The 127,476-nt window shown below is 53.5% G+C and overlaps 4 protein-coding genes and 1 non-coding gene across 20 annotated transcripts; all 5 read left to right on the forward strand.

Moving 5' to 3' along the window:
* Window positions 1–42,308: 42,308 nt before the first annotated feature.
* TCF3 (transcription factor 3) lies at window positions 42,309–77,799 on the forward strand. 11 transcript variants are annotated; one of them, XM_059697310.1, is made up of 19 exons: window positions 42,309–42,618; window positions 44,666–44,797; window positions 48,135–48,207; window positions 59,656–59,729; window positions 59,975–60,053; window positions 62,785–62,852; window positions 63,989–64,121; window positions 65,638–65,687; window positions 66,959–67,061; window positions 67,145–67,314; window positions 67,404–67,533; window positions 68,047–68,105; window positions 68,232–68,310; window positions 69,146–69,219; window positions 69,617–69,778; window positions 69,860–69,983; window positions 73,914–74,049; window positions 74,213–74,441; window positions 76,450–76,666. In XM_059697310.1, exons 2-19 carry the CDS (start codon window positions 44,726–44,728, stop codon window positions 76,513–76,515), a joined length of 1,881 nt encoding a protein of 626 aa, XP_059553293.1. In that variant the 5' UTR covers window positions 42,309–42,618; window positions 44,666–44,725; the 3' UTR covers window positions 76,516–76,666. The 11 variants fall into 11 exon arrangements, with proteins under 11 accessions (XP_059553293.1, XP_059553294.1, XP_059553296.1 ...); XM_059697311.1 differs by having other exon boundaries at window positions 74,213–74,448; window positions 76,447–76,624; XM_059697313.1 differs by having other exon boundaries at window positions 74,213–74,448; window positions 76,450–76,624.
* A 7,431-nt stretch (window positions 77,800–85,230) lies between these two features.
* On the forward strand, window positions 85,231–87,897 carry LOC132235259 (cytochrome b-c1 complex subunit 10). The gene is made up of 3 exons (XM_059697325.1): window positions 85,231–85,399; window positions 86,969–87,116; window positions 87,734–87,897. The coding sequence occupies exons 1-2, from the start codon at window positions 85,350–85,352 to the stop codon at window positions 87,087–87,089; spliced, it is 171 nt and encodes a 56-aa protein (XP_059553308.1). The 5' UTR covers window positions 85,231–85,349; the 3' UTR covers window positions 87,090–87,116; window positions 87,734–87,897.
* Window positions 87,898–92,303: 4,406 nt separating this feature from the next.
* LOC132236310 (small nucleolar RNA SNORA8) lies at window positions 92,304–92,441 on the forward strand. Its single transcript, XR_009453252.1, has one exon. It is a non-coding gene; the product is annotated as a small nucleolar RNA SNORA8 (small nucleolar RNA).
* Window positions 92,442–95,190: 2,749 nt separating this feature from the next.
* On the forward strand, window positions 95,191–107,335 carry MBD3 (methyl-CpG binding domain protein 3). Of its 6 annotated transcripts, none has more exons than XM_059697322.1 (6): window positions 95,191–95,341; window positions 100,434–100,593; window positions 101,189–101,326; window positions 103,788–103,878; window positions 104,262–104,439; window positions 106,462–107,335. In XM_059697322.1, exons 1-6 carry the CDS (start codon window positions 95,328–95,330, stop codon window positions 106,673–106,675), a joined length of 795 nt encoding a protein of 264 aa, XP_059553305.1. In that variant the 5' UTR covers window positions 95,191–95,327; the 3' UTR covers window positions 106,676–107,335. The 6 variants fall into 6 exon arrangements, with proteins under 6 accessions (XP_059553305.1, XP_059553306.1, XP_059553302.1 ...); XM_059697323.1 differs by having other exon boundaries at window positions 106,480–107,335; XM_059697319.1 differs by having other exon boundaries at window positions 95,195–95,437.
* Window positions 107,336–111,252: 3,917 nt separating this feature from the next.
* On the forward strand, window positions 111,253–120,610 carry MEX3D (mex-3 RNA binding family member D). The gene is made up of 2 exons (XM_059697318.1): window positions 111,253–112,131; window positions 118,335–120,610. Exons 1-2 carry the CDS (start codon window positions 111,540–111,542, stop codon window positions 119,711–119,713), a joined length of 1,971 nt encoding a protein of 656 aa, XP_059553301.1. The 5' UTR covers window positions 111,253–111,539; the 3' UTR covers window positions 119,714–120,610.
* The last annotated feature ends 6,866 nt before the right edge of the window (window positions 120,611–127,476 follow it).

The following is a 127,476-nucleotide window of genomic DNA, read 5'->3' on the forward strand; positions in this document are numbered from 1 at the left end:
CAGAGGAAGGGAGAGGGAGAGATAGAAACATCAATGATGAGAGAGAATCATTGATCGGCTGCCTCCTGCATGCCTCCTACTGGGGATTGAGCCCACAACCTGGGCATGTGCCCTTGACTGGAATTGAACCTGGGACCCCTCAGTCCTCAGGCCAGTGCTCTATCCACTAAGCCAAACCAGCTAGGGCATGCATCCATTCTTTTTACCGTGAGTTTGTTTTTGTTTCAGAATCATTGCCCTTCCTGCCTTTTAGGTCTTCATTTGCCTGGTGTAGCTTTATCCATTCTTTTTCTTTTTCTTTAATTGATTTTGGGAGAGAGAGAGAAACATCGATGTGAGAGCAAAACATTCATTGGCTGCCTGGAGCCAGCAACCCAGGCATGTACCCTGAAGGGGAATTGAACCGTGACTTCCTGGTTCATGGGTCAATGGTCAACCACTGAGTCACATCAGCAGGACCAGAGCAGAAGTTTTTAATTAATTAATTTTTTATTTTATTATTATTATTATTTTTTTGCCATCCTCACTGGATGATATTTTTTCCCTCATTGATTTTTTAGAGAGCATGGAAGGGAAGGGGAGAGGCAGAGAGAGAGACATCTATGTCAGAGAGACACATTGATTGGTTGCCTCCCAGCTGGGGCCATGGATAGAGCCTGAAACCAAAACTGAGGTACGTGCCCTTGACATGCCCTTGACTGGAATCGAAACCGAGATTCTTCAGTCCGCAGGCCAACGATCTAACCACTGAGAAAAACAGGCGAGGGCAGAAGTTTTTAATTTTAATGAAGGCCACCTTGTCAATGCTGCCTTTCATGGATTCTCCCTTTATATCTAAAAAGGCATCACTGTACCCACGCTCATCTAAAGTTTCCCCTATGCTTTAAAATAACTTTTAAATTTCGGAATAATTCTTTATTGACAGAAGAGTTGTAGAGATAATACAACTCTAGCATGTTTGGCTCAGTGGTTGGAATGTCAACCTGCAGGCTGAAGGGTCCCGGGTTCGATTCCCGTCAAGGGCACATACCTCATTTGCAGTCTTGATCCCTGGCCTGGGTCTGGGTGCAGGGGGGAGGCAGCCAATCGATGTGTCTCTCTCATATCAATGTCTCTCTCTCTCTGCCTCTCCCCCTCCCTTCCACTCTCTAAAAATCAATGGAAAAATATCTCCGAGTGAGGATTAACAAACAAACAAAAAGAGATAATACGAACTAAATGCCACACTTTGTTCAGTTTCCCAGGTTTTCCTCCCACGTCCCATTCTGTTCCAGAACCCCACAGGGCGTCAAAACATCTTTTCCTTTGAATTTTCCAAGTCACCTGGTTCTCTTGTGTGCACATAAAGTTAGATTTTTGACCCCCTTTAAAATTAGGAATATTTTTTAAAAATAAGTGAGTTTATCTCATTTACATTTATTTGTATGCCAGAGATTTCTAGCTTTACTCTGATAATGTGGTTTTAATTTTTCTTCCATCAATGCCTCTTGCTGATTGCTTTGTTTCTTTGATTGTGGTCAATGTTTTCTTGGATCCCCCCCCCTCCAGTAGTTGGGGAAGAATACAGCATTTTATAATTCTACCAGTAGTCACTTCTATTTTTATTTAAAAGTTTTATTTATTGATTTTAGAGAGACAGAGAGAGAGAGAGAGAGAGAGAGAGAGAGAGAGAGAGAAACATTGATTTGTTGTTCCATTTACTTATGCCTTCATTGGTTGACTCTTGTATGTGCCTGACCAGGGATTGAACCTGCAACCTTGGCATATCAGGACGATGCTCTAACCAACTGAGCAACTGAGCTACCTGACCAGGGAAGTAGTCACTTTTAGGTTAAAACAACAGTGACCTTAATTTCTCAAATAAGCAGTTTTATTAAAATAATAGTATCGCCCAACTAGCATGGCTCAGTGGTTGAGCATTGACCTATGAACCAGGAGGTGACAGTTCAATTTCCCATCAGATCAGGGCACATGCCAGGTTGCAGTCTCCATTCCCAGTAGGGGGTGTGCAGGAGGCAGCCCATCAATGATTCTCTCTCATCATTGATGTTTCCATCTTTCTCTCCCTCTCCCTTCCTCTCTGAAATAATAAAAAAGAACAGTATCTATCTTGTAAACTTGAAACTAATATAATATTGTATGTCAACAATAATTATTGGAAATTTAAAACATTTTTTAAAAAGAATAGTATTTATGGTCTCCACGCCCATTAAAGATTTTTAGCTGAATCTTCAAACTCTCAATTTTTGTTGATACAATTGAGAATTTTTGTTCCAGTTTTTTTTTTGCTATTAAATCATTATGTTTGTAAATTATGCATCATCTCTCAAAATATATATTTACTATCTGTCTTATAATCACATTTGTAATCATCCTACATGCCCAGAGCAATATTTAATTGCTACTTCTTGGGGATTTATTTATTTTGCTTTCTTCTCCCCCAGCTTTATTGAGGTATAATTGACAAATAAAACTGCAAGGTAGTTAATGTGTACATCGTGGTAACTTCATATGCATGTACATTGTGGAAAAGGATTCCCACCGTCTGGTTAGTTAACCATCCATCACCCCACGCATTTATATACACATAGATGTTTTTTCTTTTTAAAAAATAAACCTTTATTTCTGATTATAAACATACATTCTCTTCTGAAAATGAGGAAAACCTAATAAGACACAAATAGGAAAATTCGAATCATCACAGTCGTACTACCAAGAAACAGCTGTCATATAGACTTTCATGTCTAACCTATCAGATTTCATGCATACTTTATGTGGGCTCAAATCATGCACCTGTCTTAAAAATCTGCTTTTAAAAAACTCAAAACTAATAAGATTTGGTGAACATTGAACAATTTTTATATTTTTCTTAAATTTTATTTTTTTCATCAGCATTTATCTCCTCTATGCCGTCTTGCACCTCCACCCATCCCTCCCCACCCCCGCAATCAACACACTGTAGTCCATGTCCATGAATTCTCTCTTCCCTCTTTCTCTCTCTCTCAATCCCTCCACCCTCCCACCCTGCCCAGAGCTGTCTACCTGCTCTCTGTCTATGAATCTGTCTCTATTTTGCTTGGTAGTTATATATTTTTGGTGAAAATTCTTTTATTGCCTTTAAAATGTGAGGTTATAGAAGAAAGATCTGATCCCAGCCTGCCTGACTTTTTAAATTAAATTGGGGTGACATTTTTCAACATGAACATATAGGTTTCAGGTGTGGGTTTCTATGTTACAAGATCTACATATTGCACCGTGTGCCCACCACCCAAAGTCAAATCTTCTCCTATCACCATGTATTAGGACCTCTGATTTTTTTTTCTTTTGCAGGTTGTTTTTATAAGCTTGATTTTTAAAGAACAATTTCCAATTTACAGGAAAACATTTAGGACAATACAAAGAGTTTCTATAAACCACACTCAGTCTCCCTGATTATCAGCTTCTTACATTAGTATCATACATTTGTCACACTTAATGAACCAATATTGCTATGTAATTGATAACTGAAGTTCATACTACATGCCTATTTCCTTAGTTTCCCCAAAATGCCATTTTTCTGCCCCAGAATCCCGCAGGACCTTCAGCCCCCCTGTCTGTTTAGGTTCCTCTTGGCTGAGACTGTGCTTACATTTTGTTTGTTTTCATCTGCATTCTTCTTGTATGTTTCCCCTTAGTCTTGAAATGCACAAATTTCCCCGGTAGAAATGTAGGTGTTGCTTGTTTTACGATCATTTTGCCTCAAAAAATGAAAGCCCTTTTTGGACTATAGATTCAGGCCCCTTTTTATCTGAGGAAAGTTTTCTTTGCTAGATTACAACTCTGTTTGGGAGCACCGTGCTCTGTTTAGTCCATTTTTTTCTGCCTTCCGGAACAATCTACCAAACGAGTGATCCACATGAATTTGATTTTTGGTAATGTGGATTCTGATACAACATCTAACGATTTTAAAATGTTTGCTCTGTTGTTATTTATTCCTTTCTATCATTCTATAGCCCTGCCTTCTAGCTTAAGATGCCAGCCTGTGCTCATCTTAGCCTTTTCTTAGCATTTAATCCTTCATCTTTTTCTCTGTATAATCCATGTCCTCTTTCATTTCCTTCAGAGAGCATGAAGCATTTGTCATCTCTTTCCTGGAGCAGCTCTCTTAGCAACATGTGCTCCTCTCTGCAGCTCTGATCTCCTTGAAGGCTTGGGCTCTTTTCTTAGTTTTCATGAAATTTATTCTTATGTTTAGTTACCCTTAAGTAAAGGCAGAGCTGAGATGACTACGGCTTGCTAGAGAATTGTGTGACTGTTCTTTTCTCCTGACTGCTGGCCAGTCCTCCTGCAGTGGAGCATTGAGAATGCTTATCCACGGCCAGTGGGGGTGTAAGTTGGTTCAGCCACATTGGAAGACTGACCATTCCCACTTATTTTGAGTCCCAGCAATTCACTCCTGAGAAAATGACCCAGAGCAATGAGGGCTTATGAGTACACACACACACACACACACACACACACACACACACACACACTTATGCAAGATGGTTGATGATAGATTTACTCATGGATGCCCCCAACTAATGTCCATCCAACCCAAATACTGAAGAATGAATACATACATGGCGGTGTATTCATACAATGGAATGTTACAGGACAAGAAGAAAACATAAGCTACCAATATACCTTACCTACATGGTGCATCTCCCAGACATGATGTTAAGCAAAAGAAGCCAGATACGTGAATTTCAAGAACTCTTGGAAAATAATTCTTGGTGATGGAGGTCAGAGTAGTGATGACCTCCAGGGGGTAGAGACTGCTGAGGCGGGTAGGAGGGAGCCTTCTGGGATGAAGGAAACGTTGCAGATCTTCAGTGGGGTGGAGTTAGTAGGTGTATCTATATGTAAATATTCATCCAGCTATAAACAAAACCCTGTGATCATAAACTGCACACTGGAGGTCATTCCATTCAGCCTTATGATGGCGAAACAGGAGTCTGGGGCAGGTGCTGGTCCCGTGTTGTTTTCTGGATGTGCTGTTTAGCTCAGGTCTTTGGTTTTCTGTTCACCTGAGAGACGGATGCTGTATCCAGCTTCTGACCACAGCTGGGAGATTGCTTTCTGTCAGTGTGGGAATGCCCTTCTGTGGTCAGCAGAGTAACAGCCCCTCAAATGTCCCCATCCTCGTCCTGGGACCTGTGGACTTGTCACCTCGTGTAGTAAAGGGGCATTGCAGATCGAATTGAGTCAAGGACCCTAAGGTTGGGATGGGATGGCCCTAGATTACCCGAGAGGGGCCAGTGCCGTCCCAGGGCCCTCCTAAGAGGGAGGCAGGAGGGTGAGAGTCAGAGACGGAAGAGGCTGTGCTGCTGGCTGTGAGGATGGAGGAAGGGGCCTGAGCCAGGGATGTGGCGCCTCTAGAAGCTGGAAAAGGCCAGAAACGATTCTCCCCGGAGCCTTCGGAGGGACCAGCTCTGCCCACACCAGGAGGTTAGGACTTCTGACCTCCAGAACCATCAGAGAGCAAATCTGTGTTGTCTTACACCACCGAGTTTGTAAAGATTTGTTACAGCAGAAATAGGAAAGAATGCCCCCTTCGACTTAGGTAAGTCACCCATGCATGGTGGAAGGTGAGCCACCGCAGGGAAAGCCTCATTAGCTGCAAGCATTTGACTCATGGTGTCCCCCACCCACACTCCCTCTCACGGGCAGTCTCCAGCGACCACGAGGGGATCTCTGCCCTGGGAGATGCTCTGCTCTCCCCACCACTGTTACAGGAACTGAGGCTGGAGAGGGAGCAGAGTCACAGCCGTGCCCTCAGCGGGGGAGGTGTTTGACCTTGTGGACTGGGCAGTGGTGGAGGGGCTGACTGTCAGGACGGGGGGAGGCCGGGCCATGGGGGCTGTGAGCAGGCTGGCAGCATCCGTCTCTCAGGCTGATCAGTGCTCTCCCAGCAGATCCATGTGGGTCGATACAAAATTAATTAGAGTAATCAACTTGGCCACACCACGGGGAGCACCCACACAGGTGTAGGCCACTAATTGGTAGGAGCTGACAGTGTGTCCCCAGTGTCTTCAAGGTATTAACACTGCTTCCCTCTCCACAGATTAATTACCTTTTTGCTTCTTCCACCTCATTCCTTGCTCCTGGACCTGCCCTTCCTGGGGAGGAGGAGTGCAGGGTGGTGTGGGAAGGGTGGCATAGAGGATGCTGGGTGCCTGCGTGTCCCCTCCCTCAGGGTGAGGTGGGGAGAGTCAGACCCAGAGGGAGGCAGATGGCTGCATCCAGTGCTGGAAGTTCAGTACCTGTGATTCAACATGGCCTTGGAAGTGCCGGCATGCAGTCCCATTGGATGTGGGACACACGGGGACAATTGTCCATCCACTTATCTGTCTATGCATCTGTTCATCTGTCTATGTGTATGGTCAGTTATCTGTCCAGGCATCATCCATACATGTATTCATCCTTCACTCATTCATTCCATCTACCCATCCATCCACCCATCCATTCATCATTCATCTGTCCATCATCCACCCATTATCATCTATCCATCCTTCCATCCATCTATCCATTCATTCATCCATTCATCTGGCCATCTGTACATCTATTATTCATAATACACCCTTCTATCCATACATTCATTCATTTATCCATCACCTATCTGTCCATTCATGTTTCCATACACCCATCATGCATTGTCTGTCTATCCATCCATTCATATATCACCCATCATCCATCCATAGACCCATGCTTTTATTCATCGTTCATCCATTCATCCACCCACTTACCCATCTACCATGTGTCTATTCACCCATCCACCCAAACATTTGTTTACATATTGATGTAGGCACCTACTTATATATCTAGTCTGCCTATGTATTCACTTGCCCATCATGGCTTCATTGATTCATTCATCCATCTTTGTACCACCTAGTCCTTCATTCATTCCACTCTCTACCCTCCACTTCTCTCCCCCTTCCCACCACAATTTAACTCTTAATTGATTGCTTTCTCATGTGCAGGTCCTGCTCTAACCCTTTCATGTATTTCCTCTTGTCCGCCCTCTACCCACCCATCCATTCTTTGGTCTGTTCATCCAATTGTATCCCTGAGTGTATGTCTGTCTCCCCAACTTCCAGTCAACACTTATCCGGTCCCCTCTATGCAGGGGTGAGTCATGGCTGGGAAGGGACACTCAGTCCTCTTGCCAGGGGGAGGATGAGCCTCAAAGGCCTAGAGATGGGACTTGAGGGGAGATAAGAAATTTCAACCAGAAAGGATTTTTCAACCCTGGGCTGGAGAGGGGGGCTCTGCTTTCTGGGGATAGTGGCACCAGTAGTAAATTTTAAATTACAAACATATTTATTATATGAAGTGGTAAAAAAAAAAATACTTTCAGCTGTACCAAATAAAACAGCAAAAAGACCCCCATCTCTTGCCCAGCTGGTGTGGCTCAGTGGTTGAGCGTTGACCTATGAACCAGGAGGTCATGGTTCAATTCCTGGTCAGGGCACACGCCTGGGTTTTGGGCTTGATCCCTAGTAGGGGGTGGGCAGGAGGCAGCCCATAGATGTTTCTCTCTCATCATTGATGTTTCTAATTCTCCCTTCTTCTCTGAATTCAATGAACTTTTAAAGACCCCTGTCTCAGTCCTTCTCCCCACTGACACGTCACCGGGGTCTTGGGTCTCCTTCCAGACACGGGCTTGCTTTGTTCAGGTGTGTGCATCTGCTCATGTGTCTCTCTTCCAACGCTCTTTGACCTCAGGATTGTCATTAGGTGACACACCTCCGAACTCAGCCCACATGAGCACTTTCAGTTCCCCACAGTGTTCCACCAGGAGCCAGACCTCCTGGACCAGCCTCCTTTTGAGGGACATTGAGGTGGCCTCATGACCGCAGACTTTGTCGCAAAAAAAACACAATGAGGAAATTCCCCCAAGAGGAAGCACAGCAATGACATGACCAATGACATGAAAAACTAAACTTCATGAGTTAGAACCACTGCATGCCACTGGGGCAGAATTCCTTTTACATGCGTCATATTTGCTATAACTCACCAAACACTAGACCAGCTGTGGGCAAACTACGGCCCGCGGGCCGGATCCGGCCCGTTTGAAATGAATAAAACTAAAAAAAAAAAGACTGTACCCTTTTATGTAATGATGTTTACTTTGAATTTACATTAGTTCACACAAACACTCCATCCATGCTTTTGTTCCGGCCCTCCGGTCCAGTTTAAGAACCCATTGTGGCCCTCGAGTCAAAACGTTTGCCCACCCCTGCGCTAGACTAAGATCCGTGCCTTTCACTCTGTATAAATTTTATCTCATCATTTTTGCACTTGTAGAAATGTTTTTGTATCGTGTTAAAATCGACATACCGTAAAACTGACCATCCTAACCATTCTTGATATCCAGTATTGTGTTAGTTCCAGGTGTGCAGCGTAGTGGTTAGACCATCATAGACTTTACAAATGTGCCCCTTGGTATTTCCAGTGCCCACCTGGCACCATACATAGTCTCACAATATTATTGACTGTATTCCCTGTGCTGTACTTTCCATCCCCAGGACCATTTTGTAATTACCAATTTGTACTTCTTAATCCCTTCGCTTTTTTCTCACACTCACCCCACCCCTCCCTTTTCGCAGCCATCAGTCTGTTCTGTGCACTATGAGTCTGTTTCTGTTTTGTTTATTCATTTATATTGTTCTTTCGATTCCACATATAAGTTAAGTAATATGGTATTTGTCTTTCTCTATTTCACTTAGCATAATACCCTCTAGGTCCATCCATGCTGTTGCAAATAGTAAGATTTCATGCTTTTTATGGCCAAGTAATATTCCATTGTATATATATACAGTATGCCACAGCTTTTTTATCCACTCACATATAGATGGGCACCTAAATCGCTTCAATATCTTGGCTATTGTAACTAATGCTATCAACAGAGGGGTGCATATATCCTTTCAAATTGGAGTTTTGGGTTTCTCTGGGTATATACCTAGAAGTGGAATCACTGACTCATAAGGCAGTTCCATTTTTTAATTTTTTCAGGACCCTCCATACTGTTTTCATTTTTGTTGTTGTTAAACCTCACCCAAGGATATTTTTTTCCATTGATTTTTATAGACAGTGCAAGGGAGGGATGGAGGAAGGGAGGGAGAGAGAAAGAAAGATGTGAGAAAGACACATTGATTGGTTGCTTCTCGCATGCACCCCAACCGGGACTGGGGATTGAACCTGCAATCCAGCTATGTGCCCTTGACCAGGAATCAAACCCAGGACCCTTCAGTGCACAAGAGGACGCTTTAACCGCTTAGCACACTGGCTGGGGCCCCTCCTGGGGAGATATTTCCAAATGGAAATCCTGGATTGTATACAGTCTTCGATTATTAATATATATATATATTTCCGAGAGAAAAAGGGAGAGGGAGAGAGATAGGAACATCAGTGATGAGAGGAATCATCTATAGGCTGCCTCCTACACACACCCTACCTGGTGACCCACGCTGTATGGAGGGAAGTGCTCAACCCAGGAAAGAGGACAGCTGTGGGCTGTATGGGAAAGGGACTCAGCATAGGGACCCAGCTCTCTCCCTGGAGCCATACAACCCAGTCTCTCCTCACACAACTAAGTCCTCTCCCAGTCGCCCCCCTCCACTGAGGCCCAGGGTGACGGGCTGCCAACAAGGTTGTGCGTTAGCCCTGTGAGAGGGCGCCGGGCAGAATCCCCTCTCCCTGGAGGACAAACCCCAGCTGATTTTCACAGCCAGATGTTATGTGCTCCTCTTCCCAGCTCTAGTGCTCTGGGCTGGAGCCCGACGTGGGGTTGAGACCTTGTGCTCCTCGGGGGCCCTTTGCAGCTGAAACATCCCTCCAGATTCTCAACAGCTGCACGTGGTGCGGGGCCAACCCCTTCCACGTTTCTGCCTCCCTAACCGTCTCGAGTGACTTCTGTGAATCTGGTTATAAGACGTATGTGCTGCCAGCCTTCAGGTGGTTGTTCAGGTTGATGTTTCCATATTTTAGTTGTCATTCCAGTGTGGTTCTGGGAGGAGGTGAGTGTCAATTCCACGTACTCTGCCACCCTCTTGGATCCCCATCCTAACCATTTTTAAGTGCACAGTTCAGTGGCATTAAGCCCATCATTGTCATGTAACGATCACCACCATCCATCTCCAGCACTATCTCATCTTTCCAAACTGAAACTCTGTCCACATTAAACACTACCTCCTCATCCCCAGCCCCTGGCACCCACCCTCTGTGCTGCACCAGCACGGCCAAGGGTGGACCTGAGGAGGGGCGGTGAAGGATTGAAGAAAAGACAGACAAGAGAATACAGCTGGGGCTCGGTGGATCTCCCCTGCCTGGATGAGGACACAAAAGACCCAGCCTGCAAGCCGATGCTTTATTTTATAGTCTGATTAAAAGAAGGGTAGATTAACATGTATACAAATGTTCTTGACTGGGCACCTCCCACAGCCCATTAGCTACTTAGGAAAGAATTAGGGAGGGCTACAAGGTCAGGCTTAATTATCCTAGGAGAGCTCTGCCTCCAGGCTGGGACTTGTTTGTGGCCCTGCCACAGGTCACCCTGAGGCTTGACCCTAGAGCTGCTCTCTACCACCATCTGCTCTCTGTCTCTATGGGTCTGACTCCTCTAGGGCCCTCTTATGAGTAGAATTATACAGTATTTGTCCTTCTGGGTCTGACTTATTTCAATGAACATTCTGTTTTCAAGGTCCATCCATGCTGTAGGGAGTGTCAGTTCACTACTATTCATGGCAGAGTAATATTTCAGTGTGAGGACGGGTCACCTTGTGTATATCCATTCCTCCATCCATGGATACTGGATTATGCCCACCTGTTGGCCATGGTGAATCGTGCTGTGTTTCTACGAAGGTGTGTTTCCATGTGTCTGTTTCAGTGCCTCTTTTCAGTTCTTCTGGGGAGATATTTAGAAATGGAAATCCTGGATTGTATACCGTCTTCATTTATTCTTGTATATATGTATATATTTTATTTTGTATTTTTAAAATCGATTTCAGAGACAGAAAGTGAGAGGGAGAGAGAGAGAAACATCGATGATGAGAGGGAATCATCGATTGGCTGCCCCCTGCATGTCCCCTACTGGAGATGGAGCCTGCAACTCAGGCATGTGCCCTGACTGGGAACCGAACTGTGACCTCCTGGTTCATGGGTCAACATTCTACCCCTGAGTCACACCTTCCGAGCTATGCCTGTGTTTTATGTACAGACCTGTTATCTAGCTGGCCTGGTGGAGTCAAAGCTGACAGAGACAGCCCTGGCTGGTTAGCTCAGTTGGTTATAGCTTCATCCAGATACTCCAAGGTTGTGGGTTCGATCCCTGGTCAGGGCACATACAAGAATCAACCAATGAATGCATAAATACGTGGAACAACAAATCGATCTCTCCCTCCCCAACCTTCTTCTCTCTAAAAATCTATAAATAATAATAATAATAATAATAATAATAATAATAATAAAGGACATAGACAGAAAGACAGAAACAGAGACAGAGAGAAATAGACACAGTGAGAGTTGCTGCTGTGTCGTCTCTGGGCGCCTTTCTGTCCTCTAACCCTGCTCTGTGTGTGTGTGTGTATCCTCCACCGCCCCCACTCTGCGCATTTATTAAATGGCTTTGGAAGGATGGTAGCCACGTGCCACCCAGAGGTCTGGGTGCTTCTGCCCTGTCCTGTCCAGTGGAAAGTGGGGTGGACACTCTGGGACCACCAGCCTGGTGTCCACATGTGGGCAGTAGAGAGCCTTGGGAGACCTGGCTGCCCTGCACCCTGGACCCTTGATTCTGGTTTCCTGAGGTCCCTGCTGTCCCAGAGCCCAGTGCCAGTGGCCCAGGTGGCCTCTCCTTCACGGACTGGAGCCGGGGCCATGGTCAGGCCTCTCATTACAAAAGAAAAAGTCACCAGGCCCAGAGAGTGAACCACAGGGACATCCACCCAGGCACTTTGGATGCTGAAAGGGAGAAAAGAGAAACAGACAGAGAGGGACAGGGGCAGGGAAAGACGCACAGAGAGGGACAGGGACATAGAGAAGCAGAGACACAGAGAAGCCAACTAGGCCAGAGAGCTGGCAACAGACCCAGAGAGACAGAGACGAATAAGAAGGGAGAGACAAAGAGACACAGAAGCACAGAAAGGCACAGAGAGAAGCACAGAGACATGGGGGACACAGACAGAGTGACCCACCAATGGGAGAGTGGCAGAGCGAGGCTGGGGCCCTGGCCCCTGCTCGGCAGATGCGCCTGGCCAGCTACACGTGCACATCTGGCCCGGGCCTGGCTCCCAGGCCCCCAGCCAGGCCTCACCCCTAACAGCGTTCAGCATTCGCCTCCCAATTAGAGGAGAGAAATCCCCCGTTCGGCGGCCACTTCGCCAGCTATTGATCTGCCTCTGTGGCTGCAGCGGGGAGCAGGCGGGGCTCCGCGCAGTGGCCTCAGTGCTGGCCACGTCCATGTATTTATTTTGTATGATTCATAGGAAGCAATCACCACCCTGGGGGGCCAGCCCAGAGACCCCAGCACCAGGGAGGGCAAGCAGGCCACTGGAGAGACACCTCTGTCCCTTAGGTAGGGGCAGTTGGAGGTCAAGATCCAAGATCCCCCTGCCCTGACCAGCTGGGCTGCCTCCGGCCTTCTCAGCTTCACTGATCACCAGAAAGGGGTCCTTTGAGTCCCTCCTGCCAAGACTCCCGGGCCTGTGCCACCACCATCACCGCCCACCGGGCTCCCTGCAGGCGGCCTCTTTGTTTTGGAAACGGAGGGTCTTCTCCGCTGGGCCTCCACCCTGGACCCCCCGGCCGTCTCCGGTAGCTCAGTGGTTCCAGCTCAGGCCTTGGAGCCAGACACCGCCCCGTTAGACACCCGGGCCGCCACGGAGACTGGGCAAGGAACCCACCCCTGGCCAGGGCGGGAGGCAGTGGCAGTAACAGAATTCGTGCAGCTCCCTAGAGCGCAAGAACCACCGTCCAGGCCAGCTCCCGTCCCCCGTCTCCACAGGAGTAGCGCTGGGTGGACCAGAGGGCCCCCAGGGGCGGAGGTGAAGGCGACCATCGACCCCTCTCCATCCGAGAGGCTCCGAGGCTGGAAGTGGGACCCCAGCCACCAGCCACCTGCTTTCAAAACGCAGTATTTTTGTTTTCAGAGAGATGCCGTGGGGGCTGGGGAGGGATAAGGAGTGGACAGACGGCTTCACAGATGAGGTGGCTGAAGCTGGGCCAGAGCCCTGACTCCACACCCTGCCTGGCTTGTGCCCAGACCCCAGGACTCTGGGCCCCAGGATCCAGGCTGCACAGACACAGTGCCATCCACTACTTGGCTCTCCATAACTTTTCTCCTGCTTCTCAAGCTCATGACACTTGGACTAGCCAACCTCTGGGGCTCAGTGAGTAGTCGGGTCCAATCTGGGGCCTCCTTGACGTCCTGGTGGTGGGGGACAGTCCCACCGGCCCCTCCCCAGAGGCCAGGTCCAGCCGATCTCACCTCAGGCCGTGGTTTGTACCGAGACTTCCAAGTACCCCTGTGGACACTGCCTCGTCCCTAGTGGAAGGCAGGCCCTGTCTAAATTGAGTGGGAAGTTTAAGCCCTTGACACTGAGGGAGGGAGGGCCTCGCCACACACAGGGAACAGGCATGATCGGCCAGGAGGTTCCCAGTGACCACCAAGCCTCCGTCCAGCGATGCCCTGTGTGTGTGGCCTATACCAAGAGGGTGCCCAGCCAAGCAGCCCAAAGAGAAGGGGTAGCACTGGGGGCCTCCTTGGCTGGGGCTGGAGTTCTCACCACCCAGCCGGCCCCGGGTCACATGACTCAGCTCCACGCCACCCATAAAGGGTTCTTAAACAGTCTGCCTTGGCCAACTCTCATCTCCATTAATGCGTAAAAGTCATTAGGCGCTGGTCCCAGGACCCCGGTCGTAAAACAGCAGGTCCCGGGGGCCCCTGCCCTGGCAGGCGAATAGCCTCCATCAGGAGGCCCTCCCGGCCCCCCGCCCCGCCCAGCCCCTCCGCTCCGAGCCTCTTCCGATCGATTTTATGAAAGCAGCTCTAGGGGTTCGCCAATGTTTCCGCTCGAGCTTTATGCCCCTGTTTTAAAATTCTTAATTAAGCAGGTTTTTTCTGTTTACACTTGAACTAATTACACTTTTAAAACCAACAATAAAACATTAGGCCCCGGCTATTAAAGGCTTCGGTGGAGGCCTGCGGCGCGGCCCATCCGAGCAATTCAGGAACTGGGTCCTTCCACGGCAGATAGGGGTGCCCGGCGGCAGGCGGGTGCCGGGCTTCGCTCAAGAGGGTCCCCTAGTCTCATCCGCCTTCCCAGAGGGTGGGATGGGGGACGGCAAGCGGCTGCCGAGGCCTGGCTTCCGTCGGCCCCGGTGACTGGCGGAGCTATTGATCGCGGGGCCCTCCCCACAGCCCATCCTTCCGGGCATCCTTGGACACCAGGTCTGTGCCAGGTGGGGCCAGGGTGGTGGAGGGAGGCTGAAGGGGCCCCGGCAGGGTGTTGGGGTGCCAGGTCAGCAGAGGCCGTGGAGACAAATCCGGCAGCCCTGCCCTGGGGCATTTACAGGGCACAGGCAGGGCTGGGTGGGGCGCTTCGTGCAGGCTCAAGGGACCCCATGGTGAGTGGATGAAGTCCCCGTGCCTCAGGTGGTCACCTGAAGCTCTGCCCCAACTGACCCCAGGCCCCATGCTAGCCTCGCCCCACAGCACCGGCCCCTCAGCCCGGGCACTTACAGTGACCCCACATGCTCCAAAGGCCCTGCAGACAATGGCTTGTGGGGTTCCTGGCACAGAACGTCCTCCATCAACGCAGGCCGTTCCTCATTCTGCAGCTCCCCTGGTCAGCCATGCAGCCCTTCGGGAGAGCGTCAGTGCCCGGTGGCTGCCTCCGGGCAATGCAGGCCTTCAGAATTCCTGGCCTGTGGGGCTTCCAGGCTGTACCGGGAAGCCGCCGGGTGAGCTCCGGCGATGCAGGGCCGTTCTGCAGACAGCCAGCGGCGGGTTGGCCCCCAGCCCGCCGGGGCCCACAGAAGAGTCCAGGTCTGTGCATCTACCTCTCATCCAAGAGCCCCTCCCCATTGTCCCATGTCCCACACTCAGCCAGCTGAACTGGCCTCGGGGTCCTCCTGTGGCCCCATCAGTGATGGCCATGCTGTCCACCCATCTCCCAGCTAGGAGCACTGTCCTCTCCCCTTCCCCCAAGCCCACATTCAGGCCTTCCAGCATCCTCAGCCTTGCCTCCTCAGTGCCCCTGGGACAGGCCGCCTCTGGAACTGGCCCTCTCTGCAGCGTGCCCATGGCCCTACCTCCTCCAGGGTCTCCTGCCTTCCTCTGTTCTCGCTCCTCTAGACCAGGTTGCAAAGGGCCAGAGCATAAATAGTTTCAGGTTCGGGAGCCAGATGGTCTCAGGACTTCCCAGCTCTGCCCTTGTAGTGAAAGCATTGTAGATGATACAGAAATGATTGTGTGCCGATAAAACTTTATTTATAAACACAGGCCAAGGGCCACATTTGGCTTTTAGGTCATAGTTTGCTGAGTGTTTATCTAAACCACCCTCAACATTGACCTCAGCAATCTCTTTCTCACTCACAAACCTGGTACAGCCTGGCTGGTGTGGCTAGGCAGTTGAGCATCGACCTATGAACCAGGAGGTGAGGGTTCGATTCCTGGTCAGGGCATATGCCCGAGTTGCAAGCTCAATTCCCACTAGGGGCGTGCAGGAGGCAGCCAATCAATGATTCTCTCTCATCATTGATGTTTCTATCTCTCTACCCTTCTCTCTGAAATCAATAAAAATATATTAAAACAACAACAACCACAAAGCTGGTTCATACTCCCCTTGCTCTAAACCTTTCTATGCCTCTTCATTGCCTGGGAACAAAGGTCCCACTCTCCTTGCGTTGGTGTGGAAGGCTCTTTAGGATTTGACCTCCATCACTACCCCCTTGACAGCCATGCCCTCTCACTGATGTTATGTCCTCTGCCCTTCAGGTTCATCACCAGGCAAACTACTACTCATCTCTCAAAGCCCCGACTCCAATGCCCCCTCCTCTGTGAATCCTCATCTGAACCAGAAGCATAACCTTTGGTTATAACTTCTCCCCACCCTTCACCCCAGCCCTGAACACCTGAGCCTGGAAATATGTGTCCAGCTCTGTCTCCTCCCAATCTGGGGAGGAACCATGTGTTGTCCATGAGAATGGGTATCTTACCCAAGCCAGCCACTCATGTAGTATCCCCTCCCCATGGCTGTGGTGATTGGTCTAGGAATGGGGGCATGACCCACACTGGCCAATCAAGGTCCTTCCCTGAGATTTTTCAGTCTCCTCTTTTACTCAAATAACTTGAAATCAGGTTACCATCACCTCCAGCACATAGTTAACATTTGCTAGTATGTGACAAATAAATAACCACAACTCCCTCAGCCTTCCCAATCTCCCTACCACTAATTTTTCTCCACAGCTCACATCACCTTACGTGTGTAGTATTCACTTATTTCTTGTCTGTCTGCCCACTAGAATGTCTGATCCGTGAAAGTAGACATTTTTGTCCGTCTGTTCACACTGTCTCCAGCACTCAGAGTACCTACAGGACCGGCTATGTACTTTGCAGGGCTCACTGCAAAATAATAATGGAGGGCCGCTTGTTCCAAATGCAAGAAACAAGGCGCCATTCAAGCTGCTAAGATGTAAAGCTTTTTTCTTCTTTCCCTGTGTCTCTCTCTCCACTTGTCATGGTTTCTCCCGTTTGCGATCCCCTGTCATTTTACATAAAGAAAGATTAGAAATTTGAACAAGCAGCAGAATGTGACAGATTCTATTTGCAACATCAGCCTTAAATGCAAATAAGTGCATGTAAGAGCACAGAACACACGTGGGCAGATTCACCGAAATTGAACCATTTGTGTTTCGTAGGTTGTATGTGTGTATCTTGTTCTCATCAGGCCCGCTGAAGCACGGTTCCAAACCAAGCTGGTTTTGTTTCACTTCTGGTCATTCGAATGTTCTCCTAACACCGTGGAAGCTGGGGGTGGAGCCGCCAGGAACCGAGGGGGGCACGTGTATTGTGCCCGTGTCCTGTTCTCATTTGTCCCATCAGACTCCACTTACAAAACACAAATTCAGAGATTAAATTAGCAAGAATTTCAAGATGGCGACAGCAGAGCACTGAGCCACACGTGGGTTTGTGGACAATGCTCACGAAGCCAGCCCCGCTACAGAGGTCTGGTACACAGCAAGCGCTCAATAAATGCTCATTCAGTGAGTGAGTGACTGGAGATCGTCTAATCTCAGAGGCTCAGACTGTTCCCTATGAATGGTGTCCTAGCTCCAAGGTGGAGCGGGAGTGAGGGAGGTTGACAATAAATGAACTGTCAGAGAATAAATGTTTGTAGTTTAAACCCTGATTTGTGGTGAGTTTTTACAGCCTCAACAGAAAACTCATATGCCCCCCAACCTGCACCCCCACTTGGAGGAGAGGACCCCTGTTTCATCCACCTGGACCACTGGCCTTCTCCAAACTGATCCATTGAAAAAAGGGTTCTGCCACTACATGCAAAGATTTGGAACCCTGGTGCCCCTTTTAGCTCATTTGTCAGATGGGGAAACTGAGGCAAAGGCTGAGCAGGACTTGGTGGAGGTCTGAGTGATGGCCTGACTGAGCTGAGAGGCCCCTTCATCAAGCCTCTTGGTTTCACACCCTATTTTCTCAGATGACTACTTTTCCCCAGAGGAGAAGGTGAATTCAGGCTGTAATGAGGCAGCTGCTGTAGGAAACAGTCTGGAGTTTCCTCAAAAAGCTAAACATCGCCCAGCTGGTGTGTCTCAGTGGATAGAGCGTCGGCCTGCGGACTGAAGGGTCCCGGGTTCGATTCCGGTCAAGGGGACATGCCCGGATTGCGGGCTCGATCCCCAGTAGGGGGCGTGCAGGAGGCAGCTGATCAATGATTCTCTCTCATCATTGATGTTTTTCTCTCTCTCCCTCTCCCATCCTCTCTGAAATCAATAAAAATATATTTTTAAAAAGCGCTAAACATTGAATCATCCTATTACCCAGCAATTCCACTCTCAGGTGTATATCCCAAAGAATTGAAAACAGGGGCTGCAACAGGCATTTGCACACCAGTTTCCACAGCAGCAGGACCCACAAGGGCCCAAAGGTGGAAACAGCCCATCTGTAAGTCAGATGCACAGATAACACACTATGTGTCCACCCACCAGTGGAATATGACTCAGCCGTGAAAAGGAGTGAAGCGCTGACACTCCCTACAGCATGGATGGACCTTGAGCACATGATGCTCAGTGAGAGAGGCCAGACCCAACACGTGATTCCATTTATGTGAAATGCCCAGGAGGCACATTTACAGAGACAGGAAGTGGGTTCACGATGGTCAGAGGCTCTGGGAGGGGCCTCTGCTGATGGGGATGGGATTTATTTGGGGGTGATGGAATGTTCTAGAACTAGAAAGAGGTGCTGGTTGCACAGCATTGTGAGTGTACTAAAAAAAACACTGAATTGTTCACTTTAAAATGATTAGCTTTATGTCAATTTTATCTTAATTTTTAAGAAACCCAGTGTTGCAGCGGAGGCTATGGCCACCCACTCTTCTGGGTTGTGTGGTGACTGTCTAGCTTTTCAAGAAAACGCCATGCTGACCTCCGTGGTGGCTGCTCCATCTTGCATCCCACGGGCGATGAGTGAGGGTCCCAGTTTCTCCGCCTCCTCGCCAACACTTGGCATTTCCTGTTTTTCAAACTGACCGTTTTTGAAAGCCATTCTAGTGGGTGTGAACCCTGACATTTATTGCAGAAATTGGAGGCTGGGAAGTTTCAAGTTATGACGGGCAACCCATTAGTGATTCTGAGGGAGGGCTGACACGCCTGGGAATTGGGACATACTGCTTCTTGGGGGGAGGGGGGCGGGTAGAAGAAGGGGAGGGGGTGGCAGGGTAATCATGAAGCCGAGTCCCTCATGGAAGACCTCACCGGTGAGCCTCAGCGATAACCTAAACTCGGAGCACCCGGTCGCCAGGCTGTGGACCTGAGTCTAATTGAATTCCCCCTCTCACTCCACTGTACCCACCAGCTCCGGCTCCTTCCGGGGGGACCACCTGGATTTCCAGGCGATGGGGTGGGGGTCTGCTCTGGGGGCAGCAGGGCAAGGTGATGTTCCTTCTTTTCTTTCCAGCACTTCCACCCCAATACTGAGGCAGGGGCTCCCCTGTGTCTCAACCCCCCCATCATTGCCCACCAGGTGTCCACAGACCTCCCTTCCTTCGGTGGGCGCCTGGGATAACCGGGGATGCAGGACTGCCAGCGAAGACACCTGGGGGCCCCCCAGGCTGAGTTGTTTCCTGGCGGGGGGACCCAGAGACATCCCCCTTGGAAGGGACTGCTTATATCCAGCGGGACCCGTGGGCCCAAACAGCTGGAGAGCGGTCCCCAATTTTGTGCAGAGTGAGTGTGATTCATAGATTGTCAGCCCAAAGGGAGGGGGTTACAGGATGACGAGGGGCAGGGGAGGAGTAAGCCCTTACTTAGCTCAGAACCAGGAGGGACACTGGGGAGGTGGGAGTGCATCCAGGCGTAGGGGGGAGGATGGGGCCCCTGGGGTCTGGCAGGAGGTGAGAGACATGGGCCTGGCATAGAGGGGTGCCTGCGGGGGAGGGGAAACTCAGGGCAGCCTGGGGGTGGCCCCTGCTGCCGGTCCAAGCCTCCTGCCTGCAGGGCCCACATTTCTGGTGTCTTCCCGAGTCAGCGGGAAGCATTTCTGAGAAGGGAACGGCATCCCTCAGGGTCTCGGGGTTTCTGAGAACTGCCTTCACCTCTTCTCAGAACTGCCTCCCCCAGACCCATCTGGGCCCAGCCTGACACACATCAAGTCTCCACCCGCAGGCGTATGGAGGGGGTGAGCGCCTCACCCCTCGGGGGATGTAACCAGCGTGAGCGGGGGCTGAGCTGGGAAGAAAGGCTCTCAGAGCGGGTAAGGGTCTGTTCCTGGCTCAGCAGAGGCCTCTGGTCAGCTGTGGCCATTTCAGGTGGAGGAACTGAAGTACAAGACATGGAGACCTACCGCAGGCCATGCCTGTGAATTTAGAGGCCCTGGCCCCCTACAGGGACGAGGCAGCCCTAGCTCCTCATCCCCCCCCTCCCTCCTCTCTTCCACACTCAAGCCCTGAACACCGGGGTGGGGGGGGGGGGGGCGGACGACAGCCTTCCCTGTAGGAGGTGGGGTTCTAAGGGAGGGCCACAGGCAATAACTCATTTTACCCACAAAAACCTCATTCCTGGCACCCAGTTCGGGACTTGATGCCTCGTGTCCCCAATCACCCCCTTTCACAGGTAACGAAAGCCCAGGGGCTTGGCAGTGCCCACTGGTCTGTGGAGATGGACGTGGATGCGGGTGGGCGCGTTTGCAGAGGACCCTGCTCAGCTGCGCCCTGGCCATCACTATCCAAACAAAGACAAAATTTTTCTCAAACCTCCAGCCTCCTGCCGGCCAGGCCCAAGGGAAAGGTCCGTTGGCCCAAGTAAGGGGGGTCCCTGGGAGGCCCCCCTCAGCCACCCAGGAAAGGTATTATTATCAATATTTTTGTTGTTATTGTTTGCCTGGCAGTCAAGCACACCACCCACATGGGGAAACTGAGACCCCAAGAGGGAGACCCCTATGCTCCCCCTCAGCAGTGCCTCCCCTGCCTCCTGCCTTGGTCTCTGGGGCTGAGAGTCTCTGTGTAGTTACCCCCCACCCCCACCCCCCGGCCTTCTAGGCGTCCCCAAAGGCAGACCCACACCCAGCTGCCTGCAGATCTCTCACTAGCAACCCTTCTTCTGTTGTGTTCTGCATGAAGCCCACTTCACAGATGGGTAAACTGAGGCCTGCTAGATGAGCTGCTCAGCCTGGGCTGACTCTTTGGTGCTGGGCCAGGACCAGTTTCTTCCACGCCTGGCTGAGCTCCCTGAAGCCATCAGACATGGCGGGCAGAGTGCAGGGCTTGGATCCCAGCTCAGTGGCCGGGCTTGAAATATGTTTATGGATGAGAATTCCAGGACACCCGAGCCACCATGATTGAAGAGACCTGGAAGGCTCAGAACACACAGGGTGAGGGTGGGTGGAGGCGGGGACAGACCACCATCTGTGCCTCCCCCACACCCAGCAGGGGGTCTCCTGGTTCTTCCAACCTCCCCTTCAAAATCATCTCTAGCCCTGGTCCATGTTTCCCAGTGGTTAGGACATCAGCCTGCACACCGAAGGGTCTCAGGTTTGATTCCTGTTCAAGGTCATGTACCTGGGTTGCAGGTTCCATCTCAGGCCCCAAAGGTTCCATCTCAGGCCCCAATCAGAGCCCATGTGGGAAGCAACCAATATCTCTCTCTCTCTCTCTCTCTTTCCTCCCTCCCTCCCTCCCTCCCTTCCACTGTTTCTAAAAATCAATGGAGAAAGTATCCTCAGGTGAGGATTAACAAAGAAACAACAAAAAATCATGTCTAATCTGTCCACTTCTCCCCACCTCTGCATTCCCACAGTCCAGGGCACCCCTGTTTTCTGCCTGGATCTTTGTCCCCCCGCCCCTTCCTACCCTCCTGCCTCGGACTGCCTGCCCATCATGTGGTACCAGAAGGGACTTTTCCAAAGGAAAATTGCTTTGTTGCCTCCACTCATGTGCTAGAAGCCCCCATGGCTCCCTTCCTTCTCAGTAAAACCCAGACTTTTCCACCTGATCATTGAGGCTCTCCCGCCACCACTCAGCCTGAAGCAAATAAATCTCCTACGGTTCCTGCCTCAGGGCCTTTGCACATGCAGTTTCCTCTATCTTCTCTCACCCAGCAGTTCCTCCTTCCTCAAAGCCCCTCCTTGGGGAACCCCTCCCTGTCCTTCAAACAGACCCTCCATTGCCCCCACAGGCTCCTCCCCCAGTCCTGGGTTCTTCTCTCTGATTCCACCCTGAGATAGAGGTCTCATGGGTCTCAATTTTATTCAAAGACTCCTGGAGGGGCATTTGCGACCTGTGCCCTGGTCATCAAACAGGGGACCCCAACCTTGGCCCAACTCATCCCCTGGGGGAAAGCCAGGCCTCTTATAGACCAAGCCCCCATGGAATTTTAGTGTTGGCCACGCCCCCACAGAAGCCACACCGCTTCGTGCCCACACTGCTGCCTGGTTCTGCCCTTTACCAGAGGTTTCATCACTAACTTCCCCCAAAACTCCAGAATGGTTTCAGTTTGGGGGTCTTTCTAGAACCCCTTCATCCCTTTCCCACTCTCCACCCCCTCATGGTGACATCAATTTACCCTCATCCACCCCTTCCCTCAGCCCTTTCCCCTCCAGTTATCAGCCCAACACCCCCACCTCCAGGAAGCCCTCCCTGAACACTCCACGGTTTTCTAATTAGACATCATTTGTCTCTACCACAGAAAGAGGCCACTTCCAGGTGGTCATCACCCAGTCCCCAGGATCCAACCCCGGAGTTGGTACTCAGGAGGTAGTCACGGGACCGTTGTGTAGATATGTGGAATGTGGGGTAGCTGGAGGCTCCTGCCTGGCCCCCTGGCCTTGAAAGAACACGTGTGGGCTTCTGCAGAGGGGTGGCCTGGAGCTGCCTGCACCCTTTGCCTCCTGGGATCCCCGACCCTGTTCAAGCCCTCTGACTCCTAAAGACTTGTGGTGCCCTCTTCCCTTTGCAGAGTTTAGGGTACAGGGCCTTCTGGGGATTCTAAGCTCCTCCTAGCCCCTTCCTCAGTACAGCAAGGATACAACCCAGTGACAGGTGACCATCCACAAAACCCCAGTGTTTAGAGCCAGAGACACCGAGGAACATGGTTAAACTAAGTCCTGGGGCTTGATGCCCACGCTCCCTCGACCTCTTCCATCCTCAGCTGACACAGTTGGAGAAAAACTAAGGACTACGTGGATGGCTTGCAGGGCCCTGGCCAGGATTAAATGAGGTGGTACTTAGCACCAGGCTGGTCCTTCTTCCTCTCCAGGCTCATGGCCGCCTCACCTCCCCTGAGCATCCCATTTCACAGATGTGGAAACTGGGGCCGAGAGTGGGACCCTGCCTGCCCAGACCCCCTCCGGCCACCAGGGCCTGGTTGGAGAGATAAAGCCATGAGCCTTTATCAGCCAGAGTGACATGATGGATGAGCCGGAGAATTCCTCGCAGCCGTCCAGCTGCCCATCGATCGGGCATCCCAGCCTCCGTGGCCGGCCACGATTAATTTATGTGGGACTGGAGAACACTAATTAAGTCTGTTTAAGAGGAAGTTAACTTTAATGCCCTGGCCATCTGCCTCCCACACTGTCAGAGTGGCTGGAAGGTTCCACGGGTGGCGGGGAGAACCCAGGCGTGTGGCAGCTTCCCCTGTGGGCCAGCCCGTGTCGGGTCAGGCCAGCCACGCACCACCTGACCGCCAAGTCCAGCTCCTGTGAGCTTCCACAGCTTCCAGCTGTGCAGAAAGGCCCAGGAGGAGCCGAGGCTGGCCTGGGAGGCCACCCTCCTGTGTGCAGACCTGAGGCAAGTGGGAAGACAGCTACCTGCACTGAGTGCAGGTTCTGGCCTCTGCCTGATGTCACCTGTGAGAGCGAGAACAACGGCTGGGACGCAGTAGGTGCTCAGTTAGTGCTTGCCATGTCACACATGCCCCGTGCAGCTCTTCTAACCCAAGTGGAGTTGTAAGTCTGGAGGGCAAATCGGGCACGTCCCTCCCTTGCTTGAGACACTCTGGCTCCCCAGTGCTCTCCCACAGGAGTGCAGAGACCTGAACAGGCCCTGAGCCTCTGTCCACAGGTAGATGGAACTTCTCAGGTTGCCCTTCCACACCTCTGAGCCTTTGCATGTGCTGGTCCCGCTGCCAGAATTCCCAGGGATTCCAAGGGACTCGCTCCAGAGTGGTACCTGCCACAGGTAAAGGGCAGGCATTTGTCCATCAGGTCATGGAGGGACATTGGCCCTTCACCTGGGGGGAGGGGGCCTCCAGGAGCAGAGACTTGGAGGGAGAACCTGAGCTCCCCAAAATGGGCAGCTGAAGCTGTGCTGAAATGAGGTGCCAATGGGCTGACACCCAGGCCGCCAAGTGTCTACTGGGGGGAGGGGGGGCAATTGCTCAGTGCCACCCACTCTCTGGGACAGGCAGCGTCCCTTTCCCTATCCAGGGAAGGAACTAGTGTTCTCCAGCCCCCTTACCTTGGATTGGGGAGGATCAGGGAGGTCGGTGGAAACAGATGGATTTGGATGTTTTCTGCAGGGCACTGGTGAGCCATGAATGGCTCTTGAGCAGAGGAAGACTGTGATCTGATTTTTGTTCCTAAATGTCTCCCTGAGAGATGCACCAGTCGAGGGCACAGCACTGGAAGGAGAAAGCCAACCTTTGAGCATGTCAGCAGGAGCCCCTGGCTGGTGTTTGGTGTCCAGGAGCAGGGCAGCAGGAAGGGGTCCTGTGAGCAGTGGGGGAGTGTCCAGAGTGGTCAGTCCGAGTTCGCCCCACCCTCCTTGATTGGTATGAGGCCTTCAGGCAGGTCACCTCCTGCTCTGGCCTCCATCTCCCCATTGGCCCAGCAAGGTGTTGGCTTAACCCTAACCTGTGGGGACATTGAACCCAAACCCTGCAGACCCCCAGGCCCTGGTCTGAGCCCCCTCCCTGATTCCCGGCCCCGCCACCTGCCGGCCTCCCCTCTCAGGCAACATCTTCATTACGGAGCCGAGTTGTTTAAATAAATGAATTAATATTGACGAACCATCAGTGCCCTAATAAATGATTAGTTAAGGCGCACATACATCACGCCGCGGGGACGCCACAGCCCTTAATTACTGCTGCAGAGGGGCCAGCGGGGCCACGGCTGCTGCCCCAAACCCCTTCCTGAGCCTGGACCCCTTCCTGGCCACCCAGCTCCCCCCTGGGTCTCAGGAGGTGGGCAGGAAGGCAAATCTGGCTTGTCTCTCCCGTGTCTCCATCTCAGACCTAGTTCAGTCCCGCCTGGTGTGTGTGTGCTCTCGGCTCAGCCTCATCCCAGATTCCTCACCTCCCTGCCTGGACTCTCCCCCCCACTCCCCCCCAAATACCTACCCTCCCAGGAACCTGAGGGCCAGGTTTAAAATGGCTCCTTCCTCATCCTTTCCTGACTCTAAAGCAGCGGTTCTCAACCTGTGGGTCGCGACACCTTTGGGGGTCGAACAACCCTTTCACAGGGGTCGCCTAAGACCATCGGAAAACACATGTAATTACATATTGTTTTTGTGATTAATCACTATGCTTTAATTATGTTCAATTTGTCACAATGAAATTGGGGGTCACCACAACATGAGGAACTGTATTAAAGGGTCGTGGCATTGGGAAGGTTGAGAACCACTGCTAAAGCCTCCTGTGGATCCCGGTGAACTCCAGAAAAAGACCTGAGTCCTCACATGGATCATGAACCCACCCACCCCACCCCCATGAAGCCTGGCCAGCTTCAGAGCCTCCCGCCTTCCCCCCACATCCTGATTCCTGCCTCAGGGCCTTTGCAGGTTCTGTTCCCTCTGCCAGAAATGCCTGTTCCCCTCTGGGCCCAGGTGTTCCTGCTCACCTCTCAGCCTGCAGCTGAGAAACCAGTGGAGGGGACTTGTAGGGAGAATCTGGGTGAAACCTGGGGAGAACCTAGGGGGGATGCCTGGGGAGCTTGGAGAGGAGAGGAACTATGTGGGGAGGGGGGCGAGGAGGGACCTGAGGAGGAAACCTGGGGAGGACTTGGAAGGAACGACCAGGTGGGGATGGTCCCGGCCCAAGCCCCTGACCTGAGGAGTCTCCACCACCCCTGGAAGCAGCAAGGGGACACCCAGGCCTTGAAGCTTTTGCCCTCCTCTGACACGCCTACCCTGTGTCTCAACTTCCCTAGGACGTGAGGGGAGGCCCCTGAGGGCTCAAGCCCCAACTGGGGATTTGGCAGAAGGCAGGTGAGACCTAAGAGATGAGCAGCTGGTTCATTTATGCCCTTCCTTTCCCCCACCCTGGTGTCCACCCACCATGACTCACGCATCCTGCATGCAAGTCAGGGCTGGGCCAGAGGGAAGGATAGGGCCCTGCATATCCCCGCTCAGGTGCCCACTGACTCAGCCCTTTGGGGGCCCCCTGCCCCTACCCCAGCCTGACTGTTTACAGTGCGGTGACATTGTCCAGAGAGGGCAGGGGCCCAGCCGAGCGCACACAACTTGGCGGCTGCAGACCCTGCTCTGGGAGGGGCAGGGGTGTCCATGGAGCTTCTCGTCTTTGTGGCCCTGCGCGTGACCAGCGTCTGCGTTAAGGGAGGTGGTGGTGAGCCCCCCACACCCCCTGCCAGGAGGCTCTTCACAGCTGTCCAGCAGGGACACCTGGAGACACCACAGCTAATGGCTGCTGAGAGGGAGTGGGGAGGGTTCGAGCAGAGCTGAGAAGTAGGGAGAGATGTGGTAAGGACACAGGGAGAGACAGAGGAGGGGGGAGTGGGAGACAGAGATGGAGAAAAACAGAGATATAGGGATGGAGAGAGAGAGACAGAAATGGAGAGAGAGACAAAGAGAGCTAAAGATATTCAGAGGGGGCAGAGAGAGACAGAGGGACAGGGAGCGAGAGGAGAGGTTTGAGAGGGGCAGGCAGGTGGGGATGTGCAGGGGAGGCTCTGACAAGACATGGGGGGGGCCCTCCTACCCTGTCTGCCTCTGACCCTGCCCAAGGCCCAGGAGCTCTGGGCTTGGCCCCCACCAGTGGGCCAGCTCCCAAGCAGTCCCTCCCCTTGTCATTGTTGAGCCCGCACTCTGCCTCTATTAAGCTCCTGCTATGACGGGTCCTTCTGTCCGGCTGGTCTAGGATCTCTGTGGGAGGCCAGGGACATGCTCCCTCCCTAGGCCTCCCTCTACTGAGATCTGCCCCTAACCCTCCCTTCCTCCGCCCCCTCTGCCCCCCAACCATGGGCAGGCCCCTTCACCATGGGTGGGCCCTGGTCAAGGTCATACTATGTGGCTGTGGCCCAAACCTGGTTAATCTCCAGTTTTTTGCCTGGAACCTCCCCCTGGAAGCTCAGGGAGACCCCCAGGCCCCTCTTTGGCCCTGTGCGTCCGTTTTCTTACATTCAGGGCCTCAGAAATACATGCTCAAGGCCCTTTCCTCAAAGGCAAAGCCAGGGTCAGACACAGATGAATCTGGGTTTAGAATCTCGTCTTCTGGACTCTGAACAAGACCCCCCATCCTCCCTGAACCTCGGTTTCCCCCCTTTGCAGACCAGGCCAGTGGTGTTTCCCGCCTCACAGGGCTGTTGGGATGAAGGGGGTCCCTGGGACATACAGTTCGCACTCTATAAATGTTGGGGATGATTGAACAATAAAGATTTGTGGCACCAATGGACTGGGAAGGTTATCAAGAGTAGAAGTCCAGTCTGAGTGGTTACAATTTAATTTACTACCACCGCCATTATTGCTAAGTACTATTGTTTAGTCAATTGACAAACGCTAGCTGTGGGAGCATGTGGAATAGGGGCCTCTGAGGGCATATCTGGGGTGAGTGTGGGTGGCCGCCCGAACCAGCTCACCACCTCCTCAGCCCACGCTGGAGGCTAAATCTGCCTTCAGCCCCAGCCGCCAAGGCCAAGCACCTCCCAGAGGCCTTTGCAGTACAGAAGGGGGTAGGATGGGTGAAAGAGCTGGGCCCTCCAAAACCAGTCCCTTCCTCGCCCCTCCCCCCCCCCCCGCTCCACAAGTCCTCCCCAGGTTCCCCTTCAGGTTCCCCCCTAGTTTGTTTGTTTTTTTAATATATTTTATTGATTTTTTACAGAGAGGAAGGGAGAGGGATAGAGAGTTAGAAACATCGATGAGAAAGAAACATCGATCAGCCGCCTCCTGCACACCTCCTACTGGGGATGTGCCCGCAACCAAGGTACATGCCCTTGACCAGAATCAAACCTGGGACCCTTCAGTCCGCAGGCCGACGCTCTATCCACTGAGCCAAACCGGTCAGGGCCCCCCCTTGTTTTTCCACCAATTCCCCCAGGTCCTCTCCAGGTTCCCCAGGCATCCCCGCTAGGTTGTCTCCTAAGTTCTCCCCCAGGTGTCACCCAGGTTCTCCCCACAAGTTCTCTGCACTGGTTTCTCAGCTGCAGGCTAAGGGATGAGCAGGAACTCCTGGGTCCAAAGGGGAACGGGCATTTCTGACAGAGGGAGCAGAAGCTACAAAGGCCTGAGGCAGGAATCAGGATGTGGGGGCTGGGGGGGGTGGGGGGGGTCTGAAGCTGGTCAGGCTTCTTGGGGAGGGTGGGTGGGGGCTTCATGAGCCATATGAGGGCTCAGGTCTTTTTCTGGAGTTCACTGGGAGCCACAGGCTTTAGAGTAAGGAAGGGATGAGGAAGGAGCCATTTTAAACCAGGCCCGCAGGCTCCTGGGAGGGTAGGGATGTTTGGGGCAGGCAGGGAGTCTGGGATGAGGCTGAGCACACACACCAGGCGGGACTGAACTGTCTGAGAAGGAGACACAGGAGAGACAGGCCAGCTTTGCCTTCCTGCCCACCTCCTGAGACCCAGGGGGGAGCAGGGTGGCCAGAAAGGGGTCCAGGCTCAGGAAGGGGTTTAGGGCAGAGTGTTCTGGCTCAGCCCTCTGGCTGTGGGAGCTCAGGGCCTCAGTTCCCCCACCTGTATAATGGGATCACAGACTCCCCCACCCCACGTGTTGCAGTGACCAGAAACAGACCCCTAAAGGACAACAGGGCCAATCATGAGCCACAGTTATTATTTATAATAACAACAGCCCTAGCTGATTTGGCTCAGTGGATAGAGCGTTGGCCTGCAGATTAAAGGGTCCCAGGTTTGATTCCGGTCAAGGACACATGCCCAGGCTGTGGGCTCCATCCCCAGTGTGGGGTGTGCAGGGGGCAGCCGATCAATGATTCTCTCTCATTATCGATGTTTCTATCTCTCTCTTCCTCTCTGAAATCAGTAAAAATATAAAAAAATTTAAATAATAACAATAATAATAGTGACTATTGGATTAATGTGCCCCCGCATACACCCCACATACGCCTGCCACAGGAGGCACTCCACAAACGCAGCTGGATAAATGGGTCTTCCTGGCTATGGCACCCCCTCGGAGCCTCCGTCTCTAAACCCACAGAATGGGGGCCCCAACGAGGCACCCTCCTCGTCCCGGGAGCACCAGAACAGGGGCACTCAGGGAGCCCCCAAACAAGAGGCCACCCCCTGCCCCATCCCCTCCCTCGGCCCTGTGCCCTAGGGAGCCGTTTACAAGAAGCCTTGTGCTTCTCCCACCGCCCCTGCCTGGCGGCCCTACCCAGCCGGGGTAATCTAATCGTGTTTCCAAGACTGCGATCAATAACCCCCAGGCGGCGCCAAAAACGAGGCTCTTAAAGGGCCAGCAGCCCAGCCCTGGCCAGCAGGGAGGGGGAGCCCCATCGTCAGGCCTGGACCCCAGCTCAATGCTGTGGGAAGGCAGGCTCCCTGCATCAGCACAGCCCATGGTAGCCCCCACCCCCAGGCTGTGTGGTTCTGAACCAGCCGCCTGGCCTCTCTGAGCTGCCTCCCCCTTGAAAGGGTCCCCAGGAGGCCCACATCTCCATCTGCCCCCATTGCCTGGATGGGGAGACGGAGACTCAGAAGGGGTTTATCCTGTGCATTCTGCTCTCCCTCAAACCACCCCCACCCCCACTATCATGCCCACTCAGCACCCCTGCCCCAAGGCCCCTCTGCCTCCCCTCCCCGGGGGCCCAGGCCCAGGATCCATACAAACATGCTTAGTGATCAGTGTCTGTGCCGGACCTCGCTCATCGACCTGCAGGTAGGCCCCCTGTGGCCCCACCCTTCCATGCTGCCTTCTGAGCCAACAAGGGAGAAAGCCTGTGTCTTCCTGGGTGTTTGGGAACCTTCCCCGCCCGCCCCGCCTATAAAGGAAAACCCTGACGGCCCCTGACTGCTTCCCTGGGGCCTGGAAGGGTGAGATGCTCAGGTTCGGATGGTGGGCTCTTCCAGAAGCAGTGGCAGCAGCCAGCTCGGGAGTTAGAGTGTGACTGCGGTGCCTGTTGTGTTGTGGCCGCCGCCCTGGTTTCTAGTGCCTGCCCTGACCAGTGCCTGGCTGGGTGGCCTTGTCATGGGCTGTAAACTGTGACAGGACCCGGCCTTCCTCCTGGCGGGCTGAGGGGCTGTGCCTCACACATAGTGAGCGCTCCAAAAACGGGCCTGGGTTGGATTTGGAGTCTGGACGTGCTCTGGGAGAAACTGAGGCCCAAGGAGTGCTTACCATCCCTGTGCGTCCAGGGCTCACTTGACCTCTGACCCTGCTGACTCTGCCCCCAGGGACCCACTCACCCTCTCTGAGTCTCACCACCTTTGCTCTGGCTGAGGGACCCACATCGAACACCCAGGCCTGACCCCACTTCCTTGTCACCTTCTGGGACCAGAGTCTGGGCTGCAGGGGTGAGAAAAGATTGATGGAGTGGCTGACCCTGTGGCCACCGTTGCCAAGGAGATGGCCCATGAGGGCTGGGCGGAGGAAGTGGCCAGGGCCAGGGGTGACAGGGGGACTGAAGAGGGAAGACAGAGAGGGAGGGGAGAGAGGGATAAAGGAAGAGCAGAGAGGGAGGGGAGATGGACAGAGGGAAGGACAGAGAAACAGCAGAAATGAGCTACAGCAAAGGGCCACAGTCTTCACATCAGAGCCTCCTCAGGAGCTTGTCAGCTATAGTAACAGCCATGGGTGGGGCCCGGGAACCAGCATCCACCCATCCCTGGAGTCTACCTTTGAGGAGCCACTGATGACAGGCTCTTGTCTGCAGACTTGGCCTGGACCACCTGAGGTCACCTGGCAGAGCTGGGAGCCAGGGGAGCTGGCACCTGCCTGCTCTCTATGGTGGTGCTGCATCTATTCATGCCCAAGAGACTAGGAAAGGTGTCCTAGAAGGGCCAATGGTGCAGGGCCCTGCAGGATGAATAAGAGTTTGTGAGTAGAGAGGGACCAGTAAGAAGGAGGGAGGCAGCTCTGCATCCAGCCCTGGGAGTTGGGGGGTGGGGGGGAGCGGATGGGTTGGTGGATGGGATTACAGGGAGGGTCCCTGCTTTGCTAATGATCTGTAATGCTGGAACCTCTGTTTGAGGCTGGCTGGCTGTGGCTGTGTTGTTGGAGCTGGGCCTGGATCCCTATTTTCACGGAGAGTGTTGGGCTTGTCCTTCAGCCAGGTGCGCCGCCACGCACATGTCTGAGCCAGACGCACGCATTCTCAGGGGCCCAAGTGCAGCACTGGCCGGCACGTGCGCCGGGCTCAGCGGGCGTCCCCGCATTTCTGGGCGCTGAGCGCCCTCTAATGGACAGTGTCCGCGGCGTGGGCCCCACTGCATGTTCATCCCTGAGAGCGCAATTGAGGGTCCTGGTTGGGGCGGTCCCTCCTCCAACCAGGTCAGGCCGGGAATCGATGTGGGAGCCAAATGGTTACATGAAGGTGAAAAGTCAGGCGGGAGGGTGCCCAGGAATTAAAACGGGCAGCCGAGTAGGGCCCCCATTTCCTTCCTCACCATTCAGCCCCTCCGTCGCGCCCGTTGGAGCCCATGTGCCCTGGTCTGGGGGAATCTCTCTGACTTGGTATTCCCCCCCACCTGGGGGCTTCCTGGGGGTCCCGGAGCGCGGGCTGGGCTCCATGGGGCGGGGGCTCCGAGAAAGACCCGCGGCCTTTCCTCAGGGCGCCACCAGGGGACAGCAGGTGCCCAGGTGCATGCCTCCGCTAAACATGGAGCACCCCACCTGCTGCGCTCGGCCTGTTTCCCAGCTTGCAATGGGGACGTGCATGGTCCAAGGTGGCAGGAAGGCCTCTGGGAAGAGGTGACCTTGTAGGGAAAAGACCTTCACACAGGCAGGGGAACAGCATGTGCGCAGGCCTAAAGGTAGGCCCTCTGAACAGGTAGGAGCTGAAGGGCATCCTGAGGCTGAGCCAGCCAGCGGACAAATGTGGAGGCAGGAGGTTTGGAGAGAGACCACAGCTGGGGCTGTGAAGGGGCCCCGGGTTCTGGTCTGAACTCAGGGGGTTGGGGTGACACCATCATTCAGGTTCAATGACAGAATCCAAAGGTTTGAAGATGGATTTTGATCCTAAATTCTCAACTTTCCCAATATGGGATGCTTAGAATGGAGCCACCTGTAGAAACTTCCGGAATCCTGGTCCCCCTGGTTGATGCCAAGATTGGTGCCTGGGGGGCAGGGGGCGGGTGAGTGGGGTCCCTGTGATCCAAGGGACAGGGGTAACACTAAAGGGCAAGGATCTTGTACCCACAGGCAGGGTGAGGAATGCCTCATCCTCACCCCCGGGGTAGTTCCAGAGTTTCTGTGCCTTTTGTTTGTTTTCAGAGAGGAAGGGAGAAAAAGAGAGAGATAGAAACATCAATGATGAGAGAGAGTCATCTATCGGCTGCCTCCTGCACGCCCCCCACCAAGGACTGAGCCGGCACCCCAGGCATGTGCCCTGACCTGGAATGGAACCATGACCTCCTAGTTCTTAGGTTGATGATCAAACACTCAGCCACTCCGGCTGAGCAGAGTTTCTGTGCCTTTAAGATAATGCAGCAAAATTAGCAACTCTGCCATCATTAATATGCAGAAATGCAAATCAGGGGGTGATTAAGCCACAGCCCCCAGAGGATATTTCTGCAGTGATGGATTCTACTGTCAGTGAGGTTTGGCATATTGATGTGCTAGAGAGGGAAAGGGGGCTGTAGATCTGGGGGCTGAGGGTCCTGGGGGGGGTACCCACCCAGTGCCCTACTTGATGCTTGCAAACCCCTCTCACCCTCCTTCCCCAGGGCCTGACCTTGGGACCTGAAAGGGGGAACAGTGGGCAGGTTCTGCCAGGCCAGCTTGCCAGGTGACCTGGGGTTAGGGACTGGAACTTGGCTGAGGGTGGCCCCTGGGCCTCAGGGCCTTTGCACTGTCAGTGTTCCAACCAGGATCACTTCTGGCCTTCATAATCCCCCCCAGGGACCCCCAAGCCACCCAGCTCTGACCCCGCACCAGCTTCAGATGCCTACAGCAGCGCAGTCAGGATTGTTTCCCCTTATATGCCTCCCTTGCTCCCCCACCCAGGGCACATATCACCAGCCTGTGGTCCCACCAGGTGCCTGTGCCCAGCACTTGTGGGCCCAGAGAGGGTTCCCACAAGCACTCTACAGAGAGACAGAGGAAGAGAGAGACAGACAGAGACATAGACTATGATAGAGAGAGACAAAGGCAGACAGAAAGACAATAAAGGGAGAGAGAAAGAGAGAGAGAGACAGACAGAGAAAGACAGAGAGACAGACAGAGAAAAACAGAAAAAGGCAGAGAGACAGAAAGAGATACAGAGACACAGCCCTTCAACAACCCCTCCCAGCAGAGGCTCAGAGTTGGCCCAGGGCCAGCTGCCAGCTGCTGCCTCCCTTCCTCCCCCCTCTGCCCTCCCTCCTGCACTCCTGGTGGGGGCTGGGGCCCCAGAGGAGCCCCAGCTGCTGCTGCCACACACACAGGCTTGTTTGGTGGCCCTTCCAGCTGCCCTGGGACCCCACAGTCCCTGGGCTGGAGAAAATGCCCCTAAGCAGGGCTTCTAGGCACCACTAGCTGTAGGACAGGCCTCTGAGCCTCACCTGTGCCACGAGACCACCCTTCAATTCATCCTCTCTATCCATTGGTGCCCACCGTGTGCCAGGCCTAGGTGGGGTGCTGGGGATGCAGGGGTGGCCTGGGTAGGCCCAGGGGCTGTCCTTGTGAAACTGGAGGTTTGGGGGCGGGCACTGAACAAGCCAATCAGATGGTTTGGGATATTGTTAGGTACAAGGGGGAAAGGTAACAGTGAGGCCTGATAGGCTGGAGAGTGAGGAGAGAGGGTGTTCTTGGGAGAGGGCCCAGCCGTGCAAAGGTCCTGAGGTCAGAATGAGACATCAAGTCAAGGAGCAGCGAGGAGCAGCCAGTGTGGCTGAAGGAAGGCCAGGCCTGAGAGCACAGGGTATGTGCTTTATGGCCCCCAGTTTCCTTCTCACCCCAGTGTCTTCCTTTTCCTCTGGTCCTGCCCAGACCCCATCCCCGGCTGGGGGCGTCTGCCCAGTTCTGGGGCCCTGCTGGACCCCTGTGTTGCTGACATAACCAAGCCACAGGTGGGGAAGGAATTAGAAACTGGGGGGTGAATGTTCTTGTTCTTCTTTGTGCCCGCTCTGCAACCCTATAAGCAAGGCACAGAGAGGTTAGAGCTGGTCTGGGATCCAGCATTCCACTGTGCTCTGCCCTGGGGCTAGCTTGGGGTGGAGGGAGACAGAGAAGCAGAGAGTGAGCCAGGTTCCCCCCGCCCCCATCAGACAGTATGGTGATAGGGAGGCCAGGCCCAGGAAACCAGAGCTGAGGGACTCACAAGGATTGGAGGCAGGCCCTCAAGATAAATGGGGAGTTCAGCCAGTGTGGCTCAGTGGTTGAGCGTGGACCTAGGAACCAGGAGGTCACGGTTTGAGTCCTGGTCAGGGCACATGCCCAGGTTGTGGGCTCGATCCCCAGTGTGGGGCATGCAGGAGGCAGCTGATCTATGATTCCCTCTCATCATGGACGTTTCTATCTCTCTCTCCCTCTCCCTCTCTGAAATCAATTAAAAAACAAAAAAGATAGCCCTGACCAGTTTGGCTCAGTGGATAGAGCGTCAGCCTGCGGACTGAAGGGTCCCAGGTTCGATTCTGGTCAAGGGCATGTACCTTGGTTGCGGGCACATCCCCAGTAGGGATTGTGCAGGAAGCAGCTGAATCAATGTTTCTCTCTCATTGATGTTTCTAACTCTCTATCCCTCTCCTTCTCCCTTCCTCTCTGTAAAAAAATCAATAAAATATATATTTTTTAAAAAAGATAAATGGGGAAACTGAGAGCAGCAACCTTCAGAGAGGGGGATCTATAACCCAGCTCCTCCCAGGCAGTGCTTGGGGCTGTCCCTGCCCTCCAGGAAGGAGCCCCCTCCTTGTTCTCGCAGCACCAGGAGACCCAGCCTTGACCCTCATGGGTGTTGTCACTAATCGCCTTCAATTTATGAGAACTCCCGCCCTGCGTAGGGGTTAATCATGCTGGGCTCTCTTTGCAGTGCTCCTTGTACCCTGCTCATTCCCAGGATCGCCCTGAGGGGTGGGGGGTGCTTCTCAGGCACCAGCGGTTTCCCCCAGAAGACCCCAGGGCAGCTAGAAGCCTGTCCCTTCCAGGGAATACCCAGTGAGCATTGTCACTGAAGTGGTTGGGGGGTCCTCCCTGTGGAAACCCAACCCCCCATTCTGTATCTCTGCGGGGTGACACAGCTTCACGTGGAGTTGAAAAACTAAACTTTCTTTTAATTAAAAAACAACAACAACTCCCCACACACAGAGAAAATACAGCCCACCCTCCGTTAATCCCACCTCTTAAATATAAATATAAAGTAAGAACTGAAAGTCCCCCCCAACCAGAGCAACCACTGAAACCTTGGGCATTTCCTCCTGCACGTTTTTAATACATGCTTTCTTCCTTTACAAAAAAAAAAAAAAAAAAAAAAAAAAAAAAAAAAACGCCACCCCAAATGGTGCCGTGGTCGCAAACTTGTATCTGTAGCGTCTGCCTCAGACATCTTCCTTGCTCAGAGCACGTGTGCACACCCCTCTGCTGGGAGGGGAGACAGTGCTCTGCCCTCAGCCATGTCTTCTTATACAACCCCTTTGCTGAGCATCGGGGTTTTTTTCCAAATATTTGCTGCCATAAACCACATTCTAATGAACATTCCTGCTGGTGCTACCACTTTTATTAGATTTGTGAGTGTTAGCCCTGGAATTGGGAGGGGAATTCAAAGGGATGTAGGGTTTCTTAATCCCAATGAGCACCCCACAATGGTCCCTGCGTCCGCCTTCACCATCGCAGGAAGCCCCCAATCTTGTACTGTTTTACCAACTCTAAGGACAAAAGGTGGTTTCTTGTTTCGGTATCTGCGTTTATTTCGTCATGAGTGACTTTCTGCTTTGTTTTCTCTGCCTCTCCATTGGCCATTTGTATTTCTTGTTGTATGAACTAATTGTTCATTTCTTTGCCCAGTTTTTTGTTTGGTTGTGTTTTCGTATGTTGGTTTGTTTAGTGTTTTTATTGATTTGTAGGAAGGATACAAATCTTTCTTCTATTATGATGTTGCAAATATTTTCTTCCCAGCTGTCACACCTCATCTAACCTCATCTGTGGGTTTATTACAATTCAGCAGGGTTTTGTTTTTATGTAGTCAAATTTGAAGATTTTCTCCCTTTTATAGCTCAGGGCTTTGTGTCTCTTTCACCACTAAGAAGGCAGGGGGGCGAAGGGGAGGGGGACAAGGCCAGTCTTTGCGTATTCCCCTCCAATACTAGGAGTATAGGGAGCTCAGTTGAGTCCAGGCACCTCCTGCAATCTGACCCTGCCTCATGTACGCTCTCCACTGACCATTTGAAAACTGCCACCCACACAACAAGAAGCAGGCCTGCACCCAGACGCCTGGGGACCCAAATAGATCTGCCTCCTTTCTTAGGCTTCTTGATGACCTATTTGTGCAACTTATTTGTTTTCTCTGCAAACACACAGCCGGGCCATGTCAAGCCCCAGCCAGGAAGGAGCTCATGGAGTTGGTTCAACTTCTTTAGGCCTCAGTTTCCCCCCGTGTGATTTGGGGCCAACCACAGCCCCCTACTCACCAGGCTGGCAGGAAGATCACAGGAGATACTGGGCATAAAAATTGCATCACAGGGCCAGGCACAAAGCCACCACGTAGGTGACCCCATTGACCTGTTCCTTCTGTAAAAATGGCCTATCGCTTCTCGGCCTTTTGGCTAAGATCAAGTGTAAAACTGCCTAAACGCCCACCCAGGCTCCATGCCCTCCTGTGGTCCTGGGCACAGAACCCTGCCTAGACTTACCACCCAGTTGTGTGACTTTAAGTGGCTGCATTCCTTTGTGTGTCAGTTTCCCATCTACAAGACGAACGGTTACCACCTCACAGGGCCAGGGGGAGATTCAATGAGATGATACACCAAGATAAAGCACAACATGGCCTCTCTTGGGCCCAGCCCCCTGATTTGCACAAGGGGAAACTGAGGCCCAAGAGGAGCAGCCCCTGCTTAGAGTCATACAGCCAAGACAAGGTAGAGCCAGGATTTAAACGTAGATCTGTTGGTGAGCCGGGCCAGAGGCTGGGAGCAGGACTCATTCTCCATTTCCTCCCTGGACACCCACCTCTCCGGCCCCAAACCTTTCCATAAAAACCAGAAGGCTTCCTGGAGAAGGCAGCACCCAACCTAAGGGCCAAAATATGAGGAGGAGATAGTCAGGTACAAGAGGAAGGGTGGCCTGGGAGGAGGGCACAGCCAGGACAAAGGCCTGGAAACTCACGGGTGTTTGAAGGACGGTAAAGAGGAGAATCTGGAGGGCTGTTGAGGCTTTGAGGAGGGAGGTGGGCTGAACTGGAGCAAGAAAGGAGGCCAGGGTGGGGTTGGGGTCCAGACAGGGTGGCCGGAACTTGGGTCAGTACCACTAACTGCCGCAGGCTTTCCATGGCCCTCAGCATGCCGAGGGGATGGCTTGCCATGCCACCTCCCCGCCTGTACCCAGCTGTGCCCTCTTTCCGATCACCCTCACCAGCCCAGGGACACCTCAGCATTTCAGGCTCAGTTCCCATGCCCCCAGTGAGACCACGTCACCCTCCTGGCTTTTTCCCAGGGCCCTTGAGTAAGACCCACCCACACTCCTTAGCCTCACAGGTGCTGGCAGTCCGGAATGCCCTTCCCCCATTTCTGGAAGGCACCAGGGAGCTGGTGAGGAGCTTGGAGGCCAGGTGAATCCAGTGTGGAAGCCTGGCCAGCCCCAGGTGGAAGGCCTATGCCTCAGTTTCCCTATCTGAACAGTAGGTGATTCCTGCTTCCTCTTTTGAGAAGGTCAGGGGATCTGGAGAAATCTCAGGAGAAGGGGGGACAGGAGTGTCTTCCATTTCACCATGAACAGAGGTCAGCGAGGCTACTCTGTGGGTGGGTGCGTGGGCGGCAGGAATCCAGCCTGGCTCCCTGCAGCCTACCCCTCCCACCACCCCCCTACCACCTCAGGGAACTGGGCCAGACAGTGCCCATGGGGAAGGTGGGGAAGCACCCCATGTTTTCACAGACTGCCCCGGAATGCAGTGGGACAGGCCCTGGGGCCCCTGACTCAGGAGCTATGGGCCACCTGGGGCACCAGACCAGGAGCGGGAAGGGTCTGCCCTCAGCTGGTAGCTCGGGCCCTGAGGATGGATGTTCACAGGGTAGGTGAGGGTGTCCAGGGGAAAGAAGCAGTGCCATGGTCAGGCTCTGTCTGGGTTTGGGGTTTAGTTCAGATCACTGTTTGTTCATTCATTCATTCATCTACCCATTCATTCACTCACTCACCACCCTCTGCCACACACCCCTCCTGACCACCCCTTTTCATTAACTATCACTGGCCCCAAGACGTCCTTGCTAGGAGAAGGGCATCACTATTAATTCATGCAGGTCCCAGCCCCACACTCCACACTGATTGGTGGCTATCTCCTCCTCCCCACCCCAAGGGTGACCCTTCAGTTCCCCCTCAAATCTATCCCAAATTTACCTGATTCATCTTGACCAGGGCCAGCCCTTCTCTCCCCCAATGACCATCCTGCCTCCTCCCCACCCAGCCACTGGGATCAGGTCCCTTTCAGGCTCAAATCTCCCCCATGGCTCCCTAATGTCCTCACCATAAGATCTGACCCCTCCCTGTGGTATCCGAGGCCTTGCCCTTTCACCTTGGCTCCTTTGCCTCCATTCTGGGGGCTCCCGCCTCATCGCTTCCTTAAATACACCCTGTGCAGTCCCACCTCCCTACCTTTGCCCCTGTTCTCCCCTGCCTAGAGTGCTCCTCTCTCTTTGTCCATCCTCCTTCTGGTCACACCCAGAGTCTCTGGGTCAGGGGATCCATCCCAGAGAGTCAGGGTCCTGTAGAAGACATTCAGAGAATCTTCTGGATCTTTATGACACCTGGCAATGGGAGGCATGAGGCTGTGGCTCTGGTCACCCTCAGAGCCCCCTGCCCAGCTCTCATGGGCCACCTGCTCCCCAGTACAAGTCCAAGGTGAGGGCCAACGCATTGTTGGGTCCCCCTCCCTTCCTTATATTCACACCCGGGAGTGCCAGTGAAGTCGGGCCTGGGGAGCAGCTGGTGGAACTGCTGCTTCACCATCCACTGAACACCCACTACGGCCAGCATCCCCTCCCTCATCTGGAGAGGTTAATAAGCCGCCCATCCCATCTCCAGGGTGACCCCCCAACCCCAGGCCCAACCAGCAGGCCCAGAAGGAACTCCCAGGGAGAATGAATGAATGAATGAATGAATGAGCCCTGATCCAGGCCTGGGTGGGGGGATCATGGTGAACATGGACTTGTCAGCACAAGCTGGGATGAGGAAGTGAGGTGTGTGTGAGGGGTCTAGCTTGAGTGATAAGTGCTTCTCCCTCCTGCCACATCTGAAATGCAGAGAGGAGCTGGGTAGGGTGGGAGAGTGAGGGTGTCTATTCACACTCCAGGGGAAGGTACCCACTTTAGAGACAAATGAAAACAGATGTCAGGAGGGTGGCCCTGAAGTCCCAAGTCCAATTACATTCTCCCCGTGAACAATCGTGGCCCAAATCCATACCGGGACTGTCTTCTAGCAGGTTCTACCACCATGCCACATCCCCTCACACACTCGTGGGAATCTGTCCTTAGCATTAATTTTTCCCCCCTAATCCATAATATACTTTTTTCCATTGATTTTTTAGAGAGTGTGGAAGAAAGGAGGGGGAGAGAGAGAAAAAAACATAGAAGTGAGAGACATATCAAATGGTTGTTTCTAGCACGAGCCCTGAACAGAGCCCAGGATCCAACTGCAACCAAGGTACATGCCCTTGACTGGGAATTTAACCTGAGACCCTTCGGTAACACGGGTCTGTGCTCTAACCACTGGTCCACCGGCCAGGGCATGGCATTAGTTTTCCACCAGAAATGGGGTGACCTCTCTCACCACCGGGTCCCCTACTGGGGCAAGCACAGTAAGTGTAGCTGGGGTGGAAGGAGGCAGCAGGTGGGGGAGGCAGCTCTTTGGCTCCAGCCCAAGGCATCCAGATAACAAAGGCCAAAGTCAGGTGGATGGGGGTGGGCTGTGGGCCTCCCTAGAGGACCCCTGGCACCAGCCGTTGGCTGCCTGTCCCTGTGCCAGGACCCTGTAGAGTGCACCCGAGGCTTGAGGCTGGGCAGAGGCAGCAGCCTATTGGGGGCCCCCACAGGCTGCTCCACCCAGTGACTCAGCCCCACACCAGGCCTCCCCAGGGAGGACAATGGTGGCTTGTGGGTGCCAGGAAGGCCTCTTGGCAGGTGTGAGCCCTAGGGTAGACTGGCCTGGCCCCCAGGGAGGAGCTCTCTGAGCCTCAGTTTCCTCATCTGGACAATGGGTTTAATCACCCAGGTATGTATGAGGACCTGAGAGTCAAATGTATAGATGGAAAGTGCTATATTTGGAACTAAAGGGGGGGCTCTGATGGCCCAGCTTGCCTTGGAGGACAGGGACTGGACAGATCAAAGGTATCACTGTGCCCTAATGTTAAACACTAAACCTGGCACATAATCGGTGCTCAGTAATTGCATGGTCCATGAATGGACCATCACCCACTTCTGGGGGTATGTCCAGGGCCACCCCAGGAACACTGGCAAGACTCTCTAGTTTAAAATCATAGCCTTCGGAGTCTGGCCTACCCTCAGCCCCAGCTTGGTCCTCCAGAAACCACTCCCAGGCTGGGGAAGCAGAACAGGCCACAGACCTGTGGGGTCAGGGTTGGGCCACCAGAAAGGGCTGGGGGTTATGGGGCCTTCACTTACGAGTCCCAGGTCCATTAGTGTGAAGAGGCCTAGGGACGCAGGCAGGAGCTGTGGCGGCCTACCCTGTACCCATCACTGCACCCTTCTATTCTCCTGATGGAGAAACCGAGACCCAGGGTGTGGCAAGAATTTGCCCAAGGTCACAGTGCGGTGGGAAGGATGAGGGATTCGAACCCAGACCCCAAGACTCCCCTTCCCGGGCCTGCGGCATGTGGGGGACTCTCTGGGCCAGAAGGAAGACAGTGTCAGGGTGAGAGTCAGCCTACTTCAGGTGTATTAGGAGTGGCTTGTGACCTTATTAGGAGCCCCTGCCTCTCCCTGGGTCTTCACCCCCTTACTCCCCCTTTTCTTCCTTCCTTTCAGCCCGGCTCCCTGGACTTCCTGAACTAAGGTTGATTCAGGGGCTTCAGGTGGAGGTGGAAGAGCATTGCAGCCAGGGGTTTACAAGGACAAAAGCCCAGAGGTGGGAATGAGCCTGGCAGGTTCCCGAACAGTGAGGAAGCCCTGTGTCCAGGGGCCAGGGCGATGGTAGCCTCTTCCCAGGCCTGGAAGCAGTGTAACTATTTCTCTGGAGGCACAGGGAGCCATGAAAGAGTGTGTTAGTTAATTTATAATAATTATTACTCCTATAAGGTCTGTGGTCTTCAAAAGCTGAGGAGCCCCTGGCTGTGGTGGGAACTCTGGACCTACAAAGAGACAGATCACTGAGAATCAGAAGGCTTGGTCTGGCCTTAGTCCTGTTCAAACTCAGGTCCAAATTCCCTATTACAGACGGGGAAACTGAGACCCAGCGAGTCAGAGGCACAGCGCAAGTCCCACGTGGGGCTCTCTGACCCTGAAACAGAGCTGGCCTTAGTTTCCCAGCCCGTGAAATGGGTCTGATTCGTTCGCCCGCTCGCAACACCCAGCACCTGGGCTAGCCCTAGGAACGCAGACTCGACGACGCCCGAGAGGCCGCGCGGGCGCCCACGCAAACCTGAGAATGAAACTGCAAAGCCCACCCCCGCCGTTTCTCGTGGCCTCTCTCTTGGAGAGTCCCGCCTCTTTCTTCGCTGTCCGCAGAGAGAGGGCGTGGCCTCTTCACGAATGGCCGGTGGCATCGCCAATCAGGCTTTTGCGCCCTCCGATTGGCCATTACCGCTCTGTCTTATTTTTCCATCTCACGGTCCTTTCCCGCTGGCGTCATGGATGCAATGCACTCCAACCCACGTGCGCCTCCGCGCTAGAAGATAGTCCCTGTCCGCTCCGCACACCGTTTGCCGACGGACCCCAGGGGAGCCCCCACTCCCAGACTCCGGGCTTCGCGACGCTGCAGCCGCCTCCTGCGAGCGCAAGGGAGGTAGAACCGGGGGAGGGGGCCCACTCGGACGGTGGTGGCGGAGGGATTCACGGCGTCCCCGGACGGGGCGGACCGTAGGCGGGCCCTGGAGTGGGCGTGGCCAGCGCGCGGGCGGGGGACGGAACATGTCTCCCGCCGCAGGAAGATGAGGCAGCGGTGGCGCCCGCGGACGTAGCGGGCCGGACAGAGCCGACCGGACGCGGCAACGGGCACCGCGTACTCTCCGTACGCCTCCTCCTCCAGTGCCCCGACCGCACACGGGCACGCGGGGAGGGTCCCAGGCCACGCGCCGCCAACGCGCGACCCTCGGGGTCGGCGGGCACCCCTTTGTCGGGGCGGGGGGGCCGTACGTGCGCCGCTTCCCGTGAGCTGCGGGCCGGTCCGCGCTGAGCAGGTAACCGCACCGGGACCCGGGGCCGCGCGGCGTCGGAAGCCCCGCATCTTTGTGCAAAGTTGTTTCGGGCCTCCCCACGACACGGGAGCCGGGAAGTTGGGGCGGGAGGGACGCTCTGGGGTGCGCCCCCCCCCCCCCCGCCCGGCCCCTGTGGGCCGGCTGCTGGGCGGCGGCCCGGAGTCATTGTTCTCTAACTTTGCGCGCCGGGAGGTTGGGGCGGACGACGTGGAGGGTCCGGCGCACGCGAGGCCCGCGCGCACCCCGTCCTCGGCCGGGCCGGCCACTTCGCGAAACTTTGCAGACCCGAGGGAGGGGGCGCGGGGGGCGCCCGAGAGGCCGCCCAACTTCGCGGCGAGGGCCCCGGCCGCGACACGAGGGCTTGGGGGCGCCCCCTCCCCTGGGAGGGGCAAGCCGGGGCGCTGAAGTTTAGAGGGAGCGGCGGGAGGGAGGGAGAGTCCTTTTGTCTGCGCGGGGAAGGTGCGGCCGCGCGAACGGAGGCTCAGGTTGAGGGCTGGGGGCCGAGGGGGGGTGCGGAGGGAACATCTGCTCCGCGTTACTGCGGGGAGAGGCGGCGGCGGCGGCTCGGTGTTGCGAGCCGAGGGGCGGTGGCGCCCCAGCTTCAAAGGGCTCCTGGGCCGCGCCGCCGGCACCGGCTGTGGGGGGGTGGGCCGCTGGTTTCCCGGGCCTCCCCCTCAAAGGAAGACGTTCCGATCCCCTTCTCTCCAGGTGGTTCCAGATACTTTCCGAGTCCCCAAAAGTCCTTGTGACGCCCCAAAGTCTTAGCTCCCTAGAAAAGCCCGTTTCGGCCCTCCCCCCACCCCCCAGTCTGCCTTAAAATCAGTTTCACCGATCCTACAAAAAAATTGCGGTTTCGTACTCAAAAAGTCAGTTTCACATGGCCTCCCCCAAAAGAAAAAAGTTAGCGGGGGAGGGGGTGCCCGGGGGCAGCCGTTTCACACCTCGTCTCTAGTTGACAAACAAAGCGGGGAGTTCTCCGCCCCTGAAGTTGGGTCTCCCTCGGGCTCAGAACCCCCTCTTCCCGCAGCTTCCGCGGTGTCTCCGCGGCCACCCCCGCCCACATCTGGGGACCCGGGGAGGAAGCCAGAGGGGTGTCTTGTCCGACTACGGGACAACGGAGACCTGCTGCGCGCCCTTCTCGTGGGGTGGAGTGGGGTGGAGGGGGGGATGGGTTCTGGCAGGTGGACCCCCCCACCCCCGGTTCTAGAATGGAACCTCTGGGACCATGCGGAAGATCCTGGTCTAGGAACCCGCTTTCCCCAGGGGCGGGAGGCAGGAGATGTTTTCAAAGTTGCTTAAAAATAATTCCCGGATACATCAGGGTTGTTACAAGCTAGGGTTGTTTTTTGTGGGGGGAAGAGGTGGAGGGGAGCTTTGAGGATAGGTCCCCGTTCTGCTCCCCCACCCCCACCCCCATTCAGTCATGGAGAGGGCAGAGGGCCTCGCCTTGAGGATTTCTTTTTCTTTGAATTTGGGGGTGACCGAGGCTTCAACGTGCTGTGACAGCTGCTTGGGAGGGGGTCAGCAAATTTCCTCGGGGCGGGGTCTGAGTCGCCCCTCCCCCTTCCCAGAGGCGGGGCCAGGGTGAACTTGGGGGTGGTTGGAATGGGAGATGTGGCGGGAGAGGGGCCCAGTAAGTGGAGAAGGGACTACTCCCGCTCTGCTGCCAGTTTAAAATTTGCGGCTTGAGTCCCTGGTGGTCGCAGAGGGAATTAGGAAATCTACATTTGCTTACTCCCCCTCTCCCTCATTGTTCAAACTCAGAGGGCTCTGGGCAGGGGTCTCTCCAGGGGCTGGAATTCTGGCTGCCCTGTGCCACCCCCCAGGGTCAGGAAGGGACTCAGTCTAGGAGGACCCAGACCCTCAGGGGCTTAAGGGGCTTTTAAAACAGCTCCCCCATTCCCCATCTGTCTACTTAGGCCACAGTCTCAAAGTTTTTTTCTTCCTGTCCGTTTCTCCTTATGTGTCTGTCCCTGCCCCTCCCTGCTTTCACCACCACCACCATCCACCACCACGGGCTACCAAGCAGGGCCATCTCTAGGACTGAGGTACCCACCTTGGCCCCTGAGCCCACCATTGCAGCTGGAGAATGAACCAGCCGCAGAGGATGGCACCGGTGGGCACCGACAAAGAGCTCAGTGACCTCCTGGACTTCAGCATGGTAAGCCAGGCTCCGCCCATCTCTCATACGCCCTGTGCACCCGCAGGATTCCTGGGAAAGAAGCCCCAACTGAAACAGCCCCAACAGCCAGACCTCACACTTGTTTGGGTGGAGAGGACCCTAGGTAGAGCTGGGGGAGTTAGGGTGTCCCTCTGGGGGCAGGCTGACACCCCATTGCGGTGTACATAATTGGGGCCCTTGTCAGCTTCCAAAGGCACCTGTCACCCAGGTGTGTGTTGGGGCATAGAGTGGGTCCAGTCTACCACTCTACAGGTGGGGAAACTGAGGCCCAGAGAGTGGGAGGGACTGCCCAGAGCCTCCATTGTCTCCAAGGGGAGGCTCAGCCCTGATCTGTAAAATGGGTGTGATCAGGGTTATTTGCTACATTATGGATTTTTTTTTAAAGGGGGGGGCGGGGGGGGCAGTGTCCATGGTTTTAGCAGTCAGGTGACAGGAGGAGACCTCATGAACAGCGTGGGAATTTGGGCAGCGCTCAGTCACCACTACTATCACTGCCATTGTTACTGTTGGAGAGCGGCAGGCTCCATGGGGGAAGGTGAGAATCCTTATACTTTGGGCGGTTTGATCCACCCTGAACTGCCCATTTCCCTGCCAGGTAGGTGGAGGTTCAGAGAGGGTACTGGCTTCCATAGGTCACACAGCTCAGACAGGCCCAGTGAGACCAGAAACCAGAGCAGAGCTCCCTTGGGTGCTGGGAGCTGGAGTGTTCCTTGGACCAGGGTCCTTGGCTTGCTCATCTGTGCAGTGGGCCACCTGTGGCGGGTGTTGGGGTGATCCACACGAACCCAGGAACCCAGCATGGACAGCTCCCTAAGTTTCACCCCTCCCCCCACCCAAGCACCATTTTTGGTTTGAAATAGGTTGGGGGAGGACACTTTCGGTCTGAATTTAACCCTCCACTAGTATGAGGCTCAGGCCACTGAGGTCTGTCAAAAACAAGTCCCCAAACTGAAATATCACCCATCCTGCAGAAAAACAGCCCTTGAGACAGGGGGCCTCGGCTCAGGAAGGGCCAGGCTCATATTTTTAAGCCCGTTTTATTTTTGCCTCCCTGGCTGAGTAACCACGGGTACAGCTCACTTTTTTTTTTGTTAAACTGACAAGTCACAGACTACTGGGCCAGAACAGACCCGCTTGGGGATGGGGGAGCACAGGTTTAGAGCTGACCCCTTCGCCGCCTCTGTCTGAGAACCCTGAACCACTTGTCAGCCTCCCTCTTCTGTCTAAAGGGCCTGAATGTTTTCCCTTCCCCAGCTGAAAAGCAGCAACTCGTTTCACAGATGAAGAAACAGGCTGAGAGGGTGAGGTGCCTGGTGTCCTCTCAGAGAAACTCAGAGCTTGACTTTTCACTGTCCCTCCTTGTTATAAGAGAGTGGCCTGGCCAGTGGGCACAGAGGCAGCCACCTATTTTAGCTCAGGTCCCTTCTTCTGTTCCTCCATAGCGCCCCCTCTCACCTGCCCCACAGAAACTGAATTAATTTGTTTCTTTGAACCACTTTGTTTTTAGACTGAAACAAAGAAACTTAAAGGGAAGCAGCTCTTTTTTGGGGGGTTAGTTTCTCAAAAGTAGAAAAGGCAACAGTCAAAATTAAATACAAAGGAACAAAGGAAACCCAATTTAAATTGTTCCTGAGTTTTCTGAGTTAGGAAAGGAAGGTGTTGAGGTGATGATCCCTGAGTGGGCTAGAGATGGCCCTTCTGTCTGATGAGGGGCTGGGGAGACCAGGGGGTCTGGCAGCCCTTGCCCTGGACCTGACTGGGTTCCCCTCTGAGCTTGGCATGTGTACTGAGGCCCCCAAGTGCCCAAGACACCCATGTGCTTTGGGGTTTCACAACATCCCATGTGGTCAGAGCCCCAAGTCCATTTCACAGAAGAGAATACCAAGGGTCAGGGGTATGGGGCCTATCTGGGCTGATGACAAGGCCCACAGCGCCCAAAGGACACAGCCCATTGCCCCCTGTGGCAAGTGCCACGTCAGCCCCCGATACTCTAGGGGACAAAATGAAGACAAGCCCCAGGGGCTGGCTGCTGATCTCCAGGCATCTGGCCCTGTTGGTTCTGGTCCTGGCTTCGGCCAGCCCTTCCCCCAGTGTGGGCCTCCGTTTCACCAGTGGGAGAGGGTCCATCTTGGAGAATAGGGCCCTGGAGAGGCTGGCCCAGTTGAGGGAGCACAGCCACACAAACACATTTCCCAAGAGGGGCGCAGACCCCATGAGCCTATGCTCTTAGCTCCTGCCAGGGTCAGTTGAGCCTGTGGGCTTAGTTTCTCCTCCTATAGGATGGGGCATGGGAGACAGGACCCCACTTCCTGGGCCCCTCCCCAGTCTCATGGTACCCACATAAGAGTCATACCTTCAGGTGAGATGCACCCTCATATTCTGGCTGGCCCAGACAGGTTTGGGGGAGCCTTCAGCCACTCCCCAACGGGCCACTGGCCTCGATTCCAGCTACTTTAATCACTTGCGCCCCAAACGAAATCTGTAAAAAACCCAGATCTGTAGGACATGGCAAAGATTTGTTTTGGTTGGTTTTTTTTGTGGTAACAGGTTTGTTGATGTTGGATTTTCCCATTAGTACTACTAAGTTGTTTAATCTATAGAGACTTAACACCCAGGGTTTGGGCATGGAGGATGGTGCCTAGGGAATCACTCAGCCATGGCGGGTATAGCCCTTCCTGGTCCCTTCTTTCAGCTTCCCACCTCTGTGAGCCTCAGTTTCCTCTTCTGAAGGGCGGGCAGGCATCAGCAGTCAGGGTATGGTGAGGGCTGCCCAGGCAGCTGCTGAGCACAGAGCCCAGCACGTGGGAGACACTCCATCTAGGTCACGCTGTCTGCCCCAGCAGTGGGACCTGACTGTCTTCCCTATATCGCTGCCACTCAAGTCAGGGATGTGCACATGGTGACCTGTGGGACTGGAGGGGCTAGGCAGGGTCTACCTACTAGGTGTAAATGGTTTCACTTTTTTTAAAAGAATACTGTGTATCACATCTAACAGAAGATAAGTTGTATCAAGTACCTAAATAATTAGTCCATCCAAAAAAATGCAAACCTGGAAAAATATAAAGCTTGTGTAAACAACAGGTTTTAACTTCCACTGGACAGTTGTTGCCAGTGATGGGCTGTGTTGTCAGAGGGGCCTTGGTTAGGGGCTTCTCCAAGAGAGCCTTTCTCTGCTCAGGCAGTGTGTAGTGAGCCTGGCTGCCTTTCCCTGCCTGGGCCTTCTGATGAGATAGGACCCCTAGGTAGAGCTGCATCCCTGGATGTGCGCCCCCTAACCCCCCCGCCACCTCATTTACCTCTCTTTGCCTCCCCACAGATGTTTCCGCTGCCAGTGGCCAATGGGAAAGGCCGGCCCACCTCCCTGGCTGGCACCCAGTTTGGAGGCTCAGGTAGGATCCCGCTGCCTCGGGACTGCGAGTTTGCATAAAAAGATGAGCTTGTGTAGAGGGTGGGCTGGAGCAGAGCAGGAACAGGGTACAGCACCGGACCTGGAATGTGGAGCGGGGCTGAGGCTGGCTGCAGCCTCGTGGACAGGGTGCCAGAGGAGGAGCTGTTGGGGAGGTGGGGGGTGGCACTCAGGTCCAGCAACTGGAGTCGGGGCTGGAGAACAAGCTGTTGTTGCGGCCTCACAACCTGTGTTGAGTCAAGCGAAGGGAGCCTGGAGGTCAGCATATCATCCTTTGTCCAGCACCTGGAACCTAGGCCCCTGGACTGGGGATGGGAAGCCTCTGTGTCACTCACAAGGGGGTCCTGTGTGAGACAGGGGCTTGAGCCTCTGAGGTCCTCTTGGCCCCAGTGGGGTCCTGGGTCTCCATTCCATCCCCAAAGGGGAAACGGGTCTAGAAGGGGCATGATGTAGAACTTTAGCCCTTGACAAATCTTGCCCATCCTGCAAGCCCTGGGAGAGGCCCAGCTCCTGGCCCTTACTGTATACAGGAGGATTCAGAGGGTTACTGGGACTTGGAGCATTCAAATTGGGTATATCCAGGCAAACCTGAATGAATTGGTCACTCCACCTGGCACTGAGTGCCCCTGACATGCCTGTGGGAGGATGGGCAGTATGGCCTAAAGGAACCTACAACGGGGGTCGGGAAGCAGAGAAGCAGGGAGGGAGCTTCCACAAAACCAGGCCAGTTGTGGATGATCTTCAAGGAGAAGTTTGAGCAGAGACAGGCTGAAGGAGTTCAAGGCAGGGGGCATAGCACATGCAAAGGCCCTGGGCAGGACCTTGCTTGGCATCTACTGTGCTGGAGAAACGGGAGGAGACTTGTGTGGCTGGAGCAGAGTGAACGGGGGAGAGGGAGGAGATGAGGGAATGGAGGGGTTGGGGGCATGTCATGCAGGGACTTGTGTGCTATGGTGAGGATTTGGGCTTTCGTCCCAAAGGAGATGGGAGCCTGGAGGGCTGTGAGCAGAGAGTTGCCATGTGCATGTTGGGGAGTCTACTCTGGCTTTTGGGAGGATTTGGGGGAGCCTTTGGGGAGGCTGGCTGTTTCGGTTTCCAGCACCTCCAGCACTCTGTGTGGACTTTGGCATCTTTCTCGGATCCCAGGATTGGCGCCATGCCATCCTGCATCTCTGAGATCTTGGAGTCATTTCTGAATCCCACTGGGATATCTAGTGAGGTCTGGCTGGAGGAGGGGGTGTGTTGAGGGGGTGGTTTATGTTCGTGCACCACCCCAAAGGGAGAAATATTGTGTTGCCGCCCCCATTGCCTTGCACTGGCCTTCCTCTCTGCCTGAGGAAGTGGCAGCAGGGACAGCCTGAGTCCTCCTTGAGATTTGGAAATCCCCACATCCCTCCCCCCTGAAATAGCCCCCAGGAGCTAGGGTGCTTCCACTTCCCTGCCTCAGGCAGAGGATCAGACCCTGGGGGGCTTCCTAAAGGAGGTGCCTTTATCTCCCCCTGGGTCTCTCCCCTGAGCTGTCTTCCCTAATTTGGTGTCCACTCACAAGGCCAGCAGCCCTTAAGAGCCAAAGCCATGGCCCAGGGTATAAGGGTCCCCTCTAGGAATTCCTGTAAATATTTGAAGATTGATTTTCCATGGTTTCTGCTGCCCCTGCCCTCCCTCTGGACAGGGAGGGTCTTGTTCACACACACACGCACACGCACACGCACACATACACACGCACACATACACATACCCCTTTCATCACCCTCCTTCCAGACAGACTATGTCAGTTTAAGGGGGACACCACTATCAAGAGTTTTTACCCTAGCTGGTTTGGCTCAGTGGATAGAGTGTTGGCCTGCGGACTGAAGGGTCCCAGGTTCGATTCCGGCCAAGGGCACATGCCCGGGTTGCCGGCTCAGTCCCCAGTAGGGGGCGTGCAGGAGGCAGCCAATCAATGATTCTCTCTTATCATTGATGTTTCTATCTCTTCCTCTTCCTTCCTCTCTGAAATCAATAAAGAAATATATAGATAGATATAGATATAGATATAGATATAGATACTTTAAGAGTTTTCAAATGTGCCCAATGGTGTGGTTCAGTGGTTGAGCGTTGACCCATGAACCAGGAGGTCAGGGTACCATTCCTGGTCAAGGCACATGCTGGGGTTGCTGGCTCAAACTCCAGTAGGGGCCGTGCAGGAGGCAGCCAATCAATGATTCTCATCATTGATGTTTCTATATCTCCCTACCTCTCTCTGAAATCAATTAAAAACACATTTCTATTTATTTTTTTAAGTTTCTAAATGCTAATAGGTCCTCCAGCCACAATCTCCTCACACCTCCTTGTAAGTCCCGGTCTGGCATTTTACTGGTGTTGACTTTAAGTTAACTTGTTTCTGTTAAGTTTATTTCAAAAGGTCATTTCCTATCAGAAAATCAGCAGCCTGGTCCTAAGTAGGAGGTGTCTCTGAAAGTAACTGAAATAGTAGCTAAGTGCATGTTGAGGGTCTGTGGGCAGCCTTGCCCATGGCTGCCTGGGCCATCTCTGCTTTGAAAAAATGGTGTCAGAAAGGCACTGACGACCAATCAATGCCAGGCTGAGGCTTTCTAGTTATCGTCTGGATTGGAAGACATTTAAAACAAGAATAGTTTTTCCAGTCTTTTCCTTTTGGGAAACCCTGAGGCACAGATCTCTACGTGACAGTGCATTCTCTGCCAAAGACTACAGGGTTCAAGACCACATGAGACATCAGGGAGTGCTCATTGTCAGACTAAAGGAAATGTCTCTATTTTTAATTTCTCCACAGTTTTCTTGGCTTGTGTAAAGCTAACATGCTTTGGTCAACATCTAACACTTAGGAGAGGTGGCTTTCACATTGGGTCTTTGTAAGGACCCTGCAACATATGTGTGTGATTGTCCTCTGGGGACAATCACTAGGCTGACTGTGGCCGTGTATTCACTGTGAAATGTCCTCACCCCTTAACCAACACTGGGTCTTTTGAAATCATCGTGGATTCACAGGACATTGCAAAGAAATATACAGAAAGGCCCCGTGTTCTCCCCCGGCCTCCCAGACATATAGCATGTCTGTAACATAATACGGGATTGGGAAGATGACCTTGGTACAGTGCAATTTATTCAGGGCTCACCAGTGCATGTGTGAGCATGTGTGTGTGTGTATGTATAGTTCTGTGCAATTTGTCCTACATTTAGCGGCGTGAAGCCGCCACCACAAGCGAGACACAGAGCTGTTCCATCATCCCACTCTCCTGTTGCCCCTTCACAGTCACTTGCAGCCAGCGACCACTAATTTAGTGTTCTCCATCTCTACATTTTGTCCTGCTGAGAGTGTTAGATACACAGACCCATTCCACTTGTCACCTTCTAAAGTTGGCTTTGTCCATTCAGCATAACTTACTGGAGATCTATCCCAGTTGTTGGTTCCTTTTTTGCTGCGTTATAAACTTTTTAGCAAAAGGAATCATAACACGTGTTAGCAATGACTTATGTCACCATTTTTTGAGCACTGTATGCCAGGTACCCAAACTGGGTCATTGATTGTGAGTCTTCTGTCCTCATAGGTCAGTGAAATAGGTGTTATTATCATCCCCATTTTACTTATGGAAAAGCTGAAACTAATTTAGTAACGATCCCAGCTAACCACTCAATGCTACCTCCCCATAGTGTCTCGTAGCCCCACCCTATACTAATGTTTTTTATTTGCAAGAATTTTTATATAAGAAGATTGCTTATCTTTTATTTTAAAAATATTTTTATTGATTTCAGAGAGGAAGGGAGAGAGAGAAACATCATTGATGAGAGAGAATCATTGATTGGCTGCCTCATACACGTTCCCAACTGGGGATCGAGGCCACACCGGAAATCAGACCATGACCTGGTTCATAGTTCAATACTCAACCACTGAGCCACCTGGCTGGGCAGGATGCTTACTCATCTTTTGTGATCTATATTGCAGCTGTTTTTTCCCAACTTACAAACTATTGTTAATAATGGAGGTTTTTCATTTGTCTCAGGGGATTCTTTCTTTCTTTCTTTCTTTCTTTCTTTCTTTCTTTCTTTCTTTCTTTATTTATTTATTTATTTTTATCCTCACCTGAGGATATGTTTTTATTTATTTTGGAGAGAGGAAGGGAAAGAGAGAAAAAAACATCTATCTATTCCTCCCATATGTTCTGACCCACATCTAGGTATGTGCCCTGACTGGGAATTTAACTGCAACCTTTTTGGTGTACAGAACAAAGCTTCAACCAACTGAGCCACCCAACCAGGGCTGGTTTAATTTTTATGATGTCAAGTCTGTTTCATTTATGATGTGTTTTAGACTTGGTGCCATTTCTGAGAAATCCTTAAAAACTGGATGATAGTCCATTCGGCAGTTCAGATGTGACAGCCATGAATGTGTCTGCTCCTTGTTACATCCAGTTGAGGAATATACGGGAAAGATGCTGGAGGGTAGGAAAGCATGCTGTCACCGTCCTTGTCAGAGCAGACATACTAGTAAAAATTTACTAGGGGACAGCAACCTTCACAGAGATTACGGCTGAGCTACTAAACATCTCTGGCCAAGTGCACACATCCGGCTCCCTCATGGGACTGCTCAGAACACACATCCCTATGTCCTGGACCCAGTGCCCCCAATGACACATTGTATGGCCTCCAGCAGGGACAGCCCCCAAACCTGGAGGGCAGGAGAGGCATGTGGTCTGTGGGGTCTTCACTCCATCTCACAACTCACCGAGGATGGAAGACCTGGCGGCACCTTCCGGACTTTCTTGGGCTGTGTATCTGTTAGGAGTAAAAGGAGTGAGCCACCCCATTCAGCCTGGCTCCTGCCCCACCCAGCCAGAGTCCTTCAAGGCCCAGGGACACGTGCGCCTATCACTGGGGGTGTCAGGAGACAGCCTACCCCTGCACCTTGGAGAGGAGACCCTTGAGCTTCCCCTGGTTGTTTTTTTTGTTTGTTTGTTTTGTGTTGTTTTTGTTGATCCTCACAAGAGGATATTTTTCCATTGATTTTTAGAGAGAGAGTGAGGGAGGGGGAGAGACAGAGAAACACTGATGTGAGAGAGACACGTCGATTGGTTGCTCCCCCGCATGCACCCCAACATGGGCTAGGGATCGAACGTGCAACTGAGGTAGGTGCCCTTGACCGGAATTGAACCTGAGACCCTTCAGTCCACGGGCCAATGCTCTAACAACTGAGAAAAACTGTCTTTTTACCTTTTTATCTGTTACTATGTTACTACCACAGTACTGCCCAGTATTAATACTGTAGCTTTAGGATGTTCTTATAGTCCTGCCTCAGTTGTTCTTTTTTAGGTTATTTTCTCCCATATTTTCAGAGATGCTGATTCTTTTCCATGATCTTTATTTTTTTTACAGTTTTTATTATTTTTAATTATTATTATGATTCTTTATTGCTGAAAGTATTACATATGTCTTTTCCATGATCTTCAGAATAATTATGTCATGTCTCCTTTCCCCACTCCTCCCACCCCCAAAAAACCTGTTGTGATTTTGAAATGTTAAATACATAGATAAGTTTGGGAAGAACCATTTGTCTTCCCATTGTAAGAAACTGGTATCTTCTCCGTTTATTTAAGTTTTCTTTTTTGATCCTTAGTAGTGTTAAGGTAAACTTTGAAGATTGAAGTATAAAGCACTTAGTCATTTTATATAATTTTTCAAGATCTGGTCATGTACTTCTCAAGTGAGGGTTATTGCTAGGTATTCTAATAATTTGTGCTGTGGTTTGGGATCTTTTTCATCATGTATTCCACCTGATCATCTCCTGCCACCCATTAATTATTTGCATTTGCCCCTTGGTTCGGTTTTCCAGGTCACCCATCCTAAGACACCTAGCCTCCCCGTCCCATGTCCCTTTTTGCATTGGCTGGTGTTTCTAGAACCATACAACACATGCTGTTTGCTTGTTATAAGCAGGACCAAGCCTGACACTGGCTATTGATTAGATATTGATCTTTCTGTCTGTTTATCTTGTTAAGGGCGTTTCCTTCCTGTCCAGTATGACCACGCACAAAAAATGTCTCAGAATGGCCCCCAGTTTTCCTCCTTTACTGGGTCGTGACGTCTGCTAATGAATGGTTGTAACCCCCAGACGCTCCTTGAATTTTGTGCGTGGCCTATGTTCCTTGTTATCTAGATCTGTTTTACATTTTGCCTGTTTCTAAGTGGTGTTGGCCTGTATCTTTAGGCACTGCTGTGTATCTGAGCCAGTCTCCAACAAGTGGTACCTTGTTCCTGTGCACGTGGGAAAATGGCCCTGCCCTGCTTAACCCCCATTGCTTACCAGCCTGTGGAGATTTTGTTCACTCCTCTTGTCCATTTTACCATTTTCTTCGGTAAAAAATAATTCATTTCAGGCACGTTTAAAAATGGTGAACGTTGCATTCTTTCATCACATATAAAGTCACCTGTCCTTGTATCAGGAGGTAGCAACTGTGTCTGTCTTAAATCTATGTGTTTTTCTGTTCTTTTGTCCTTGATTCTGCTTCCTTATCCTTTATCTGTTATTGATCTTTCTTCCAATCTGCTTCATTGCTGAATCAGTATTTATCAATTGACTTTTTTCTCTTCCCTCTTCTTCCTTGATGCCTCCTCTTTTTAAAGTATTTATTTTTATTTTTAAGTCAGAGACTACATTTGTTTGCTTCTATTCTCTCTGGTTTAGTAATCAGAGCCCAGGATTATATACTTCCCTCTGAGGACCACAACAGTCGTATCCTGTTGATTTCAATAAATGGGTATTTTACTTAGGTTTTAGAGATACTTGATCATTTAAATTTTTTTTCTCTTTGAGATTTTGGAGATTTCTGATTTCCGGTTGGAAGTGGAGTATCTGTCCCTGGATTGATGAATTTCAATTATAGGTCATCAATGCAGCCTGAGCTGCTGCAATTGTCCAAACAGTATAGAGTGTTCATGTTCTCGCTGAAATGGAGCCACTTTGTCATTCTTCACAAGTACTTGAGGACATTTGGGTGTGGAGCCATGAGGTCTTTGTTCCCACCTGACCACATTTAGGGTTTTGATTTGTTTGACATCAAGAGAGCAGTTCACCTCCCTTCTGTGTTTGTTGTTCTCTGAGTGTTCCCCGGGCTCCTACTTACTTGTTTGTACACTGGGTTGTCAGCACATGAAACTTGGGTCAGTGGGGCTTTGTGAGTCAAGCCCATGCCCTGCAAAAAGCCATCACCTCTATTCCAGTGAGCAGTTGCCTCTAAAAAGTCAGACTTTTAGCCTTGGCTGGCGTTTCTCAGTAGTTAGAGCACTGACCTGCACACCAAAGGGTTGTGGGTTTGATTCCTGGTCAAGGGCACATACCTACATTGCTGGTTCCATCCCTGTCCCCTGTTGGGGTGCATTCAGGAGGCAACCAATCAATGTGTCTCTCTCACATCAATGTTTCCCTCCCTCCATCCCTCCCTCCCCTTCCTTTCCTCCCTTCCACTCTTTCTAAAAATCAATGGAAAAAAATATTCTTGGGTGATGATTTAAAAAAAAAACAATCAGACTTTTAGATGAATATTACAACTCCACCTTTTGGTTTCATGCTTTGGTCCACCTTTGTGCAGGTGATTCTCTCTCGTCTTTGGATCTGCTTGTTCCAGAATGTCTTCTGTAGGTGCTGTGGCTTTAGTTTTCAAGAAATTAATTGTGAGGCTTACATTTTCAGCCCTTCCTCATACTTTCAGGTTTGGTTTTCCTGTCTTTCAACCTCCTCTTGTAATTGCATATATATGTCTGGCATGTGTTTTCTAGAATTGGTTTTGAAAGGTCTGTGCTGGTTTGCAGCTCACTGGTAGTCATTTTCATGGCTTTAAAGAACATGTTGAAACCTCCCATTTCTGGCTTTTCACCCATAGAAATTAAGTTACATGTCCCTCCTGAAGGAAAGTGGAGGAATGAGCCTGTGCATCTTCTCCCCACACTGGTATCCCATATAGCAGCAGTTGCCAACCGGTGGGCCGCAGACCACTGGTGGTCCGTGAGGTCTGAAAAGTTGGCGACCGCTGCTATATAATAAAAGCCTAATATGCTAAGTGCCCAACCTACCGTTAGACCTGTTGCTATGACGCACACTGACCACGAGGGGGCAGACGCTCCAATCAGTATGTTACCTTGCTGCTGGGGTCCAGCTGATCAGGACTGGGCAAGATGGGCTGGACATGCCCTGGGGCCCTCCTGCAGTCCCTCCCTGGCCCCAATCGTGCTGGTGGGGTCCCTTGCTCTGGCCTGTGCCCTTTCTCAATGCAGGGCCCCTCTGGGATGTCAGAGAGCCGGTTTCAGCCCGATCCCAGCAGTCTAGGCTGAGGACTCCAGTGGTGCACAAATCCATGCACCGGGTCTCTAGTTTAGTATAAATAAATCAACACTTTTTTAAAAAATATATTTTATTGATTTTTTACAGAGAGGAAGGGAGAGGGATAGAGAACTAGAAACATTGATGAGAGAGAGACATCGATCGGCTGCCTCCTGCCCACTCCCTACTGGGGATGTGCCCGCAACCAAAGTACATGCCCTCGACCGGAATCAAACCTGGGATCCTTGAGTCCGCAGGCTGACGCTCTATCCACTGAGCCAAACTGGTTAGGACAAATCAACACTTTTTAAAAACATTGTTTTCTCTTCATTAATGAGTTATATATATTTGTATCCTGCTCAGAAATACATGTCCTTGTATCGACTGTGCTGCTTATTATGAGACCGTAAGCAAATGACTAATCTTCTTTGTGCCTCAGTTTCTCATCTGTCAAATTGGGATATTAGCAGCCACTGCAAGGATCCTGTGGGATAAACCATGAGAACTGTCCAGAGCAGTGTGGCACCTGAAGGCCCCTGGTCCAGTCTTGTTGTTGATTTGATGGTGTCTTCACTTCAGGGCTAATGGGATGGGATTACCTTCCCCAGCCCCACTCATCACATCCTCCTGATTCCCACATTCATGTTTGGCCCCTCCCAGTCTGGAATGTGTCTTAAGGGATGATTTCTAGCAAAGGAACATGGTGATGTTTGCCTTGCACAGGACAGTTGGGAGTAGAATTCTTCAGCCACCTGCCTTCCCACCTCCACCTCCTCCTGTATCTTTGTCTGCCCATGACATTCAGTGAATGCACATGTTCATCTTAACCTTCTGTGCTTTTTCATTCATTTTGGGGGGTTGCCAGTGAGCCCTTGTGGTCTCCAGCTTAGAAATGCTTGGCCAACTATGTCTTTCACTCTAGTTTTGGGGTGATATGCATGTTATAGAAAGAATTTCCTGATTAGAGGAAGGGAGAAATCCAATGTCTCATGTGAACCAATCAGGTGCAAACCTCTCAGTAACACACTTGGAAGTAGTAGTATACTTCTGCAGGAATAACTCAGTTTGTGTTTTTAATATATATTTTTATTGATTTCAGAGAGGAAGGGAGAGGGAGAGGAAGATAGAAACATCAATGATGAGAGAGAATCATTGATCGGCTGCCTCCTGCACGCCCCCTACTGGGGGTCAAGCCCACAACCCAGGCATGTGCCCTGACCTGGTTCATAGTTCAGTGCTCAACCACTGAGCTACACTGGCCGGGCTAGTATGTTTTAGTTAGAATACAAATAAGGGATGGGTTATTAAAATGCATAATCGGGGATGGGGGGCTAATAACTATTTTTGTTTGTTTGTTTTTTGGGTTTTTTTTGTTTGTTTGTTTTGCTAATAACTATTAATGGAAGTAGTGAGGGTGGGAGGGTCTGTCCCTATTTTTGTCATTTATAGAAGAGGATATGGGGACTGGGACTTTTTCCAGAAAGGGCAGAGCAGCACCCTGTTGTCTCTGCCAGGCACTTGTGGGGCCCATGTCTTCACCACTGCCAGGCCTTAAGGAGTGGGAGCTGCTCCATAGGGTGAGGGGCCAACAGGTAAGTGCACATAGAGGGAAACTGAGGCTCTAGGGTTGCTGGCACTTTACCCAAGGTCACCCCTGCCTCACTGGCTGCTCTGCTCTCCTTCCCAGAGCCCAAGTGGGAGTCTAGGACCTTTTGGTATAGATACCTCAAACCTGGCAGACCACAGAATGGATTCCTGGAGACCAGAGGAGCCCCTTACTAGTCCCCCACCTGCTGAGGCAGCCCCTCAGCCCCCAGCCCCACCCCCACTGTAATCATTTTGGAAATTTTTTATTAGGAAACAAAATCGAATTGGGGTGTATGAATATTCATTAGGATGGGAGATTGATATGCATAATCATGAAAATTAGACAGCAATTAAACACCAGTTCTCTGGGGGAAGTGATTAACACAATGCCACCGAAATAGAAGGATATAATTTGAAGGAAGCAGGGGAGGGCAGGAGGTGGGATGCAGGATTTGGAATGGAGTGCATGAGAAACTTCAACATGTGGGATTGGAGTAGATTGGGAGTGGGGTTGTGCTGGTACAGGTGGTTCCCTCCTCCCGTGTCCCCCTCCCCCCTTCCCTAATTCTGCCAAGTGGACTTACTCATTATACCATTTACAGAGGAGGGGAACTGAGGCATAGAGAGGGAGGGGCCTGGGACTGCTCCCCTTCTACTTGTCCAGGACATATGTCCTGATCCCTGAGGGATGGGGAAGGATGCAGGCCTAGGCTTCTCGCCCCGTGGGGAAGATTCTGAGTCCTGGGTGGGTGCCTAGTGCCTAGGAGAGTGTCCGGGAAGATAAGGGCCCCACCCTGCCCTGCCCTGCCCCTTGAGACTAAGGTCCTCTCCCCACTCTCGTTAACCCGGGCTACACCTTGGACCTCTGGCCTCCCAGCCTGGCAGGCAAATGGCAGGAGCCTCTGTGGTTTGTCCCTAACGGGGATTGGGTTCTACCCCAGAAGGGCTGCCAGTCTGCTTAGTGGGTAGTCAGTGACAGCTGCTGCTATTTCAACAAAGGGATGGGCAAGGGGAGATTCACACTTTCCCAAGATTCAAGCTAATTACTCATGATCCATTTGCTTATGCCTTTGTGAGCCTTTCTCACATGGTCAAGAGAGACTGAGCCTGACACAGAAGCCCCAGCCAGTGTGATCAGGGCTGGGGGAAGGATACTCAGTGTGAGTGAGGGCTCTGCCCAGGGTAGGCATGGTATATAGAGTTTTGATGAATGGGTAGGAGTTTACCAGCAGTGACAGCTGGTGGAATTGTTTATTGAGCTGCAGACCTGGGAATATGCCAAGTGCCAGGGTGTCTTGGGCACTTTACCACTGACAGTGGTTTCAGTACAGGCAGAACTAGAGTTGGTGAGGTTGGATAGGCTACAGGGCTAGTCTGGATTGGGATGGGCCCAGAAGGCATGCCGAATCGAATGAGGGCTCCTCTCCCCTGAGGTGATGAGGAAGAGAGCTAGAACTGACTTTAGAGTGGGCCGGGAGTAAGGGTGACCCTCTCTCTCTTCCTGTCCTGCAGGTCTGGAGGACCGGCCCAGCTCAGGCTCTTGGGGCACTGGCGACCAGAACAGCTCCTCCTTCGACCCCAGCCGGGTGAGGAGCTACTGCCGGGCCTGAGACCCTCAGTTTCCCTTTTCCAGGAGAGAGGGACATAAGAGGAAACTGAGGCTTAGAGGGGGAAGTTGGACACCAACCTAGTCTGCAGGGACTTTGGGCTTAGATATGTGGGTTAAAGTCATGACTCGGGTACTTAAAAGCATGCCTGCCTCCCAAGCCTGTTTCCCTAGCTGTAAAACGTTGTGCCCCAACACCCCTCATCCCCTCCTCTCTCTCTGCAGACCTACGGCGAAAGTGCCCACTTCAGTGAGTCCCATGGCAGCCTCTCTTCATCTACATTCCTGGGAGCGGGACTTGGAGGTGAGTCTTTGGAGCACAGCCCTTCCCCCACACCCACGTGGGGTCCCTGGGGCGTGGTCAGTGCACTCAGTAGCAACACTTCTGGGACGTTCACCTGGAGCAGAGGGTGCAGGTGGATGTGGCCTAGACATAGAGCTTTCCCCCTGGGTCAGTGGGCCTGACCAAGTCCCCACCAGGAAGTGGACTTGGGCATCCTGGTGACTCAGAAGATTGGAGCCTGCTCTTACTGACCGTGAGAATTGGCTCAGCAGGCCTGTGCTCAAGTTCCACTCACTAGGCTTGGTTGAGGCTGTCTCCTCTTTAGACTCGGCTTCCCCACCCATAGGATAGGGATGTTCACAGAACCTTCCCTGTAGCGGATTATGAGGCTTTGCCCAACATTCCAGGTCCATGGGCACACACACACACACACACACACACACACACACACACACACCCGCCTCCTTCTCTTGCAGATCAGCACACAGGACTAGCAAGAAGGGACCTGTCCAGGGCCTGTGGCTGGTCATGGCTGGCAAGGATTCTGTCCACTGGGACTGTTGGCCTGGGCGGTTGTCCTCTGTGCCATCCTTCCCAGCAGGGGACCATCCAGGTGCCTGGCTGAGCCCTGGCACCCCTTCCTGTTCTGAGGAAGCCTTGGGATGACTGTAAAGCTGGCTTCTCTGGGAGGGTTGGGTGCTGTTGCCCTGGGTCAGCTCCCAACTCAGCCTGGGCTATAAATGGGGTTTTGGTTCACTGCCTAAGAGATCCTAAGACAGCATCTTTCACACAAAAGTTGGGTGGGATCTGCTTATCTCGGCACCACTGTTAGCAGTTTATAGTCTGTAAGGTGCCGCTGGGGGAGTAAATGTGTGGACTGTGGAACCTTTGATGTGACTGACCATTTGGTGGGGAAACTGAACCCAGAGGCACTTGTACAAACCCTGAGGGGACAGCACTTGCTAGACCCCAAAGGTCCCGTGTCCCTTACTGAGCCTGAGAGGGTGCACAGTAGGGTTGGACAGGCGAGTGTGGCCTGAGAAGAATCGTGGCAGGGGCAGCATCCTTGCACTCTCTCTGCAGCAAGAGTCTGCACCCATTTCCCAGACCAGGAAGTAAGGCCCAGCCCACGTGGCCCAGGGTAGCCTCTGCACCTGCAGCTGTTCCCCTCTGGTGTTCCTTCCGCCTCTTCCTGGCCCAGGCAGTTCCCACGCTGAGCCTGGTCAGCAGAACCCAGAGGCAGCTGTGTCCCAGGTCCACCACATGTCCTGTGTTCAGTGAGTGCAGCATAAAGCTCAGGCCGAGCCCAGTGGGGAGGTGGGTGCAGCCTTGGCATCCCTGGGCCTGTTTCTCACCCCTGGACTAGGCTGGATGGGGCTAGTGTGGCTCACAGGCCTGGTGACAGCCATTGTGGGTGGTGGGGCCCTGCTCCCGCTCCCCAAGGGCTGGGTTTAGTCTGTTCTTACGTGGCCTCCAGCCCAGTCTGGCCCCTGATGAGACCGTGGTGGTTTTATCTCTGCTGTTTGTCCTTCTCCTACCCTTACGCCCTGATAGGCAGGTCCAGCACATAGATCAGGTGCCTGATGTGTGCCCATGGGTCTTCTCCCAGAGCCCCAGCTTCTCCTTGCCTCTGTCACCCCACCTCTTTGGAAACCTACATTTGGCACCTGCTCTGTGCAGAGCCTAAACAGTGGCAGCCCCGACTAGCAGGGAAAGTCAAAGGTCTGGGAGGTGAAGCTGCTTCCCCAGGCAGAACCCAAAACCCTGACTGGGCCTGCCAGCTTTGCTCCCACACCCACCCTGAGAGGAAGGAAGCAATAATGTGCCCCCTCACCCCTGCATTGAGGGTGGGCCTCCTCTAATCTCCAGGTCATGGTTTGCTTATCCCTAAGATGACCCAAGGTCACCTGCCCTGAGGGGTCACTGGATGTGTAGTGTGAGCATGACCTTCCCTCCCCCCTCTCCCCCCCCCCCCCCCCACCACAGCATCCTTTGCTCTAGTCAAAATTCTACTTTTAAAATAAAGAAAATGAGATGTATTTTTTTTTTCCCTACTAGGGGAGAATAATTCAAATTAGCTAGCTGAGCATTCTAATTCCTCACTCATGCTGAGTTTGGCACCCAGGTTAAGCCAAAAACAATGTGTCAGCGATTGATTGATTCAGATACCTGCTTCAGGCAAGGATGGATCCAAGCCTCTGTGCAGTGGCAAGAGTCTGTCCACACTGGTGGCTATCAGGCAGACAGTGTCCCCACAGCCCAAGGTGTCACTTGCCTACACAGGAGAAGGGCTCTTTCTCACCAAATTACTTCAATCGACATTCCCAGGACATCATGAACTAACCCCTGGCAGGGCCTGGGCACTAAACCTCACAGACTCAAAGCACTACTACCACCACCCCCAACCCCAGCCTGCCCCTGGGATCCCAGCACCCTGGGGAGTTTTATTCTCAATACCTTGAACAAAGGAAATAAGATTCAGAGGTCAAGGGGTTCTGACCTCGGCACTGACCCACCTCAGAGACTTGGTGTGTGTGGTGGACTTGCATGAGCCCCTCTGGGTCATCAGGAAAGGAATGGTGTCTATCCAGATCCCTGCTTGTCTGCCAGGCCATGGGAAGACCAGAATCCCACCTTGGTTCTCTCAGGGATGTGTACGTGTGGAACCACTGCTGTGTGCAGGCATGTGCGGGTGCTGGGGACGTGACCTCCCTGGGGTTGGCTCTGAGTGACCCTTTTTCCTCCCCTCCAGGCAAGGGTGGCGAGCGGAGCACATATACTGCCTTCGGGAGAGATGCAAGTGTTGGGGGCTTGACTCAGGTGAGGTCGTGTCTGTAGGGTGGGGGCTGCTGGAGCCCATTGGCACTCAGCTGTCTGCAGAACCCAGAGAATTGGATGGGTGGGACCCCAATTTTCAGACTGAAAGTGGCATCGTAGATGGGCAGGGACTGCCAGAGAGGGAGGGAAGCTAGTGGAGGCTACAGTCACCGCTCCACCCACCCCTTTCCCACCCATCTTTTAAAATTTTAAACAGATTGGTAGCAATTTCCTCCCCTCATTTGCAGAAGAAGAGCCCCTGGCTGAACCAACTGCTGGTCATTTTTTCAGCAGCTAAAATAGGAGTGGGCCCTGGGGCCGGCTGAGCTGGCCAGAGTGGATGAATGGAGGGGGAGGCAGAGGAGCCCACAGCCCTATGGCTCCCCAAAGACACCAGGCCAGCCCAGCAGCCTTGGGGTATTGCCCTTCATTCCTCCCAGGGAGCCAACCCCACAAGCCCCCAGCCCTGGGCGAAACTCATGCCCACCCCAGCTGTGAGGCTGACAGCACTGGCTGGCCACAGTGGTCCCTTGTGGCTTTCTGTCCAGGTCACCCCACACACACCTGAGGGTTTCATTCCTGTCCCCTCCTGTGCCTTCTGAATCTGAGTGCAGCCATGCCTTATCCCAGGCGGCAACTCTTGTGTGCACGCCAAGCCTGTTCCAAGGTGGCAGCAACCCTGGCTTTTGAGCACCAACTGGGTACCAGGCCCTGTGCCAAGGGCAGAGCTCATAAGGCCCCCATTGATCTCCACGACTCCCCCTGAGCCAATATGCCCATTTTACAGATGGGAAATACCAGACATAGAGCAGCCACTCAGATGGAGCCCCAAGGGAAGAAAACTCATTTTAAACTAATCATGCAAAGTTAAACTGTCTACCTTTAAAAAAAAAGAAAACAAGACATGCACAAACTAAATCAGCCAGATTTCACTGATGCCCAGGCGCACGTCTGCACATTCTGCATCCCAGAATGCAGTTCCTTTTCAGACTTGCTGGCAATTGTTTTTCTTAAAAGTAATGCTGAGGTGTCAGGAGAGAAATGTCTCAAGCAGGGGTCATTGTCACCCCCTGGACAGCCAGGCTGGGTGCTGGATGCCAGCCTAGCCCCTGGTGATGACCTCCACCCCCCCTTCCCAGGCTGGCTTCCTGCCCAGTGAGCTGGCCCTCAGCAGCCCCGGGCCACTGTCCCCCTCAGGCGTCAAGAGTGGATCCCAATATTACTCTTCCTACCCCAGCCATGCTCGGCGGAGAGCTGCGGACAGCAGCCTTGGTAAGTGGGGCTGCTGGTAGACCCAGGGGTGGGGGCAGGGAGGGGATCTGTCCCCACTGTGGGCCTCCCAGACTAGGAGATCAGACGGGTAGAAGGATGGATAGTGACCCAAGAAAGAAACAGTGGATTCTTGTTATTTACAGAGGTTCTGTCTTACCGAATCACCGTGAACACTGATTCCCTGTTTCTGGGAAATGCGAGGATATGTTCCTGTCAGTCTCTGGTCAACAGATCAACACATAGCCTTGTGCCACGTGTATTTTTGGCTAAAGGCACCTTATTTCACATAAATCATTGATTCATTAACACGGAACTGGCCAGCGGTGCTGTAACTCAAGCCTGAATGTAGCTGATCTAACACATATTTTTCTTTTAAACATTTTTATTGACTTCAGAGAGGAAGGGAGAGGGAGGGAGAGATAGAAACATTACTGACAAGAGAGAATCATTGCTAGGCTACCCCCTACACGCCCCACACTGGGGATCGAGCCCACAACCCATGTATATGCCCTGACCGGGAATCAAACCGTGGCCTCCTGGTTCATAGGTCAATGCTCAACCACTGGCTGGGCTAACACATTTTTCATGTCCCAGTTTTTGCGCTCAGAGACACTAGCCAGCACCAGGACACCACACATGCATGGGGAGTGTTTTAAGCAGTAAAACCACCCACAAAAAGCATGTAAGTCAGGGCTCTCAATAGCCTAAGAAAAGGACCCTGGTTTGTAGTCTGAGGTAGAACTGGAAGACAGAACACCACCTGGTTCCCCCTCATTGGGTACATGCCAGGTAGCCACCCATATTTCCCCACTCTGTGCATGGCTGTGAGTGACCCTAACACACTGTGTGTATGATTTGAGGAAACCAACTTCAGCAGATTTGCAATTCTTGGATCTGTGAATAAAGAGGATCGACTATGGGAGTTGGAGTGGGAGTGAAATGGGGGGCCTTGGAGCAAGGCCTTGGCTCAAGTACCCATTGACTCCCCACTTCTTAGATTCCCCACTTCTTAGACTCCCTGCTGCAGACCCCTCCCACCCATGATTCTTGCATATTAGTCCCTTGCATGTAGACCCAAGCCCTTATTTAAATTAAAAAGGAAGCTCAAGCCCTAGCTGGTTTGACTCGGTGGTTAGAGCATTGGCATGTGGACTGAAGGGTCTCAGATTTTATTCCAGTCAAGGGCATGTACCTCGGTTGCAGGCTCACTCCTCGGCCCATGTTGGGGTGCGTGTGGGAGGCAACCAGTCAATGGGTCTCAGTCGATGTTTCTGTCTTTCCCCCTCCCTTCCACTTTCTCTAAAAGTCAATGGAAAAATATCCTCAGGTGAGGATTAACAACACAAACAAAATAAAACATGGGAAGCTCAAGGGTCTCCTCTCCAAGGTGCAGGGGTAGGCTGTCTACTGACACTCCCAGTGATAGGCGCACGTGTCCCTGGGCCTTGAAGGACTCTGGCTTGGTGGGGTAGGAGCCAGGCTGAATGGGGTGGCTCACTCCTTTTACTCCTAACAGATACGCAGCCCAAGAAAGTCCGGAAGGTGCCGCCAGGTCTTCCATCCTCGGTGAGTTGTGAGATGGAGTGAAGACCCCACAGACCACATGCCTCTCCTGCCCTTCAGGTTTGGGGGCTGTCCCTGCTGGAGGCCACACAGTGTGCCATTGGGGGCACTGGGCTGTGCCTGCTGCTGCAGCCAGGAACATGTAGACCCACATGGCCTCCTGAGTGTAGGGATGCTGGTTCTGGGGCAAAACCTCCAGCTAGACTGGTCAGTCAGCTGGGCTCTTGCCCCCAAGGACTCAGCTCTGACCAGAGACTACTTCCCAGGGGTTTGGGAAGTTCTTCCTGAGGTTTAGTCTTGATCCTCTTTAAGAAATCATGTCCTGTGATGTCTTAGAAAGGGTATGGATGGGGTCCTGGGAGTGGGAGCAGGTGGGGGCACCTGACAGCCAGTTAGGAGGTCTCCTCCTCCGCCCATTCCGCCCAGGTTTGAGCCACCCTGTATCCCCACCTCATTGCCTGGAGGTTGGCAGGGTGCCAGGCTCAACAGATGGTGCTGGGCCATTTGAGATTTAATCATGGGAAGAAAAAGCAATTTGTCTGTTTCCTCAGTTTGGCTCTGCACCAGCCTTCAGGAGCCCCTAGGCCCAGGGGTCAGGCAGAGCCCCCACAAGCTGACCTAGGCCAGAGGCTTGGGTGTTAGTTGACATCGACAGCCAGGAGGTACAGTCAGGTTCAGTCTTAAGACTTGACTCCTGGTATCATTTATAATGTCATTGACTCCCCATTTTCCTCACCTAAATTCCTGCTCCAATTTTCTGGAGCTGAGAGCTCCCTGGGGCCCACCTCATCCTGCCAGTACTCTGTACCCCTTTTTCTAAACTCCAGTGTTGGGGCAGACATTCCCTGTTGATCCCGGCACTTTCTCCTGGGCCCTGCCTTAGTTTTAGGCAGTGCCCAGTGACCAGAGTTGGCACTGATCCTAGAAGACCTTTGCTATCTCTCTGCCCTGGTTACCCTGGGTGGAATGTTAGTCCAGGACCCTGTCTCTCAGGCTTCTGGGTCTTGCATGTTTAGGGCTGAGGCCAAGGGAGGATCCAGCACTGGGGGAAGAAGGAAGGGCTGGGGGCATCACAGCTGGGCTTTGATCAAAGGAGTTTGCTGGATTAAGGAGGGGAAAGGAATTCTGTGCAGGAGGTTCAGCTCAGGGAAATGGGGTGGTGAGGTAGACTGCTGTCAAGTGGAGGACAGGACTGGAGAAGGGGTCAGCCAAGGGGTGGAGGGTAAGTTAGTCCTACCCCTTCTATCTGACCATGTCCACCTACCTTCCCACAGGTGTACCCACCCAGCTCAGGTGATGACTACGGCAGGGATACCACCCCCTACCCATCTGCCAAGACCCCCAGCAGCACCTACCCGGCACCCTTCTACATGGCAGGTATATGGGGGCTCAACCAAGATGGCTGGGACAGGACCCAGGCCCCTCTGTCAGCTCATTTTACTATCTCCCCCTTTTTGCAGATGGCAGCCTGCACCCCTCAGCCGAGCTCTGGAGCCCCCCAGGGCAGGCGGGTTTCGGGCCCATGCTGGGTGGGAGCTCATCTCCCCTGCCCCTCCCACCAGGTGGCGGCAGCTCCGTGGGCAGTGGTAGTGGCGGTGGGTTTGGTGGCCTGCACCAGCACGAGCGCATGGTAGGCTCCTGGATATGGGGTGGGGGTGTGCATTTGGATAGAACCCTATCTGACCCCATCTCATCCCCTCTGACCTCATCCCACCACAGGGCTACCAACTGCACAGTGCGGAGGTGAATGGTGGGCTCCCAGCTGTGTCCACTTTCTCAGCCCCCACAGCCACCTATGGCAGCGTTGCCAGCCACACGCCTCCTGTCAGTGGGGCCGAAAGTCTCATGGGTATGACCCCCTCACCCCACCCTGATGTGGCCCTTGTTATTAACAACGCCCTCCCTCTCCTGGGATCAGCTCTGGCTCCTCAGCCCCATGGTCCCATCTCTGATATTTGAAAATGGCTTGTTACCTTGAAACACTTCCCATTTAATTCCCCCTCCTGCCTTTTGTGCTATTGTTACTGTTTTTAATGATAAACTACACACACACACAAAGAAAATGGATCTTTGAGGAGTGCATTCACCCACTTTACATTTGGGAAAACTGCAGCTCAGATTACATTTGAGAAAACTCCAGGGCCCACAGTCTTCCTGTCCCCAGAGCCTCCATGGAGGCAGGTGACGAGACATCAGGCAGAAACCAGACCAAAATCAGGGGCTGCCCAGTCCTGGGCTTGGGCATCCATGCCTAGCAGCTGAGTTTAGAAGGGAACTCCCTGTCAGTTGGGGCATCCAAGCTAAGCCCAGGTACTGGGGCACCAAGTCCCTGAGGTTGGGTCTCACCTCTGTGCACCCACAGGCTCCCGAGGGACCACAGCTGGCAGTTCTGGGGACGCCCTTGGGAAGGCGCTGGCCTCGGTGAGGCTCAGGGCAGGGGGTGGGGTGGGGTGGGTGGGGGTAGCAAGGGTGGCTGGGCTGTGACTGTGAGAGGCCAGCCTCTGACTGGCTGCCTGGTGGTCCTATCTCTCTTCATCCCCATTGCAGATCTACTCTCCGGATCACTCAAGCAATAACTTCTCGTCTAGCCCTTCGACCCCCGTGGGTTCCCCACAGGGCCTGGCAGGTCTGTACAGGGGGAGGGTAAGGAAGGAGGGGGCTCTGTCTGCTGCCTCCAATCTGGAGCAGGTGGGAAGGGGTCGACAGGCTGCATACATGAGTTAGGGAGCTAGACACACCACCTGCCTTGAAGTGTATGCTCCTCTAGGCATCCAGGGAGGCTTCCAGGAGGAAACTTCTAAGCCAGGATTCTTAGGTCACGGCACAGGCAAAGGCCAGGAGGCAATACCCAGCGATTTGTGTTGGTGAGCATAAGGGGCACATGAGACACAGTTGGGCCAGGTCAGGGGCGCCCAGAATCAGAGCAGCCGACCTGAGACTCACCTGGGTGTTTGTCCACCCAACAGATATTAGTTGGGCACCAACTGTATGCCCCGTGCTTCCTCTGCCAAAGGGGTCAGGTCTTCTTGTTCCCCATTCCCTGCAAGGATGTACCTGATGAGCATCGGAGACGGAGGAGGGGGGCAAGGAGGAGTGAGAGCAGATTTCTGAAAGATCTGTGTGGCGTGGCAGGACTGGGAGGAGCTGGCCTCTAGGGCACCTACTGTGTGCCTCTGAGCCAGCATCCTTCCCTGTGGGGGAGGAGGGGTTGTTGATTCCGCATATGGGGAAACTGAGGCTGGGAGATGTGAATCTGTCTGGACCTGGCTGGACTTAACGCCCAGAACAGCTCTGTAGAAGTGGGCGCCCCCGTGTGGCCAGCCTGAGTATCACATGTCTCAGTTTTCCCGTCCCTGCCTCCCAAATTCCTTCTTCCCTCCCTCCCTCTCTGGGTCAGGCTACACCAACATCCTGCTTCAAGTCCCCCCAGCCCCCATTCATGTGTCTCCTAACCTTTCCAGGGTCGTCGCAGTGGCCCCGAGCAGGAGCCCCCGGTGCCTTATCTCCCAACTATGATGGAGGTCTCCATAGCCTGGTGAGCTTCCTGCTTGTCTGGGGGGAGGATGTGCCTTTGTGGGAACACCCTGGGGAGGGGATGGAGGTGTTTGTGGACAAACACAGGATGCATGTGGAGAGCCTATTCCCAGAGCAGGGGAGGCAGCCCATGGGGGGCAGCTCAGCGTGTCTGCTGTGGCCATGTTTCATGTGACTTTGAAACTGAGTTCCATAAGAGCCATTGGGTCTCATGTGACCAGCAGAATTTGTATTAGGACCTAGATGTCCTTTTGACAACAATGAACTTTGTAGTTAATATCTTGGGAATAAGGTCCAGCATTATCTCCATGGCCAGCCCAGGTTCATGTTTCAGGCCAGACCACACAGGGCTGGGTGGGGGTACTGGCAGCCAGGTCACTCACCCCCCACCCTCACAGCAGAACAAGATGGAAGACCACCTGGATGAGGCCATCCACGTGCTCCGTAGCCACGCCGTGGGTACCTCGGGTGACGTGCACGGGTTACTACCCAGCCATGGAACACTGGCCTCAGGCTTTGCCGGCCCTATCATGCCACTGGGTGGGCGGCACACCAGCTTGGTAAGTGCTGGACAGGGAGGGGCGAGGTGGGCAGTTGGTGGGAGCCTAGCCAACCCTGACTCACCCACTCCTGGTCTACAGGTTGGAGGCAGCCATTCCGAGGATGGCCTCTCGGGCAGTGGCAGCCTCATGCACAACCATGTGGCCCTCCCCAACCAGCCCAGCGCCCTCCCCGACCTCTCTCGGCCACCTGACTCCTACAGTGGTAAGTCCCAGCATCGTGCCTGGGCAGGGCAGCCAGCACCTCAGAGTCATCTGTGCTCTAGCTCCTTCTATGATGCTCAGTCACTGGGCATCACTTCCTCTGGAAAACGAGTGGCAGGGAGGGTTTGGGACAGACTGCAACAGCCAGGCTGGACTGAGTGTTTATTCTCTGCTGGGCTTGGGAATATTCTCTGCTCCGCCTCCATTTCCAGTTGAGGAAACTGAGGCACAGTGGGAACTGGGAAAGTTTTTTGAGTGGAGGCCAGGCAGGTGTGGTTACTGTCAGGCACCTGGAGTCCTAGAAAGGGGGGCAGAGTCACCGCCCGTCTTCCAGAAGCAAGGTGGAGCCCAGTAGTCTTGGCATTGGCACGGGTGATGCTGTAGCCACCAGGGCCCCTGCCTTTTTATTGACTCACAGTGTAGTGAACTGAGCTCACCCAACAGGCACATATTCAGTGCCAAGTGTCTGGTGTTTCTCTAGGCTCGGGAATAAAACAGCAAATCCAACAGAGAAAGCCGCCGCCCCCCCCCCCCCAACCCTGGGGGAGGACACAGATGAGTATCAGAAAATAGGGAGGGGCCAAACTGGTTTGGCTCAGTGGATAGAGCGTCAGCCTGCGGACTGAAGGGTCCCAGGTTCGATTCCGGTCAAGGGCATGTACCTTGGTTGCGGGCACATCCCCAGTGGGGGGTGTGCAGGAGGCAGCTGGTCGATGTTTCTAACTCTCTATCCCTCTCCCTTCCTCTCTGTAAAAAATCAATAAAATATATTTTAAAAAAAAGAAAAGAAAATGGGGAGGGGATGCAGGTGGGTTGTAGGTTTTTTAATTTTGTTTTAATATTTTTTATTGATTTTTAGAGAGGGAGAGAGAGACACATAGACATGAGAGCTAATCATTGATCGGCTGCCCCCTGCATTCCCACCACTGGGGATTGAGCCCAAAACCTGGGCATGTGCTCTTGACGTGGAATTGAACCAGCAATCTTTTGGTGCATGGGACGAAGCCAAACCAACTGAGCCACACCAGTCAGGGCTGGATTGTAGCTTTAAAGATAATGGGGGTAGCAGGGTTGTGACATGTGAGCAGAATCAGGGAGGAGCAAAAGCAGGGGAGGCCTAGAGCAGAGAGGGGACAGGGGAAGGTCATGTGGGACCTTAGGCCACACAGAAGTGTTGGGCTTTTATTCTGAGGGAGATTGGATCCCTGGAGGGCTCTGAGCAGAGGAGGGACAGGACCAGACTGGGATACCCTTTGGTGGCTTTGGGGAGGACAGGCTGGGGAAAGGCTAAGATAGGATCTCACTCAGGTGCTCACTGGTGCCCTTTGGTGGCTGCTGCTGGAGGACAGACTACAGGGACAACAGTGGGAGCCAGGGACCAGGGAGGAGAGTTGTGATGGTCCAGGAGGAACAGTGGGGGCAGGTGCTGGGAGGACAGACTACAGGGACAACAGTGGGAGCCAGGGACCAGGGAGGAGAGTTGTGATGGTCCAGGAGGATAGTGGGGGCAGGTGCTGGGCTTGGCCAGGGCGAAGTGGGTGGATTTTGGGTATTCTGAAGGCAGAGTCCACAGGACTTGCTGATGTGGAGGTGATGATGAGAGTTGGGTCTGGAGTTTAGAGTGAGCCTGGGTGTTATCACATATGATGGAGTTCAAAGGCAAGAACCTAGATGGGGCGATAGGCAATGTGTAGACAAAGCAGAGCCCGGCCTGAGCGTCAGGCCAGATGGGGACAGGCAGCTGAGAGAAGTGAAGGAGGGTAGACTGTGTCAGACACCAGAGTGAGGACTCAGGCTACACTAACTAGGGGTCAGTGACCTGGGCAGGGACAGCACCAGTGGAATGCTGGGGCGTCACTGTCCAGGGACAGGAGTGGGAGGGGGCGAGGTCTAGAGGGTTTCTTTCAAGACTGAATAGGTAATGTGTTTGAAGGTACTGGGGCCAGTAAGGGGAGGCCCTTGGTAAGCAGGACAGGTGTCCATTTGGTAGGAGGTCTTCACAGAAGAGAAGGCAGGAATGTGACAGGACTCACAAGCACCCACCAGAGATCAGGGGCCTGGGTCTCATTATGGCCAGTTCCAGGATCAGTTGATGCTGGTGCTGCTGTAGCGGGGGAGATCGAGGCCCAGTGAAGGTCCAGGGATCCCCCACTAGGCAGTGGCCAATCCCTGATTTCCACCTACCCCACCCTTATATCAACCTAATGAAAAATATACATCATGTGACACTAATGTGATGTTGGTATGTAACAAGACTGCCTAACATACCAAGCACCCTGGGAACCAGCATGCAACCCAAATTATAAAAAGCAGGGTCTCTCATGCCTGCCTGGGGACCCTCCCCATCCTGTCCCACCCCCAAAGCCAGCCTGGCTTTTAGAGAAAAAGTCAATGCTTTCATGTTTAACTTTGTCACTCCATACCCAGAGTTTCACCCAGGAGGCACCTGGCAATGTTGGAACATCTGTGCTTCTCAGGACTGGGGGCTGCTCCCTTGCATTGAGTGGATGGGGGCCAAGGATACTGCTCACTACCCCACAATGCCCAGGATTGCCCCACAGGGAATGACCCAGCCTCAGTGTCCACAGTGCTGAGGGGAAACCCTAAGCTTGTATGTGCAGATTCTTTCCCCTTCCCCTGGGCTCATCCATTGAAGAACTAGGAGCTATTTCCTGTGGTCGGCATTTTGCCATTTGCACCTCAGTGTAGTTAAGTTCAGTGTAACTGTTTCCCCAGAAACCATATGTTTTGTTTACATGGTTCTTGAACTTTCAAAAATCAGCATCCTGCCAATGTTCCTTTGCATCTGCTTGCTTGCTCATGCTGTCTGTGAGGTTGCCACCCTGCACGTGGCTAAGGATGGGCCCAGGCCGACCTAGGACGATAGGTCAATTCCCACTCTGCTTCCATCAGGTGCTTTCTGGAACATGTCTCCTGGTGCACATGTGCAAGAACTTCTCAGGTGTGGTTCCAATGTGGGATTTCTGGGTATGCACATGTCTGTCCACCTATTCCAGACAGTGCCCAATTGTTTTCCAAAGTGGCTGTACCAATATGCTGTCAGAAGCAGTACTTAGAATTGTCAGGTCTCTATTCTGCTTAGTGTGTGTGATACGTGTAGCTCATAGTCCTCAAAAAATTTTTTTATTATTGATGTTTTGGGGGTGGGGAGAGAAGATGGAAAAATATTGATTTGTTGTTCCACTTATAAATGCATTAATTGGTTGATTTTTGTATGTTCCCTGACTGGGGATTGAACCCAAAAGCCTTGGCATATCAGGACGACATTCTAACCAACTGAACTACCCAACCAGGGCCTCATTCGAAATTTCTTAACTTCTTGATGTGATAATGCAGGTTTCTATATAGCCACATCCGTTTCTGTGTCTGTGAAACACCTGCTCCATGCTTTGCCTGTTTCCCTGTTGAGGAATCTGTTCTTTTCCTATTGATTTGTAGGAGTCCGTTATATATTGTGGAGATCTAGCCTTTGCTGATTTATACGTGACAAGTATTTTTATCAAGATATCATAAAATATCTTATTTTCTTAGATATCCTAGTGATCTGAAATTCTCAATTATAGTACAATAGTCAAATTTATTGATTTCTTTTGGAAACAGTTCTTCAGTGCAGCTGTCGCCAACCTTTCAGACCTCATGGACCACCAGTGGTCCGCGGACCACCAGTTGGCGACTGCTGCTTTAGTGTTTACACATTCTTTCTCTGCCCCTAGACCACATTAAAACTCCCATGCACTTCCTTCTAAAGGTTTCCTTTAATTTTGTCTGTAATTAGGTGCCTGTAGTGGTGTAAGGTAGATGGTTTGTCCCCCACTTTGCAAATGAAGGCCAGGAGAGCTCTCACCCCTCATAAGAGGACTTGCCAAGTGGCCCTGGAGGTGGCAGTACCCTAACCCTCAGCCTCTTGCAGGACTTGGTCACAGGGGCACCGCCTCAGGTACCAGTGAGATCAAGCGGGAGGAGAAGGAGGATGAGGAGAATGTGTCGGTGGCCGACAACTCAGAGGAGGAGAAGAAGGAGCTGAAGGCCCCCAGGATCCGGACCAGGTGCCAGCCCCTCCTCGGTCCCTACCCCACCTATCAGGACTCAAGCATACGCACACAGCGCTCACACCAGTGGCGTTCACACCGCGAGGCATCCGGCGGGCCCTGCGCCTGTTCCCCGTCTCACTGTCTCCCTCTGGCCCCCCGGCCTCCCCCACCCCCGTAGCCCGGAGGAGGACGAGGACGACCTTCTCCCCCCAGAGCAGAAGGCTGAGCGGGAGAAGGAGCGCCGGGTGGCCAATAACGCACGAGAGCGGCTGCGGGTCCGAGACATCAATGAGGCCTTTAAGGAGCTGGGGCGCATGTGCCAGCTGCACCTCAACAGTGAGAAGCCCCAGACCAAACTGCTCATCCTGCACCAGGCCGTGTCGGTCATCCTGAATCTGGAGCAGCAGGTGCGAGGTCAGTGGGGGCGCCGCTCCCCTCCCGTCGCCTCTGCCCGCGCTCTCTCCTTCCCCCTCCTAGAGCCCGCCTCTCCTGCAGTGACTGCCCCTGCAGTGATCATCCTCTTCCAAGTCACTGTCTCACACCCCCCGCGCCCCAGTGACCGTCCTCCCACCCTGAACCAGCTGCCTTCTGCCTGGCCTGGCCCCAGTGTCCCCTCTGGATTGGGAGGATGAGACTCTGGACCCCTAATCCTATGGACCTTCGCACTTTGGCTCTAGGGACCCCTGCCCTTCCACCTCAGGAAAGCCCCAGAGCCTGGCCAGCAATGGCCTGTGGTCCCCTTGGGCCCAGAGGCTGTCACTGTCACTCTGAGTAGACACCTCGTAGGACCCCATCAAACCCCATCTGCAGGTGGGGTTTAACCCCCTTTCCCAGGGCTGGGTGAGGATCTGGAAATCGCCCTGTCCCATCCCCCCTCCCACCTCACCCCAGGTGAATCCCTACTCCCACCAGCTGCTTCCTTAACTCCTCCCCGTCCTGCGCACCCATTAACCCTTTTTCTCCTGCAGCACTGTCGCTTGTACTGGAGCTGGGGCTCTGGCCCACCCTGCACTGTCCCCTCAGCTCTCAGGTTTCCGCATCTGCACTTGGTGTGGGCATCATGCCGTGTGTGTCCCCTGCATCCTCTTCTCTGCTCTCTGACTTCTGCGCTCTTCCCCCACCCAGCCTGTCCGTCTCTGCTTCCACCGGCAGCCCCTCCTTACCTCGCACTTGCTGCCCAAGCACCGGATGGCTAGTAGCAACCTCAGGCCCTTTCTTCCCTCAAAGCCACCTGTGGAGACTTGAGGGATGAAAGGGGACCGGGGAGCACCAGCCTCTGGGCCTGGCTGTCAGTTTGGTCTGCGCGCTTGTCCTGGGCTCCGGGGCCAGCAGGCAGGGTGAGGGCAACAGCCCCCCAGCACAGGAGCAGGACAGGGCACCGGAGGTCCAGGTTCCTGCATCTCGGGCACACACCATGTGCCGGGCCTTCATTTGTCTTCAGCTGAGTGTGGCAGGTGTCCTGATTTCAGTTAGCCCCAGTCCTTCCCAGAAAGATACAGGCACAGAGTGAGGTCACTTAGCAAAGCCACATGGCCACCAGCTCCTCGGGCCTGGGCTGAGTGTAGACCACTGGGTGGGCAGGTGTCTGTGCTCCCATTCTAGATTCTTATGTGGGCAGTGGGCTCAACTCGGTGCCTGGCACACACAGTGCTCCATAAAGTGGAGCCACCACTGAGGCCCTAAGAGCGGAGGCCCCAGGCCCAGGGAGCTAACTCTCCCACCCAGAGTCGGACCTATGGGCAGGGTTCATGGTGGGCACTCCAGGGCCAGCTGTCAGGGCAGCCAGAGTCTAGTGCGGGGGTCTTGGAGGGTGTGAACTGGTTGGCTCCTTGTGGGACTGAGTGTCCTGAACCATTCCCCAGCCCTAGAGGTCTCCCCAGGCCTTTGCCTACTGTAGCAGTCTCCTGATCCCCTCCCACCCGCTTGTCAAGCCAGGCAGAACCAGCCCTCCCTCACCCAGGAGGTGACTGCTCTGAATGGGGAAGGTCGTCATCCCAGGAGGGGCACCTGGCCTATCCTGGGGTATGTGGGATGGGCAAGCGGTAGAAGGAAATCAAGGCCCACCTCCATTCCCGTGGAGCCTCCCGGGGACAGCTGGGCTTTGGCCATGTCTCTTGAACATGACCACACACACACAGCCTTGCCTGGAACTGGTCACAGGCACACTGCTTATGGTTTCCAGTCCAGAAACACACTTTCATGGACATGAGCATGCACACACCAGGCACACCCACTTACCCTATGGTGTCCACAGACCTGCCCCTGCACTGCTGTGTACACGCCCCCACACACACAGACACAGAGCCAATGGGTGCCCTCTCCACAACCTGGCCCTGCTCACCCACCTGCCCACTCTTCAGCCAACCCCTGCCCCCGCACATAACTAACAGAGGCCCTGGTGCTGTGACCCAGCAGTACGGAGGAGGTGCTGTCCCTGGAAGAGAAAGACCTGAGGGACCGGGAGAGGCGTATGGCCAATAACGCGCGGGAGCGGGTGCGTGTGCGGGACATTAACGAGGCCTTCCGGGAGCTGGGGCGCATGTGCCAGATGCACCTCAAGTCGGACAAGGCGCAGACCAAACTGCTCATCCTGCAGCAGGCCGTGCAGGTCATCCTGGGCCTGGAGCAGCAGGTGCGAGGTAGGCGCCCAGGCTAGGAGTCCCCACCCTATCCCCTTCCCACCTGCATGCCAATGGTGCTTCACTGGAGACAGGTGTGCACTAGCTCCTGGGCTCCGCCCACATCTCAGACTCTGATGTCCCCCAGAACACCCAACCTGTTCTTTATAATTTACAACGCCCCAGCCCTGTACGGCCTTCTCAGGGAATGGGAGGACAAGTCAAGAAACGGAGGCAGCCACATATGTGAGGGCCTTTGCCTCTCCCTCTGGCGCTCTGCCAGGCTCCCCACACCCCTGCCACCTCATGTTCTCCCTCTCTGGGGATCATCTCCCACAGTGCTCTCCCTCTACCACCAGAACGTAACCTCAACCCCAAAGCAGCGTGCTTGAAGCGACGAGAAGAGGAGAAGGTGTCAGGCGTGGTTGGAGACCCCCAGATGGTGCTTTCAGCAGCCCACCCGGGCCTGAGTGAGGCCCACAACCCTGCTGGGCATATGTGAAAGGTACGCCTCCGTGGGATAAGTGACCTGACCTCAGTCTAACCTGGAATGGTCACACAGCGTGCCGGGTCCATCCTCAACGTGGGCTGGCCAGTCCACACCTCACATACACCTGTGGTCAGCGTTGAGCCAACACCAGCCTAAGGAGGCTTCAAGTGATGGGGGCCCTAGAGGTGACAGTGGGGTCCAGGAGCCTCCTGGGGACCCTGCTGTCCCCACCCCCAGGCCTCAGCTACCCCCACATGCTGGGACTTGCCTGATGGATCCTGAAATTGCATCTCAGCCTTGCTACACAAGCCCTGGCTGGAAGGAGCTTTCTTTTTTCTTTTTTGGTAAAAACTGGAACACAAACAAGAAATATACACTTCATCAGAAAAAAAAAATGCCTTAAGTATAAAACATGGAAAAGTTAAAACATATCACTTGTTGGAGAGAGATGCTGTGAAAAACTGGCTTGTTCTTCAGAAGCCACCAGCAAATTGTGCCTATGCCTGATTTTTTTTTTTTTAAGGAAAATAAAAACGCTAGTTATGAAATTTTTTTTTTTAATGTAGAAGAAAATTAGCAAGGAGGATGCCTTTGGTTTTTTTTGCATATGTTTTGTAAGCAACAAATGTTTTGTATAAAAGTTTCGTGTCTCTTGTATTTCTGCTGCTGTTTCTAGAACTGAGCATTACATTTCACGATCAACCAGATTAAAAGTTATATTTAAAAGACCCCCACTGTAAACCTAAGGTCCCCTCCCCTGTCCCAGGAGCCCAGCCATGGGCCACAGGGAGAACAGGTATAGGTGGGTCTCATTTCTTTAGATGTTAGGGTTTTGCTTTCTTGCTTTGGAGTAAAGTGGGCCTTTCCCCGACGGGGGCCTCCACACCCCATCCTCTCTCCCTCCAGGAGAGAGACACTGGTCTCCCGGGAGGGGCAGAGGCACAACTGAGGTGCTACCCTCCCAGGTGAAAATGCCAAAGGTCCTCCTTCAAGTGTCACTCTGGACCCCAGGCACCTCCCCACATCTTCCCTGGAGCCCACAGTCCTCCGAAGTGGGGAGTTGTGTTACCCACATTCCAGGGCAGGAGGACTGCACTGTTGGAGCACGATGCTGTGGGTCTTCCCAGGCTCCGTGTCCTTCATTCCTTTGACCTGGGGACCCAAGCCCATCTCTGCACTCTGGCAGTGGGGCAGTAGCTCAAGGCCAGCCTAGAAAACTCACACCCTCTGCCCACCCCACCAAGTGGCTGTCCTGGTGTGGAGGGGCCAAAGACAGGCATGGACAGAGCAGGGAGAAGGTACAGGGACCTTATGCCCAGAAAAACCCCAAGGCTATGCACCTGCTGAAATTACTGTCCAGCTGCAAAACTAGGGGGGCCCCCTCAGGCTTGTGTGCCCGGTGTCCCAGGTCTCCCCAAGTGCCCTCTGGTCTTCCATGTCACGAGGAGGACTATGTCATCCCACGCTGCCCAGGACTGTCCCATGTTTACACTGACCATCTGCATTCCTGGACCCCCTGCAGTTCCCAGGGAAACTGGAATGGTTAGTCACCCTGCATGTCACCCAGCTATAGGCTCAGGCCTACTGGGGTCTTGGTTTCCTTACCTTTATCCCCCTCCTCCAAAAAAAGAAGCCTTAAGGACCCCCAGGCTGGCTGCATTCACCCCACCAATATCAGTCTCTCCCCAAGACTCCAACCCTCACTCCCCAACTTCCAGGGCCACCTGACCCCCACCCCAACTATAACACCCCGAGGCTGGGAGCAAAGTGCCCTGCGGGAAGCTCCAGGGAATCCCATGGCCAGCACCAGGCAGGACATCGGGCTTGAGGCTGGGGCCACCTCCTGACCTCTGACATCACCTAGGTCCTCCCCTGGGGTCTTCCTTCCAAAGCCCATCAGGACAGCAAAGAGCCATCAGCGTGCAGGGTGGGGGTGGACTCTGCCTGGGGACTCCCCTGGTCTATTGGTTCCTGTCTCTTGGGGAACCTGCCTTGGTTTCCCTCTTATTCTGCTTTTGGTCTTGCCCCTTGATCCAGTCAGGCAGGAGCTGAGGGCCCTAGTCCCCTGGAAGTCTGCAGACTTTTGAGCTGCGGCTTACATGTAGAATTTAAATTATGTAAAATGAGATGAACCCAGTAGGGGAAGAAGTAGCACTGGGGGAGGGGAAAACCACAGTTAAGGGGGATTGTGCTCTGAGTGCCTCAAAATAACTTTTGTTTTTGTTTAAATTTTTTTTTTAAGAAAAATAATTTTATACAAGTGTCCACACAGCTGGCTGGATTCTTTGGAAGTTTTAAATGACCCCCTTTAAAGTCAATATGGAGACCTGTCCTGTACATAACAGCACTGTAGCAATAAATGTGACATATGACAATGCTCAGCTGTCTCCCAATTTCTCAGCAGCTGTGTGCTTAAGCAGTGAGGGGGTGGGGGGGGGGCAGGAAAGTGGGAACCTGCAACCAAGGTATGTGCTCTTGTCCAGGAATCTAACCCTCAACCCTTTGGTCTGCAGGCTGGCACTCTAACCACTGAGCAAACCGGCCAGGGTACTCGCTGCCTATTGATTTTTTAAATAAATAAAGCAATACACCCAAACCCATGGAATTGTGTGCAGTAAATGGGTGAATGGCACGGTATGTGAATTATATTTCAACAAAGGTATTTAAACATACATCTTAGCCCAGCTGGTGTCGCTCAATGATTGGGTGTCAACCCATGAACCAGGAGGTCAGGGTACCATTTCTGGTCAGGGCACATGCCTCGGCTGTGGGCTCAGTCCCCAGTAGGGGGCATGCAGGAGGCAGCTGACAGATGATTCTCATTGATGTTTCTATCTCCCTCTCCCTCTCTCTGAAATCAATAAACACATTTTTTTAAAAATACATCTTAAAGGTGCCTAAATCCTCACCAAGTGAGGCGTTCCTTCTCGGTCCCAGCAAAGGTTGGCTCCGTGGAAATTTCTGGAAGGAGAGTCTGCTTAGTTCAGAGAAATCCTGTGGGCAGGGGATGGGGTACAGGGAAACAGAATGATGGGTATGTCCATGTCTCGACAGTAGTGATGTCAGTGTGTGGTTCACTAGATGCCTGTTGCACACCTTCATCTGGCAGCCCTTCCAGTTCACAGGAGGCAGCCACACGGCCAGGGCCTGATGAGAACCCGCTGAGTCTGGCCTCCGGGAGCAGCCCTGTCACTCTAGGACCAGGGAGGGAAGGGATGTGCCAGACTAACCCTTTGAGTGCCAACCAATATCCTAGGAACTATGCTAAAATTGCCAAGGCATTTTTGCTGATTTTACAGCAGTTTAGGGAAAAAATTAGGAATTGCAAGTAAATGAAATTACATATTCAAAAACTTAAGGGAACCTTTTGAGCTCAGCGTGTCAGCATTTTGAAAAACCCTAACTTAATTCCGGTGCCGTGTCACATAGAAATTTTTCGATATTTGCAACCATAGTAAAACAAAGACATATTTTTGATATTTATTTTATATATTTAAATGCCATTTAACAAAGAAAAATCAAAAAAATGAGTTCGCATGTTGCACGCGTGTCATAGGTTCACCATCACTGCTTTACTATATTGACATATTTAGCAATATCATCATCACTAGTAAAAGCAGACTTAGAACTGGACGTCACTTCGAAGCTTTGATAGCGCTCCCGGCACTTTTGGCGAAAGACAGGAGGAAGCGCGATCTCGCTCCCTGGCACTCTAGGGGCTAAGATAGGGAGACCCATCCCACTCGATGGTGGGTGTCCTCAGAGGTCATACTGTGCTGCAGCAGCTGACGGTAGCACGTGAGCAGGGCCTTACAGGCAGACCTTGGAAATATGGTGGGTTCAGTTCCAGACCACCGCAAGGAAGCAAGCTATAACCATTTTGCTGGTGGAGGGTCTTGCCTTCAGTTTGTAAAAAATGCCCCGTCTGGTGGCTACATGCCCTTCTGAGGTGAAGCCCCGCAGAGGCTGCCCAGAGATCAGGAAGACATGAGATGATGTGAGCACCACTGAGAAAGGAAGAGAGTCCTGTGGACACCTAATGAAGGTCCATCAGGAATGTACGAGAACTCTGGGGTTTCAGAGAGGAAATGCTGGTATGCTCTGTGAATGAATGATTCCTGAAAATGGAGATGATTTCCCAGAGGAAATTAAAACTTAGGACCCAGGAGTAAATTCAACATAAAATAAATACTAAGAAAAGAAGAAGAAAAAAAGAATGATTAATAATTTGGGGAATTCCCTGGTCAAACAAAATACACAACATCTGTGAAGTGCAATCAAGTGAGGACTTAGTGCATTTGAAAACAGGCTTTGCATATGTAATCAAGGAAAGGATCTGAGATGAGGTCATTTTATATTATCAGGGTGAGTCCCAAATCAATGACTATCCCTATAAGAGACAGGACAGGAGACACATAGACACAAGAGCGCGAGAGAGAGAGAGAAGCCACAGAACCAAGGAAACAGAGACTGCAGTGATGTGGCCACAAGCCAGAGACACTGTAATCCCCAGTAGCTGGGGCCTCCAGAGGGAGCATGGCACAGCCCTGTGACACCTTGATCTCGGACTTCTGGCCCCAGAACTGGGAGAGGTTAAATCCTGTTGTTTCAAGCCAGCTGGTGAGTGGAGTGGTCAGTTGTTAAGGCAGCCATGGGAAACGAATATAGTGTGTCCTTTTTAAAATGGTAAAACAGCCCGACTGGTGTGGTTTAGCTGGTTGAGCGTCATCCCATGCACCAGGAGGTTACCCATTCAATTCCCGGTCAGTGCACGTGCCCAGGTTTGGGGCTTGATCCCCAGTAGGGGGTATGCAGGAGGCAGCTGGTTGATGTTTCTCTCTCTGTGAAATCAATTAAAAATAATGTTTAGCCCTGACCGGTTTGGCTCAGTGGATAGAGCGTCGGCCTGTGGACTCAAGGGTCCCAGGTTTGATTCCAGTCAGGGGCATGTACCTTGGTTGCAGGCACATCCCCAGTGGGGAATGTGCAGGAGGCAGCTGATCGATGTTTCTCTCTCATAGATGTTTCTAACTCTCTATCCCTCCCCTTCCTCTCTGTAAAAAAAAATCAATAAAATATATTTATTTAAAAAAGTAATTTTAAAATAATTTTTTTAATAAAATGGTAAAACATGCAAATACCACAGGACCCTCATGTGATTGGTGGATGGCTATAGCTACTCTAGAAAACGGTGGCACACCTGAAGCTAGTATAATGTCATTTATCAATTATATATCAATTTTTTAGTGTTTGGCAGTGTCTTTAACAGTTACATATACACTTCCCTGTGCACCAGTCCCTCCACTCCCAGGCATCCACCCAAAAGAAACCGAGACACATGTTCTACTTGGACAAGATCGTCCATTGAAGCTTCATTTGTAATAGAAAAAAACCTGGAAACAACCAGCATGTCCTTCACCAGGTGAGTGAAAACACAGATCTACACACAGCACAGAATACAACTCAGCAATAGAAGGAACAAACCACTGGCAGATGCAACCACTGGGTGACTCTCAGAACACTTAACGTTCCGTGGGAGAGGCCAGACACCAAAGAGAACATACTATCTGACTCCCTTTATTAAAAAGTCTAGAAGATGCAGACTAATTAATAGCAGAAAGCAGACGAATAGTGGCTGGAGCTGGGAAAGGGGCAGGGACGGTGTTCATCATATCAGCGGTGGTGATGGTTTCACGGATACATACATGTCCAAATACCAATCTGTATGTTTTAAATATGTGCATTTTTGTATGTCAAACATATGTCAATAAAGTTGTAGAAATTTAAAAAGAATCCATCCACAGATGCATGGACAAACACAATGTGTCCATTCAGACACTAGAATATTACTCAGCCATGAAAAGGACTGAAGCACTTGTAATAACTATGAATGGTGTCAGTTGATGGGGACTAGACTTATGGGGGGGGAACCACTTCGTAAATTATATGAAAGTCTAACCCTATACTGTCCACCTGAAATATAAAATTGTATTGAATGTCAACTATGATTGTAAAAAGGAGTGAAGCACTGACACTTGCTACAACGTGAAAACATGTTCAGTGAGAGAAGCCAGATAAACAAAGCCATACAGTGTGATTCCATTTATGTGAAATGTCCAGAACAGGCGAATCCACAGACGAAGTGGATTCATAGTTGTCAGGAGCTGGGGAGGGGTGGGGAGTGACTGCTAATGCGGATGGGGCTTCTTTTAGGAAAGATGAAAATGTTTTGGAACTAGATAGGGGTGGTAGTTGCACAACCTTGTGAATGCCCTGAATGCCACTGCGCTGTACACTTTAACGGTTAATAGTACGTTATGTGAATTTTGCATCAGTAAACACACGAAAGGAGTTCTGTTTACCCCCTTGAGGGGCAGATAGAACCCCACAGGGAATCCAGGAGGCCTGGGCAGAGGGTCAGCAGGGTGGGAGGGAGGTCAGCAGTCCCTGCTACCCACCATCTCCTCTGGGCACAGAATCCTGGTTATTCTCTTGCGGATCCTCTTCTTCCCATTTCAGCCCATGTCCTCATATGAGAAAGGGTGGCTCTGCCCTGTTTCCATAGCAGGCTAACAAGAACCAGCTTTGGGACATTTTCTGCAATTATTGGGAAAGAGGTCCCATCTTCTTGCAAGGGCTGCTGAAATATGACCCAGAGTTTGCAGGCGATGCTGCCCAGAAAGAGTTTGCCAGAGAATGAGGGTGACACAGAGAGGTGAAAAGAGAGATTCATAATGATATTGCAGGACTCCCGAATACAGCCATGTCTGAAGCTACACAACATGCCATAAAACTTTTCTCTTACACTGGTTTTTGCTTTTCTTATCACCTAAAAGGAAAGCATTCTGCCTTGTGAGCTGGAATACATTATGCAGAAGGAGCAATAGAGGTGGATCAAGACCTGTAGCCCCAGACAGCCATGCCTATCTATGCATGCTAGTCTTTGCAGACAGCTTTATTCTTTCTCCTTCTCTCTCTCAATCATGACTGCCCCTATTTCCTACTTTAAAAAAAATATATTTTATTGATTTTTTACAGAGAGGAAGGGAGAGGGATAGAGAGTTAGAAACACTGATGAGAGAGAAACATCGATCAGCCGCCTCCTGCACACCTCCCGCTGAGGATGTGCCCGCAACCAAGGCACATGCCCTTGACTGGAATCGAACCCAGGACCCTTCAGTCCGCGGGCCGACGCTCTATCCACTGAGCCAAACCGGTTAGGGCTATTTCCTACTTTTTAAGTTTCCAGCAGGGACAGAGGCTTTTTCAGGTTCTCTCTCATACTAAACTCAAAACTCTCAGGCAACTGAAAAGAATGAGAAACCAGACCATAGTCACTACATACTATTGCCGGTTCCCAGTCTCAGGCCGGGAGTCAGGGTCAGGTCAGAACCTGCAGCCCTGCGGGTGGAGAATTGAGGCCAAGGCAGGGTTTGGACACACACCCACGGCATCCGGGGCTTACCTCCAGAACTGCAGCCTCCACGCTGGGCAAGAGAGCGCCTGGGCGGCTGTCAACCATGAAGGGGAGGCCCTGCCCCGGCGGCACATCTATCGGGACTCTGGATCTCGCTGCCCTCCGCCGCCGGGGGTTGGGGTGTGGGTGTGGGTGTGTGTGTTGGGGGGGTTGGGGAAGGAGGGAGCACCGCACTCAAAAACGAAACGTGCAGGAAATTTCCAAGAGACAATCGCGAAGAGCAAACAGATTTGGGGAAGCTCTGCCTTTTGGCCAAGGCCCCATTGACAGCGGGTCAGCAACAGCCCGACTCCTCTAGAAGTGGGTTCACATCGCACCCTGGCCCTTTGGGCAACTCTGGGCAAGTCCCCTCCTAGCTTGGCCTCAGTTTCGTTCATTGTAAATAAAGCCTGGCACGGAGTGAAAACACGGAGCTACCAGCCAAATGTCCCGGGGCGTCCTTGGTGGCCTCAGGCCGTGCAGCAGGGGGCCTCTGGGACAGCGGCAGGGAAGGCAGAACCGGAGCTCCTGCGTCACGTGTTCATAAGCCCGCCCACTCTCGCCCGCGTCTAAACGTCATCCGCCCCGCCCCGGAAGTAACTGTTTATGTGTTCCGGGTCTGCGCGCGCAGCGGCCAGGGTTCCGGATGTCGCGTGGTCTGGTGACCTGGGGCGGGGCATCTCTGCGGCCCTAGGTCGTGCGTCCCGGCCTGGAGCAACCGAGGTCACCCTGAGCTGCGGACCTCGACGCGATGCTGAGCAAGTTCCTGGGCCCGCGCTACCTCCAACTGGCCAAGAACTGGTGAGGTCTTGACCTCTACCCTTCGTACCCCGCGCCCGTCCTTCCCGGTCCGGTCCGGTCCGCCCCGCCGCTGTGCGGCCCCAGTCAGTGCGCGCACCGCCACCCCCAAACCCATAATTGTGCGGGGCCACAGATGGGAAAACTGAGGTACAGAGCGGCGGAGCCGTCTGGCCCAGCCACACACTAGTACGTGGTGGGCTCCGGGTCCGAGGCCGAACCGCTCTGAGCCTGTTTTCCCACCTGAGGGCCACGACGTGGCCCACCCGGGAGGCGCGCCCCCCGCCCCGCCCAGCATCCTCGGCTCAGCTCTTCAGGCCTGAAAACTAATCGTGTATGTTCCCCACTTTGCTTTTGACGTTTTAAATGACCTTGTACTGGGAGCATGAAGCCCACGGCTGCATCTGCCTCTGCACCCTTGTGGGAAGTAGATGGGATTGGGGTGGCTGCCTAAGCAGCTAAGAAAGAGGGGCCTACACTTGGCAGGCGAGCCCCCGAGCTCAGGCAGGAGTGGGAGCGGCCTCTGGACAGTGGCTCTGGCAGAGTCCTTCAGGTGGACACTGATGTCGATGATTGACAGCCGGGGTGACCCGGGCCCAGGACGGTTGAAGGGGTTGAAGGCTGTTCCTGGTGCATCTGGTGAGAAGCACCAGCGCCGCCGAGGCAGTCCCTCCACCTGTTGGCTCTGACTTCCCGAACTCAGCTCAGTCGGTTCATTCTCATCTGGACTTGGTCAGAGCAGCGACAAACTCATCCAGGCTTTCAGTTAGTAAGCACTTACTGAGCACCCACTATGTGCTAGCACATAGCACTGTGGGTGCCAGAGACACAGCAATAAATGGAACCTTTGTGGCTGATGTTCTAGTCAGTGGACAAGAGAAAGTAAATGAGATCTGTAAGACTGTGTCCTCAAGGGAGTAACTCACCCACTCTGTGCCTGTTCTCATCTGTAAAACAGAGACCCTGATATTCATGCCTCCTTCAGTTCTAGGTTGTTGCAGGAGATAGCCAATCACTGTAAACTGTATATATGGTGCTTGCATGCACATATTAGCTGTTGCAATGGTGGTTACAACTTGTGTGTGTGTGTGTGTGTGTGTGTGTGTTTAAATTGATTTCAGAGGAAGCGAGATGGAGAGAGAGAGAAACATCAATGAGAGAGAATCACTGATCGGCTGCCTCCTGCACACACACACACGCACCCCCGGGGATGGAGCCCACAACCAGGACGTGTGCCCTGACCAGGAATCGAACCTTGACCTCCTGGTTCATAAGTCAGTGCTCAACCACTGAGCCATACTGGCTGAGCAGGTTTGGTTTTTTTTTAGTAGCAAATTCCTCAAATAAAATCTTAGGCGGGTCCCAATTTGAAAGCAGATAAGAGTGGAGTCACTTCAGAGTCTTCTGTTTGTGCCCACCCTGCAGGATCATCAGCAGTGTTCACACACTGGACAGGGGTCAGTGCATGGTGGATACTTGATATTACAGTAGCTGAGGATCGGGGAGGGACCCACATGTGCTACCAGGAGGATGAGACCCCAGCAAGGCCTGACCCCCACTGTCCTCTCACAGGATCCCCACGGCGGGCATGTGGGGCGCCGTGGGCACCGTGGGGCTAGTGTGGGCCACCGACTGGCGACTGATTCTGGACTGGGTGCCCTACATCAATGGCAAGTTTAAGAAGGACGACTAATTAAACTGACCTCCTCAGACCCCTCTGGTAAGTTTAGCAGCTGTCGGCAGGTGAATCCCATGATTCCCTCATGGCAGAGGAGTGACCTTCCGCAAGGTGGGTTCCCCATTTCCAGGCCTGGGGCAGCAAGGTTGGTAGGCTGGACTGTTCACCCTGGAGAATCGTGCCTAAGGGCGGAGCTCTTGGGTAGGCTCTTCAGGTACCTCCTGCCTAATGGCACAGAGCTGCCAGCTGGCAGCCTCAGTTTATGGGACAAGGGAATGGGCACTGTTCACTGCTCGATCTGGGAGAATGACCATCACCCTACTTGCCATCTCAATCTGCCCAGCCCTGGGTAGGACAGAAGGATGCCCATTTTACAGATGGGGCAGTGGAGTTGGTGGGCCACAGTAATGACCCTTCAGACTTGTCCATTAGTCCCCGTGTGACCATCATCACTGTGTTGTGTTACTAGCTTGCTCCCCACATGAGTGTGCATGGCTTTACCCCATGTCACAGATGAGGATCTGCAGCCCTTAGATGGCACAGCTAGATCTGGTTTTGGAACGTGGCTGCAGCATCTGTTCCTCCGCACAGCTCAGTGCCTCTTTCCCCATAAGATCTGGAGCCAGGAGACTTCTGCTCACCCTCTTGTTCCCCTCTAGGTGACTGGTGGTGCCAACAGCTTCCTTCTCAGGACCTGCTGCATCTGGAACAGCCCCAGCCTTCGGCATGGATCGAGAGGAAATCTACAGTGTGACTTAGGACTTTCTATGTTTCTGAAAATAACTTTGATGTGTGAATGCATTAAACCTTGCTCTGAAACCTGCCCTGCCTGGACATGGTGATGCTGGAGACTTGGTAACCTGGTGGCTCGGGAGACCCAGGGGTCCTTTCAGCTCCAAAATTTTGCAAATCTCTGAGTTTCCTAATGGCTGGCAGAAATTGGTTATTTAGGTGTTTAATGGGTAATACCTATAAAGTGCATTTACCTATTGTTACCTTAAGAAATTACCCCATAATGCCCGGCAAGTATGGCTTAGTTCAGCAGTTCTCAACCTGTGGGTCGCGACCCCTTTGGGGGTCGAACGACCCTTTCACAGGGGTTGCCTAAGACCACCGGAAAACACATATATAATTACATATTGTTTACAGTAGCAAAATTACAGTTATGAAGTAGCAACGAAAATAATTTTATGGTTGGGGGTCACCACAACATGAGGAGCTGTATTAAAGGGTCGCAGCATTAGGAAGGTTGAGAACCACTGGCTTAGTTGCTTGAGCATCGTCCCATGCACCAAGGGATTGCTGGTTTGACTCCAGGTCAGGGAACATGTCCAGGTTGTGGGCTCGATTCCCCAGTGGGGGGCCTGCAAGAGGTGGCAGATCGATGTTTTTTTGTTTTATTATTTTAGCGAGGGAGAGAGAAAAAAAAACATTGATCAGATGCCTCCCACATGCCCCCCTTCTGAATATCAAGCCTGAAACCCAGACATGTGCCCTGACCGGGAATTGAACCAACAACCTCAACCAACTGAGCTACACTGGCTTCGCAATAAAAATATATCTTTAGAAAAAAAAGAAAGAAATTACCCTATGGCTGAAACCGGTTTGGCTCAGTGGATAGAGCATCAGCCTGCGGACTGAGAGGTCCCGGGTTTGATTCCGGTCAGGGGCATGTGCCTGGGTTGCGGGCACATCCCCGGTGGGGAGTGTGCAGGAGGCAGCTGATCGATGTTTCTAACTCTCTCTATCTCTCTCCCTTCCTCTCTGTGAAGGATCAATAAAATATATTTTTTTAAAAAAAGAAATTACCCTATGACAAACACATTATTTTCAGTTTCTGTGGGCCAAGAATTTGGGAGTAACTTATCGGTTGTCCTGGCTCAGGATCTCTCATGAGGCTGCAATCAAGGGGCCACCTCATCTGAAGGCCAGACTGCGGATGGAGGAGCCAGTGTCTCCCTCATGTGGCTGTTGGCACAGGGAGGCCTCAGCTCCTCTCCAGGTGGCTTTGCCCGCAGAGCTGCTTGGGCATCTTCACAAAGTGGCTGCTAACTCTCCGGCACCACCCCCTGCACCCCCCAGGGAGTGGTTTCACAGTGAGCAAGCAGAAGCCACATGTCTTATGAGCTACCCTCGAAAGTCTCACTCCATCCTCTATTCTATTCTCACTGCACATTCCATTCATTAGGACCACATCCCCGCGTCCAGCCCACACACAAGGGGAGAAGAATTAGACTGTTTTCAAAGGAGGAATATCAGAACTTACAGATGTATGAAACCATCACATGAAGGATATAAAAACAGGTACATACGGATAAGGCATAGTCCATTCCCTTTGGTGCCCCTGCCCAGTTCTAATTCTTGCCAAGTTCTTGAAAATTCTAGAAAGATTGTATATAGACAGTATATTTTTTAAAATAGCCGTTATATTAGTCTGCATGGGCTATCATAACAAAACACCACAAATTGGGTGGCTTAAGAGAATTTATCTTATTTTATTCTTAACAGAAGTTAGATAATGAAAGTAGCTTCCATTTTCTCACAGTTCTGGAGGCTGGAAGTCTAAGATCCAGGTTCCAACAGGGTTGGCTTTGTGAGGACCTGATTCCTGGCTTGCAGACAGCCGCCTTCTCACTTGATGCCTGAGTAGGGGGAGGAAGAGAAAGCAAGTGGGCTCTCTGGTGTCTCCTAGAACCATACTGATCCCAGGGTGCCAGGACCCACCTTTCTGATCTCATTTAACCTCTTTATATCCTTGGAGGCCCCAATCCAGACAGCCGCACTGGGGCTCAGAACTTCAACATAGGAATTTGTGGGGCAGGAACCCCTTATGCAGTCCATAACAGCTGTATATTTTTAACACAAGTAGTGGCATTTACTACACACCTTTCCACATGTACTTTGTTCATCTAAGGCTTATTTCCTGGATGTATGAATGCATTAAACCTTGCTCTGAAGTCTGCCCTGCCTGAATGTGGTGATGCTGAAGACTTGGTAACCTGATGGCTTGGGTGACCACTTAACCCTTTGAGTGCCAACCAATATCCTAGGAACTATGCTAAAATTGCCAAGGCATTTTGAGTTAAGGTGTTTAATTTTTTTTTCCCACATAAAGAGTGAACTACTAGCATCTAATAGTGACACTGCAGGGGGAGCGCGATCGCGCTCTCCGGCACTCTAGGTGTTAAGCAGTATCCTTAGTTTTATTTTTTGGTGTGTGTGTTGTTTTTTGTAGTTAGGTTGATATTTCTCAATGAAATGCTTATTACGGAAGTTATAAAGCTAGAATGTTTTTGGAAGGCATGCATTTCATTTCCAGTTTAGAGAACTTTAGTCAATAAATCATGTCCAAACTACACATTAAAATGTTTATAAGCCCTAACCGGTTTGGCTCAGTGGATAGAGCGTCGGCCTGCGGACTCAAGGGTCCCGGGTTCGATTCCGGTCAAGGACATGTACCTTGGTTGCGGGCACATCTCCCGTGTGGGGCGTGCAGGAGGCGGCTGATCGGTGTTTCTCTCTCATCGATGTTTCTAACTCTCTATCCCTCTCCCTTCCTCTCTGTATAAAATCAATAAAACATTTTTTAAAAAAATCAAAATATATTTAAAATAAAATAAAATGTTTATAAAACTCAAGCTTTAAAAAAACAAGCAAGCTTTAACGTTTATATCTAGCTTTCCACATCTGTGCAGGCAAGGAATAAGATTGCACATAGTGTAAGCAGTGCAAAAATGTGGAAGTGGAGTGATGTGCCAGAAATTGAATACAGAATATAAGAAAGCAATGGAAAAATCAAAATAGAAAACAGGAAAACTATATGGTCAGAGTTAGGAAAGGTGAAGAATAATACCCTTGTTACTATATAAGTTAAATTAATGAGCCCTAGCCGGTTTGGCTCAGTAGATGGAGCGTCAGCCTGCGATAGGGTCTCGAGTTCAATTCCAGTCAAGGACACATGCCCAGGTTGTAGGCTCAATCCCCATCAGGAGGCAGACAATGGTTCTCTCTCATTACTGTTTATATTTCTCTCTCCCTCTCCCCTCCTCTCTGAAATCAATAAAAATATATTTTGAAAAAGTTAAATTAGTGACACACATAGCACTTACGTAATTTATTTTTAATCCGAGATTTTTCATTGATTCTAGAGAAAGGAACGGAGAGAGACGTTGATCGGTTGCCTCCTGTACATGCCCCGGCGGAGATCCAACCCAAAACCTGGATATGTGCCCTGACTAGGAATCAAACCCAAGACCCTTCGGTGCATGGGACGACACTCCACAAACTACTGAGCCACACTGGCCAGGGCAGCAGCCTCAGTTTTTAAAACTGCCTGGTACTAACATTTATTAACTAGTCAGTTAGCCAGGGATGTTCATTTCCTGTCACTTGCCATTTATAATACTTGAGATGTTCTTTCAGACATATATGAACATATCTGTCACTTAAATACATGAATTGTGAGATAAATGAGTATTCATAAATTTTTGTTAACAGTATTTAACACATGCAGCATGGAAAGGCTGTGCAAAAGGAAACGCCCCAATTCCCATATTTTTAGGCATTTTTGTAATGGTTAATAGTTTTTTTAAAAATATATTTTATTGATTTTTTACAGAGAGGAAGGGGAGAGGAAGAGAGATAGAAACATCAATGATGAGAGAGAATCATTGATCGGCTGCCTCCTGCACACCCCCTACTGGGGATCGGGCCCACAACCCAGGCATATTCCCTTGAGTGAAATTGAACCCAGGACCCTTCAGTCCTCAGGCCGACGCTCTATCCAAGTCAAACCGGCTAGGGCAATACTTTTTTTAATGACTTTAATGTTCCGGGGGAAAAACTTAATTGTTAAAAAAAACTACATAAAAATTAAATAAGTACATAAAAAATAATTTTAAAACGACATAAAAGGGGCATGTCTCATTTTGTCGTGGTCTCCAAAATGGCTTGACACAGCACTGTTTGCTCAATTCTGTATTTACTTAAAATTTTAAGCCCTAACTGGTTTGGCTCAGTGGATAGAGCATCGGCATGCTGACTCAAGGGTCCCAGGTTCAATTCCGGTCAAGGGCATATACCTTGGTTGCGGGCACATCCCCAGTGGGGATTGTGCAGGAGGCAGCTGATCTGTTTCTCTCTCATCGATGTTTCTAACTCTCTATCCCTCTCCCTTCCTCTCTGTAAAAAATCAATAAAATATATTTTTAAAAAATTTTAACATTCTGATACACTGCATGGTATCTGCATTCAGCAGTTTATTCCTGCTGGGTGTTCAAAGGACAGTGCGATATAAATTCAGTATCTGGCATTGTTGGTTTTCTCAGCTTTAAGCATGTTAAACCTGGTAATTTGGCACACACACACCTTAAATTTGGGCCCCAGGAGAGTTGCCCCCCTAGTCTCACATTAGCTTGCAGGGACATTGGCAGTGTCTGGGGACATCTGTGGTTGTCACATCTCAGGGTTCTCCTGGCATCCAGTAGGTGGAGGGCAGGGATACTGCTCAACATCTCACAATGCCCAGGAAGCACCCCTGTGCCCCTATACACAGAGAATAACTGGACTCCTGATGTAAACAGTGCTGAGGGGGAGACCCTGCCATAGAAAGTCTTTTAAAGGTTCTTCATATGGCCCCTTTGGGTTTAATTTCTGTTTTCCCTTGTGGAGGTGGGCAGGGGAGGGTGTCTGCTTGGGGACTGAGCCAGCCTGCCTGGGAAAGGGGGTTTACTTCAAAGGAGCAAAGTGCAGGGAAGGCCCAGCCGAAGGGGAGAGGAGTGGGCAGTCCTGTCCCTCCCTCTTGGGGTCATGCCCGCTCTCCTAGTCAGGTACACAGCCTCTGGACCAGTTGCTTGGAGTATGATTCCCTGAGAAGCATGTGAGGAGAAAGTAGGGGGCACACAGGCTGTATGTTTGACAGTGGTTCCTAAGATCAAAAATTATGATCCAACACCACACATCCATCAGCATGATTACTATCAAAAACAAAACAAATGCCAGAAAATAAGTGCTGGCAAGGATCTGGAGAAACTGGAACCCGCGTGCACTGTTCATGGGAATATGAAATGGGACAGCTGCTGTGGAAAATAGGATGGCAGTTCCTCAAAGAATTAAACGTAGAATTACCATCTGACAGCAATTTCACTTCTGGAATTCCACTTCTGTGTATACCCCAAGAACTGAAAGCAGGACGGGATAATCCTCGGGACCCATGACACGGGGTGGGAGTGTTGTTAATACTTTTTCCTTTATATGTGTCCAAATGGCTTCGCTGATTACAATTAATGTGTTGTTTCTATAATTGTATTTCTTTTTTTTAAATATATTTTTTATTGATTTCAGAGAGGAAGGAGGAGGGAGAGAGAGATAGAAACATCAGTGATGAGAGAGAATCATTGATCTGCTGCCTCCTGCACACCCCCCACTGGGGACAGAGCCTGAAGAAACCTGGGCATGTGCCTGGATCTCATGGTGAATGGATCGATGCTCAACCACTGAGCCACACCACCTGGGTTGTAATTATATTTCTTTTTTAAAAATATATTTTATTGATTTTTTACAGAGAGGAAGGGAGAGGGATAGAGAGTTAGAAACATCAATTCAGCTGCCTCCTGCACACCCCCTACTGGGGATGTGCCAGCAACCAAAGTACATGCCCTTGACTGGAATTGAACCCGGGACCCTTCTGTCCGCAGGTGGACGCTCTATCCACTGAGCCAAACTGGTTAGGGCTATATTTCTTATATTAAGAAATGAACTCATGCTCTGGCCAGGTGGCTCAGTTGGTTGGACTCTCAACCCATACACCAAAAAGGTTGCAGGTTCAATTCCCAGTCCTGGCACATACCTAGATTTCAGCTCCCTCCCCAGATGCAATCAATTGATGTTTCTCCCTCTCTCTCTCTAAAAAAATCAATAAAAACATATCCTCTGGTGAAGATTAAAAAATTAATTTAAAAATAAAGTCACACCCACGGGAAAACACATCTAGCAGATTAGGACTAGTTAAGGCCAGGGTCCTGGAGCCCTGGGTTTGGGTCTGAACTCTGCAGATGGAAACCTAAGGCTTCGAACCAGCTTTGGAATCTCGTCACCCCCCATTCCCATTCAGGGTGCCCACTTGGCTACTTTGCCTGCTCACCTGTCTGTGCAGCTCCCCCTTGGAGAACTCAGGAGGGGAAGGGATATAAAGAATCTTCAGGAGTTGCACTCACCTGAAGACTTGAAACAAATGACACCTGCCTGCTGTGGGCTTGGGTTTCCCTGCCTGGGACCTGCCTCCAACCTGAGCACGGATCGCGGGGCCCAGAGTTGGGAAGACACCTGCTGGGGAGAAGCAGGTACTCCGGCTGCCCCTCTTGCACTCCCTGGGTGGTCCTGGGCCTTCTCACTCACCTTCCCGCTCACCCCAGGCCTCCAGGGCGGCAGGCAGGAGGTCCAGCCGGCCCTGGCGCCCGCCACCCACCGCCGTCCACTCCTGCAGTCTCAACGCCTGCCCGGGCCGGCCAGGCTCTGCTCTGGGGAACAATGAAGCCATGAGAGGGACTGCCAGGGCAGCGCCACCTGGACCCTCTGGCTGGGGTGGGAGGAGGTTATGGGAGGGGGACAGAAGGAGAGCGAGACCCCCAACCCACAGACGGTGGCCGGACTAAGGTGGAGGCGGGGAGGAGGCGGCGCACTGCCGGATTCGGAGACGTCAGAAAAGCGCTGGTGGGACCCGGGGCATGCAGCGGGGTGGCCCACGGCCACGGCCCGGGATGTGGACCCCGGTGAAGAGGCTGGACGCCGTGAGACCGGGAGGCTTGGCTTAGAGGTCCGCCGCCGGGCTGGCATCCGGGACCCAGGCGGGGTCGTGGTGACAGGCGCAGGAGGGAGATCCTTGCGAGACGGGGGGCAGCACGAACACAGAACGCAGGCGCGGGGCGCGCGAGCCTCGTGCCGCCTCCGGTGACTCCGTCCGGGCGCGGAGTGGCGCTGTCGCCGCGGGGCGGGGCCTGCGCAGCGCCTGCGCAGCACGCGGCCCCGCGCGCGGGCGGGTGGGCGGAGCGGGCCCCCCGAGCGGGGGCTGGCTAGCGCGGGGAGGGGGCTGAGAGGGCGGCAAAGCCGGCGCGCGCCCGGCTGGGGGTGGAGGGTGGGGGCCTGCGGGCCGGAACAGCCACGGTAAGTGGCGGCGGCGGCGGAGGCAGCTGAGGCGGCGGAGACCGGGGGTCCGGGCGGCGGCGGCGGCGGCGGCGGGCCGAGGAGTCGGGCGCGATGGAGCGGAAGAGGTGGGAGTGCCCGGCGCTCCCGCAGGGCTGGGAAAGGGAAGAAGTGCCCAGAAGGTCGGGGCTGTCGGCCGGCCACAGGGATGTCTTTTACTATAGGTGAATGAACGTGCTAGCCGGGCAGGGCCCCAACGAGCGCCTCCCAGCGGCCTCTGCGGCGGCCTGGGCACCCTGACCGGGGCCGCGGCCTGGGCCCCCGCGCGTGCGTCGTGCGTGCGTTTCGGCGCGCGGCGGACGCCCGGCCCAGTGCGCGCGCGCGGCGGCCACCCGGCCTCCCCGCCCCCAAATCGGCCGAGTGCGCGTGCGCCCCCAACGTGGCCGCATGGCACTTGAATCTGCAACGGACGGTCGAGCGCCGGCCTCTCTTCGGCAGCCATGGGAAACCTGCCAGAGGGCCGAAGGGCGCCGGCCGGTGCAGGCCAGATGTCGCTGGGAGGCAGGGGTGGGGGCTGGGCTAAGTTTTCTCTGATGGGCCCGGGAGGGCATACCTAGGAAAGCAGGTTCCTGGGTTGGGGGGGGGGGGGGCTGAGGATGCGTGTTTTGAATGGTCACCCTTTCCGATCTTTGAGCTTGTTTGGGGAGCGGCAACCACGTTGGTCGTATATCCTTCCGTCACAGAGACGCGGGACATGAGACTTTATGAACCCCGCACAAACAGAGCCCAGCCTGTGGGTAGTGGTCCGAGGTTTTCAGAGTCCCTCTCCCCAATATTGGAAGCAGGAGCTGCCCTTAGCCCGGGAGAAGAGGCCAAATGGGCCCGAACCCTCTCCGTGGAACAAAGAATTAGTGGGAGGCTTGAAGCCCATTCCCAGACAGTGGGCCATCTGCTGTGTGCCTTCTCCCGCTTTCCCCCCTGACTGCTGGAAGGACCTTTTGTTTCTGAGCCAGCTTTGACGGTTCCCTCCCCTTTGCTTCAGGTCCCTGATGAAAGAGCCGGCAGGACACCTGCCTCCTGTTGAATGCCAGCTGGTGCTGGGGGCTATGCAGGCTGGTTGTGGGCCCAGAAACTGGCTGGGTGAGGCCAAGGAAAAGCAGAAGCAATGCTCCATCCTCCAGCGCTTGCGGGGAGGGGGAGAGCTAGGCTTTTGCTAGCCCCTTTTCGGAAGAAGGAGGGAAGTGAGCTGGGCAAGGATAGTGACTGGTCCAGGACAAGCTCAGACTCTGGTTTCCCGGTTTCCAGAAAGTGCAGGGCAGCGATGGGAGCGAAACTGTGGGCTTCCAAACGTAGTTTACAGAATTGGCCGGAACCTTTAACTTACTCATTGACATAGTGGCGCTGCAGAAGTGTTTCTTAGGGACATGTGCATTATCCGCTGCTGTCATTTGCGGTGAGATCACTCCCTCGCAGGCTCGTTAGAAAACCTCAATCCTTTTACTTCTGTCCTGGGTCAGCGGGGAGGCTTCAGAGTAGGACCATGTGCTTGTGTGCTGCTTGCTTTTAGATCCAAGGACCGAGGCAGGTCTCTCTGTTTCTAGTCCTTGGTTAATTTAACATCTCGGCAGCATCTGCTAGGTGTCTGGCACTGCTGGGTCCTGGCCATTCAGCTGGGAGTAAGACCCCGGCCCTCCCCTTCCAGGTGACAGCTGAGGCACCAGCCCTCACCCTGTTACTCCTGGGTTTTAGGTGGTGACATGCTGAGAAGTGCAGGTGGTAGGGGTGCCTGGCAGAAGCTGGGGCAGGTTGGAGGGCCTAGCTGAGGAGGTGATGTCTAGCTGAGCCCTAACAGTGAAGCTGGGAGGAAGAGCAGTCCAGGAAGTGGGAACACCAGGAGCCTGTGCAGAGGCCTGTGGTAGCAGAGAGCAGCCTGCAGCTCAGGGGCTGCACCAAGGCCAGCATGGCTAGAGCATCCTCATCCCCTCCTGCCTGGGAGCATGTCAGAACGTCAGCTGTGAGGCCCCGGCCCGAACATAGGGGTCTGGAGGTGGGGGAAAGCTCCAAAACGGGCTGGACGGATGCAACTTGAGGTTTCCCATGGCTGCACTGAAGAGGTGAGGCCTGAGATGGGAGAGGAGGGGGGCACGGAGTCCAGCTTCATTGCAGGTCTCTGGCCTGAGTGACCCGACAGTTGTCCCCCTTTCTCCCAGTGGTGGGAGATCTAGGGGGGATGTGATGGGGAACCGTGGTGTTTTCCTGGAATGTGAGTTCCTGGCCCCCTCACCACCCTCTGGAGACCCCTTCTGAACCCAGCTACTGGGGAAGAGCATGGGTAGATTTTCCTGATGGTCTTAATGCAGTGGGGGGCGGAGGAGTCAGATTAGACCTGGCCCTGAGTTCTAGCCCTGCCCCTAGGGCAGTGATGGCGAACCTATGACACACGTGTCAGAGGTGACACGCGAACTCAATTTTTTGGTTGATTTTTCTTTGTTAAATGGCATTTAAATATATAAAATAAATATCAAAAATATAAGTCTTTGTTTTACTATGGTTGCAAATATCAAAAAATTTCTATATGTGACACGGCACCAGAGTTAAGTTAGGGTTTTCAAAATGCTGACACGCCGAGCTCAAAAGGTTCGCCATCACTGCCCTAGGGGCACGCAGGCCTTGAATTCTTGTCTTCCTCCCAAGAGCGGTAGTGAGTAAATGTCTCCTTTGAAGAATTGCATTGCAGGAGAGGGAGTGACCCTATGGACCACCCCTTGGGGGCTCATCCACCCAACCCTCCATCTTGATGATTTGTCTGAACTTCACTCCCAGAGTCTGCTGAGACTGGGGGTTATGGAGTAGAACATCTGGCTGCCCCGTGTTTTCTTTGTAAAAACAGTCCCTGCTTGACATTTTCTATCCAGGCAGGAAACTGAGGACTTGAGGGAAGTTAATTCCCTGACCTAACGAATAATTTTTTGAGAGGATTTTCCAAAAGATCTCATTTGAAAGTAGAAGTAGACTTAGGCAAACCAGAGCAGCAGACTCATCTACTGATGGGAAGCAAGGTATAGGGCAGGACCAGGTCTGAGGCAAGTGTCTGTCCGTTTGCATCTCTTCAGACCCCCAGGCTCCACACGGCACAGGCTCCCGTCCCACAGCAGCTGGGCTCCCAGGTAGGCCTACTCCAGAGAAGGGCTGAGGGCTCCTTTGTTTCCTCACTAAATGTCAGGGTGTCTTCATCTGTCAGTACGGATCTGCAAAACCTGTTTTGAAAATTGAGATATAATTTCACATTCCATACAATTCACCCTTTAAAAGCTGACAATTTGGCAATTTTTAGTACATTTCACAACATTGTGCAACCGTCACCATTCTAGTTCCAGACATTCTCATCCCAAATCAAAGCCCTCTACCTATTAGCGTCGCTCCCCATTCCTTCTCTGAGCCCCTGGCACTTGTTTTAAACGGCTTTATTGAGATAGGGTATGCATACCACACAAGTCACCCATTTAAAGGGTACAGTTTTGGTATATTCAAAGATACAGCCATCACCACAGTCAATCACCCCCAAAGGAACCCCAATGCCCTATTCCCCTATCCCCAGCCCTGAGCAACTGCTAACCTGTGCATTGTGTTTTGTTTTAAAAATATTTTTTTTCTTGATTTCAGAGAGGAAGGGAGAGAGAGAGAAACACCAATGATGAGAGGATCATTGATTGGCTGCCTCTTGCACGCCCCCCACTGGGGATCGAGTCTGCAACCTGGGCATGTGCCCTGACCGGGAATCAAACCGTGACCTGGTTCATAGGTGGATGCTCAGCCACAGAGCCACACCAGCTGGGCTCTGTGTTTTGATCTCCCTGTTCTCATTCATGTTTAAAGACAACAGCAACGGGTGGAAGTGACTGGAGGCAAAGAAATGTTGACGAGTATTTCCAGTGGGTTCCTTCCCTCTGCCTTTCCATTGCCCTGGGCACATGGGCTGGGTGTTCATATCTCCCAGCACAGAGCACAGCATAAAAGTGGATCTTCCAGAAGAGTCCTTAGCAGCCTTAGGCAGTAGGGCACTCTGCTAAAGCACCCTGTCCAGGCTGACGTGGCCAGGCCAAGGGAAGAAGCACAAGTTCCTGCAATAACCTTCCCCAGTAGGGGGTGCCAGCAGGGCTGCCTGAGCTGAGTGTGCCATAGGTTTCCTTCTGGCTGGAACCACCCGTCCTGCCCTCCATTGTCCCTGGTTTGCTGTGTGCCTGGACATGTGAACAGGACTGGAGGGGGCAGGTGTGCACTTGCTCAAATTGGGGGCTTATCTCCAAGGTTCCCCATGCCCATCAGCAGTTACCCCTCGATCCTACTCTTCAACCCCTGGCACCTACAGATCTACTCATACTTGTGGATGTGCCTGTTCTGGGCATTTCACATCAATGAAATCACCCGGTGTGGCCTTTTGTGGCCTGCTTCTCACTGAGCGTCATGTCTTCGAAGGTTCATCCACATTGGAGAGTGTCAGTGCTTCCCTCCCTTTCGTGGCCGAGTAGGAATAGCGTGTGGATGGGGTCATGTTGTGTCTGTTCATTAGCTGGTGGACATCTAGGTTGTTGCCACTTATGCCTATTGTGAATCCTGCTGCTGTGAATGTTTGGGTTAAATTTTTTCATGGGTGTATGTTTTCATTTCTCAGGGAGATACCTAGGGGTGGGATTGCTGTTTGATCCTTTGAAGAGCTGCCAGACTATTTCCAAAGTGGCTGCACAAGTCTTCATGGCAGGACTGTCACTGCATGCTGGGTCCTGTGCTGGTCCTGTCCAGCATGGTGGTGGTGACTGCACAGTGGCCCTGTGGGGGGTGTTGTGTCCTCAGAGCTGAGCAGGATGCGAATCTTCACAGCCAGGTCATCACAGCTCCTGCTTTCCAGCTTTCCCAACAGGTCACGCCTGAGCAGTTGTTGGGGTCCTGGTCCCGAATCTTAACATGAGATTTTATTGGCCCCCAGGAGCCCCTAGTCCCAACGCCATAATCACTAGAAGGAGGTTGCTATCAGGGCATGTCCCTCCAATACCTGCTATCATTGGGTCTAGTCTCAAGATGCTCTGAAAATGGCAGTCAGGCTCTCAGGGCTAGGCCCCACCACTCTGTAGATCCGGGTGCTCATCTCTGCTCTGGGCCTGAAGTTGGGGGTGTGGGGTGGCCCGGCGCATCCTGCAGCCACTGACTCCTCTCTGGCCGCAGCCCGAGTGGGAAGAAGTTCCGCAGCAAGCCACAGCTGGCACGGTACCTGGGCGGCTCCATGGACCTGGGGGCCTTCGACTTCCGGACGGGCAAGATGCTGATGAGCAAGATGAACAAGAGCCGGCAACGGGTGCGCTATGACTCCTCCAACCAGGTCAAGGTGAGCCACCCTGCCCTGCTCCACCCCATTACAATGGGGGGGCGGGGGGCGGGGCGATTCACCATTTCAGACCCACTGTGGTGGGGGAAACAGCTGATACTGAAATGGAGTTTACTTCTGGTGTTGAAGTAACTATTTGCTGAGGGAAATTTGGAGGCCACAGAAAAGGAGAAAAAAGGAATCGTGATTCTGTCCCTTGAGAGGTCTCTGGCTGCTTCTGGTGCTTGTTGCGCTTTCCTTCCCTGAACAGTGTCTCCAACAGCTGACAGCCCACATGGGTACCCGGTGACCCTGTGTGTGTCCCCAGTCTCTGATGGACACATGTTCAGTGGGACTTTGACCCTGTCCCTGCCCTGGCTGCTAGACAGCTAGCCAGGGTGCCCCCAGGCTAGTACTTCACAGAGAATGAGGCACAGGAGGCAAGGACAGGGCAGGGCCAGTGTGCGTCCTGAGCCCCACCGAGTGCAACAAATAGGCAGGGACTGGACTTGGCATCTCCTGCAGGTCTCGGTGCCACAGGGTGTGCTAGTGACTGGGAGAACACAGGAGTCAGGCTTCTGGAGAGTCATGAGTGGCCTTGTTCCTGTCTCCACAGGGCAAACCTGATCTGAACACAGCCCTCCCTGTCAGGCAGACAGCATCCATCTTCAAGCAGCCAGTGACCAAGATCACCAACCATCCCAGCAACAAGGTGAAGAGTGACCCCCAGAAGGCTGTGGAGCAGCCCCGGCAGGTGAGCACATACCCTGCACACACCCTGGCCAGGTCAGGCCCAGCCCTGAATCTACTGTTCCCTCCAAGCTGGGTCCTCTCTTTTTGAAAAAAATAACAGGCTTAATTCAGTCTCTTTTTCTTTTCTTTTTTATTGATTGATTGATTTTAGAGAAACATCGATTTGTTGTTCCACTTATTTTATGCATTCATTGGCTGATTGTTTCATGTGCCCTGATCAGGGATCTAACCCACAACCTTGACTTACCAGGACAATGCTCTTATTTAAAAAAAGACAGTGCTCTAATACTCAGCCAGGGTATCAATTTATTTTTCTTTCCTTTCTTTTGGTAATATGTTTTAATTGATTTTAATTTTAATTTTTAAAAAATATTTTTATTGATATCAGAGAGGAAGGGAGAGGGAGGGAGATAGAAACATCAGTGATGAGAGAGAATCACCAATCGGGTGCCTTCTGCACACCCCTTACTAGGGATCGAGCCCACAACCCAGGCATGTGCCCTTTGACCAGAATCGAACCCAGGACCCTTCAGTCCGTAGGCTGACACTCTATTCACTGAGCCAAACCGGCTAGGGCTATTTTAATTGATTTTAGAGACAGAGAAAGGAAGAGGGATAGAGGGATAGAAACATTGATCAGTGCTTCCTGCATGCCCCCTACTGGGGATTGAGCCTGCAAACCAGACATGTGCCCTGACCTGGAATCGAACCAGCGACCTCTTGGTTCATGGGTCAGTGCTCAGGCGTTGAGCCACACCAGCCGGGCTCAATTTATTTTTCTTGCATAAAATTATGTGGTGGCCACAGCTGGAGCTTGGGTCCTCTGCACAGAAACTCTGGTGTGGGTCTTTACAAGATGGTCAGTGACAGACTTGGTGAACACAGTCTCTCCAAAGGCCAGGGGTGAGATAACTGTAGGTCTTAGAGAAAGCATCAAAGGTGGCTTTGGCAAAGTTGCCCCGGCTGACAGTGCAGCCCCTGGCCAAGGTGTAGCAGTCGTCGAGACTGTGCCAGTGCCCCTGGGGACAGGACTGAGGCACACCAGCACAGAGCTACAGTAGCTAGTCATCTTGCAGGGGACAGTGTGGGGCTTGCTGATCTTGTTACCCCAGTAACCTCACCACAGGGATAATAGAGAGCTTGGCTCGAGTGATGGCCCCACACATGGCAGTGGCTACTTCCTTTGAACACTAACACCCAGACCAGCAGGTCCATTGTAGTCCCCAATGGTGACAAATGCCTTGAACTGGGTCTTCTGGCCAGCGGGTGTCTGCTTTTACGCGGGCATAATCTTCAAAACCTTGTCCTTGAAGGATACCCCCAGGAAAAATTCAATGATCTCCAATTCCTTGATGAGCAGGGGAAGAGACAGGTCTCCTACAGGGACTTGGTCTTCGTGTACCTGACCAGGTTGCCCAGCTTGGTGACTGGGTCTACTCCTTGTCCTTGGCCTTGCTTTTTCGAGCTCTGCGGCCTTCACCCTGACCCTACCCCAGCCTCGAGCTCAGCCCTAGATGCCACTGCCAGATCCTCCATGAGAGCCTCCCATTCTAGGGCCCCCAGACCTCCAGGCCCTCCTGCAGCACCAGCATCATCCCCCATTTGGTGTTTTCCTCAGAGAAGATGCTCAGTCCACTCTTCGAGCCTACATTTGTTGGGTCCCTCAGCCCAAGTGCAGTCCAGAACAGTCAACCCAGAACCTAGTTCTGTGGGGAGCAAAGGCCCCACCCACCATGCAGAGGGCTGCTGGGGCACTTGGGGCTTTTTCTGGCCAATGTTTTACTTTTTTAAATATTTTTATTGATTTCAGAGAGGAAGGGAGACGGAGAGAGAGATAAAAACCTCAATGATGAGGAAAAATCATTGATCGGCTGCCTTCTGCACGCCCCACATTGGGGATCGAGTCCACAACCCAGGCATGTGCCCTGACTGGGAATTGAACTGTGACCTCCTGGTTCATAGGTTGACCCTCAACCATTGAGCTACGCCAGCTGGGCTGGCCAGTGTTTTCTTGAATAAATGGATAAGTTTTGTGGGGGAAGGGGGTTTAAATAAGATCATACATAATGGATGTATAACCTGCTTTTCAAAAACTGAGAATTGCTGGTGTTTTCATACATACTTACAAACATCACACACTGTATGGTAGGGTGTGTGGGACAGTCTTTTGGGAACATCGCTGCACATCTAACATCCTGGGTCTTTGTCCTGCCAGAAACTGGAGTTGGCGTTTCTCTGCTCTGGGAAAATGGGCCTGGGTGTGGATCCCGCTGGGGCCATGGCACCCTCATTTCTCAAGCTGGGATGTCAGCAACCCAGCCAGGGTAGGGGTTAGAGGTCATGCTGAGACCAACCACTGCACTACATGTGGATGGGCTTTAGCCATCATCGGACTGCTATGGTTCACCTGTGCATGGGGGTGCTTTGCTGTCTTGGCCTCACATCTGTCTGTCCGGCGGCAGCTCTTCTGGGAGAAGAAGCTGAGTGGCCTGAACGCCTTTGATATTGCTGAAGAGCTTGTGAAGACCATGGACCTCCCCAAAGGTCTGCAAGGTAAACCCAGACCCCAGGACGGGTAAGGAGAAGCTAGGAAGGGGGCCAGGCCTGCAGGAGAAAGGAAGGGACCCTCCAACCTCAGACACCTGATATCTGGTCCTGGAGACAGCTACCCAGAGCAGAACACATCAGGGGGGAGGTGGCGAGGTTGGGGGGAGGCACTGGACCGGCAAGAGGCATCTGTCCTGGAGGGTCCTGGAAAAATTGGGGGTGTGATTTTGCTCCCGCACCATAAACACAACCATCCATCCCTGAGCATGTAGAGCTCCTTTTCTGATGGAGAGCAACTGCCTGCCCATAAAGGGGTTTGGGGACAACATCCGAGGTTGAGGGACAAAGGCCAGTGCCTGGTGGTGACTGTACCTCCTGCGCCCCTGCAGGCGTGGGACCCGGCTGCACAGATGAGACCCTGCTCTCGGCCATCGCCAGCGCCTTGCACACCAGCACCATGCCCATCACTGGCCAGCTCTCAGCTGCCGTGGAGAAGAACCCTGGAGTATGGCTCAACACGGCCCAGCCCCTCTGCAAGGCTTTCATGGTGACCGATGAGGACATCAGGTAGCTGCTCTCCCACTTCACCCTCTCTGTGGCTCCTGGCCGGTGTGTCTTCGAGCCTTCAGGGGTAGGAGGCCTTTGCGGGCCCTGCTGAGGGGTGGGATACTAGCTGTGGCACAGAGGAGGAGGCTCTAGAGAGTGGCAGGAAGTGGGCACATGACAGGAACAGGAAGTGCTGAGTGAGAGGTTAAGATAAACATATGCTGGGGCTTTAGTGTGGGCCTGCGTTGGTAGTGCCCAGGGGCAGGTGGACTCGGAGTGAGAGGCGTCCATTTGCTGGAACCTTTTGGGAAGACCTGGTAAGGAGGTGGTTTGAACTGGTACTGGGCAGGAAACGTCAAAATGCTGAAAGGATAAATACGCATCTTTTAAAACCTTAAATGTCAGTGCAAAACTTAAAATGTTTTGTGAGGTCTGCCCTAGCTGGTTTGGCTCAGTGTATAGAGTGTTGGCCTGTGGACCAAAGGGTCCTGGGTTCGATTCCAGTCAAAGGCACATACCTTGGTTGTAGGCTCCTCCCTGGCCTGGGCCCTGGTGGGGGCGTGTGTAGGAGTAACCAGGTGATGTGTTTCTCTCACATCAGTGTTTCTCTGTCTTTCCCTCTCTCTTCCACTCTCCCTAAAAATCAATGGAAAAATATCTCCAGGTGAGGATTAACAACAACAGAAAGTTTCGTGAGGTCAAGGGAAGTTAAGAAATTTAGGGATCACCCTCCCCCCACAAAAAAAAGGGCTGGAAACCAGAGCAGGCATGGCCTGATTGGTGTATGTGCTAGGTTGTGGGTTTGTGGGCTTCCTGTCTCGGGAATTGGGGGTTCAAAGCGTCGTGGATATAAGAGAAGCCCCTATAAGGTGAGGACATGGAACTAAGATACAACACCACCACCCCCAAGTCTCCCATGCAGAGAGTCTGCCCAAGAGAAAGGGCAAGAGAGGGAATTGAAAGTATAAAAAAAGAACGTAACTCCAAAAAGACTGGAAGGATTTTTAAAGCTAAGCAGAACTACAATTAGAAGTCACTAAAATGAAAAATTTAAGTCATGGGTGAGGCAGTGGATTTGGTCCTGTCTGGAGAGGCGAGTAGCCAGCTGAGCAGAGAAGACAGTGGTAAGGAGAGAAAGGACACCCCCCACACAGGACAGGGACAGGGCCAACATTTATTAGACCTGGCAACAGACACAAACGTTAGATTTATGTTACAGTGAAAATATAGAACTTGAGATGGATTTTAAAAGCCACAGGGAGGGGAAGCAGATGGACAAGCTACCAGGCTACAGCCGCTTTCTTTGCCAAAAGACAGAAAGCCAGCCCTAGCCAGTTTGGCTCAGTGTATAGAGCGTCGGCCTGTGGACTCAAGGGTCCTGGGTTCGATTCCAGTCAAGAGCACATGCCCGGGTTGCAAGCTCTGTCCCCAGTAGGGGGCGTGCAGGAGGCAGCCAATCAATGATTCCCCCTCATCATTGATGTTTCTATCTTTCTCTTCCTCTCCCTTCCTCTCTGAAATCAATAAATACATATTAAAAATTAAAAAAAAAGACGGAAAGCCATTCCCCACCTAGAATTCTCTACCTGCAAACTGTCATCCACAAGACAGGTGACACTGGCTAGGCAGTGGACTGGACACTCAGTGGTCTTTTTTCCCCTTGCAAACCCCACTCAAGTGCTAGCGAAAGAGCTTACAATTGTGCACTAGACCAGAAGAGCCAAGCAGACAGGTGACCACCTATTCTGGGAGGAGGAGAGCCATCAGGCAGACCAGAACTGATTGGGGTAGTGCCTGTCAGGAGGTGGGGAGACAGGGTGGTGGAAAGAGGGAGTGAGGCGGCCAGTGGAATAGGAATAGAGTGAGCACTCCGAGCCCCTGGGTGAAGGCTGAGTCAGAGCTACCTGCTCAAGAAGGGAGTGTGAGCCACAGGCCAGGGCTGGAGGACCCTCGGGGCCCCAAATCAGTAGCCCATGTATGTCTGTGCATCCCATCCTCCTGGCCTCGCACCCGGTCTTCCCGGATCGGGACATTCCCTGTCAGCACTCCATGTGTCTCCAGGAAGCAGGAGGAACTGGTACAGCAGGTTCGCAAACGGCTGGAAGAGGCGCTGATGGCTGACATGCTGGCCCATGTGGAGGAGCTGGCCCGGGATGGTGAGGCGCCGTTGGACAAGCCAGGTGCGGAAGAGGAGGTAGAAGATGAAGAGGATGAGGAGGAGGAGCCTGACCAAGACCAGGAAATGGAGCACATGTAGAGCAGGTGTAGGTGGACCCCAGGCTACAGCATGTGCTTGGGTAGTGACCACAGGGGGAAGAGACAATCCAAGAGCTCTTGGACCTGTTCCACGCTGGGTATCGGCTGTGCTAGGAGAGCACCTGTCTCCCTGGAGGAGCCCAGGGTGGCCTGGCCCTCCCTGTCCTTCCAGAGCCATGCCTGTGTGGGGCACTTACAGACTCAGCCCTTGCCCTAATGGGACCAGGCTTGGGGGGAAGGTGGCCCTCCTCCCCAGGCATGTCCACTCCCCTGGCCACTAGGACACCTAGGGTCATGGCTGGAGGATGGTCCCCGGCCCTGCAAACCCCCACGTTTGCTCTTCTTTGAAGGGCCAGACTTCTGAAAGTGCTGGTTGCTCCTAGGCCCTGCCTGCAGGGATATGGCTCCTGGATGCAACTGGGCCTCTGGACTCACTGTCGCCATCCTGAGCTCAGAAAAGGGTTTTTGAAACAGGCTTACCTCCCGATCTTGAGTGTGAGGGACAATCCTCTGGGCCAGACTGTCAGCCCTCCCAGAAAGGGTTGCAGGGTGGTTCCCCGAGTGCCCATCCAGCTGAGCAAGGCCGTGACACTCAAGAGTGTCTGAAAGAAAGCGGCACAGCCCGGACGTTTTCCTTCAATAAACCGGTGGTACAAACGAGGCTGAAGGTCCTGTAACTTCTTTACCTTTTGTGTTTGCTGGACGAGGATGTGAAATCTGGACTTCATCCGAAAACCTGTCTGGCCTGGTGGGTCCTGCCAAAGGCTCAGCCACCAGCATCTGAGGAGGACTGCTCATAGCCAGGAGCACAGTAGGGCTGACCCGTGTGCCTCCGTTTTTCCTTGTATAACAGGTACAGCTAATACCCAGCACTCTGGGCTGTGAGCTGTCATGTGGTCTGGCTGGAGCTGCCACTGGGGCCCAGGCTCCTGTGTGTTCCTGTCTAGAGGTGTGTTTCATGGCCAAGCATTTCTAAGTGCCACACCCAGAATAGTGGTCTCCGAGAAGCACTGGGGCGAAGATCATCACAATCTTGTCACTTCACTCATCCCCTACAGCCCTAGTGCCTTGGGATTGATCCTTGGTTGGGGTGTGAAGGAAGGCAATATTGGTTTCTCTCTCTGCCCTAACCAACAGCTTGTGACGGCAAGGATCCTAACTGCTGAGGCATTTGGCCAGACACCCGGGGCATGTAGGTCAGGGGTGCGGGGTGACATGGGACCCCTCAGAGCTGTGAGTGGTTGCTGCCATCTTGATCTTCCAAGGATGCTGGTGCAGTCAAACGGACCACATCCTTCCAAGTCAAGTTGAAAAATTCTGAGAACCAAGAAGGCTGCCCTGTACAGGTCCCAGTGCCTGTTGGGAGGGCCTGAGGTCCCTTGGCCATGAGTCCTCTGTCCCTCAGGTCTGAGTAGAGGGGCTGCAGGGAGGTTACTGTGGGTGACAGACGACAGAATAAAGCCATCTTGGGCGAGCATGGTTGGAGCCTGGGTTCAATCTGAAGAATGGTGTTTGTTTCTGAGCAAAACGGGCCTCGTCTGGGCCCGCCAGGCCTGCATCCTGTGGGTCATCAATTCTGGGCTGGGTGATAACGGAATCAGGAGAGGCCGGCCTGTCCCAGAGGGTTGCAGATTTCCCCATAGACTCCAAGGTGGAAGCCTGACAGTCCCAGCACTGTTAGCATAAAGCCAGATGTGGAGGCTTCCAGAAGATTTGGGACTCCCGCACCTACTGGTTGAAGTCCCCAAGACTCCCTTGGAGCATCTGGAGCTCCCAGTGTGGGTATGTTGGGGGGGAGGGGGGATCTTCAGGGCTGGGCACACAGGGTCATGGCTGAGTCTGGCCTTGGAGACCTGAATTGGACCTTCTGCCCATCAGCTCACAAGGCTGGTGCAAGAGCTGGGAGAACCCTGATGCACCTGCCTGCCCCCCAGGTCAGGCTTAGTGGCCTGGACCCCCCTCCTCACCCCCACATGGAGTCTCTGTTCATCTTTTTGTCTCCCCTGCCCCCTCCCCACTCTGAGTGTCCCCTCCGCATGCACTGTCCACTCTGCGAACAGCCCTGCCCACCCACCGGAACTGGCTCCAGCTTCCAGAGGAAAAACGTGAGGCTCAAGTTAGCAACTCGCCTAGGGGCACCGTTTGGAAGAACTTGGGTCTTCATGACTCCAACACGGTGTTTGTGCCAGCCTCTGGCCACTGAGAGGCCCTGAGCAGCCACTGACCTCAAAAAGGACAAGAGCCTGGGTCCCTGGAAGGACTCAGTGGTTCTGTGTGAGAATGGGATGCCCCAGTCCCATCATAGAGCCCTTTCTGACACTTTCCAAGCTTGAGGGTCTCACCTGAATTCTTTTTTCTCCCCAGCGAGACTCCCAGAGACAAGGGCGCCAGGGTTTCTGAGCCAACGGTTTAAGGGGCATCTGCATCAGGGACCTGAGCCACCCCCATGTCTACCATAATATGCCTGGCTTCTTCCAGCCCAAGGCAGGCAGAGGAGCTCTCTGAGCCACCCTGCGCCCACACCCGGCTCAGCCTGCCTGGGATGCCTCCGCACTTTGAGCCTCCTGTGGCTGCTGGAACAGAGCACCATAAACTTGGTGGCTTAATTCACACATACTCATCCTGGGGTCAGGAGTCTGACATGGGCTTCATGGGGCTAAACCAGCCGTGGGCAAACTACGGCCAGCAGGCCGGATCCGGCCCGTTTGAAATGAATAAAGCTAAGAAAGAAAAAAAAAAGTACCCTTTTATGTAATGTTTACTTTGAATTTATATTAGTTCACACAAACACTCCATCCATGCTTTTGTTCCGGCCCTCCGGTCCAGTTGAAGAACCCATTGTGGCCCTCGAGTCAAAAAGTTTGCCCACCCCTGGGCTAAACCCAAGTGTGCAGGGCTGGTCCTTCCAAAGGCACTGATGGAGGATCGTTTCCTGCCTTTTCCAGCTTCTAGAGGCGTTACATCTCTGGCCTGTAGCCCCTTCATTTTAACAGCCAGTAACTCAGCATCTTCTATCTTTGACTCTGACCCACCCGTCTCCCTCTTCTGAGGTGTGATGACACTGGGTTCCCCGGGGAAGTCTAAGATCACCCCTATCTCAGTGGCCTTCACTAATCCCACCTGCAAAGAAGATGAATGTCTTTGAGGCCACTTGCCCACCACAGAAGACACCCCCCCCCACGCAACCTCCCTCCTCTCTATCCCACTTTGGAACCTGGACACCATTCATAGCCTCTGAGTCCAAGGGAACAGTTTGAGCCCTGGGATTAGATCTCCAACTTCCTTGGATCACTTATTCAACATGCATTAATAGCAGGGCCAGCGCAGATCTGGTACCAGCCAGAGGAACTTGGGCTGGATGTGGCCTGGGGGTGAGGGTGGGGAAGGGTCAGGCACAGGGACCAAGGCAGGGGAGTGAGTTTTTTTTGTTTTTTCTATCCTCACCCAAGGATATGTTTATTGATTTGAGAGAGAGAGAAACCAATATTGCCTCCCTTCACACCCCAACCAAGGATCAAACCGAAAATCCTGGTATGTGCCCTGACAACCTATGACCCTTTGGTGCACTGGATGGTGCTCCAGCTGAGCCACATGGGCCAGGGCGGAGTGAGGGCTTTAACTGGGGGAGGGGTACCTGCCAGGGAGGCAGGTGGAGAGAAGTGACTGGAGGTGGACGACTCAGCAGTGGACAGCTTTGGCTGAGGAGATACATGGTGGAGGGCAGACCTAAAATCGGTGAGGATGGCGGTGGACACTAGGGTAGGGGCCAGTGCATGGCAAAAGGGATCAGTTCGCCCCCTCTCCCACCTGAAAAGCTCATGCAATTGTCCTGAAGTTCCACAGCCAACCAGGGACTTAGGAGGGGTCCCCGTTTAGACTTGGGCGGGCGACTCCACGGGGTCCATTCAGCTCCCTGCCCATTTATCATGAGAAACCGCACGGGAAAACCGGAGGGCTCCTTCAGCTCCAAAGGAAAAAGAATGAAGGGCGGGCCGCTGGGACAGGATAGCTTTGGAAGTGAGCACGCTGGGCTCCTCTGGGAGCCCACAGGACAGGGCACCCAGCACCCTAGAAGAGGGAGGATCTTCACCTCCGAGGGCTCTGGCCAGTGGAAACCAGCCCAAACCGGGAAGCACCGCCCACGTGGCGCAATCTCGGGCTCCAGTACGCTCCGTCTCGGGGATGTGGGTGCCCTTGACCTCCCCAGGGGCCCACGGGAGCCGTGTACGTGCAGGAACTGGGGACCGGAGTCCGAAGGCAGGCCGGGTCTCGAGGAGTCTCGGGGGTAGAGACCCCGGCCCTGGGGCGGGCACAGGGGTGCAGTGCCTTGGGGCACAGAGTCCTCTGGCAAAGGAAGGCGGGCTCTCCGGCAACAGGGCGCCGCGGGCACCTACCTTCAGCAGCGCCCGCACCTGCAGGCGCGCAGGACCCGCCCGAGCGCCCCAGGCAAGGGTGGCCGGCGCCCATGTGACCGCACCCCGCCCCGCCCCGCGCGTGCGCCCTGCCCGGAGCCCCATTGTTGGCCGCACGCGCGTCACGGGGGCGGGGCCGGGGCGGGGCGGGCGGCTGGAGGGAGGGCGGCGGGAGGGCGGGAGGGAAGGAGCGTCCGCGCCGCCGCCGCCGCCGACGCCGCCGAGATCCCCGCCGCCGCTGCCGCCGCCTAGAGCGAGCAGAGTCGCGCCGCCGCCGCGCCTCCCGCGGCCCCGAGCAGCCCCGCGCCGCCGCGCCCCCGCCGCTCCCGCCCCGCCGCTGGATGCCGGCGGCCGGCGGCCGAGCTCTTAGAGGCGGAGGGCGGCGGCGCGGGCGGCGGCGGCGCGGGCGGCCGGCGGCCCAGAGGCAGGGGCGCGGGCCTGAGCGCTAGCGCCATGTCCGGCTCCATCGGCCAGCCCGACGGCAGCGGGGGCGCGGGCGGCAACGGGCCTGGGGCGGCGGCCAGCGGGGACCCCAGCCCAGGTGCTCAGCCGCCGCCCGCACCCGAGGCCGCCGAGGAGGCCGCTCCTGCGCCCCGGCCGCCACCCGAGCCCGACGACGCGGCCGCCGCGCTGCGCCTCGCGCTGAACCAGCTCTCGGTGCTGGGGCTGGGGGGCGCGGGCGACCAGGACGAGGAGGGGGCAGCTGTGGGCAGCGGGGATGGCGTGGCGGCGGCGGCGCGGGGCGCGGACGGCGGGGCCGCCGTGGAGCCTACGCCCCCCGACGGGCCCGAGGCGGGCGCGCCCGTGGTGGCCGTGGCCCCGGGCCCGCTGCCGCTCCTGGAGCCCGACGTCAGCCCCCCGCCGCCCCGGCCGTCGCCGCCCGATGTGTTCGCGAGCTTCACGGCCCACCCCGCTGCGCTGGGCCCCCCGACGCTGCTGGCCGAGCAGATGAGCGTGATTGGCAGCCGCAAGAAGAGCGTGAACATGACCGAGTGCGTGCCGGTACCCAGCTCCGAGCACGTCGCGGAGATCGTGGGTCGCCAGGGTGAGTGGCCGCCGTCGGGGGCGCAGTTCCGGGGGTCTCCGCGCGGCTGCTCCGGGGCCGGGGCCGCCCCAGCCCAGCCCGCGGCCGCCAGCCAGACACAGGCCACGCCCCGCGTGGGCTTTGGCCTCAGTGGCCGCCTGTGCCTGTGCCTTTGTCCTGCCTTCGGCCCGCGAGAGAAACTTGGGCGCAGCCCGCGCTCCCCCCCACCGCGCTCCGGCCCCACCGCTGCCTTTGTCTGGGCGCCTCCAGCGCGGAAGGTGCAGCGCTGCTGCGGAGCCCTGGGCTGTGCCGTCCTGGGGACCAGGGCCCCGGCTCGGTGGTCTCCTCAAAACATGCATGGGGCGGGCCGACTCGGGTTGGGGGGTGCTCCGTTAGGGTGATGTGAGAAGTTTGGCCGCACAAAGGGTACGTCAGGGCTTGCCAGCCTGGGGACCCTGCTGGGGTGTGGGGGCAGGACAGGATGAGACAGGGTCCCACCCTGCCCTCAGTGCGTCGGGAATTTGGGGGTATGTGGAAGGACCCGTTGTAAAAGGGGCTCCAACCCATGGCCGTAGCCTAGCAGGCAGGTGGGAGACAGGCCCTGGATGTAGGGGTCCCCTCGGTGGCATTGCCGAGCTTCCCTGTGGCCGCCCCATTGTTCTCTTTGTTAGAGAGCCAGACTCAGATTTGCAGGGTGACATCAGGCTGGCCGCCGCTCATTGGCCCTGGAGCTGCGGGGTGGGCGGAGGGTGGTGGGCAGTGCCCACATACCCACCCACCCTGTTAGCTGCCTGCCCACCAGCCTCAACTTTCTCCTGCCTTCCTGCCCACACCCCCCCCTCCCTGCTGGCCTCCTGTGGTCAGCCAGGTTCTAGAACTTGGGGTGGGGCCTGGGCGGGGCTTTAGGTAGGGCCAAAGGACATTCAGGCTGGGAGGGGGGTGTCCCAGCCTCTGGGCCCTTAGGAACAGCAGCCAGAGAAGGGTGGGTGGTGACCTGAATTATAAGGTGGCCTGTCACCCTCACCACCACCACAAGCAGAGGACCACAGTGATGCTCTAGGCACCGTCCTCTGCTGGTTCCAGTGGGTGGGGTGGCTCGGCCAGCAAGCCCTCTGGTCATTCATTTGTCCTTTCCACATGTGGACACAAGGAGTGCCAGGTGTGGTGCTGAGATCCACCATCAGGAGTGAAGATGGGTTCCTTTCTGAACCCTGCCCGCCGCCTTCGGGCTCAGACATGGCTAGACCCATGCCACACAGTTCTGCTTCACCACCTTTCCTATACAGGCCCCCACTTCCCCACTCCTGTCCCCCGTAACTGCACTGGGACATGTAACAGGTAGTTACACATTGAGTGTCCAGAAGCCTGCGGGTGGGCAGGTGTGGTGGGCAAGTGTGGACACCGATGCCTGGGGGCCATTTGCCCCAAATCACTAGGCTCATCTGTTGTGCAGTGGAGCATGAGGTGTGTTTTGTGTGAACATGCGGTCTTGACACCTGAGGGAGAGGCCTTACAGGTGGTGACGGGAGTCAGGCAGAGGGCACTGGAACTGTAGCCGCAGGCCGAGTGGTGTGGCAGAGTGAGCCTGGGCCTCAGGCTCCACCCAACCTCCCGGCTGTGCTTTTGGCACCTGGTTGTTGGGTGCCAGCCTGTATTCTTGGTGGTTGTGGACAACAAAGAAAACTAGGCAATACAGTGAGTCCTGTAGACTGAGGAGGCCCCGTGACCCTGGGCAAACGAGAGCCCTTCTCTGTAGTGGGGGGCAGCACCCCCCTCAGGGTTTGTGTGTGGATTCCTAAGGCACTGGTTGTAACCCCAGTCTGGCACTCAGTAACCACCCCACAAATGGGGTACAGGGTACCAGGGAGGGAGCCTGAATACTAGGACAGGTTGCATTGCCCCAGCTCCAGAGCCATTTGCGGCTCCCATCCTCTCCCACCCAGTTCTCAAGCACACCCTGAAAGACTGCCCCAGCCCCACCCCTTCCCTCCTCCCATCACCCACCCCACTCTCTACCTTGTGGGTCCCTGGATGCCAGGCCTGCCCCTCCTTACTGCTCAGGCTCTCCCCAGCGCAGGGGGCACAGCCTGCCCTCAATTACTCATCCTTTTCTGTCAATTCCTAGATTCAGGGCCGCCCCTCCCCAAGAAGGCACAGGAGGAAGAGGCTGTGAGGGACGAGGCCGGGCTGGGATTTGAACCCTGATCTCACTGGCTTTGCCTACCCTGCTTCCTGGGAGGCTGGTGCCCTGGCCATGGGGGTGACCTTGGGCCCATCCTCCCCCCCCCTTGCCATCCATGTCCTGTACGCAGGATGAGTCTGTGCCCATGCCTTGACCAGGGCTGGGCGTGGTCGTGTTGGGTCTGTGCAGGATGATGAAGGCAGGGCCTCAGGTCTCTTCCATCTCTGAGGTCAGGCTGTGGATGGTGGCCTGGAATGGTCTCCCATTGTGTTCTCTGGCCCCAACCCTGCAGGTATCAGGTGTCCGTTCTGGCAGCCAGGACACTGCAGGGGTGTTGGGGTCCATGCCTATGTGTTCCTGTCTATCCACTGTGGGGCATAGAAGTAAAGAGGTGCCCATGCTGGGGTTGGGGGCTCCTTGTGTTGGCAGTTATAGACCAGTCCTGCTTCCCGTGTCCGTGTGTCACAGACAAGCCAGCTTCCTTCCCAGACCTCCCTGCTGTGACGTGGCCCACCAGGACCGCAGGCCACTTGGGCCTTGCCTGGTTGTGGGAACTTGTCCGAGCCCTGTCCTGCTTCCGGAGCTCTGCCCCCGCTGTTCCTCTGGGGGAGTGCTCCTCCGCCCGTGTCCTCCCTCCCCTCATACCTTGAGGCTTTGTGGACAGGTGTAGCCTGTGGTCACCTGTGGGGCCTGGTTCTCTGAGTGCCAGCACATGGGTATGGCCAGGACCCCATAAGGGGGTCATGTGAGTGATGGGAGGCAAAGGGCTGCCCTCATCCACTAGCCTTCCCACTTTGAGGGGAGGGTTGCTTAGGGCCTGAGGCAGGACAGTGTCAGCCCGGAGGGCTCTCTCCAGTTTCCAAGCACACCCCGTTCTCTTGAGTTGGCATCCCGAGGGCAGTGCCGAGGAACCCGCATTTCAGTCTGTGCCCACCTATCAGTGGTGGCCCCCAGAGTTCCCCAGGCATGGGACTCAGCCCCCTGACACCACCCACTCTTTTTGTTGTTAATTCTCACCCAAGGAGAATATTTCTTCCATTGCTTTTTTTTTAAATTGGAGGGAGGGCGAGAGAGAGAAACATCATTTTGAGAGAGATACATAGATTCGTTGCCTCCTGCAGGCCAGGGCCAGGGATCGAACTTGTGACCCTTCAGTGTGCAGGCTGACACCCTAACCATGGAGCAACACCAGCCAGGGCTCACCATCCACTCTCACTGCACTCTATCATCCCCACTGGGGTAGGGGGTGTGTCCCGGATCACTGTGGATCCCCAATTTCCTCGACTGGACAATCCCACCCTCCCAAGCTCTGCCCCCTCTCACGGTCTTCACATGAGTTGGGTTTGGGGGCCAACAGGTGTCACAGCTGGAGTGCAGTCAGTAAAGTAGAGCCGCTTGGCCACTAAGGGCTCCATTCGGGCCACCCAAGGGGAAGCTGCATGGTCCCTCTCCTGCCCTCACCCACCTTAGGGACTCATCGCTCCAGCCTTGTGCTTGGGTTCAAGGCCCACTTACTCATCTGTACAGATCAGCGGTTGGGGTGGGAGGGTCTCCTTTGGCAAACCCCCCCTTCCTCCAGGCCTCAGTAGATTCCCTCCGCACGTGGCTCTGCGAGAAACAGACATTTCAGGGGCAGGGCGTCTGCCTGGGACCCTGGCCCTTTGGGTCCAGCCCCAAATCTGTGAGGCTAGGTTTCAGCCCTCCTTTTATGGGCGAGGGAATTGAGGTACAGGAAGGTTCCCCCAAGGGCCCAGGGCAATCCCCAGTTTACTAGCCCTTAGAGCAGCGGTTCTCAACCTGTGCGTCGCGACCCCTTTGGGGTCAAACGACCCTTTCACAGGGGTCGCCAAAGACCATCGGAAAGCACATATATAATTACATATTGTTTTTGTGATGAATCACTATGCTTTAATTATGTTCAATTTGTAACAATGAAAATACATCCTGCGTATCAGATATTTACATTATGATTCATAACAGTAGCAACATTACAGTTATGAAGTAGCAACGAAAATAATTTCATGGTTGGGGGTCACCACAACATGAGGACCTGTATTAAAGGGTCGCGGCATTAGGAAGGTCGAGAACCACTGCCTGGCTTCCGGAAGTTCTGAAAGTCAGACATGGTGGCAGGAGGAACTCTGGAAGTTCCTGGCCCAGTCCCCCCTTTCTCCTGGCCCAGTCATGTTGGGCTTCCGGGAGGAGGGAGTACCAGGCTGCAATGTGATGCAAAGAAGGGCCAGGACGGGGGGGTGAGGACGGTGAGGACACTGTTTTGTGTGGGGGGCAGCATGGCCAAGGCAGAGGGAGTTTGCCAGGTAGGGAGGGGACAGACCATCAGGGCAGGTTTGGAGCAGCCACAGGTCAGGGTGGGTTTGGGGAGCCAAAGAGAATGCCTTTGAGACAACACAGCTTTGGTGGTGGTGGTGGGGTGACTAAGGACCCAGGAGGTGGGGCATGGAGGTGGTAGGAACGCAGCCCCTCCCTCGGAGATTTCTGACCCCAATTCACCTGCCCTGCTTTTGCTCAAGGTCCTGGTTGGGGAGCTACTGTCTTGAGATTAGGGTCAGGCTGCCCCTGGATGCCCCCTACCACCTCTGCAGTGAGCGGTCTCCTGGCCTAGGCACCATCTCCTTGTTTTCTTTCTGGGCAGACATGCTGATCCTGCTAACATTTTTTTTCTTTCTTTTTTTTTTTCTTTTGTTAATCCTCACCCAAGGATACTTTTTCCATCTAACTCCAGAGAGAGTGGAAGAGGGGCGGAGAGAGAGAAACATCAATGTGAGAGAGAGAGACATCCATTGGTTGCTTCCCATTGGTGGGATCAAACCTACAACTCAGGTACGTGCCCTTGATGGGAAGCGACCGTGACCCTCTGGTGTGTTGGTCAGGCTCTAAGCATTTAGAAACAGGGCCAGGGCATGATTCTGCTAATTTTATGTCTTTCAGTGTTGTGAAGCTAGCAACACTGTTACTCCTCTCAATGCCACCTCTGTATTGACACAATATCACTGTGTCCCTCTAGCCTCCCCTGAGGTGGCAGGGCGGGGGATGGGGGGGGTCGGTCTTCCAGATTCCCTGGCCTGGACTCACGATGTCTCAGAAGGCCCTGGAGGGGTGGGTATCAGGGACCCGGGCAGGCACCACTACCAGAGGCCCTGATCAGCTGCCCCTGAGCTTCCCTCGGAGGCCAGGCCCCCCAGGACCTCGGAAGGTGTCCTGAGTTCAGGCCTAGGAGTCTACATTGGGCTGAGGCCTCACCTCACCTGCATGGGGCTGAAGGGTCACTTGGTCAGAAGAAAATCGTAGGCAGCTTACACAGTTTGAGCCTGGGTTTCCACACCTGTCAGAGAGGGGGTGATGCCGGAGGATCTGCACTCACAGCCTAGGGCTGACATAATCAGCTGAATAGCTTGAAGCAATAGAAATTCTCTCGTTCGTTCTGGAGGCTGGAAATCTGAAATCAAGGTGCTGGCAGGGGTGTGCGCCCTCCAGAGGCCCTGGGGGACAGTCTGTCCCATGCGCGCTCCCAGCCTCTGGTGGCTGCCAGCAGTGCTTGGTGTCCCTTGGCTTGTAGCCATGTCACTGCAACGCCCGCCTTGTCACATGGCGGATTCTGTGTGTCCCACTTGCATTCAGGGCCACTCTACCCTATGGTGACCTCGCCTTAACTAGTTACACTTGTAGATGCCCCATTTCCAAGTAAGAGCCATTCTCATGTTCTGGACGGACATGAATTTTAGGGGACACTATTCAACCCACAACAGAGTCCTTGCCTTCTTGCTTTTTTGCCAACCCCAGGGGCACCCAGCGTGTTGCACCTGTGCCAGGGCCCCTGGGGTCCCTCGCATGACCAGAGGAGAAACTAAGGTCCCAGGTCCCAGGGTAGGATGTGGTATGTCTGAGATGACAAAATGCCACGGGGGCACAGCCCCCAAATGGAGGCTCCCAGCTGGCCTGGCCCCTACAGCTGGTGCCCCAGACAGGCTGACCTGGGGAGGGGTCCCGGTCCTCACCATGTTCCCCTCCCCCCCCAACCCAGGGTGCAAAATCAAGGCTCTGCGGGCCAAGACGAACACATACATCAAGACGCCGGTGCGTGGGGAGGAGCCCGTCTTCATCGTAACTGGCCGCCAGGAGGACGTGGAGATGGCCAAACGCGAGATCCTGTCCGCGGCGGAGCACTTCTCGGTGATCCGTGCGACCCGCAGCAAGGCCGGTGGGCTGCCCGGCACTGCGCAGGGCCCACCCAACCTGCCGGGACAGACCACCATCCAGGTGCGCGTGCCCTACCGCGTGGTGGGGCTGGTCGTGGGGCCCAAAGGCGCCACCATCAAGCGCATCCAGCAGCGGACGCACACATACATCGTGACGCCCGGGCGGGACAAGGAGCCGGTGTTCGCGGTCACGGGCATGCCCGAGAACGTGGACCGGGCCCGGGAGGAGATCGAGGCGCACATCACGCTGCGCACCGGCGCCTTCACCGACGCCGGCCCCGACAGTGACTTCCACGCCAACGGCACCGACGTCTGCCTGGACCTGCTCGGAGCCGCTGCCGGCCTCTGGGCCAAGGCCCCCAACCCCGGGCGGCGGCCCACCCTGCCTAGCGCCAGCCTCCGGGGGGACAGTACCCTGGGCGCCCCGGGGGGCCCCGAGGCCTTCTACCCCAGCAGCCGCGGAGGACCGCCAGTGCCGGACACGGGCCCCGCCAGCCCCTATGGCGGCTCCGGCAACGGGGGCTTCACCTTCGGCGGGGACGGCCCTGGAGCCCCGACTGGGCCACCTGCCCCCGAGGACTGTGACTTCGGCTTCGACTTCCTGGCGCTGGACCTGACCGTGCCCGCAGCAGCCACCATCTGGGCCCCCTTTGAGCGCGCTGCGCCCGTGCCGGCCTTCGTCAACGGGGCCCCGGCACCACCGGCCCCCGGTGTCCGGCGCAGCAGCGGGGCTGGTACCCCGCGACACTCCCCGACGCTGCCGGAACCGGGGGGCCTGGGCCTGGAGCTCCCGCTGGCCCGCCGCGGCCCCCCCGACCCGGTGGGCGCCCTGCCCTGGCGGCCCCCGCAGGGCTCCCTGTCATCTTTCTCGAGCAGCAGCAGCTTCTCCACGGCCACCTCGCTGCCCAGCAGCTCCTCAGCCTCCACATGCCCCCCCCTGGACTCCAGCGCCTCCGAGATCAGCCGCAAGCCCTCAGCCGCCGCGACCTCCGGGCCCGGGGTGCCCGTGGCCTCCGCCGCCCCCGGCCCGGCCCTGGTGCGGGAGTGCGTGGTGTGTGCGGAAGGCGAGGTGATGGCCGCGCTGGTGCCCTGCGGCCACAACCTCTTCTGCATGGACTGCGCTGTGCGCATCTGCGGCAAGAGCGAGCCCGAGTGCCCCGCCTGCCGCACGCCCGCCACGCAGGCCATTCATATCTTTTCCTAACGAGTCGCTCCCGCGGCCACGGGGCCACCCTGCGGCCCCTGGAGTGGGCACGTGCTCTGGGCCGGGCTGGGGGAGGAGAGAGGAGGGCAGGGGTGGAGGGGCAGGCCGGGGGCGGGCAGGGGGCAGTGTGGCCAGTGTTTACAGATGAGCTTTAACTCCGGTCCCAGGCATGGAGACAGTGACCCGGCAGCCCAGTGGCACCTCAGTTCTTAACAAATAACAGTATTGAGTTGACAGGTTAAAATAAACCAGAGAGAAAAGGTCTGTTGCACTTTTTATTTGAGACACACACACACCTACACCCCCAGGGTGATCTTTTTAAAGAAAAAAATTTTTACAGCCATCAGTTGCCCTCCTTTTCTATGAAGTGGATTTCTGATCCGACAGTGTTGTTTTTACAGGGTGGCAGCCTCTGCAGAAAGTTCCACCGGGAGGATGGTGACATTTTTACTACCTTTTCACTCCCTTTTTGGGGCTAACTGGTCACCCTTTTGTAGGTCAGCCCCAGGAAGGCCGGAGGGGGGAGGGGGGAGGGGCACAGGGGCATCCCAACCAGAAATTTCTAACTTTTTTATTTTTAATTATTAATCCTCTTCTGCTGTGGTTTATGTTGTCCGTTTTTAAATTTTTTTAAATTGTTTTTTTTTTTTTTTTTACTTTTACTTTTTACCTCTTGTGTATATGTAGCAAATTTATAGGGAAATATGTATGTACTTTATGGAATAAATTTTAAGAACTAAAATATATTTTATTTTAAAGTAACGGACCTTTAATCTTACGCAGCTAAATTACTGATTATATATTTGCTGAGCTGACTTAAGGGTTCAGAAAATTGTATCAAGAGTTTTATTTTTTGACTCCAAAGCCTTCTTAATAAAGTCTTTTTATGACGTGCGAGCCCTTGGCGTGGTGTGGGGCCGGTGGGCGTGGAGAGGTTGGGTTATGGGAGGGACCCTCAGACCCAGCTCCTCACCTTCCATCTTCCAGATAAAGGAATTTGGGGTACCCCATTCCAGGTTCTACTGCAAGCCAGGCTCTGCCTGTTCCAGACGAGACCATGAGATCTGTTGGTCCTGCCAGGCCCCCTTCCCTGAGACTGGGGCTGGCCAACCGTGGGGTCAGTTATGGCCACTGTGGAAGTGGCAGTGCCAGGCTGCCTTCTTGGGGCACCTTCCCAGCTCTGGTGTGTGTGGGGCCCCCAGTCCCCCCTAGACAGGATCCACCTGTCACTGTGCAGATGGGGATGCTGAGGTCTGGGAATCTGCCTCCTGGGTCCTAATACCTCCCATCCCAAAAGGATATCTGAGTGATGAGCCACAGGTGGACAGAGAACCCCAAGGACAGTGAACCCCGTGAGTGTCATCACATCAGACCCTCTGGCTGCGGGGAAGCACCTGGAGGGCTGAATCCTGCTGGGGCGTCAGGGCATGGGGTGGGGATCAGGAAAAGCCACACACGTGCGGGGAGCCAGCCCAGCCCTGTCTGGGATTCCCCATCTGTAAAACCAGGTGATCCCACGTCCACAGTCCCAGCTTTGGTGAGGCTCAGGGGGTCAAGCAGGTTGAATCATGGCCGTAAAGATTTATCCCCCAGAACCTGTGATCGGGACCTTATTTGGAGAAAGGGTCCTCGTGGGTATATAATTAAGGCTCTTGAGATGAGGTCATTCTGGATTGGGGTGGCCCTAAGTCCAGTGACCAGTATCCTTATAAGGGGCAGAAGAGGAGAGACAGGCATGCGGCGGGAGATTTCTAACTCAGACACTATGTGGGGAGGAGGACAAGGCAGAGGCTGGGTGGTAAGGTCATAGGTCAAGGGAGGCCCAGATCCCCCAGAAACCAGAAGAGGCAGGAAGGACCCTCCCCTGGAGCCTGGGGAGGGAGCACGGCCCCGCCACGTCTCGATTCGGGGCTTCTGGCCTCCGGTACCTTGAGAGAAAAAGTGCCCATTGTTTTAAGATGCCCACTTCATGGTAATTTGCTCTGGCAGTCACGGGAGACCGATACAGGTGGCAAGCATTGCTTAACCTGGCCCAGCCCACAGTTCAGTGGTGAAGTTGGACAGGGCTGCAGTGGCCCCAGGTGATCTGGGGTGAGGTCAGGCCACAGCCAGACTGCAGGAGCGGGTGGAGGTGGCAGGGAGGTGAGGCTGTGGAGATCACAAAGAGAAAGGGCAGCCCCTGTGGGTTAGGGTTAGGGGAGGGGGGAGGGGGGGGAGTAGTAGAGAGTTCTTGGGAAGGAAGTGGAGGCTGGAGCTCAAATCAGGGTCCCAAAGGGAGTGGGCACAATGGTGGGGGCGGGAGAGGGGCTGGGGTCTGCAAGGAGCTGAGGTGTGCATTAGGTAAGGTTTGCCTTTTGACAGCCCTGGGTGAATCAGCTGTAATTTGGAAAGAGAAGAGGCACGTCAAAACTGCTCAGGAGCCCTGGCCAGTTTGGCTCAGTGGATAGAGTGTGGGCCTGCAGACTGAAGGGTCCCCAGTTCAAATCCGGTCAAGGGCACATGCCCGGGTTTCCGGCTCAATCCCCAGTAGGGGGCGTGCAAGAAGCAGCCCATCAATGATTCCCTCTCATCATTGATGTTTCTATCTCTCCCTTCCTCTCTGAAATCAATAAAAATATATATATTTTTTTTTAAAAAAACTGCTCAGGATGAGCAGGAGCTGGGCAGGGGGTGGAGAATGATGAGGTAGCTGGATGACTGGCCACAGGAGGGTCAAGCCCAGCACTTAGGCCCAAATCTAGCCTGGCTAGAGCTCTCAAGGGGTTTTGAAAGATGGAACAGTAAATGGAGTGGAGTCACAAACCAGGGGGTGGTGCTGTCATACCTGGTGGCCTGGGCCTGTGCTGTCCCAGGACTTTCCAGAAACTTCTGAGGGTTGTGCTTACTCCCTGCTGGGGCTTAGGAAGCTCATAAGAGGAAAGCCAGAGCTGCTGAGGCCCTCAGGGAGAGCCAAGAGGGGGCCAGAGGTAGATTCTGGAGCTTGCTGTTTGAGGCCCTGGCTGCAGTCCTGTCTGAAGGCAGCCCATCCCGCCCTCTCAGTTATGAGCACCAATAAGCCCTCCTTCTTTTTGTTTAAGCCACTGAGAGTTGGAATAACCCAAACTCATAACCACCTACGGGGACCACGTTCCTGGCCAGGGAGCTGGCAAGCATTCTTTTGTGCAGCAAAAACAAGTCCCCTGTGCATATAGCTTCTCCACACCTCAGCATATGTAGGGACACCCGAGGCTAGTGTCCTGGGCGCAAGCTCTCACTCCCTTGTCACTTGTACCTGTTGGTTCATGGACTTGGCACAGCCTACCTCACCCCTGGACCCTCCCCTTTAAGAAAAGAAAGCCACCCTGGCTCACACTGGAATTTACATGCAAATAGCCACATCTGGTAGCTCCTGTGTTGGGCAACATCCCTCTAGAACTGGGTGCAATGATGAGAAGGTTCTAGATCCACACTGTCCAACACATGGGGCGACTGAGCATGAGAGGTGGCTTGTGGCACTGAGACATTGAATGTTGTATGTTATTGGGGCTTAATGTAAACTGACATGGCCCCAAACAAAAAGGGACACATCTAGGGACGCTGTTTGCTCTGCAGATCGTGCAGTAGTTTTAGAGGCAGGACAGCAGGACAGCTGCCACGCCCTGAGATGGTTAAGAGTGTGGGTGCGTGGAGGCCCTGACCACAGTGGTCCCAAAGCAACAAAGGCCACAGAGGAGGGACGACAGCTCCTGGGCTGACCCCAAAACTTCCCCAGCCCCGACCATGGGACCTGTGGACATGTTGCCTCACATGGTGAAGGGACTTTGGCGATGGGATTAAGTCAAGGACCCTGAGATGGGGATGAGCCCGGATTCCCCAGAAGGCCCAGGGTCATCACTGGGTCCTCATACCAGGAGGCAGGAGGGTGAGAGTCAGAGATGGCAGCGGCTGGGCTGCTGGCTGTGAGGGTGGAGGAAGGGCCACGAGCCAGCGATTCAGTTCCTTTAGAAGCTGGAAGAGGCCGAAAATGACTCTTCCCTGGAGCCTCCAGAAGGGCCAGCCCTGCCCACACCTGGGCTTAGGATGTCTGGCCTCCAGCACGGTCACAGAATAAATTTGCATTGTTCTCATTCAAGCCACTACTCATTTGTGGTCATTTGTCACAGTGACCGTATGAAACGGCACACAGCTATGTTAAAAGTTGTCCAACCTCTTGGAGAAAGGGCTGGTTCTATGGCCTGCCCAGAGCTGACATGCTCCACCGCCTACCCCGCCCCGGCCCCCTACCCCGTCCCAAGGATGAACACATGCCCATTCCAAGGCACAGGAGCCACTAACAGAGAACCCCCAGTGGCAGAGCGGAAGCAGTTCATCCTAGAGGACACAAGACACCCAATTAATTGGAATTTTAGATAAATAAATCTTTCTTTTTTTTAGTATAAGTTTATCTCAAATATTGCATGGGACACCCTTCTCCCTAACAGAGATGTGTTATTTATCTGAAATTCAGACTGAACAGGGTGTCTGGTATTTTTGCTAAATCTGGTTATTATGAGGAGTGGAGGGAGGGGAGAGAGTCATCCACTGATTTGCAGGGGGAAGTATAAGCTTGAGCTCCCCTCTGTGCTTCCGGAACTCTGCCCTGGCCGGCAGAGGAGGACGAAGTAATGGAACCTGGGGCACAGGGGAGGGGAGGTTGCTAACATGGACTAGACGTCATTCTGGCTCATTGATTGATATGGGTTGAGCGTCTGGATCGGTACCACAGCCAGAAGTGGGTTTTATCTGGGGCAGCAGCCCGGAAAGAAGCCAAAAGCCCCCAAGCACGTCTGTCCCTGCGCACCCCTCCCCCACACTCTCTCTCAGTGGGCGCCACAGACGGCCAGCATGGACCACCGGACTAGCCGGTGCTCTGCTGCCACCTTGTGGCCGGGGCTGCGCACGACAACCTGCTCACAGCAGCCGGGGAGCCCTGAACAGCTGGGGCATTAGCGCCATTTGTGTCAACAAGTCTCAGCTGTTCACCTCCGTCTGCTCCCCACCCACCCTCCATTGCTCCGCAGCGGCAACTGCATTTCTCTACAAAGACGCTTAGTAAATCCCATCGCCACAGTGTCATGATGAGACTTAAAACGCTTAACGCTAATTTCTTTTCCCCCGGTTTTATTGAAATATAATCGACATTCAGCACTTTAGGAATTTACTGGTAGGTGTGCAGCATAGTGATTTGACTTACAGCATTACTTTCTCTTTTAAAAAATTATCACCTGAGGATATTTTTTATTGATTTTGGGGGGGGGGAGAAAGAGAGAGAGAGAGAGAGAGAGAGAGAGAGAGAGAGAGAGAGAGAGAGAGAGAGAAGCATTGATCAGTTGCCTCCCATACCCACCCCAACTGGGAATTGAGTCCGCAACCTGGGTATGTGCCCTGACCTGGAATGGAACCTGCCACCTTTTGGTGCACGGGACAACGGTCCAACCAACTGAGCCACACCAGCCAGGGCAACATCAATTTCTTAATAGCAAGAATCGGGTCGGCGTTTATATGGCCTTGGTTGTATTGTGCTATTATTTACAGCTGGTTTGTTTCACATTCCACCTAAACATGTGCCCCCTGGCATTTGGTTCCTGTGTTCTTGTCTGTGTGATCCAACCCAGTGGTCCCTCAGGACAGGTGAGGGACTTTAGAAACACCTGAGGCCGGAGCCCGTGAATCAGCCCTGATCGGTCTGGGGTGAGATGTGGGCAGCAGGGTTTTTGTAATTGTGGTAAAATTCACATAAGGTAAAATCTACCATTTTAATCTTCTTAAAGTGTAATTCAGTGGCATTACGTAGGTTCACATTATGCAACCATCACTTCTATCTCATTCCAGAACATCCCATCACCCCAAAAAGAGACCCTGTCCCCACTAGCAGTCACATCCATTTCCCTTCTCTAGCCCGCGGACATGTCACATATATGAAATCACACTCTCTGTGGCCTTTTGAGTCTGGCTTCTCCCACTGAGTGTCATGTTTTTCGAAGCCAATCCAAGTAGTGGGGAATGTCAGTACTTCATCATTTGCATGGCTGAGAACAGTCTGTTGGGCAGGTGGAGCACGTTTTGCTTATCGGTCATCCATTGTTAGAGATTTAGGTTGTTTCCACTTTGGGCTGTTTGAACAGGGCTACTCTGAATGCTGGAGCACACAATTGTGTTTTGGTGTTTTTTAAAAAATATATATTTTTATTGATTTCAGAGAGGGAGAGGGAGAAAAGATAGAAACATCAATGATGAGAGAGAATCATCAATTGGCTGCCTCCTGCATGCCTCCCACTGGGGACTGAACCTGAACCCAGGCATGTGCCCTTGACCGGAATCGAACCCGGGACTCTTCAGTCCGCAGGCCGATGCTCTATTCACTGAGCCAAACCAGCCAGGGCCACAATTGTTTTTAAACACCTATTGTAAATTCTCTTGGGTATATATACCTAGGCGTGGAATTGCTGGGTCATATGGTAATTAACATTTAGCTTTATTGAGGAACCAGCAAACAGAATTTTTAAAAAATGTTTTTATTGATTTCAGAGAGAGGAAGGGAGAGGGAGAGGGAGAGAAACATAGATGAGAGAGAAACATTGATTGGCCGCCTCCTGACCAGGATCCAACCGGCGATCTCTTGGTGCATGGACAACGCTCAACCACTGAGCCACACTGACCAGGCTAAACAGAATGTTTTCATTGAAATTTTTATTGAGCTCATTGTGGATTCCCCTGCAGTTGTAAGAAATAATGCAGAGATTCCATTGTACACGTTGCTCAGTCTCCCCCAATAAGGCTGCATTTTGCAAAGTGAAATCAATATCTCCACCAGAATGTTGACCTGGATCCCATCACCTGCTTTATCCAGATTTCTGATTTCCCAGTTTTACTTGCTTTCCTCTCTCTCTCTCTCTCTCTCTCTCTCTCTCTCTCTCTCTCTCTCGTGTGTGTGTGTGTGTGTGTGTGTGTGTGTGTGTGTGTGTGTGTGTGTATTGTCTACAGTTGTATCAACTGAATAGGGTCCTGTATCCACCACCACAAGGACCCCTCCAGCTGCCCTGTTACAGCCTCAGCCCCTCCCATCTCTAATCCCCTGGCAACCGCTCATCTGTTGTCATTTCAAACACGCTACATAAACGGAATCTTATGTTATGTGACCTTTGGACTTGTTTCTCTTGGCATAATTCATCAGGATTTTAAAAACTTGGGGGGCCAGGTTGACATGCCTACGTCCACCTGCCTTTTCTCCCAGCAGCTTATATCTCGAGGCAACCCGCGTGCCTCAGGTTCCTCATCTGTTAACCGAGAGAGGAAAGCCCTCAGCTCGCAGGCGAGTTCCAGTTCCGGGGCTTGGAGCAGATGGGGAAGCAGATGCCCGCAGGCAGGACGGGCCCTGCGAGGCTTTGTGACGTCACACCAGGTTGCTATGGCAGCAGCCCCAAAGCCGCCCGGGATGCTGCCGCCTTGGCCTCGCGGCTTGCTGGTGATTCGCGGAGGCGTCTGTGTCACGTGCTCCACGGGCCAATGAGGAGGTGGTCCAGGGCCGCCGGTTCAGCGAAGCTTCAGAGGGCGGGCGGGGGTAAAGGTAGAATGCAATTAAGGCGAGCTGTTCCTCATTCTCCAGAGTTAAAAACGCCTTCCCTGGATTCCTCCCAAAAAAAGGGTCTGGAGTTGGAGTCACTGCCATTTCTTGAGGCTCCAGCCTTTGTGAGCCCCAAGACTAACGCTGGACGTGGCGGTGCAGTTCCCCTCTCCGAAGAGGG

This window comes from Myotis daubentonii, chromosome 5 (assembly GCF_963259705.1).
Source record: "Myotis daubentonii chromosome 5, mMyoDau2.1, whole genome shotgun sequence".
In the NCBI taxonomy this organism is placed as follows: Eukaryota; Metazoa; Chordata; class Mammalia; order Chiroptera; family Vespertilionidae; genus Myotis; species Myotis daubentonii.

Coding starts and splice junctions, on each gene's coding strand:
- TCF3 (XM_059697305.1), top strand. CDS start 44,726: ATGAACCAGCCGCAGAGGATGGCACCGGTGGGCACCGACAAAGAGCTC. Junction 44,798..48,134: donor ACCTCCTGGACTTCAGCATG/GTAAGCCAGGCT, acceptor GCCTCCCCACAG/ATGTTTCCGCTGCCAGTGGC. Junction 62,853..63,988: donor GTGTTGGGGGCTTGACTCAG/GTGAGGTCGTGT, acceptor CCCCCTTCCCAG/GCTGGCTTCCTGCCCAGTGA.
- LOC132235259 (XM_059697325.1), top strand. CDS start 85,350: ATGCTGAGCAAGTTCCTGGGCCCGCGCTACCTCCAACTGGCCAAGAAC. Junction 85,400..86,968: donor CTCCAACTGGCCAAGAACTG/GTGAGGTCTTGA, acceptor GTCCTCTCACAG/GATCCCCACGGCGGGCATGT.
- MBD3 (XM_059697319.1), top strand. CDS start 95,328: ATGGAGCGGAAGAGGTGGGAGTGCCCGGCGCTCCCGCAGGGCTGGGAA. Junction 100,594..101,188: donor ACTCCTCCAACCAGGTCAAG/GTGAGCCACCCT, acceptor CTGTCTCCACAG/GGCAAACCTGATCTGAACAC. Junction 103,879..104,261: donor CCTCCCCAAAGGTCTGCAAG/GTAAACCCAGAC, acceptor GCGCCCCTGCAG/GCGTGGGACCCGGCTGCACA.
- MEX3D (XM_059697318.1), top strand. CDS start 111,540: ATGTCCGGCTCCATCGGCCAGCCCGACGGCAGCGGGGGCGCGGGCGGC. Junction 112,132..118,334: donor GGAGATCGTGGGTCGCCAGG/GTGAGTGGCCGC, acceptor CCCCCAACCCAG/GGTGCAAAATCAAGGCTCTG.